We start from the raw sequence: 144,179 nt of genomic DNA on the forward strand, positions 1-144,179 counted from the left end.
GCTGTGGGCAGTTTAGAAACCGTCCTCCAGTGACATCATCATTAGGCAGATTTATTTTTAAACAATAATTTTTTACAAAAATGTTTAGATTTTCATTATCGTGAGAATGATGGCTTCTATTTTCACATTGCGACTTTTCAGGACAAGAAAGGCTGCAGTTTCTATTAGCTTGTATTCCCCATCGATGATGTCACTGGAGGACGGTTTCTGAACTGCCCACAGCCCTCCTATGAGACACAGACAGAGTAGAAAAAATCACGCAATTCTTTTTCATGATTATTAGTGAGGAACTATTATATGAAGATAGGTTGAAACGTGGTGAAGTGGTCCTTTAACTGAAGAACGGATATTGGCACTGAGGGGACCGAGTGGGTAAAATGATGACTTCGGTCTTGCTTTCGTTCAGAGTGAAAAGACAGACAGCCTATTACTGATGATGTACGGCCAAAGGGCATGGATCCGCCGACAATAATCTCACTTTTGCCCTCAAACTGAGTTAATGACTTTGAGACCCTCTCTACTCTCATCCCTCCCTGGCGTCATAAGTGAGGCTGATTTCATTAAGCTCTCTCTCTCCGCGCAGAAATGAAAAACTAGGGACGGTTCATTCTGCTCGGCAGCTTGACACTGAGATTACTGGCGAGTCGTGATGCACGGCAGATTCATTTAAATATTTTTCAAATCTAGCCCTCGAAAATTTGCTCATCATGCACCCCTGAGCTAATATAATATAAATGTTAATGAAGATTTGTGCAGTGAGCTGGGGAAATGAAGATTGGCAATATACGCTAGCAAATAATCATCCCCCCCCACACACACGTACAGCTCGTTCTGATAGTCACAGTGCATACTGCATTAGGTTTTTACATTATATTTTTCTAATTTTCAGTGTCTAAGGGAGATAAATAATGATGTGAAAATGCGAGGGGAAACTCTAATTATGCATGGAAGCCCGCTTGTGCTTGTGATTGGGTTTGTTTATGTCGGCGTGGCTCTGCCAGGATTTGTTATCACAATATAATTTTGTAAGATAATTTCAATATGCAAATTTGAAACTGAGACGATAAGCGAGGCTGCGCGGGCCTCCTCTAATTTGCTTTCAGAGATTATAGCTATTGTGGTATAATATTACAGAATTGCATCTGTCAGCTGCTGTGAGTGCAATTCTGGATTGAAGGTTGTCTGCCGGAATGAATAATAAAGTTGTTTAACCCTAGTTGTTTTCAACCCCAACACTGGTGTTGGCCTACAAAGTGACCAAGGGTATGGCACCCTCTAGCATGGTCCATAGTAGCCCTAATGCCCTTTGCTGCCGAGGGATTAGAGCTATGGACCAGAGCTAGGCACACCCTCATATCAGCTCGCTCAGATCAGCCAACACAGGGAGGCAGAACCTTCAGCCGGGACAACGCTTCACACGTCCCAGACTCTTCTCCCTTCTGAAGTCCTGCCTCCAAAACTATATGGAAGGAACTTCCCAATTCCCGTTGGAATCAGAAGTGCAGACTCACTCCCAGTCTTCCGCCGTAGTCTGAAAACTAACGCTTCAGCCTCCATCTTAGCTCATAGCACTTGCCATAGCCTTGATGACCACACTCCACAGGTGTATATGAAAAGGCTAGACTGTAATTTAGATAGCAGTTTATGTAGACATAGCACTCTATAGTGTATAGTTTCATTGTAATATTCTGTTAGACGTATATTAGGTTCTTAGCTAAGCTTGCTTATGATTCTTGATGACTATTTCCAAAGATGGTCTATTTATGAAGATGGGCGAACTTCATTGGAGCCACTATAGGCGAAATGGTACACAAAGGTCTCCTAATAAATATAGCAGGTGTGGTTTGGTTCTATAATATATCATATCACCTGACGGGGGAGTTTCCCCGGTAGGACGTATAGCGCATGGAAGGAACACGCTATTCCAACCAGTTCCTTTTGCATCCATCAGGCCAGGGGTACCCACTACAACGCATAGTTTAAAAAAAAAAACCTGTGTGTAAAACACATTTCCTCTAGTCTACAGTCCATTAGAAATAGCAGCTACATTCATGTCTTTGGAACGACGACGCTCGGAGTAATTTCCACTATGTCGAAGACTCTCAGAAAGGTACTGGAGCGGCAACAGATGGCAGATTTAAAGCCCACCATAACAGTAAAAGTATAAAGTAACTGCAGCAGGGTTAATGAGGGCTAACATCAATGCCACAGCCAATTAGTCTGCTGCTGTATCAAGTCCCACTCCCACACACTCCACTACTTGTCATGATGGCCCACAGCTGTTCCCATTTAACCTATGTATGAGGAAACCACTCAACCCTGACAAGGAGATGCAGTTGGTTGGCTCCGTCAGGCTTGAAAAGCTTTTCAACTAAAAAAAAAAAAAAAAAAAACTTAATTATTCAGAGCTAGCAGTTAAAAGCTAAGATTCAAAATCTCTCTGCGGTTTATTAATAAGTGAAAATCGCATCATTCCGGGCCTGTTGCTAGTTTTTTCACCGTCTGTCATTTCCATTCACACATTAGACTAGAGTGATGCCGGAGAATATAGAAGCTTGGCTTTCACTTTGAATTTATTTGTAAAAGAAAGTGTCCATCGTTAAAATATTTTACCGGTTAATTGTGTCACAAACAATAACATTTTTATTGACTGAGAAGAACACAAGTGACACGAGTACACAAGTACTTTTGCCATGTTTTATAGAAGCCTTAAAACAGTTTCAATCATACATACGGACATGAAATTAAAATACAAAGAGACACTAAACATGCCTTTGATTAAAAATCTTTACAAAAATGTACATTTCTATACAACAGTAGTCAATTGTAAGTCTCTACAAGTCCCCTGTTCGATATTCCACCCAACCATGATTCTAGATAAAACATATGGGGCGTTTACCAACAATTCAACATTCAATAATGTGGCCTCAGCCTATAATTTTATCCAACACAATAAAATGTTCAGTTAATCTACTATGTATTTTAAATAATAATGATAAAACCTATTTACAGGGCAAATAAACACTCTTAATGAGAGAGAGAGAGAGAGAGAGAGAGGGAGGGTGGGTTATTGGGTTAATACTTTCGTGGAATGCAACAATGTTTTAGCCTTGCAAAATATTTGACACGTCACTATGTTTATTAAATAATTGCAATAGCAATAGCACCAGCAATAAAATATAAACACATAGCACAGCCATTCTCTCAAATAAATGCGTTGCCATATAAATATGACCCAGTCTCATTGTTACCGACATGTAATAATTAAACTAGTTGAGCAGTAGGAAAAGTTGGCTTTTTGGTGCTGCCAGAACAGTTGTGATAAGCTAGTATTATGACCTTGCAAGAGATTTAAGCAAGGTGACTTTTCCATAGAACGAACACAAAAGTACTACAATACAATCATGGAGAAAAAAATATCACTATTAAACTACTAACTACTATTTCATTCCATATCAGTTATTTAAAGGAGTAGTTCACCACAAAAATATCGATTCCAGTTTTAGTTGTCGCATTCCTAAGCCAATATTTTGATGACCAGTGAATGCTAATGTCTCTAGTAGGAGAATCCAACAGTCATCACATTCAGGAATGCGACAAAAACAAAGAAATCTCCATGAATTCAAGGCTTCATGGGGTGTATTTAGAAAATAATTAATATTTTCTGGGTGAACTACTCCTTTAAACTACTACATAATGGAATCAGTTAAACAGAACAATTTCAGCAAAAGTTAAAAAATAAATAAATAAAAAAGTCACACCCGTGTGAATTGAGTGGTGCAACTCCGTGTGGGGGTCCCCAGGGGGTCCCCGGAACTTCCAGACCCACAGGAACGAGCCCAGGGTGCCGGCCCAGTTCCGGTGAGCTGCCCCGTGTCCAAAACGGCCGAGAATCGTGTGTGTGTGTTGGGCAGTGACACTTGGTGATGAAAACCAACCAAACGCAATTTTCGTGCTTGGACACAGGGACCCAGGCACTAGGCAGGGACCTAGGCAGGGACCCAGGGACCCAGGCAGGGACCCAGGGACACAGCCAGAGACACACAAAGCTCCGTATAGGAGTGGTTGCAACACTCAAAAAGAACAATGTGTAGTAGTTTTTGACAAACAGGATGTGAATGATCATTTATCAAAAAGAAGAACATTTCCATATGCAGTAACAGTTTAACCACTTCCCTATACATTTTTGCAGCAATACATTTTGACCCGGTTGTAGGAGCCGTAATGTGTTTGCATTCTAATGTGCTATTATGATTGACGTAAGGTATGTCACTTTAATGGGCACTGCACAGGTAGTGGGCGTGTCTCCGGGGCTGGGGCGCTGCCACTCTACTTTCATGGCGTATACCTGTCACTTGGGTGAGGGAAGTTGGACAGAGAGAGGTGAGAGTGGGAAAATGTAGTGGCGTAACTTCATGGTGATAGGCCCCGGTGCAAATATTCTATTTAGCCCAATCGGATACTTTTGCCATTTGATTTGTCCTAATGTTGGTGCTAAATAACACTTAAACTCACGGCCAGACCGGGGCGGGGAGGAGGGGCCGCTTCGGCGCTGAGCAGATCCACATGGGCACACATGCAACTCAAGGACGTGCACGGGTTTTCGGCAGAGAAATTCATGGATCACCTTGGCTTGGGGCCCCACGTCAATATCTCTGTCACTGTTTAAATGCCTTTAAGCTAAGAGAGTGTGGTGCACTTCTGCATTATAATATTTTCCATTATTTTGCAGAAGGTTTACCCCCCCCCCCCCCCACCGCCTGACCAAAAAGGTCAAATCAATGCAGACAGGCAAGGGGAGACTTGGGGGAGGGGGGGGCGTCAATTCCATTACACCAGCAGCAGCAACAGTCCCATGCTGCATCAAGACAAAAGGGGCACTGCTTCCTGGCATGGGACCAATGCCAGTTGGCTGCCACCAGGGAAGCATTTCTGCCTCTGAAACTTGGCAGGAGCTTGGAATAATAATGATGGAACAACCTCGGAGGGCAGCCATGCGATAAATGCATAAGCTGGGTTACAGTTATGCTCACAGCTCTACTGGCTTATTAATGGGTTCGGAATTCAAATCTTGCCAAAAACAGATGTTCCATATTATGTTCGTATAATTATGGAGGTAGTTGATCGTGAGAATGCGGTTCATTTTATTTTTGTTATTTCTTTCTCACAACAAAAACTTCAAAACATAGGGTGGAATAGTCTCATAAATGTTGTGTACATTGATTTCACATTTAAAAAACCAGTAACAATTGTCATCAACATCCTGTCCATCAAAATAATTTCTTTAATCAGGAAAAAGTATATATTTTTCTTATTTTTTAATACTCTCTAGCAGGGAAATGAGTAGTAGGGATGGGTCCGATTAATCGATTAATCGATTATCGTTGATAGGACCCGAAATCGATTATGAAAATTAATAATCGATAATCATTTTTTTATTTATTTTTAATGAAAATCTGTTGGAAAGGCAATATTGTCATCCAAACAGGACAGGGCTATAGGCCTACCAAAGTGTGCCTGGGATGTGTCTGTGTAGCTGCATGACTGAGAGGAGTGTGAGTGGAGATTGATTCCAATCAAGATACAGGTTTGGAGGATTTAGCAGGTGTTGGGAATTTACCTAATCAGGCCTAGGCTGGGGTTGCTATGGTGATCAATTGGATCAACAGTGGTCCAGGGACCACCAGTGGTCCTCATTTAAAAGATGGAGTTAGTAACCAATTGGACCCTATTTAACTCTCAATAGTTACAATTATTATTAATCAACTACATCAGGGGTTCCCAAACTTTTTTGACTTAGGTACCCCTTGGGGGGAAGATTTTTTTTTATTTGTAGGGTTCATTAGGGAAAATAAAGGGGAGCTCCGCACACTCAGATCTGCGCACAATCGGTTTATTTTTTTGCAAGCTTTCGGTCTACTGACCTTCTTCAGGCATCATTAAAAAAAAAAAAAAAAAAAAAATTATTAACCCCCCCCCATCCCTAATGAGTAGGGGAATTAAACACTCAATAAATAAACACTTTAATGGCGGCCATGTTGTGATTCCACATATTTTTCCTATAGAGATTTCCGAAAATATTTATGTTAATTATTTTAAACCAAGCCAGGCTCCTGGTGAATCATGATCATTTTGATTCTGTTTAAAAACAAACAGCAAAAAGGGTATTTATTGAATATACTGTATATCCATCCATCCGCATCTTCAAATGCTTCAAATCTGGAATCGGGTCGCAGGGTAACAGTTCCAACAGAGATTTCCAATTTCCAGTCTTCCCTTTCCAGTGCAACCGAAGTGTTCCCAGGCCCACTCATGTGGTCTTTGGTCTGCCACGGGGTCTCTTCCCCGTGGGACGTGCAGCGAGGACCTCCCTATAGGGAGAAGCTCGGGAGGCATCCGTACTAGATGCCCCAACCACCTAAGCTGGCTCCTTTCCAAATCAAGGAGCAACCACCTAAGCTGGCTCCTTTCCAAATCAAGGAGCAGCGATTCTCACACGAATGATTGTACTTCTCACCCATATCTAAAGGCGAGTAGAAACGAATATTACTCAGTATATTGAGAGATTTGCCTTCTGGCTCAGCTCTCTTTTCGCATATAGTATAATATAAATATTCAAATATTATTTGACACAGAATCAAATGTTTCACTGGGAGCCTGGATGGCTTAATTGGTTCCGCGCTTAACATATACATTCATATAAATATTTTCGAAAATATTGATGGGACTCATCAGGCCATTGGCCAATGCATTCAATTGATATATTTTCTTTTAAGAATGACCACCATCTAAATGTTATTTATCTCGAGGATACAACATGGGGTTTGGAGGGGTAGGCGAAGGGTTCTTGGTCACACCAGTGGTTCCCAAACCTTTCAGCTCGAGACCTAAAAAGAGTAATTTGATGTGTCCTCCCGGGACCCAAACTAGTGAAAATAGACAATCTACATATTTTGCTACTTCTTAAAAGTGTTTTTTTTCCTCTTCCCTAATTTATGGCATTTCTTTGCTTTTCTTATTCATCTATAAAATTATTTGAATTTATGAAGAATTTATGAAGAACTTTGTTTTTTGTTGGAAGAATAATAACCAAAAACTAAATGTAGGTAACAAACCAAAGAAGGGATCCGTGACCCAAACATGGGTCTCGTCCCAGTGTTTGGGGAAACGGTGGTTCACGCCACAGAAGAGGGTCTTTCAATCCCCTCTTGAAGGCGGCGATGACTTCTTCTCACACTGCAGACAGACTGGGTTGGCTGTTCCTTCACCCTGAAGTGAGAGAAAATGATTGAAAACACACTATCAGAGTTGTATTCCTTCCTTCTGAAACATAATATGGCTGCTGCTATATGTACAGTACCAGTAGATCTGATGAGGATTAAGACAGAGCTTTAAAAAAGCATGTCCGGTTTGAATGGCCACAGAAATATCTTGGGAGAACGTAAACCATTAAGACCTGACGCTGATTCCACTCTGTCGGGTGGGAACCTCGTACTCGTATGTCCAAAACTGTTAACTTTACAGGATTCAAATTCAAAAAGAGCAAAGGTAGCATACTTTTGATGCTTTTGTGTGACGATGTAGATCAGTAAGGTAAGGCGTTAAGTTACAAAACAAACAAACAAACAAAAAAGATACGAGATTCATGCCCGACAGCAACAAAATAACTTATATATAATAATAACAAAAAAATGTATATAGTATATAGAGCTATAACATCTAAAATGACACAGATGCGTTCCCATTTTTAATAGGTCAAGAAATGTTTGCTTTGGAGCTGGCTGTCTATAATCTCTCTGGATATAGAACTTTGTATAAGATAAGCTTAAGCTATTTTCCCTGCTCAGTAGCACCTGCAAGCAGAACATTCACATTCCGTCTGATATTCCCCCCCGGCCCCCACACTTTTATTTATGTATGTGCTCTGGAGAGGTTCTGCATCTTAGAAATATGGGCCACAGCTAGAAATTTTAAGTAGCAGATATATGGAAATGAACCAGACTGTTCTGTATGTGGCTGAGCAGAGGGAAAATAATCACACTCGTGTGAAGTGAGGGGCGGCCACTGTGGCTGACAGATGGCGTCACTGCTTAAAGCAAACATTAAAAGTCCATAGACTTGAATGCCATAATATGACGTCGCAGGTGGGGGGCCTGTTTTTAGCGGCTTTCATTTCTGAAAGCCAGAAGCGCCCCTCAAAAACCACATGCCTGGAAACCAAGGCAGTGAAGGACGTTGTGTGGTGTTAGAATAGAAGTGAACATTCGTGTCATCAGGTCTTAATGGGTGAACAAAATGAACAAAATATTTTACATTTAAAATTAAAAAGCCCTGCGGTTTAAACTTTTACCTAGATGTTAATATCTTATATCTCCTCATAAATAACTCATATTTACAAGTGCAAGGAAGAAGCAGATTAACACAAGTTCTCTATTGATGATGTGACTGCATCATTACCCATACCCTGAAGAGACAAGGGAACACTTTACCTTGGGCTGTGCCATTTGCAGCCACTTTATGCAAGATTCAATTAGATTAATGTTGTTTATAGGGCCGTTCCTGGTCATTGGAAATGTCATTATTGCTCCATTATTGCTCAAAGTCTGCATTAGCTGCCCTTCACTAGATCCAGCCTTCCAAGTGTCACAGAGCCTGATGACTAAAGCTCCATTCACACCAAAGAAGCTAGCTTCTGCTTTAGCTTCGTGGTCCCATGTTATCTCTATGCAGAGCAGCTTTTGCGTTTTGAAGCTTGGAATGAACAGCTTTTTTTTTCTCCCCAAAACTTAACTTTAGCTTTTAAAAGCTGCTTCTAGCCAATCAGAGCACAGCGAGGTTTGAGGAGGCGGAGTTGAGCTCATTTCACAAAACCAAAAGGCTCTGCGAAAGCTGTCCGGCCCGATTCTCAGCATTAAAAAAAAAACTTTTTAAATATGGGCTGTATATGAAATATGAATGGATATTTGGCAAGACCATAGCATATTTATCGATAGAAATGAAAGTTTATATGAGAAACAAGTTGACGAAACAGGTTGTGTTCCGTGTTCCGTCGCGAGCCAGTTCTATCCCAGTGGATTGGCACTTTCTGGGGAGAAGTGCTCCTGCATTCACCCCCCCCCGGTTCTCCTCACCGAAGCTATGGACTACTGACCAGTCCAGAACGCTATCCGTCGCTGACGCTGATTGTGGCAAACAGTGCACACACACACGGTTGATAAATTAGCAGATATAGATAGATAGACAAACAACTAAACAATATAGTTGTCGGACCCGCTGCCTTTTCCCCCAAAGTTTCCCAGAGAAGAGGGGAGGAGCAGCCCGCTCTCAGCGCTCTGTGGTCGTCGTGTGTGTGTGTCAGTAGCTGCATTGTATGTTGATTGTTGAAACTTTTGCACCGTCAATCATACCTTTAAAAAAAAAATGAATAGCCTTTATATCAGTTGTATGTACCCCCTCTATTTATGCAATATGTTGCCCGTGTTTTGTGATTGGTTTGCTGCGTTCTGAATCGATAAAGATTTTTTTTTCAAAAATGTTATTATAATAAAAATAGCAATTCTGTTATTTGTGTAATGTGTAGGCTATATAGCCTACAAGTATGTATTTATTATGAAGAGGGCTGTGCTATGGCGATTCACTTGTGACAGGAGGAAGACGGAGGAGTGGAGGCGGGGGGCTTGGAATGGAATGGAATGGAAACCCAGCTGGCTGCGATGAATAGGCCTAATAGGCCTAATCAACGTCATATAGTCACCAACCATCCATATAATTCTGTAGTGTATGATCTGACCACGCAATGTTACAGTCCACTGCAGGCTACAGGCTTTGATTTACAAAATGATTAGTATTATAACCGCCGTCCCTCGGTGCGTCGGCGCTCCTCGTTATATGTGCCCGATTTAAAATAACAGATCTCTAAGCTGTCTAGACACGCCATGAGCGGGTGCATGGATGTTTTGTAAACTTTGTAGGCTATGTTTGTTCTTTTGGACACCGAACGGGGACGATACTTGGGGTCTTGGACATAGCTTCACTTCAGAGGAAACGGGGAGCTACTTACTCACCACCACTGGAAATGGAATCCATTAGAATGATATGGAAATGGTACATTAACAGTGAGCTACATAAATCCTTTATTTCGGCGATAAGTCCATTGAACTCCGTTCTCACTCTCACACAGACACACACTGAAAGAAAAATAGAACGCCACTTTATTGCATGGCCAGCGCAGCAGCACGCGCCGTCAGTGGTTCACTGAAGGCGCGTGCTGCTGCGCTGGCCATGCATTAAAGTGGCGTTCTTTTTTTTCTTTGTCAGGCTTTATAGGGCTTCGGGCCTAACATTATGGTATTTTTTAGGGCCGGGCCGGGCTTCGGGCTGACCCAGTTAGGGCCGGGCCGGGCCGGGCTTCAAATTTCGGGCCCGATGAGAACTCTGTGTGTGTGTGTGTGTGTGATACTGATTATTTATGGAGTAATAAAAGTATGCCTACTAGGCTACTATAGTGGCCCAAGTTTCACATCATCTGCTAAATAAAAAGCAAACTTGCGCTAATGGGGAGGGAGGGGTGGTGGAGCAGTGAGCACCGTGGAGGAGTCGACGACACGGGGATCACTTGCGAGCCAGTTCTCTCTCAGTGCCCCTGCAGTAATTACCCCCTCCCGGTTCCCACCGAGGTGAACAACTGAACCCCGTAGCTGACTCTGTCCGTGGAATAAACACACACACGGTTTATAAATTAGCAGATATATATATAGTCTATAGACAAAGAACTAAAGTCCCGAGTCCCCAGCGCGTCGTGTGCACCGCGTGTGTGTGTGTGTGCGCGCGCGAGAGAGATCAATAATTAATAGCCTTTATATTAGTTGTATGATATGCATGTGGACATCCCTGATCCGACCTGTCCTGATTGTATTTCTACGGTATGCTCTTGCTAAATCAACATTAACATTACATACAGAGCCGCTATGTTGGAGCCAGTTTTATGTTTTCTTTATTTGTTCACCTCTAATTAGAATCCCTAGTATGTCACGTCAATTTAGTGAGCCCTTTTGCACTTCCTGTATAATTTCTCCCCTTCAAAGTAAAAGCTCCCCTGCAGTGATTTTGAAACAGTTATTTGTAACTTTTATTTTGAAAGGTTCACTGGGAGCCAGGAAGCATGGTTGCTTGTTTAAGGCCACTTGACATGCATTTTTGAGACAATGGAAAATGTTTGGTGAGCCAGGGGAAGGCATACAGTTTTTGACCACTTACTCGCACTTACTCAATATTGCATACTTATTATTTCATGTTTTGTTTGGAGATTTTTGGAGAGAATAAATATTCTTGAGTTGAGCCACAATACCTCTCTGCACCTTTTTTCTGTTGGAGTAATATATGGAGTACGAGTCAAAACACCCCAGGGCCCTCACCATGTGGAGTTAGAGGTTTGGATGTCGAATGCCTCTACACGCTATTTTTTTTTAAATGCCCGGAGGGTTTCGCTCGAGAGGGGGAGAGGAGAGCGGAGTGGGGGGGAGATGAGAGGATTGAGATCCGGTCCGTTCGGTTATTTACAAACAAGTTTACCAAGATTATATTATTTATTCATCGATAAATAGGTTATGATGTAACTAAATATATAATTATTTCTCCTCTACAGTCGCTATTTTACATTTTAGACTTTCAAATGCGCATCTGCTCAAACTGTCCGTTTTCTTTCTCGTCTCAAAGCCAGTCCAGGCAGCTTGAGTGACAGGTACCTTGTACATGCCCACTTTCTCAAAAAAAAAGCTGCGTTGCTTTTTTCCCCAGCTTCTTTAGGTCTGAACGGGGCTTTAGGAGAACATTAATGGATATTTTGGAAGCTTGAGATCCAATCCATTGGCTGCACCTTTAAAGGGATAGTTTTCTTCAGTTTTTTAATTCTTGATTCACCGTAAAGGAATGTTTTACAAACTAAAACACTGTTGAACACCACAGTGCAAGTCAGAAAGCTGCAGTGTTTATTAAGAGTTCACTGGTGCAGATCCTTGTGAAAACAAACAACATACCAGTTTTTCCTCAGTTGTCAATATCTGATACGTGGTTCTCTATCTGAAAATGAAAGGAGATAAATAGCACTGAGATTTAGGATACAACAGCCGTTTGAGTTACACAATTGTCAATTATCATGACAAAAAAACATGCACACGCACACACTCAAATCTTTAATCATCATCCTTCCTCTCAACTTGTTTATTTGACCTTGTGAAGTAAAATTGGGCTTTTGCCATCAGTCTAACAGTCAACATTGAGTGTTTAACTCCACAGTTACATCTTCATATTTTAATTTGTACTCATGCCAGTTTGCATGCGGCTCTATCAGCTCTCTTCTTCTTAATGCCAGCAGCACTCTGCTTTAATTACAGCTTGTGACATTCTGAGCGTGTCTCCTCTTTCCGCCTGTGTTTGTGCGAGTGTGTGTGTGTTTGTGTGTGTGTGCGTGCGTGCGTGCACTCCGTGCAGCAGGGAGATTTGTGCCGCCACTTCTTCTTGAGCCAGGGTCGACAGGGAGAGAGAAACTGTCAGCCGACGCGCCCTCACCAATCACTCATGTGAAAAACCTCTCGCTCTCTCAGATCCGAGAGCCATGAATAATTCCGGAGAGTTACAGACAGACAAGCTTGTCTGCCCATTTGAGATCCCTCGCCCGCACTTCCCCACTTTGTGTCTGTGTGTGTGTGTGTGTGCGTGTGTGTGTGTTTTATCCCAAGATTTTGCATTTTTCACCCAGTGTCAATTCTCTTTTTATTTAAATATTTTTTATCCCACGATTTTGTAACCCATTTTTCACCCCTGTGTCAATTATCTAATGTGATCCTGGGCTCTACACACCCTCCGCAACGGACTTGAACTCATGCTTCCTTCATGCCTGAGTGTCCAAGTTGCTCCTTTCCCTGGTTGGACGTAGCGCGTGGAAGAAACGCGTTAATCCAACCAGTTTATTTCCCCTCCATCAGGCGCTCCGGCTGGTACCTTTTGAAACATTCTAACAACACCAATCTGGTACGGGGGCTCCCTGGCACAAACAGGGTTCTTGCACCATTTTGAAAGTAAAATTGAAGACTTTTTAAGACCTTTTTAAGGACCTGCGGGAACCCTGACAAAACATTTTCAGTCTTTCAGATGGAGATTAGGGGACAAAACACATGCCTATTAATCTGGGGGTCCATGAGTCATGGACCCCCAGATTAATAGTGCCTATTAATTAATAGATTAATAGTGCCTATTAATCTGGGCCTATAGGACCATGACATGGAAACGTTTGAGAACCACTGGTTTAAATAATAATACAAATATGTGTAAGCAACCTGGAAATAAGCAACTACACTACAATTTAGAAACAAGCCCGCCACAAAACGCAACCTGCAAACAGCAATATTTACAAGCAACTTTACAAAAAAGCAGCCCCTCAGTCCGTTGCTCTCCCCAGGTTCGCAGAGGGAGTGTAGCGCCCAGGATTACACTAGACAATCGACACTGGGTGAAACAAATGGGGTTACAAAATTGTGGGATAACAAATAACAAAAAAAGAAAAGAAAAGGAAGCACAAAGTCACTTATAACAAGCGGACACGGCAACAATGCAGTGTCCCCTCCCCTCCCCGCCCCAATCTCCCCCTTGTCCACTGACAGGCCCCTATAGCTGTCAGACGGCTTCACCTCGTACCAGATGGTGGCTGCTCTCGTCGTAATCGTCCTCTCCGCCGTCGGTCATCTCCCCCGCCTCAACGTCGTGCGGCCCCTCCTCGCCCGCCTCCTCCCCGGAGTTGTCCGCCGTCTCCGACACGGACTCCTCGTGCAGGGAGTCGCAGTTGTCCTCGTACTTTCTCTGGGCGTCTGAAAACAAGGTTGACATCGAACGCTTTTCAGACAAGTGGTTCTCAACCAGTGGTTCCCCCAGCTAAATGATGAAGTTTGATAACCGAATGGACCCTTAGGCTAACTCTTGCGACCATCTGGCCCGGGCCGTTGGCGCGGTAGTCCGAGCACCCTAGGCGATCCTGACGACCTTTGCTGCGTGTCACTCCCCATTTCCTACCAGTCTACTGTCAATAAAGGCATAGAAGCCCAAAAATACATTTTATATTGTATCCTTTATTTACCCAGGGAAGTAGCTGAGCACAGGTGCTCATTTTCAGCAACGCCACAGACAGACAGACACACAGACACACACACACACACACACACACAAACACACACACATTAAAACCTGGGAGCTGACCAGTACAACCACAGTCTTATACTGTTGGCCACTAAGCAGCTCCAGGGGGAGCAGTTGGGGGTTCAGTGCCTTGCTCAAGGGCACTTCAGCGGTGTTGGGTGAGTGATGACAATCACTTCCCCACCCAGGTTTTTCCTGCCCGTCCGGGGAATGGAACCGGCAACCTTTCGGCAACAAGGGCGCTCCTCTAACCCTTAGGCCACCGCTGCCCCGTACATCAAAACACTCTTGAAGTGGGAAAACACGGCACTCCAAAGAAAAAGGTGCACGACAGCCTTTGTCAAAGCAGATTAAATCTTTAATATGCGCTGAGGAAGTCTGAGGCTTAAACTTCGGTGGTATTTGATTTAAGTTATTATTTATAGCTGAGCACCCCTGCCTAAAATAAAAAGGAAGGAAGCGCACAGGTCTGATTTTCTTTCTTGCCAGTTTGAGATAATTCATTTTTTTTAATTCAAACATGTGTTGCATGAATGAATAATATAGGGCATAAGTGGTTAAGAAAATGATCAGATTTCTTTGCTGCTGGATAGTGATGCTGTGCCTCCCAGTGGTGGAAAAAGTACTTTTTTAAAAGTAAGTAAAAGTATCAATACTGCAATATAGAAGTACTCTGTTACAAGTAAAAGTGAGGAAATTCAAGTACAGTGTACAAATACTTAAAAATTGTACTTAAGTACAGTACTTGAGTAAATGTACTTGTTACTTTCCACCACGTGTGCCTCCCCATGTCATCTATAAAGACCTCTCTCATAAAGTGAGTGAATGCTGTAATGGCACCTGTCTGCCGTTATGACAGAGAGAGAGAGAGCCTGCTCGCTCGTATCTGCCCGTGATGTCAGGAAGACAGATGGCCCGTGTGCGCTATTCATTTTCTTCCCCTATAGTGTTTCCGGGGACCTACGTTTGGCTCACACGGACCAGAACCGTAGAAGAAGAGAGAGTCGCGACTTGCGACACGATTTGACCTCGCCACAAAGCGGGGTGCTATTATGTAGCCTGCTTAATAAACCAGACCGAATCTGGTTTATTAACCAGGCTAGCTATTATGGGCTATTATATGGGCTAGTTCCAAACATTGGAATTGAGATAGAATGAGCACTTCCGCATTAGCTCTATACAGAGTGTCGCAGTCCCGCCCCCTACCAGGGCCCAGGAAATGATTCTCAGTTAATTTTCCTCATAGACATTTCAAAAAGTATTTATTTAAAGACGTTTACGCCGTGGACAAAGCCAACTCTTGTCGTGACAAATCATGACAACAAACACAATTTTTTGGGCCAAACAAATAATGAGAAAGAAGAAAAAAACGGCAGGTTACAACACTTTTTTTGTTGTTTTTCTTCTTTGTAATTATTTGTTTGGTCCAAAATATTGTGTTTGTTGTCATGAGTTGTCACAACTCGAGTTGGCTTTGGCTTTGTCCACGGTGTAACCGTAAATAAATACCTTTTGAAATGTCTATGGGAAAAATGCATTGGAAATCATTTCCTGGGCCTGGCGTCGTCATGAAAGGGGGTGGGACTGCGACGCTCTATTGTTATTTCAGGTTTTATAATTGAATAGCTTCCTGGCATTTTGTGGAAGGGCTCCCCTCACCAGACTCTGCTCTCTGTTGCTTCTCGATCTTGTCGAGGCGTCCAAGAAGGGAGTCGATCTTCATCTTGATCTGAGTCAGCTCCCGCTTGATGGTCTGCAGCTGGTCCGTCTTCACTGCTGAGGTGTGGGAAAAATAAACAAAACAGCATATATTAATGTGTACGTTTTAGTTTGGCTCACCTCACCTCATGGTATTCTATAGTAGCCTACCTCAAACTAAAACGCACTAAAATAAAACTACAGACCTTTCAAAACAAACTACTAGTCAGACTACTACTCAGACTACTACTAGACCTCACACCTAGGATTCACCTAACATCTGCTCATTATGCTAGGGTGGGATGGCCCAGGGTAGAGAACAGAGTACAGCAAATTCAAGATAGCCAAGGGACCAGTGCCCATTCATGTACCTGTTAACAGAGAGGGAGGGAGCACCGGAGGACGCTCCACTGATGTCATTCCCCCCAGATTGGGCACAGACATGGGGATTACAGTAATTCCTTCTACTATTATGCCACCAAAATGTGGAATGCCCTACCAACAGCCATCAAAAACTGTGACTCCCAACTAGAGTCCTGCACGGGTCCAATTTTCCAAAAACCCGCATCTGCCCTGCCCGTCAATCATCAGTTCCGTGACCCACCCGTTACCTGTGATTATATAAAAAAATCTAAACCAGATCCGCCCCGCCCGTCAAAAAATGGGCCCGTTGCACGCCCCGTTACCTGTTCGCATATCAAAGCTCGCTATCTTTGACTTTATTTCATCCAACACTGCATGTGATGTGGTGGTGGTGGTGGGCTGCAGTGCATCATGTTGCACACGGAAGTGGTAATGTAAGTTGACTGAGGCTACTGCTGCTTATTATCACAACATAGTTATATTATGATTTTGACCTACAGTAAATGGTGTTATATATCAACAACGATAGGATGATAAAAAAAAAGATTAGCCTGATGACCGTCTTGATCCAAGGCTGTGTGACTGTGTCTGTATCACAAATTACGTTAGAACTTTAGTTAAAGGTTTTATGACATTCATTTTCATTTATTTTTATTTTTATTTTTTATTTTAGGTTTTATGACCTCAATTACACCCAAAAAACCTGAACTTTGAACATTCAGTGGATTTTCTGTGGTCTGAAGTTTTCTTTGGGGTTTGGAAGCCTTTTGAGCTACAATGAAAACAGGCAACACAGTGAAAACAGTGACATCTGCTGGCAAATCCCATTGACATGGGATTTGCAGGATCTTACATCACAATCTGCCGGCAAATCAGAGCACCTGTTTGAGCCAGAAAACCCCAGATCACAGAAAATCTACTGAATGTTAAAAGTTCATGTTTTTTGGGTGCAATTGAGATTAGAAAACCTAAAAAAAATAAGAACAATTCCAAAACCTTTTTTTTAATGTCACAATCCCTTTAAACTTTCAGAGCGACACATTACTTTACTTTTGGGTTAGCCTACAGCACATCTTGTACTGTAGACATTATAATCCATTGGTGTTTCATTAGCATGAGGTGACGAAAATAGGCTACAGGCTACAGCTCGTAGTGATAAGCACAACACGTGAAATACTACGATAAAAACATGAGGATGCAAGGATCCGGCTGTGATGTCACTGCTATGCAACACGGAAGTAGCACAGCAGCAGAAACAGAATGGCATTATGAAGGAATCGTCAGTGCAAAAAAGAAATCACAGCTAAAAAATACGTCCTCATATGACAGCAGGAATTGCCTGCCATAATTTGACCCCCCAGTATTAGGATGTATTAGGATGTTGATAATTCATTCATCAGCCAACACTCCCCACTGACAGGTAGTAGTTAGTGGGGGCGGAGTGGGATCTCATTAAAAAGACGTGCAGAAATCTTATCAGAGATCAAAGGCCACAGCATGCTATCATCTGTTAATACTTATAAAGCGCTTTTTTATCACACCCATCAGCTTAAATGACACTTTCTTCAGGGACCAACCCCCCTCTGCTTTGGAGATTAGAAAATATAGGCTTACATCCACCATGCTGTGCAGTTCCATTTCTGTCTTACTAGTGCCAGTACTGTAGACATAGGAGGCCTTAACCCATTCAGGCCTAAGGCCGATTCTAAAAACGCCTTTAAATCCTGACCTAAGGTTTCTGAAAAACTTCAAATATTGATATAGCAGTAAGCAACATACTGTACAGAACCCAAATATGGGTGCCCGGCCTGAGGGGGTAAGATACAAATAGGGGTTCCCGCCCAGAATGGGTTTTAAGTATGTTTCACCAGTTTCAATTGAAACGGGCCTCCACCCTCAGGGGGCCTCAACAAAATAATGATGTCATAGGTATGTGGGGGCCTCATATTTGGTCTTGAAATGGGCCTCCAGATTCCTGAGACCGCCCCTGAGAACACACAAACACACCAAGCCTCAAAATACAACACAGCTCAGTGTTAGAGAACGCTGTAGCAATTTACAATTTAGGCATTTAGCAGACGCTCTTAATCCAGAGTGACTTACATTAAGCAAGAACAAAAAAGCATGGGAATACATCACATAAAAAGCATTTATCATGAAACATGCGTAAGCTAAGAACGTAACAGTGGAATATCTATATAATGAAACTATATTATAAACTATAGACCCCAAGGTAGCCGCAATGAAGTAATAAATATAGCAATATAGTTCAAAGGTTGCACTAATTGGTGTCGTTAAGGCGTGCATGGCAACAGTTTGTGTCTCGTGTGATTTCACACCAGAAGATATAAGATGATGCACCGTGTTGAAAATGACTGTATAGTAGACGTCGAGAGAGAGAACAGACAGACAGACAGACAGACAGACAGACAGACAGACAGACAGACAGACAGACAGACAGACAGACAGACAGACAGACAGACAGACAGACCGACCAATGTTGTCTTGGACCGTTTCCAAAGCAGGAGTACCAAAGCGAGTCTATCCTGCTGCTGTAGCAGTGCGGAACAAACTGTATTCCTTTGGAGGCTACGGTTATGGAAGGACCTTCAACAACATGCAGGGACAGATGGATGTCCATGTCTTCAACACAGTGTCTTTATGCTGGAAGAAGTTACCTCCAGTGGAACCTGGAAGAGGGGACAGTCACCTTGAGGTTCCATCCATGCGTTCCATCACAGCTGTGTTGGTTGAAGATACAGTCTACATCTGGGGAGGGGAGACTTACTGCAATGTGCTTTATGCATTTGATGTTGACTCCCACAGATGGTTCCAACCCAGGGTTTCTGGGACAGTTCCAGAGGGGAGGAGCTACCACTCTGCCACTCCAGCCTGTGTGTTGGAGAAGGTCATGTTTATCCATGGAGGATACACCAAGCTGACTGGATACACTAATGACATGTACATGTACAAGTTGGACACCAGCACAATGGTCTGGACTTTAATTAACACCAGAGGAACTCCACCTCCTGCTTCATCAGCTCACTCTGTCACCATCATTGGTACCAAGATCTTTGTAATTGGGGGCTATGGAGGTCAGTACTACAACACCATCAGAGTGTTTGACACAGAGACCAACGTCTGGCTGAACACACCTTCTGCACAACTTCTACCACAAAGACGCTGGTGTCATTCAGTATTTACCTACAATGGAGAGCTGTACATATTTGGAGGCCGGAACGGTAACCAGAACTTCAATGATGTGTGGAAATTCAGTCAAGAGACCTTCTCCTGGAAGAAGGTTGAGCCCAAGGGGAAAGGACCATGTCCAATGTATGGTATGTGCTGTTGCATTGTGGGAGATCGTATCTTCTTCTTTGGAGGAAGAAAAGGAGATCACACTATCTATGATGAGCTGTTCATCTTAGACTTGAGTCCTAGTCTTAAGACGTTATGTAAGCTAGAAGTTATTCAGTACGCTCTGGACCAATCAGAACTCCCACACGACATCAGGTGGGAACTGGCAGCCATGGCAACCAACGACAACAGACAACAACAACAACCGAGACCACATTCCAGACAAAGGAACAGCAGAAAGATCAAGAAATGATGGATCAACATCTCATCCCACCTGATGGTGAGCCACCTCTCAGCATCACTTACTGAGATTCAAACCTCAGGAGACTCCTTCTCTCCAGACAGGCTCTCTAACCATTCAGCTAGGCATCAAACAATGACAATTGTTCCGTCCAACACAATGTGGTGGAAACACAAACCTGTGTCTTTATGTTCCAAACTGAACACGGTGGAACTCTCTTTATTTCTATGATATTTTTTTAATTAAAGGACCAAGCAGTCCTGAAAGGACTTGGTCCTATATTGTTATTGTTAGTTTTTTTTTCCTTCTCCTTTTGCCAAAAAAATAATCACGAAACTCGGCCTACAGAAAAAACAAAAATCTTAAAGACTATCTGGTACACAGCAAGCTAAAAGGAATCAACACACCAGCACGCCAGAGACCAGAATACTTCAAACCCAAACAAATAGTTAAAAATAGAACTACAAAACGCATGTTGGAGATTAAACAACAGCCAGCACCAGCAACTGTGTTTATTTAATCACATGTGAAAAATGTGGCTTAAAATATGTCTGAGAAACGAGTAAAACAATAGCTACAAGGCTGAGACAACACAAATACAATATTAACAATGCAAAAAAGACAACTACAAGGATTGTTCAACATCACATGGCACATGGCATTGAAGCTCTAAAAGTATCTGGACTTCAACACAATCCCAACTGGACAGTAGGACAAAGACGTTTTAATGGAAAACAGTGGATTAAGAACCTCAACACGGATTTTCCTGGAGGTTTAAACATTCCAAAATATTAGACAAGTTGTTTTGATTTTGTACCAAAACTCCACAGCCATATACATGCTAAACACAGCCAACAATCAATGGAAATCAGACTTTAAATATAGGGGACAAATTAGCACATTCCACACCAAGCCAACCTGGGACACGAAGCAAGAGCGTACAGTGCACTGAAGTCCCCTCAGTCAACCCCCACCACTCTTGGCCCTCTCTCTCTCTCTCTCTCTCGCTCACTCACTGCCTTGCTCTCTCCCACAATGTTAATGTTAAGTTAGTAAAGTTACACCTATTTTATGTAAATAACATGGTAAAATGTACAGCATTTCTGTGGGGGGTAAAGGGGAGACACTTTAATTGTGAAGGGACGACAGGATGAGGAAAGGTGTTGTTGCTAATTGTCGAGAGTAATGGCTGCGTGTGATATTGAACAGTCAAACTATTTGTATCAATATACGGCTGTATCAACAAAATAATTATGTCATAGGTATATGGGGGCCTCATATTTGGTCTTGAAACGGGCCTCCAGATTCCTAAGGCCGCCCCTGACTGTAGATACCTTGTTACGGTAGTATTGGACTGTCAAATATTGAGCTATAATTTCATATTCATCTACCATTCCATGATTGAATTATATTGAGACTCCAATCCATTTACTAAGAAAACTCTAAGCTATGATGACTAAAACTATAAGACTAATATACTGGCAATTTGGTCAAATAAAAACTAGACAAAAATGTTAGGAAGGGACTAGTGGAGAAGTGATCCAGTAGAACTAAATAAAAAGAAAGCTCATTTTATGCTTGGTTTCACTCTAACAATCCAATCCGTCTTTTACTGTTTTCCATATAATAGAGGGTATGCACACGACATCATCATCATTATTACTATAATTTTTTTGGCATTTGAGCCACGGACCACCATTTGACCATATAGGCATACGTTGATCATTAATCATTCTACATTCTCTACTCATGTAGACTTCTTGTAAATTAAGTAATGCAGATGTTTAACATCAATTTAACTCTTGAGAGCGTAAAATGACACCCGGACCACTGGTTGAAAACCAATGCCCTACTTCAGTGGTTCCCAAAGTGGGGTCCGGGGACCCCCAGGGGCACCTGAGGTAGTTCCAGGGGGGCCCCAGCTAAATGATAGTTTGTAACCAAATGGACCATTATGGGTCTGTAACTCAGAGAGTGTATAAATGGAACCAAATGGACCCTAACGGGTCCAATTCTTCTCTCATGGGGGTCCCTGGCATATGTTTTCAAATGGGGGTCCGCGGGCTAATTAGTGTCCATTTGGGGGTCCTTGACATGAAAAAGTTTGGGAACCAATGCCCTACTTGATCATACACATACCTGTAACAGTGTCAAACAAAAGCATCAAAAGTAGCAGATCTACAAGCTTCGAAGCGCAAAGCTAAGTTGTTTGTTTTGAGCTTGTCAATCTGCTATACTTTTGCCTGTCAATTTGAATCGTGAAAATTAAACCGCTTTGGAAATATGTCAGGTTTCCACCTGACAGAGATTCATTCCTATTTTAGAGCAGAATAAAAGTCGGTTCGGCGCTGTTAAGCCTACAATGTGACGTCATTTGAGGTTCGGTGGGGCGGGTACCGTCCTAAAGTCGTCTCTTCGGTGCTACTGAAAATGTCTGATGAGCCGAAATAATTTCGGCACTACATCGCCGAAACAGCGGTAAAATAGGAGTATGAATCGGCCCTAATATGATAATGATGCCCTATAACCCAATTGGCAGTGCAAAGTGTGTCATGTTTTGAAAAGGGAACATCATCACAAGCTGAGAGGCAAACATAAAATTCTCTTTGACACCTATGAGATCCTGGCTGGCTGGAGCGGGAGCTAGGGGAGGGAGATTTCTAAGTTGACTAGGTAGACGCCCCGTCCCGTGATTGGCTGGCCCCGGGGCTCCCCCGCAGCGGATTGGCCTCGGCCCCTGTCCATCATTCCAACTTGTATTCTAAATCCAACTTGTATTCTAATGAGTCGTTCAATCATTGGCCGAGCCAGGCTATGGGATTTCTCTGGGAGGTATGGGGTCTAATCGCCTCTTGCCTGAGAGTAGCGGCCATTGTTTCCCTGCGCTCTCTATGGTAGTAGCATACTAGCACTGTCAATTAGCATCGAACGTTTGCGCTCGTTATAGCTAAATACGGTATTAAAAAATGATGAATTATGATCGAAAATCTCAGTTACAATGAAACTGAATGGAGGTGTTTTTTTAAAGGGTAACTGTTCCGTTTTGGCAGAGTCTGACGATCCGCCATGTCAAGACCAGTCACTCCGCCCAGTCAACCCCAGTCATGAAGCCTTCTACCTGGGCATCATTTCGTCTTTATGTCCCCTGTCTGTCTGGTACCATCAGACCATCCAATAGCTATAGCAATTATCACAATTTAAATAAATAAGCATATTTTAAACTATTTCACATTAACAATGTTGGTAAAACTAAGATATTTGAGGGGAAATATATAATTAATATCCACAAATAAAATATTATCATTGATTAACTCCATTCCTCTACCCTCCATCCCTTTAGTTTCCATGGTTATTGAGCCCAATATAATAGTATATATAACCATACATTTTAATATTAGTACATTTAAACAGAAGAGAGCTAATTAAATAACCAGTCACTTTTATTGTTTGCGCAGCGCAGCATAACAGATGTACAAGCTGTCGACACGGAATGGTATGTACCGTATGGTACACGATGTAAGCTTGTAGATCTGTTTATTTTAACCATGCTTCGCGAATCGCCGCCGCCGTCACGCAAATTATGACAAAGCATGCGATGATTAGACTTCATGCGAGAGTCCTGTCAGAATCTGTATTGTGTCAGTGTGTGTGTGTGTGTGTGTGTGTGTGTGTGTGTGTGTGTCGGCGCGCGCTGTTCTCTTCTCTCTCTTGCCCCAAAAATTGTAGACAGTAAAATGACGATTTCCAACTACACTACAGTGCAATCGTGGCATTTCTCGCAGATTTGCGTGCAGGGGGGGGGGGGGGGGGGGGGGGGGGGCGCTTGAGGATTGATCAAACTCTTCGGCTCTGTCCTAGGGTGACCAGATGTCCCTCTTTGCGTGGGACAGTCCCTTATTTCCAAGACTTTTCAGGCGTCCCACAAATTGAGACCCTGTCCCACATTGTGACTGGCAGGCAATTGCATTAATGTTCAAATGCTAGTTAGTCCCATAATAGTTGGCCTTCTGCTCTCTCATTGTCTCTCCCTGCAAGTGTTTTAAGCATATTAAAATAGCATAAAAATATAGCATGATTTTTATGATAGCCAATATTGGGCCTATGGTCGAATATGACATCAAGGCTATTAATAGCAACTCATGTAATAAGTTGCTAACCCGGTACTCCAGTATGGCTTGTGTGGGATAAGTGGGACGGGGTCCCCGTCCCACACATGTGATACTTCTGTCCCTCAAATGAACAGTTTGGATCTGGTCACCCTACGATGTCCCAATAAATAATTCGTTCTCAACATGTGGGTCCCCACATGATTTGGCGGTGTCACTTCACTGTCAGTGACAATTTAAGGACTTTTAAGACTTTTATAATACCTCAAAGGCTCTAAAAGAAAAAATACCATTACTGCATCAAAACATTCAAAATCAGCAAAGCATGCTATAAAAAACTGGTTGGCCAGATTATTAAATCAACAATTGTGAAAATAGCCGATCTACAAGTTCACAACGAGCTTGTAGATTGGCTATTTTCACAATATTGCCACAATTCAAATGAAATGGCAAATATGAAAAGTCAATTGAAATAAGAGAAATGCTTTTTAACCTTCAGATAATGAACGCATTTAAGTGAAAATATAATGCAATAGCATTTACATTTCATCTCCAGGTGTGGTCATTCTATGACAGAATGAAAAAGCAAAAGCAAATAACATAGCACAGGGGTACTCAACTGGCGGACCACGGTCCACGACCGGACCGCGGACCACCTCTCTGCGGACCCTAGGCAAAAAAAAAAAAAAGCTCAGGCCAGGCCAGCCACAGTCAATTTCAATTCAATTGAGGCAGTGTTGCTGCAGCACAACTATACATTGTGTGTCTTATGTTAATGGAGGGAAGAAGTTAATAATATATATAACATCAGATGGTACATTTCTCATGTGAAATTGCTGCAAAGGCCCCCAAAATGTCCCCCAAGGGCCCCCAAAGTGTGATTTGGATTTGGAGTTCCACTCCGGGCCTGCACTCTGCACCCCATTATTGGTTGGTTGGAAGGGGATCTGATTTGTATAAGCTTGGCTTGACCATACTAAACGGGCATAGAGCCCCGCTCTCCGACGCCGCGCATGGGACCGGACCTCGGTCTTATTCAAAAAAATATTTGTGGACCTTCATAATTTCTAGTTGAGGACCCCTGACATAGCATTTACATTTTCAAATTGGCGTGTGTAGGCCTACTATTTGAAAATGATAATGCAATGCTATTTGCTTTTTCATTTGGTCATAGAATGAGCACACCTAGAGTTGAAGCAAAAAATGCCTCAACCCCGCGAGCGGGGTTGAGGCATATTGGAGGGTAATCCCTCCTGGACGCTATTGGCGAAACACCTAAGTTAAGGGGTCCCCCCCATGTAGCCCACCCTGACCACTAATCATTGGTCAGGGGCATTACAGTCACATCTAGCTTGGTGACTCCCTCAATGACCCCATGAGGTCAAAGGGAATTACATATGTATTCCATGTGAATAACACAGTTATGCAGTGTGATGTGTTGTGAGCTTGCAGATCACTTGTTTGGTGTAGATTCATTTTCAAATTGGCATGTGTACGGAAAGGAAATACAAAGGAAAGGAAAATGCAATGTGATTTGCTTTTGCTTCAACTCTAGGTGTGCTCATTCTATGACCAAATGAAAAAGCAAATAGCATTGCATTATCATTTTCAAATAGTAGGCCTACACACGCCAATTTGAAAATGTAAATGCTATGTCAGGGGTCCTCAACTAGAAATTATGAAGGTCCACAAATATTTTTTTGAATAAGACCGAGGTCCGGTCCCATGCGCGGCGTCGGAGAGCGGGGCTCTATGCCCGTTTAGTATGGTCAAGCCAAGCTTATACAAATCAGATCCCCTTCCAACCAACCAATAATGGGGTGCAGAGTGCAGGCCCGGAGTGGAACTCCAAATCCAAATCACACTTTGGGGGCCCTTGGGGGACATTTTGGGGGCCTTTGCAGCAATTTCACATGAGAAATGTACCATCTGATGTTATATATATTATTAACTTCTTCCCTCCATTAACATAAGACACACAATGTATAGTTGTGCTGCAGCAACACTGCCTCAATTGAATTGAAATTGACTGTGGCTGGCCTGGCCTGAGCTTTTTTTTTTTTTTGCCTAGGGTCCGCAGAGAGGTGGTCCGCGGTCCGGTCGTGGACCGTGGTCCGCCAGTTGAGTACCCCTGTGCTATGTTATTTGCTTTTGCTTTTTCATTCTGTCATAGAATGACCACACCTGGAGATGAAATGTAAATGCTATTGCATTATATTTTCACTTAAATGCGTTCATTATCTGAAGGTTAAAAAGCATTTATCTTATTTCAATTGACTTTTCATATTTGCCATTTCATTTGAATTGTGGCAATATTGTGAAAATAGCCAATCTACAAGCTCGTTGTGAACTTGTAGATCGGCTATTTTCACAATTGTTGATTTAATAATCTGGCCAACCAGTTTTTTATAGCATGCTTTGCTGATTTTGAATGTTTTGATGCAGTAATGGTATTTTTTCTTTTAGAGCCTTTGAGGTATTATAAAAGTCTTAAAAGTCCTTAAATTGTCACTGACAGTGAAGTGACACCGCCAAATCATGTGGGGACCCACATGTTGAGAACGAATTATTTATTGGGACATCGTAGGGTGACCAGATCCAAACTGTTCATTTGAGGGACAGAAGTATCACATGTGTGGGACGGGGACCCCGTCCCACTTATCCCACACAAGCCATACTGGAGTACCGGGTTAGCAACTTATTACATGAGTTGCTATTAATAGCCTTGATGTCATATTCGACCATAGGCCCAATATTGGCTATCATAAAAATCATGCTATATTTTTATGCTATTTTAATATGCTTAAAACACTTGCAGGGAGAGACAATGAGAGAGCAGAAGGCCAACTATTATGGGACTAACTAGCATTTGAACATTAATGCAATTGCCTGCCAGTCACAATGTGGGACAGGGTCTCAATTTGTGGGACGCCTGAAAAGTCTTGGAAATAAGGGACTGTCCCACGCAAAGAGGGACATCTGGTCACCCTAGGACAGAGCCGAAGAGTTTGATCAATCCTCAAGCGCCCCCCCCCCCCCCCTGCACGCAAATCTGCGAGAAATGCCACGATTGCACTGTAGTGTAGTTGGAAATCGTCATTTTACTGTCTACAATTTTTGGGGCAAGAGAGAGAAGAGAACAGCGCGCGCCGACACACACACACACACACACACACACACACACACACACACTGACACAATACAGATTCTGACAGGACTCTCGCATGAAGTCTAATCATCGCATGCTTTGTCATAATTTGCGTGACGGCGGCGGCGATTCGCGAAGCATGGTTAAAATAAACAGATCTACAAGCTTACATCGTGTACCATACGGTACATACCATTCCGTGTCGACAGCTTGTACATCTGTTATGCTGCGCTGCGCAAACAATAAAAGTGACTGGTTATTTAATTAGCTCTCTTCTGTTTAAATGTACTAATATTAAAATGTATGGTTATATATACTATTATATTGGGCTCAATAACCATGGAAACTAAAGGGATGGAGGGTAGAGGAATGGAGTTAATCAATGATAATATTTTATTTGTGGATATTAATTATATATTTCCCCTCAAATATCTTAGTTTTACCAACATTGTTAATGTGAAATAGTTTAAAATATGCTTATTTATTTAAATTGTGATAATTGCTATAGCTATTGGATGGTCTGATGGTACCAGACAGACAGGGGACATAAAGACGAAATGATGCCCAGGTAGAAGGCTTCATGACTGGGGTTGACTGGGCGGAGTGACTGGTCTTGACATGGCGGATCGTCAGACTCTGCCAAAACGGAACAGTTACCCTTTAAAAAAACACCTCCATTCAGTTTCATTGTAACTGAGATTTTCGATCATAATTCATCATTTTTTAATACCGTATTTAGCTATAACGAGCGCAAACGTTCGATGCTAATTGACAATGCTAGTATGCTACTACCATAGAGAGCGCAGGGAAACAATGGCCGCTACTCTCAGGCAAGAGGCGATTAGACCCCATACCTCCCAGAGAAATCCCATAGCCTGGCTCGGCCAATGATTGAACGACTCATTAGAATACAAGTTGGATTTAGAATACAAGTTGGAATGATGGACAGGGGCCGAGGCCAATCCGCTGCGGGGGAGCCCCGGGGCCAGCCAATCACGGGACGGGGCGTCTACCTAGTCAACTTAGAAATCTCCCTCCCCTAGCTCCCGCTCCAGCCAGCGGGGTGGGTTCTGAGTGGAGAGTAAACAAACCCCACTCCTTCTGGCGTGCAATTAAAACGTGCAATTAAAACGAAACTATTAAACCGTGTCATAAAATGGACACAAGAAGACAATAAACTCATTATTTCAATTGTTAATCATCAACTGAAATGTCATATCGTGACAGAATGAGGCGGATAGCCTTTCCGAAAATCTACCCCACAATTTGGAACGTGCACATGCACAGTGCAGTTTGTCATTTCAACTCCTTCTGAGCTGGCTTTGGGCAGCTTTGCTTATTGTCCTTTGATGATAAGAAACTGTGGAGCCATTTCTAATTTTATCAGTGGCTGCAGGCTCTCTTCTTTTGTGCTATCAGCCGCATGAGCTGCAGAGGTCTAATCCACAGCATCAGTGGCATCAGCACCAGATAGCCAGATAGTTCTGGCTATAAATATCTTACTTTAGCTTTGGAGAATCTAATTTGGGGATATCAAGATGACCACAGGTAGGGTCAGTGGTCTGTAGAGACGGACATGGACAAAAGACGAGTCTGATACTGATGCAATTTCAGCACTTATATTGCTTGTAAACACACTTTTCCGCAGGAACATTAGAGAAACCTTAAGACCAAGAGACAAAGTATTTTGGAGTATTTCATGGTGTTTTCAATGGTCTGCATTATATTAAGGGCCTTGTAAACGTGAAGCGAGGAACGCAGGCGTTGTTGCCTGGATCAACACAGGTCTCCTCCAGGTCTGTTGAAGAGGGGCGCAACAACGCAAGCTAGCTAAACAGAATCCAGGTCTGGTGAGTCGCGGGGGGAGTGTGCACGTAACGAGCACGCGCGCAAAACAAATGCACGGGACCGCACTCACGTAAATACGCTTGCGTTGTCGCACCGCGACTTCTCCGAGCAAAAACGCAGGTCTCATTGAAAATAAACTATAGCCGCGTTTTATCGCTCCCCCTTTGCAAGGCCCTTAATGCATCAAGGGACGTTGTGGACTGCTACCCTGAACTTTTAGTGTTAGCATTATGTTATGCTTTAGATATTGAAAAATAGCAGATCTACAAGCTTGTAGGTCTGCTATTTTTGAAAAATCGAACAACTGACATAGAAACATAGCTTTTTCAGAAAACTGTCAGGATGTAGAAGACATTTTTTGAATCTGATCTCAGGTCAGAATGGGTTAAGTAAGTAAGTAAGTAAATCGTAGAGGCTTGTTGTCTGTATCAACCGATAACACGGGTGTCTGTCCCCGTTAAGTGAGGTGACCAACGCTCCGGTAGTGAGGTGACCACAGGAGCTGAAATAACGTTGAGTGGTGGTGAGTAAAAACAGAGAGGGGGGGCGACAAATCCAGACTATGAATGAACCTTTACATTGCTCTAGACCACTGGGAGATGGATTGCTGAGGTGGAACTACCATCAGCTTGCCTATACCGCACGACTTGCCGCACCCAAGCCGTGACACTCAGACGCTGAGTTGGCGGTGCCCGGGATCGAACACATGACATTGCGGTCCAAAGGCGAGAGCTCCACCGACTGAGCTCATGGGTACATAACAGTCATAAACTACCCATGTGCTCCGAATAGAACGGTGAAAGTTGGACCATGTAACCATATTTTGCTATCTCATCCATCTAAGCCAAAATCAATACATAAAGCAATCTTTCACAATTCTGGCTCGAGCAAAATGACTAAAAACAGCATTGCCTTCCCAGACATGGGAGAGAAGTCATTGATTCTGTCCAAACACAGGCTGTGTGTGTTTCCCCCCCCCCTCCAGTGAGTCTCCAGTGAGACCAGAGTAAGCGGTTCCCCCTGACTGGACCTCAACAATCTGCGGGGCGAGATAAAAGCTATTCTAAAAACATACAGCAAACAAACAAACAGTGGTGGATGAAATACTCAAAAAAAATTACTTGAGTAAAAAGTATCAATACCACATAATCTTACTTACTCGTACTAGTAAAAGTCTGGTATTAAAAATGTACCTGAGGAAAAGTATTGGTCATAAGAATATTTTAAAGACGGTGCGGGTGCAAAACCCAGATGGGTCCTACTCATGGGCGTGGCTGAGGAGTGACCGGATTATGCTTGATTATGATTATGTTACAATCTGGCTGGTGTTGTGTGGCTCTATATTTGATCAATATTAAACATATCATTTTAGAAAACTGCTGAATCATGTCATCCCATAGTTTGGCACAAGGTTGTACTAAAGCTTGAATGCTCAAATTTTAAATGACCTGCATACCGGAGAAGAGATGAGAGAATAGATTTAACATTTTTAGATGTGGAGAGGAGAAGAGTTTGAGGAGAGGAGAGGAGAGGAGAGGGGGTAATAAAACAGTGTTGATTTTGACAGAAACTTTTTATTTAGTTTAGCCATAGTCTTTTGAATCATTCATTCAGTTTTAAAATTGTAATCATCTGAATTTTTTTGGCAGGCCTTGATGGCGTAGTATTGGCTGATTTTATAGCCAATGTGCAAGCTCACAACATGTGAAGTGATTGGTCATCAATCACCCAACACCGCTGAAGTGCCCTTGAGCAAGGCACTGAATCCCCAACTGCTCCAGTGGAGCTGCTTAGTGGCCAACAGTATAAGACTGTGGTTGTACTGGTCAGCTCCCTGGTTTTAATGTGTGTGTCTGTCTGTGTGTTTCTATGTGCAGGGCGTTGCTGAAAATGAGCACTTGTGCTCAGCTACTACCCTGGGTAAATAAAGGGTATACGTTGTGTGATACGCTTTGAGCTTGTAGATCTGCCATGCATTTTCAGAGCGCAACACTCGAGCACAACCAAACATAAAATTAAATTTCTTTTAGTTCTGCCGGCAGTGCTGGATATCTTCTAGTCCCTACTAGCTAACATTTTAGTCTAGTTTTTATGTGTTGACGAAATTGTCTTAGTTTTCGTCATCATAGCTTAGTTCTCATTTAGTTTTCCTCTGTGGAAAAACGTCGACAAATGTTTTTTTGTCATAGTTTTCATTGACAAAATGAACACTATAATAAAAAGAAAAGAAAAGAAAGCAGACGTACGTTTGGGGCCAGAAGAGGAAGAGCAGTTTGGGGGTCTGGAGGATGACGAGGAGGAGGAAGAGGACGTCTTGAGCGGGAAGGACGTCTTCCCACGGCGTAAGGAGGGAGCTAGGACCCTGGAGCGCTTCAGAGGGACCACCGCCCTGGGAGGCGGAGCAACCCTGCCGTGGTAGTCAAACAACCTGCAGAACAATGTTGCGGTGAATAGCCTTAACCTATTCTGACCTGAGATCAGATTCATACGAGGTTTCCGCTGGACAACACACTGGTCTGACGAACCCATTCTGACCTGAGATCAGATTCTAAAAATGTCAGTCGTTCTTCGATTTTTCAAAAATGGCAGACCTACAAGCTCGTATCGCGCCACTCGGTGGCGCGATATGAGCTTGTAGATCTGCTATTTTTCAATAGCTAAAGCACGACATGATGCACCAAAATGGGTGCCCGGTCAGAATGGGTTAAAAAGGGATATTTCACTTTCAAACATGTTTTGGCTCATTTTATCGTCTACTCAGGCTTCTGTGAACAAACACCCCAGGCAGTTTTTAAGTTGCTTGATTCAGCAATTTATATATTTGATATTCAATTTAGCAGCACAAAAGAATCTCTAAAAGTGCCTTATAGGGATGTTCCGTGAGTGCTGTTTTTTTCTTTTAATTTATTGGCATGGGACGCTGCAGAGCAGGCAGCACAACGTAAGCGCTTTGGTGTCAAGCTTGTTTTGGGTCTGAGAGGCTAAATGTCATCAAATGGTGGTCCGTGGCTCACATGTTGAATAAAAAATGGACCTTGATATGAAAAGGGTTGAAAACCACCGAATTAATGCAAAAAAAAAAAAAAAAAGGTGTCAGGCCAAGTCTGTATACATGCAATTTGTGAACTTCGTGAATTTGTGAGCCCCCACACTGTGTTCCAATGCTGAATGTATTATTAAAGATGGAGTGCCGTGTTTTTTGTATTTTTTCCAATGTTTATGAGGTGACAGTACTTCATTCGACCCCTTGGTGTAAAAAAAAGAAAAGGTGTCAGGCCAAGTCTGTATATGCAATTTGTGAAACTGTGTGAAATGAGCCCCCACACTGTGTTCCATGAACAATTATAATAATAATATGTAGAAGTATGAAGTTTTGGTAGCCATACAGCCATCCAGTTGAAGACATTGCAGATTGACATAAAGTAGAGACGTCCCGATACTGTATCGGTATCGGAATAGTATCAGTATCGGCCCATATTTGTCATATGGGGTCATATAGGTATCGGTGAATATATCAGTCTAACCACCGATCCCACACAGGGGTAAGGGGTTGACACTATGGCAGGTAAATAAAATGTTGGGGCATGTGGAGTTGCTATAAACACAACATGAGGTATATAGCTAGATAGCTATAAACACAACACGAGATCACAACACTGGTATCGGAATTCGGTATCGGCTAACACAGAAATTGTGGTATCAGGATCGGATCGGAAACGGAAAAAGTGTATCGGGGCATCCCTAACCAAAAGACGGCCATAGCCTGACATACTGTACATAAATGAATACATCTAAAAAAAAGCCCAAAATACCAGACATCAGAGGGTTAACCTTTGGAACATGTTGGACATGGCATGTCATGATTCCATAGATCAGTGGTTTTCAACCATTTTCATATCAAGGTCCATTATTTATTCTGCATAATGAGCCACGGACCACCATTTGATGAGATGATAGCCTCCCAGAATATTTGAATATTTTGTTGTCCACAAGTCCATGCTGTATTGATGTGGTACCATGGGAGAGTTAGCAGGCAAACATTGATCAAAATAACAATTCTTGTACATTCTCTAATTGTGTAGACTTCTAGTAAATTAAGTAATAAATTATTGTTAAACATTTCAACTCTTGGGAGCGTAAAATGAAAGTAAATGGACCCATAATGGCCTCAGGTTGACATAGAAACAGTCCCTATATATTTCACAGCATAGAACCTGTTATCTGATTATAATATATCTCAAAACCACCAAAGTAGCCAATAGATCAGCTATCTTCAAAAACGTATTGGAAAAAAGGAATCTCCTTTGTTTCTCCATAGGGACAATCAACTGATTGGCTTCAGAATGCGACAAAAACTACAATAATAATAATAATCATGAATTCAAGTCTCCATGGGGTATTGGAGTATTTGATAGAAAAAAGTCAATTTAGAGGTGAACTACCCCTTACAATATTGTAACAAACATTTCTTTTTTGAGAACCACTGGCGCACAGGTGAGAGACTCTTGTGTATTGCTGCCAAAGGTCTTCCTCCTCAAACTGAAACTACTGAAGCAAAACACACAAGCCGCAGAGCCAGTGCCACTATCAGTATTGTATTGGTACTGTACTGCATTTCTCTCCACAAACACTATAACTGAAGCATCATTATACACAATACATCCAATACATTATGGGTTCCATGATTCCATCTGTATAGTTTCCACGAGTAAACGTCCTATTCATTTTCTCCACTGGGAATTGTATCAGGTCCTAACAATAATGTAGACTTATACCACAATGCTCCTTATAAAATATAAGGCTTATTATGTTCCTGTAGATCTTTGATCTCAGATGTCTGTATCCATATATTTTAACCCATTAAACTGCACACATGTAACTTTCTTCTTTAAACTGGCATTTTTGTATTATCGGCATTTTTACGTTTTTAATACCTAAAGAACAGGAAACAAAGAAAATAAAAAGACCATTGCGGCATCAAATGTAATAGCATTATGAAAATAGCCACTTGTAGATCTGCTATTTTCACAACATTTATCTGTGAGTAAAAGATAAATGTAATGCTGCTGGGCGGGTCCCCAGTTCAAATATGATTGTTTGTTTGTTGATTGTTTGTGTCACGAAAAGGTTGACAACCAGTATAAACATCCCTCCTGGGCATTGTTCACAAAAAGAGGCGTGGAGTGGCAACGGGAGACGTGTTAAATGTCAAAATACTTCAATCACGCTCCGAGAGTGTTTGACATTTCGAAAAATGTCTCGCCTGATAAATGCGTTGATCACTGACTGCCTAAATAAATGAGGGGAAACACGAGCGCCTTTCATCATTTGTCTGAGAGCATTGCCTCTGCCTGCCTCTTCAGTTCCATTTGCATCTATTTTAAGTCTGTTTCGAGGTGGCCAAATCAATTGGGGGATTCGAATGGTATCAAGCGAGCAGTAGAATGCATATCAAACATTAATTGTTTTGACAATACAAAGAATGATTCAACCACAGAGATCTGTCTGTCTCGTGGATTAAAAGCAAAAAAGTATATGAAAAGAGCCTCTCCCTCGCCACGCACGCACACACGCACACACACACACTAGCGCAGTTTCCCAAACAATGAACACAATATGTAAAATATTGACATTTTAGTAACATTGTTCCTGCTGTTCTACTACCAACCAGGTGACAAAATCACAGAGTGAGGCTTTAATCTTTTTGCATTCTCTCTCTCTCTCTCTCTCTCTACATTGAAAGTCGACATTAAACAGTAAAATATGATATGAATACATACCGGCTGTAGAAGTCGTCTCTGTAATACTCGTAATCAAATTCGTAGCCGCTATAAAGAAGAACAATGACAGAGAGAGATGAGTGAGAAAACAATGTTGCACATTAAGCTATTAACCTGGGGACCCCCCAGGGACCCCCTGGGGACCCCCCAGGGACCCCCTGGGGACCACCCGAAATACCCCAGTTTGGGAAGCACTGCAGTAGACAGTCAGCCTGGGCACACTTGAACTTCCATGCGCGGCCAAAGAAAGGTGTGTTTTGTGTTTTTAGACAGCTGGTGGATGGAAATGAAGCTCCACCCACACGGCAGAATGCCGCTGGCGCAAGCTTTTCCGGGAATCTGGCGGACGCGGCAATCAGCTGTCTAAAAACTCTTTATTATGCAAAACTCAGCTTCTTCTTCCATGCATGGAAGTGTGCAGACAGTGGAGTGCAATTACTGTGCATGCAAATGTGCTCCTACAGGGTAAGGGAAATATGCAAGGCCTTCTGCTACGTTAGACCATGGCAAAAATTAACAAACGATCGGTTCCAGCGAGTAAGGATTATGTAAATCTGTCCCGGCCTTCTGTCACATTAGACCAGGGAAAACAAACTTAACTTTGAAATGAGTATGAGGCTACAGGGTCACACTTAATGAAGCTTACACAACAATGTTTCCCCTGAGCATTAAAATGACCCCAGACATGTTTGCTGTCGTGTGCTGAAAAGAGGGGATATTTTATGCAGGGCTATTCTTTTATGTGCAGGTTAAACAATTAAGCCATCAAATTGTGCTATACATGAACTGAAGAGAAATGAACGTGTCAGTACTTAAATATGGAGTGCCACAATTGTTGTATTTTTCCAGTTTTTCATGCGTTTATGAGGTGACAGTATTTGTTTATGTGCAATGGTGTATTAACTTTGTATTTAGGGTTTCTTCCTGGAGGCTGAACCCGGCTTGACAGTCAAACGGGCCAATGAAATAAACAGTAATATAGTGACATCACACTATCAGCCCCTCCCCTAACCCCTCCCCTTTTATCATACAACCACAGCTGTGGGTGCGGCTTCAGTTCAGGTGGATCACCACCCACCAGGCAAAACTAGGCATACTTAATGAACTGGTGGGCGTGCCCACAAAAAAACAACATTTTAACAAATACTGTACACTTTTTTGAAAAAAATATACCTCCTTATATAACAATAAGACCTGATGAACATGTTTTAGGGTAGGAAAAAATCGCGGCACTCCATCTTTAAGTGATTATGACATTAATATAAAGCCAAACTTCTACATTTGGTAAAACAGGACGAGCTCCTACTGTACCTGTACACAGCTGAGAGGGGTCGTTTGTTCCCCGGCTTGGGCCTGTACGGCTTGGGCTCGCCCGCCATGTTTATGTCTGGAACGAACACACACACACACACACACACACACACACACACACACCTCTTTAGGATTCATAATAATTTCCTAATGGTCCGGTTCCTTTAACAAGTCAGACAGAGTAACACCACTCCTCAAGAAACCAACCCTTGACCCCTCAGATGTCAAGAACTACAGACCGGTATCACTCCTTTCATTTATTTCTAAAACCATTGAACGTGTTGTCTCCAACCAGCTCTCTCTCCATCTCTCACAAAACAACCTGCTGGATCCCAACCAGTCCGGATTCAAGAAGGCCCACTCCACAGAAACTGCCCTGCTGGCAGTCACAGAAGCACTACATGCTGCCCAAGCTGCTTCCCACTCTGCAGTACCTATCGGCAGCATTTGTCACAGTCAACCACCAGCTGCTCCTAGACACCCTAGCGGATCTAGGCATCGGTGGAACGGCACTAAAGTGGTTCTCCTCCTACCTCACCGACCGGACCTACCAGGTTTCCTGGAAAGGTCTGTTATCATCCCCCCGAACCCTCCAAACTGGGGTCCCACAGGGATCTGTACTTGGTCCCCTCCTTTTCTCACTGTACACTAAATCCCTTGGCACTATCATCTCTGCTCACAATATATCCTATCACTGCTACGCCGATGACACACAACTGTTTCTATCCTTCCCCCCCTCTGCCACTCAGGTGGAAGAGCGCATCACCGCATGCCTGGCTGACATCTCACAGTGGATGTCCTCCAACCACCTCAAGCTGAACCCAGACAAGACTGAGCTTCTCTTCTTCCCAGCTAAGTCCTGCCCTATGCGGGAGCTAACTATTTCCGTAGACAACGCCCTGGTAACGTCTGTCCCAACAGCCAGGAATCTTGGTGTTGTCCTGGACAGTCAGCTCTCGTTCAAAACTCACATCACAGCTGTCACTCTATAACATACGACGAATTAGACCGTTCCTCACCCAGGAATCAGCCCAGCTCCTAATCCAGACAACAGTCTTGTCAAAACTCGACTATTGTAACTCCCTCCTTACTGGCCTACCAGCATGTGCACTTAAGCATCTCCAGCTGATCCAAAATGCCGCAGCTCGCTTGGTCTTCAACCAGCCAAATTTCTCACATGTCTCCCCCCTGCTCGGCTCCCTCCACTGGCTCCCGGTCACTGCCCGCACAGAATACAAAACTCTGATGCTGGCATTCAAAGCATCCAAAGGTATGGCTCCCCCATATCTTGCAAGTATGATTGAACCCTACAAACCCCCCCGCGCACTCAGATCAGCCAACGCAGGGAAGCTGGAAGTACCCTCACTAAAAACGCAGGGACAACGCTCCACACGTCCCAAACTCTTCTCCCTTCTGGCTCCAAAACTGTGGAATGCACTTCCCGTTGCAGTCAGAACTGCAGCATCACTCCCAATCTTCCGCTGTAGTCTGAAAACCCACCTTTTCAGACTCCATCATGTCCCATAGCACTCACCCTACCCCCTTAGATAGCATTTCTGTAGACTTGGATAGCATTTGATACAGACTTATAGCATGTTATGTAGACAGCACTATAATTGCATTGTATGTAGTCATAGCACGCCATAGTACATAATGTATAGCATAGTAGTATATATGTATAGTTTATATGTATAGTTTCATTATATAGATATTCCACTGTTACTTTCTTAGCTTACGCATGTTTCATGATAAATGCTTTTATGTGATGTATTCCCATGCTTTTTGTTCTTGCTTAATGTAAGTCGCTCTGGATTAAGAGCGTCTGCTAAATGCCTAAATGGTAAATTGTAAATTGATTCCTGTAGGGCGTTCCAAATGGACTCTTACTAGGGATGGAGCCCAAAAATCGGGTCCATTATGAACCCGGTATCATTTTGAAGCATTTCAGAAACGATCCGAGTAACAAACCGTTCTCTCACTGTGAAAGAGAAGGAGGCAGACCGGAGCGCACGCGTGCGTGCGTATGTATGTGCGTGCGTATGTGCGTGCGTGTGTCAAGAGCTCAAGTCAAGTCAGAGATCAAGTCATAGGAACAGACAGCAGATGGTAACTTAATTGCAAGAACTCGTTTTTCTTCCATTCATGGAACAGAGCAGGCATTGTTGGAGAGGAGAAGGTGTCTGAAGGTGACAGCGCTTTCCACATCCTTGACATTAAACTAATCCATTAGTTCATCAAATAAAACTATATTTGTATAGCACATTTATAAGGTCGAACCAAAACTCTAGTGGGTGAAAATATACATGCAAGGCGTCAAGGGGGGGGTAACAAAATGGGAACAAACCTTGTTGGACGCAGTTTTGAATAAAACACATCTCTGTCTCTCTTTGGTAGTATTCTATTGTCATATCTCCTTTCAGGCCGTTGTGCAATTGCCAACTTAACACTTAAAAGTCCATGTACTTTGATCAAATAGCAAAACTGAAGAAGAAGTGTAATTAAAGTCGTAGTAGCGTTTAATGTACTGCCAGTGTCAAAGGTCATATTCAATAGAACGTGTCAAAGTCTCCAAGATAAACACAACCCTGTCCTCCGTAGCTGCAAGCCACTCTTGATAAGGTCATGAGCAAAACATCAAGTGTACTTTTTCTGGTGAATTTCCCTGACGGGGCTGTTTGCTCATGAGTCGGTGTCCCTCAGAAATTAATGTCACGTCTAAGCAGATGAGTTCGCTTCAATAATTGATGTGGTCACACTTGGTTCCTCACATGAAGCAACAGCCAAACCCAGGTGTGAAACCTGAAATTCTGGCAGATCCATCCCCGTAACCAAGCATAGCCTACGTATAAGCCCTAAGCTGTTCTACAGTATTATACTACCGACGTATGCTCTGGAATGCTACTTCAATGCATCACGGCCCGATAATGTCGACATGCATGCAAATGTGTGTGCACGCGTCGCCCGGATCTTAAAGATCACAACACGTTGTGCTGCTTGTCGACTGGCTAATTTCAGGATGCAAACGAAACAAGTGTAAAACTAGAAAAAGCCCTTCTGGGCACAGGTCTCCACCAGGATAGGAATGTAGGACATTGCAGCTTGCCTTCATCTGGTGGTTGGATAAAAGGCAACAAAAGTAAACTAGAGAGACTGTGTACCAATTTGCGCGATGTTTGGACAAAATCTGTAGGTGTACTGTGCAAAAACTTGTTTTGCACAAAGCGGCCTCCTGGTGGCGCTATAACAGGCCGTTCTGGAAATTTTGGGGCAGAGGTTCATCGTTGGCATCCAGGGAGTGTGTGTGCAAAATTTGGCATCGACCGGGTTAACGGTGCCGGAGATTAGCTGCTCATGGACACACGGACGTACGGACGGACACACGGACGGAGTGCAAAACATACTCTCCCCCCATGCCTTCGGCCTGGTGGAGACAATCAGGCATTTCGACTCCATTATTGTCGAAGTGTCCTTGAGAAAGACACTGAACCCCTAATTGCTCCTGATGTGCTGCTTGCATGGTTTCCGCTGCCATCAGTGTATGAATGTGTGTGAATGGGGGAATGTAATGCATAATCTCTGTAAAGCGCCTTGGATAAAAGGCGCTATATAATTGCACCATTTACCTTTTTATGCTGTAGGTATGATCAAGCAGGGCGTTAATTTATGGACAGAAAAAAAAAGACAGAAAAACGTTAAAATACAGAAATAATTGGTTTGGCCCGACAGCAACGATATAAATCAAAACCGTGAAATGAAGAAAACCAGATGGCACAAGATTGGATTTTTATTCAGACAATTTCAGATAATCAAAAGTCTCGCCTGAATAAAAACCCAGACTACCTGAATGAAAATCTTTTTGACAGACAGGTACGCTAAAACATAAATAAATGTTTTCTAAATCATGACAATTTTCTGAAAGATTTGAGGCACATTTTAACGATTAAAAAAAAAAAAAGTTCATAGCGCGCCACTCGCGCTTGTACATAGATCTGCTATTTTTCAATAGCTAAATTATAACAAAACACCAAAAGGGGTTCCCGCCCAAAATGGCTTAATGGGAGCTCAGTGGAGCGAAGATCTCTGCCAGGTGGTGCAGTAAAGTCAAACTCACCCTCCCACTCTCTTGCTCTAACTAGCTCTAGTTTTAACAAGCCTTAACAAGTCTTTCATTTGATTGTGTAGTCAGTTCAGTTATAGTAGAGTAATTGTTACCACTGTGGCCAGACAACTATTCCACAATCTCTGAATTCTATATAGAGACTGGAACTACAAAAAACAGAGCAAATAAGCTGGCATTTCAGTTCACGAAAATATATGTTTAGAAATCATCTAAGCAACAAGCTGCTTAGATGATTTGTATTTACTGGTAAATTAGGATAAATGTGCGCGACTGTAAAGACGAAACGGAAGTGAGGAGGAGACTTCACTTCCGCTATATATATTTTACTCATGATAGAACTTCCGTTGCTCCAGACAGGGGCGTAACTACCGGGACACAGACAACGCTACTGCGTGGGGGCCCAGAGGCCGCCCACCCGTGCCGTCTGTAAAATAAAACACATACAGAGATACAATGACAGTTGAGTTGAACAAAGTTTGGCAGAGCCTGGTGACGGCTGCTGCAAGCACACACACAGCCATCATACCATATGCATAGGCACACATGTGCCCAACCTCCAACAGGTTGCTGTCGTCGGGGGCACTCGCTGATCAGCCTGCGTCGGGGCCCACTGACATCTATTTAGGCGTCTGGCTCCAGACTGTATGATGGAAGCATTTGGAAATTGCGAGAGGCAACAGTCTGGCAACGCGAGACTAATCTAACATCAAAATGCATGAATGAAGTATTAGGCACTAATAAGTCACCGTAATGGTCATAATATAATACATATTAAATGTGAGGTGTTGTGAGCTTGTAGATCGACTATCGAACATTTTGTCTGTGGAAACAAGTGAAACTAAATGTAATGCCTACAATAAATTGTAAGTGCTTGATTATTTAGGGTAGGGTGTCCACAGTTCAAATAGTGAAATTATGATTATTTTGCAGGGTCGCAGGCAACTTCTCTTGATGAGTTGTTCTCACATTTTTATTCAATAGGATGATGATGATGATCAGAGACTTAATTCAATTCCTGGCCAGCCGCCCCGGCTGGCCAGGGGGAGGCAGTTTAGAGGCCAGGATGGAGGGGAAAGGAACTGGTTGGAATAACGTGTTCCTTCTACGCGCTACGTCCAACCAGGGAAAACTCCCCCCTGTCAGGTGTAAAGGAGCAACTTGGACACAACTTGGAGGGTGTGTACTGTGTAGAGCCCAGGATCACATTAGATAATTGACACAGTGGCGAAAAATGGGTTACAAAATCGTGGGATAAAATGTTTTCTTGCGCTACGTCCTACTGGGTAAACTCCCCCCTGAGTGTCCGGTGATAAGAAGCGTCCTGATCACTGTTCACTGACTCCTCATGCATTGAAGGAAGCATGAGCTCAGTTCGGGGCTCTCCCCATGGAAAATGGGTTATGAAATTGCGTGACAAAAGGTGTGGAAAGAAAAAGAAAAGAAAAAAAGATTGCAGTAAATGTGAAAGTCCCGGTGAATAAAGTAAAGTATACAGTAGGGATGCCACAAAGTGACCATTTGCCCAATCGAATAATCTACAGCTCTGGCGATTAATAATCGATTAATTATCCCCCATTATGCACATGCCATGGTCACATAACCATTATATGTTGAGTGCATGCTTTGATGGTTACAGTTTTATAATCAGTTTTGATGAGTAAACCTTTCTGGAGATCTTCTCAGTGCCATTCAGGATGGAAAATGAAATCCATTTGGATTTTGGGAGAAGTAGTTTCATAAGGGGCTGGTATGAAGTGCTTGATATAAAGAGACAGTTCACTAGTCTACACTCTACTCTACACCTGCCTTCATTTCATCTGATTGTCTGTCTGGCAGGCACTTAACAAGCGATCGTTAACTGTGTCTGAGAGGGGCAGAGAAGAGTGGCTTTGCTCAACTTGATTTATACTTATATTCTCCACTCTGATGAAGGTACATGTTCGATATCTTTTTTCTTTTTTAGATTATGAAATATTAAAATCGATTTCGGAGACTGCAACTATTAATCGGAAAATCGATTATTCGGTGGCATCCCTATTATACAGATCCTCTGGAAACAAATAAATCTTGACACCTCGACACCTTGAGCGCATCAGGGTATTCTGACGGCTGAAGGATTCTCATTTCAAAACCATGTCTTCTCAGAATACAAGAACAGAAAGGAAGGAGAAGTCTTCCTTTGATGTGATGGAGGACAACTCCAAACATATCAAAGCACGTCACAATCTTGACAATGTGGTTTTGTAGCTTTGCTTGACTGCAGCTTGACAACATCTACAGTATACGTGGTGAAAAACACATACCTGAAATAGCTTAGAGATAGGTATCGGGCCAAACCATCCAATCGCTTTATACCAATATAAATCTACAAGGTAACTAGTAACTTAACTTTTCAAATAATTGTAGCGGAGTAAAAGTAAAAGTACAATATTTGTACTGGTGTACAAATAAAAGTACACCAGTGGTGTGTATGTGTCGTTGTCAATTTCTCGGCTGTTTGTCATGCATGTCTGTGCCGTGCGCAGTGATCTGTCATGATGAGTGCAGAGTGGAGTGGGAGCTCTCCATGGTGCTTAAATCACTGCTGCAGGCTGTGGTGCTGCTTGTGCCAGTAATGATAAAGAAGAGAAGGCTATACTGGTAGTACAAAAGAAGATAATATATGGATGGTGCAACATGAATTTATGCATGACAAGTCAGTTAGCCTTGCTTGATATTTTGTCCTTGCTGTGATGCAGCCAGCCATGGCAGAAAAAAAGGCACCATGGGTGAAATGGTTTTGTCAGTATATTCTTTGAGCATAGAGGCAATCAAGCAGACCAAAGCCTACATATGTTCCGTGTTGGCATCATAAGAGAGTGATCTCGTGTTTATTTTAGCTTTAGTCCATTTGTGATGCTTGGTAGGGGGTGGCAAGTCTGAGCTGAAAGCTTTCCATTCAAAGGGGCTCTCTCCCTGGAACACTGACTGCATCCCAAATGAGTGCTAGTTTTAGTCCTATTTTAGTCACTTAGTAGTCAAAGTCGACTAAATATCCCACTCTTTGTCTTTTCGACTATTTTAGTCTTAGTCAACAAAAGTAACACTGTACAGTGGTATAACAACTACATTGGGGAGAAAAAGGGGGTGAAAAATAATTGGCTTCTCTAAAACTAACAAAGGCATACAAGACGACACACTCACTAGCTCTCTGATTGTTCGTCCTCACATCGCGAAAGAATACAAAGCTGGTCGTAATAATGAAAACTAAACCGTAGACAAATAACGAAGGGCGGCGTTCTTGACAGTAGAGGTTGGATAAATGATGGTGGCGGGGGTGGGGGGGTGCAGGGGAACAGGACGGTGGGGGGAAAGTTAAACGGAGAGATACTACATATCAAAGGCAAATACTGTACTTTCACTCATTTCAATCATTTGAAAACTTTAGTTAGTAGTTACTTTGTAGATTTTTTATATTATTATAAAACATACATTACCCAATGTGCATAATGCACAATGAGCACTCTCGGTCTTCGGTACCTTAAGTACATTTTGATGCCAATCATTTTGGTAAATTTTGTCAATTTTGAATTCCTGACTTTTTCTTCCTGAAGAAGATCCTAGTGATCAAAACTGAATACTCTTAAGAATCCAGTGGAGCCGAGTAACGTTAATACCAGTGTTGCGGACTCTAATCTTTCCTCCTGACTTTTACTTACTTTGAGTACATTTTGATGCCAATAATTTTGTACTTTTACTCAAGTCAATTTTGCATTCCTGACTTTTTCTTCCTGAAGATCAAAGATCAAAGATCAAAACTGAACACTCTTACGAAACCAGTGGCGCCGACTCAGCCGAGTATAACGTTAATACCAGAGTTGCGGACTCTATTCTTTCCTCCTGACTTTTACTTATACTTTAACAGATTATTTCTACTTTGCAGTATTGCCTATACTTTTACCGAAGTATAACAAATGTGAGTACCTTTTTTCCCCACCATGCACTGGGGAGCATGAGTCATCATTTACAGCCAGAGCAGACGGACCGGCCAAACAGTGAGATGAGATCCACGGCTCCCTGGGGAAGCCCCGACCGGCCCGGCGTTTTATTGGACTCATTTGTTCCCATAGAATCCTGTCTCGCTCAGGTGGCCTCGCTCGCGCTTTAACCCTGTGGCGCTCTGCCACGCTTCCACTATCTTCATTGCCCCTTGCTTGCATTCGCTCTGTCAATGTACTATTTCATGCACGCATACGACGCACGCACACGCATACACAACTTGTACACTGTATCAGACCTCTACGTATCTAATCTCTCTCTAATGCCATGCACGCTTCCCCCCCCCCCCCCCCATCTCTCTCTTCCCACAGAGAGGAAGCTCATTAGGAGGCGTTTCACTGACGAGCATCACCTGTGGGAGCATTCTACTTGACATGATGTAACAGCGGTGAAACGCCTACATCCTTTCATTAGTGGCTGATGAATAATAACGGATCAACAACTCAATAACTTCAAACATAGATCGAGGGCCAGCCTATAGCCTCGGTCCAGGCTCCTCTGCGAAGAGAAAATCCTTCGGCCTAAGGCAGAGAGTGTATCGGCAGAAGGGTCAGGCCGGGTCAGATGTATGTATTTGTTATACCTTATCGGACTTGTGAATGAATAATAAAAAGGTGAGGAGAGATGAAGTTAGCACACCGGTCTTGAGCTCAAAACTTATATTTTATGAAGACACCTTTGGGTCTTCGTCAGTCATTCCTGTCGAAGACCCGAAGGGGATGAAACGTTCTTTCTCTTCATAAAATAAAAGTTTGGAGCTCAAAACTTCATCTCCTCTCACCTGTACGTATTTTTGTAGATGCTTTCCTGCTGGATCCTATTTCTCATTATATAATGTAGGCCCTGGTTTAGAAGGGGAATCACTGTGTGGAGTTTGCATGTTCTCCCCGTGTCCCCTAGGGTAGGTAGGTACCCTCACAAAAAACATGCCGTAATCCTGGTCTCTAAACTGCCTCCCCCTGGCCAGCCGGGGCGCCTGATGGAAAATCGTGGGATAAAAATCCCTATGGGTCCTTGAGTGGAATGAAGAATTAGTCGTAATGCTGCAGTATCAGAATCAGTTTAACCAATTAAGTCTATAAACTATGTATATTTGAGTAAAGTAGCCGATCTCCAAGGCCACAACATGCCACGTTGTGAGCTTTTGATCAGCTGTCTTCAAAAACATCTTGGAAAAAAAATATGTCTCCATAGGGAACCACTGCTGGTCATCAACTGATTGGCTTAGGAATGCAACAAAAACTAAAATAACAATTAGGAAAAAAAAGTCAATTTGGGGGTTATACCCCTTAAAACATTGTAACAACAACAAATGGCCCTGGCACAAACTATTTTCACACGGTGGTCCACAGACAAATACATCATTTATGGAGAACCACTGGCGCACAGGTGAGAGACTCTTGTGTATTGCTGCCAAAGGTCTTCCTCCTCAAACTGAAACTACTGAAGCAAAACACACGCATTCTCTCTCTCTCTCTCTCTCTAGACAATCACAAGATCAGCCGCGCGTGTGTGTGTGTGCGTGCGTCAGTGATGAAAGAACAATGTCTACTTTGTCTAGACTCATAACACTGCCTCACATATACGTTAATAATTATGTTACTGTTAATTAGTAAGTTGTAATCAGTCTTCTTAGTAGACTAAACTGACCAGACACACAGACAGAACACACAGCTACTGATTGACACACTATTGTTGACCTTTCAGTAATATGGAGCCGTCTCGCTCAGAGCATTTAGCCTATACTGTCGGAAACAGAACTCAACTAGGGAAGAAGTGACAATTAAAATATGAGAGCGGCTGTTGCCCATCATCCCCGACATCGTAATTAATTGAACAAAGTTAACTAATTATGCAAATTGACTGTCAGTGGGAGTATCACCAGACGCGTGGGTGAAAAGGGAAGAGATCTGAAGGAGGATCAGTGAAACTCGCTGGAGATTCGTGGAATTCTGGATCAGTCAGCAATCGATGAGGCAAATAGGTGTCGAGACAATATATTCTAGGTGGTAATGGTTATGCTTACCAGCTCAGTGGCCTTGTGGTTAGAGTGTCCGCCCTGAGACTGGGAGGTCGGGGTTCGATCCCCGGCCAGGTCATACCAAAGACTCTAAAAATGGGACCCAGTGCCTCTCTGCTTGACACTCAGCATCAAGGGTTGGTTTGGGGGTAAGTCCCTGCGACATACTAGCGTCATGTCCAGGGGGTGTACTTGTACATCAAGCTGCCTCACGCTACAGAAACAGGAGATAGGCTCCTGCCCTATGGGCCTCATGGCTCGGCAAGGCTACTTAATGGTTATGCTTAGGTCAGGGGTTTTCAAACCTGAGTAGAAAAAAATCGTGCCATTTTATCATGATTATTAGTGAGGACCTATTATATGAAGATAGGTTGAAAAGTGGTGAAGTGGTCCTTTAAGTTCCCACTATTCATTATTCATTATATGCTCTTACAAGCTACCAAATATCACATATAAGTATCATATATAATACATTGTAAAATATAAAGTTTAGACATAAGCAACGATTATAACTTCCACGGTACGGTACGGTTCCATGTACTGTACATGCACTGATAGTACTATTCTTGCACTTATAACAGATACCAGCTGCTATGCTCATTACTATTTCTATTTTTCTCTTTCTGGAAACAATCAGGAAAACAAACAAAAAACTAAACTCACACAGTTTTACACCTGTAAATCTGTGATAAGGATTATCTTATAATTAAGATAAGGACATTGAAGTGAAGCAGTGAAATTTCAAAATAAAATAAATTATTATTCTAAACAAGAAGCAATGGCGAGGAATCTGGTCTGAACTGGAAGCAGCGGGGCCATGCAGTACTTTGATATCGGCTCCAGGCTGAGAGACGTGAAGCTGTGCGTTGGCCTAAAGGGAGGTGGGGCGGAGGTCTTAACAAATGCAATGGTGTTTAGTCACCAACCAACCAGCAAGAATCACGATCTGTCAACAAGAACACCAGCTGCTGAGAGAATTTTAAAAGCCACAGGTATGCCTTTTCATCTTCAACAATTTATTCACCATGTATCCACACACCCGATGCCAATTTAAGGCCATTTCATTTTCAACAGCTGCAGTAAAGCAGCCTTGGTTTTGCCGTTACTACTTCTCGTCAACAGAAAGGCAAGGCTGTAGCTTTTATTATTTTGTTTTTCGTCAGTGGAAAAAGGTCATAGCGCGCCACCGAGTGGCACGCTACAAGCTTGTAGGTCTGCTGGGGCAGCGGTGGCCGAACGGTTTGCGGAGCGGTCTTGATACCGGAAGGTCGCCAGTTCGCATCCCCGGACCGGCACGTGAAAATTACCACCGCTGAAGTGCCCTTGGACAAGGCATTGAACCCCTACCATGAAATGTTCTATGAGCAGGGTGTGGCTGTAAACAATTCCTTGGCTTAGTCCACTTCCCTGCAGGGTAAACAAAGAACTTTGCTTTGCTTTGCTATTGTTCACGAAAAATCGTGAACATGTGGCGCAAATCTTTGAATATATATTCTTTCACAGCGAACGTTTTAATTCAAACCTTTGCTTCTGCTGGTCCCTGGAACAACATATTTTCAGATGGGGGTCGGTGGCCAATTACATATCATTTTTGGGGTCCTTGACATGAAATATTGAGCACCACTGATACAGAAAAATGTGGTATTTCAGAAAACTGTCAGGATTTAGAAGACATTTTTTAAATTTCGACGTCAGGCCTAAATGGGTTAAAACACCATTATAAATTATAATGGTGTTTTAACACAATAAACACTATTGGAGCAAAGCCTGTGTGCGGACCACTTCTTCACTGTATGCATCTACCTTTGTCCAGCACCAGCCAGGAAGTGGATGTGCGCAAGCCACATGCTTTTTAAACTCGACAAACATTCTTTGTCATAGTCTTAGTCGACAAAATCAACACCGAACTTCTCATAATTCAAGTGTCTCACAGGCACGAGGCCATTCATTTACAGACAATAATACATTTTCAAAACCGTTCTCTTCAGACATTTGTGTGCCAGTCACATTACATCACATACTGTACTACTGAGCCCCTCACCACATGTATAAAATGCACTTTTTGGCCAGAAAGGGATTTTTTTTACACTGGAAAGAAAAATCTTGTCTATGAGGTTTTCTCTAGGCAATATCGGTAGAGGATGCAGTGGAGTAACTAAAAGTATATTTCTGTACAAAAAGTGCATTTTATACGTGTGGTGGGGGGCTCAGAGTGCGTCCACTAAGGAAAGTAGGCTTTCTAATAACACAAGCCACATTTGTATTGGCGAGTAGCGAAAACGTTCTTTATGTTTTCGCTACAGACGAGAGGCTGGTCTGCATTTCATGCGAGCGCAGGAAGAGAAGAGTAACATAGCTCTAATGAAGGCAGACTAGAGCTATGGACCAGAGCTACTACATGACTCACTAGAACAGCTCGCTCCACACACCCTGCTGATTTCCTGTGGGAGTTTGGACAATTTGACATGTGGTGTCAAACCCGGTTACAGACCTCATTAGAGGTCTGTAACGTGACAGGCTGTACCACTGGCTGTTGCATTCAGACAGTGTTGCCAGATTTTGCGAGAGAAGTATAAGCAACCAAGTCTACAAAGACAAGCAGAGAAGAAGCAACTATAATAGGCCACATGAGCACTTTAAACCTATATATAAGTCGGAAAATAGCAGATCTACAAGCTCGCAACTACCAATATTTACAAGCAACTGCACAGAAAAAAAACAAGCCCAAGTCGCTTATGCAGACGTGGCAACAATGGTTGCATTCCAGAGACGAGATGGGGATGCTGAGAGAGAGGGTACAACTACACTGTCGTGTCCAGAAACTCCTAGAGCAGGCGTCTCTTCCTGGTTTTTATTTAAACAGCTGGTTGATGGACATGACGCTCGCGTGCAGCTGCAACTTGCAGCATCGGCAAAAGAAACGGAAACGCTTTGCCGACGCTACAAGTTGAAGCTGTGCGTGACTGTAATTTCTATCCACCAGCTGTTTAAATAAAATCACACACGTGTGAACTGAGTGGTGCAATTCCCCCCCCCCCCCCCCCTCTCTCTCTCTCTCTCTATCTCTCTCTCTCATTAGAGTCACTACCTCTCTCACTCTCTCTCATTAGAGTCACTACCCCTCTCACTGTTTCTGGCGCCCCCTACTGCTATTTTTAAGTCACATACTCATGCTCACACGGACACACAAACAAGTACGAGACAGACACACACACAGACACACACACAAACACGTACGAGGACATTGCAAGCTGGTTGTAGGAGTTGTAGGAGTGGTTGCACCACTCAAAAACTAGGAAGAGACGCCTGCTCTAGGCGCTTTTTCGCACGTACACTGTATGTGCCCGCGCTCAAAGAGAGAGAGAGAGTTATGAGAAAGAGAGAGAGACGAGTTGTTCACACACTGTGTCGTCGCAGTAACATCACATTTCCCAGACAGAGAATTGGGAAAACTGTGTCCGTTTGTTCTCCGGATTAGAACAAAATAAATGAATAAAAGTCTGAGTTTAAAGTCTTGAGGGATGCCTGTCTGTAAGAAAAGAATAGTAGGCCTGGGCCGTGGCTCAGTGGTCCAGGCACCTTGGCCGGTAGTCCGAGTCTGGCCGACGGCCTTTACGGCCTTTACTGCATGTCACTCCCCTATTTCCTGTCAGCCTACTGTCTGTCCCTCTATATAAAATAAAGGTGAAAGCATTTAAAAACATAAAAATAATAAAAATAAAAGAATAGTGATATCGGTCACTTGGCGTGGTGCAGGTGTAAAGTTGCTGTCCACCACCATGGAAACTATAGGGAGTAGGCCTATAGGGAAGGGACGGCATGTCACGATTATTGTGCCATAAAGTATTGCGATATGCAAAATGATGATATTTTAGTAATAATATTACTGTCTTTGTATAAATACTGCCAACCAGGTGAAGAAATCACAGACTGATGCTTTATATGAAGCACACGCACGCACGCACACCAAACAACTCTCTCTTGGATGTCTCCTTCTCTCCTAGCCCCCCCCCCCCCCCCCCCCCCCGACAGGCATCATCAGCACACCCCTGCACAGTGACATTATGATAGCATCTGCAGTGCTGAGAGAGAGAGAGAGAGAGAGAGAGAGAGAGAGAGAGAGAGAGAGCTGCCATTCAGTCGTCATGCACTACAGACTCCTATATCATGACAGGAATCGGGGCCACTTTGTAGGAGCACCAGACAGCTAGAGCAGTGGTTCTCAACATGTGGGTCGCCACATGATTTTGGAGGGGTACACAGACGACAATTTAAGGACTTTTAAGACCTTTTTAATAACTCCAAAAACTAGAAGGAAAAAAGAAAAGAAAAAAAAAAGAGCATTACTGCGTCAAAAGTAATCAACAAACTATAGACTACTACAAAACTAGGTGAAGCATTGGCCAAATTGTCAAAGAGGCCATTTTACAGATCTGCTATATTCAAATTATTTGTGTGGGACCGTGTAAAATGAACTGCCTACAATTTCAAGTACTTGTCAGGGTGGGGGCTCCCCGGTTCAAAATTCAATATTTTGGGGGGTCCCAATTTCAATTATGATTATTTTGGCAGGGGTCACACCCGGGAAAAGGTTGAGATACTTGAGAACCACTGAGCCGTGGCAGCACACAGCACAGGAGTAGAAGTCATGGTCGGATACGTTGCCTGATGAAATTGAGTCTTTTCTGGCATGAGGCAAAAAAAAGATTTACAAGCAACTTTATACAGAACAAACCCAATGTCGCTTATAACAAGCAGACATGGCAGCCCTGCACAGATGCTGGCGCACATCATGTAGGGCAGACTCAGAGAGACAGACAACTTCAACCGCAGCCTCCATCCATATTCTCTGCATCATCCATGTATTGGGGCCACAATGTAATTTTAATGCCGTCCCCTCACTACTTGGTATAGAGGCAGGGGAAAAAGGCAGTCCAAATATTGGTAAGCGACTGTGGCTCAAGAGGTAGAGCAGGTCGTCCAATGATCCATGGGTCGGCGGTTCGAATCCCGGCTCCTCCTGTCTACATGTCGAAGTGTCCTTGGGCAAGACACTGAACCCCAAATTGCTCCCGATGTGCTGGTTGGTACCTTGCATGGCTTCCGCTGAAATCGGTGTATGAATGTGTGTGTGAATGGGTGAATGTAATGCACAATCTATGTAAAGCGCCTTGGATAAAGGCGCTATATAAATGCACCATTTACCATTTAAGTAAGTCAGGTCTGCATTGTAAGAAATTGAATTAATTAAAGAAACCGAAGGATACGTGAACTTCCCTATATCAGAACTTCCCTGGCTATACATTCACATTTTGATTCAACATGTTTATGCTCTAAACTGACAGCACCTGTAAGGAGTAAGGACATATTCTGACGTATTTGCACTGTGCCCTTCTTGATGATGTGTGAGGGGTGAAAGGGAGGATGGGAGCATTGGGAGAGGGTGAGCAAGGTATAGCTGTGTATGCATCTGTACTGTATCATGTGTAGTGTGTACTGTAGGTTTCCATGTATCTTGTTCATCTTTTTACGGGACCCCCTCAAAAATGAGATGGTGCATCTCATCCCTTAAAAAGATGAAAGAAATCCGAAATTTTGAAGCAAACTAGTGCTCTTTAAGCCTCATTTTATACTCTTGTTTGTTGCACGATGTGGAACATAAATTAGGCATTAGACAGTACAGAGTACACACCCCCTGGGCACAAGGCTGGAATCAGATTTCGGAGCTGAAAAACCATCAATATTTACGGTGTATCATTACCAATTCAAATTCACACAAGCTGCGCAGCAGGGGGAAAGGAGACTTTCCTTAAAGGACCACTTCAACCTATCTTCATATAATTGGTCCTCACTAATGTCCATGATAAAAATAAATTCATACTCTGTGTCCACCTGCAGTGAGGGGGGGGGGGCATTAGGGACTTGAATGCACCAAACTCTATTATCGTCTCTGTCGGGTGGAAACCTCATAATATGTCCAAAACTGTTACTTGTTCAGGATTCAAATTTAAGAGTATAGCTCCACACACGCCCCAAACTCTTCTCCCTTCTGGCTCCAAAACTATGGAATTCACTTCCCATTGTAACCAGAACTGCAGAGTGCAGACTCACTCATAATCTCCCTCCGTAGCCTGAAAGCCCACCTCTTCAAACTCCATCTTAGCCCGTAGCACTTGCCCTAGCCTTGACGACTTTACAGGTGTATGCAGAGGCTCAACTTAGCATTTTATGTAGCACTCTATATATAGTGTATACTATATGCATAGTTTCATTATATAGATATTCCACTGTTAGACAGATGTTCTGAGCTCACGCATGAATCTTGATGACTAATTCCTATTCCCTCTGGGCCCTATCCTTGGCCCACTCCTTTTTTCCACGTTACAATGCATTGACAGTTTGTAGATCTGCTATTACCGTCACATGTTTGCTCGAGAATTTGGAGGGAAACTAGGACTCATGTGGTTAATAATACAACAAGGTATCTTGTAGGAACCTAGGAAGCATATCTTTGATGTCGGGCAGAAAGGTTTTATCTCCATATTTAAACTTGTTGTGGTTTCTTCATAAATTAACGCCCTATACGTGAGCATACTACAGAGTTACATAAAAGCATCAAAAGTACTACTTATAATGTAGCCTATACAGTTGGAGGCCACCGATATTGTCCTTTTTGTGAGGTTTGCGTGATCTGCGCATTTCAGTAGTAGAGAGCTATATGAAAATCTGCTCCAGGCCTTTTGACTAGTCAAAGCCAGCGACAGAGAGAGAGAGTGCGAGAGAGAGAGAGAGACTCCAATGATCTCGCAGCATGGAGTCTACCGTCCCCCATTGCTGCTCTCTCTACCCTATACGGAACAATCAATAAAACACCTGATGAAAGCTACTGAAGCCCCCCCCACAAAATGTTGTCCACAATTTCACCTACGTAGGTCCTTGGCTCTGAGCAATAGCGCATAGCAGTGGCTCCTATAGTGAACCAGGACAAACAAATGAGAAAAAATATGAAAAATATGAAACAAAAAACGAAGGGAATTTATATAGTATATGAATGAATGGGTTTTTTCTCAGTGGCACCACAAAATGGGGGCCACGGCTATGCCTTATAAAGCTGTGGTGTTCTTGTTACCAGAAATGAGCACACCAAACTACAGCAATTACAATTTAGGCATTTAGCAGACGCTCTTAATCCAGAACGATTTACAGTACGCAAGAACAACACATGGTAATATATCAAATGCATAGAAATAGTCATCAAGGAAAATAAGTAAGTTAAGATCCTAACAACCATCTAACAGTATAGGAGACTAGGGGCTGTATTTTGCGTGTCTTAAGTACCAGGTCTTATTCCCTAACTTGAGTAAACTAAAGACCTGGAGGCGTGATCAATGCCATTTGGCTATTCTGAGTGGCCAAAGAGCATTGATCACGCCTCCAGGTCTTTAGTTTACTCAAGTTAGGGAATAAGACAAAAATACAGCCCTATGGGCTGTATTTTGCGTGTCTTAAAGGGACACTTCACCCTTTTTGCAAAAATATATATGTTAATGATGTTTAGAAGCTTTAGAACACTTTCCTGGGGGTCTTTATGTGTGTAATATGTGGTTTTAGCTATTTTAGATTGTAGCAGTGAGCACAGTGTTTCTGATGTCATGGACACTGGTCTCAGTACCTTCCTGGACTACAATTCCCATAATTCTTTGGTGCTCTGCTCCTCCTTGTGGATAGGGGAGATCTGTCTTACTGAGACAACATGTAGTCCAGGAAGGAAGTGAGCCCAGTGTCCATGACATCAGAGACACCGTGCTCACTGCTACAATCTAAAATATCTAAAACCACATATTACACACATAAAGACCCCCATGAAAGTGTTCTAAAGCTTCTTAACGTCATTAACATATATGTTTTTGCAAAAAGGGTGAAGTGTCCCTTTAAGACACGCAAAATACAAGTACCAGGTCTTATTACTTAACTTAAGACCTGGAGGCGTGGTCAATGCTCTTTGGCCACTCAGAATAGAGCACCGAAGTCCTGACATCACTGTCGGTAGAGGGCGTCAGTCCCCAGGTTCATGTATTTTTTATTTGCATTATAATCCCCATAGGGGGATTTTAGATCTCTTCATATAAGAACTGCGTTTGAAAAATAAACCGATCAAAGAGTAACAAAATAAGCGTTAGAAACAAGTCAAATAACCCAGAGACTACATTTCCGGGTAGGCAAGTGGCTGCATCTGCCTGTCGCACAACGTAATGTTAATTACGTTTATTTTTATTTTATTGATATTTAATGTTTCGTGGTTAGTACGAGTTGAGTCACCACCAGCTGAGCTTATGTCAACGAGGAATCTCAGGAACGCAATGTGTTGACAGCTGGGCGTGACGTATATTAGCAGCGACATTGCCATCATATGTACTTTCAAGGCTTTTGCGGCCACATTAATTCCATTTTCTCCAGAAACTGGCTGTATCAAATATTAATGAACATCATTAATGACACACAGCCACTCCCCTGACAGAAAGGCAGGGGTGGTCGGTTTATTTTTCAAACATAGTTCTTATATGAAGCGATCTAAAATCCCCCTATGGGGATTATAATGCAACTAAAAAAATACATGAACCTGTGTACTGGCGCCCTCTACTGAAAGTGACGTTAGACTTTGGTGCTCTATAGCCAAATGGCAAGTTAAGTAATAAGACCTGGTACTTAAGACACGCAAAATACAGCCCTAGGAGTAGAGTATATGTACAATGAAACTATAAGTACAGGTATAGTAGTATACACTATGTCAGGGTTATTAAACTGGCGGCCCAGTGGGCCAAATGAGTCCCGCACACATAAGCTATCCATAATCAATATGTCTCATTTTTGCTTTTAGCTAAACTCCATCACACCAAATCCATTCACCCCACCGGTAGAAAGCCACATGGACAATGCATCACGCCAAGTATGATCATTACTAGGCAGAGCTTTATTTGACGTTCTAATCTTACATGATAAAAGGACATGGAGGATGCAATTTATCATGGTTGTGTGTGTGTGTGTGTGTGTGTGTGTGTGTGTGTGTGTGTGTGTGTGTGTGTGTGTGTGAGTGTGTGTGTGTGTGTGTGTGTGTGTGTGTGTGTGTGCACATTGACCTTGCAAATACGTTTCTTTCTTCTTCTAGCATTATGTTTCGAAGCATCTTCTATAAAACACTAACGGTCTCGGATGTTTCATATAAAAGCAAAGGTTAAAGCATCAGTCTGTGATTCCGTCACCTGGTTGGACAGCAAGAACAATATTACAAAAATGTAATAATTTGTACTAGCAATTGTTTTTGCACATTATTTATGATACTGATAATCATTGCAATTAGGTGTCTTAATATCTATATTCACTAGCAGTGTGATGTGCAGCTATACCATTGGCACTACTTAGGGGCCTAATAGTGTTAACTAATTACTTTCTATTGGATTCATTAAGACATTGTGGAGACAGTGTTTGTCTTGAGATCACCAAGGTACAGATTCAGCATACAGAAATACACTATAATAATATACAGTAGGTGAATACTACTACTACTGGTGTAGCCTACTACTACTACCACTACCACTACTATTACTACTACTACTAATAATAATAATAATAATAATAATAATAGGCTAATAACACAGGTACATTGATTCCAGTTAAACTGATCATTTAAATAGTCGCACAGTCTGAGACTCCCATCCTATAATCAACTACTCTGAAATTAGCTTAAAGGTATATTCAGTGATTTCACTTAATTAAAATATCACTTATTTTTTTGTTTTGTTGTGATAATCCTCCCTACTATAGAGTGTGCTGACCATATAAGGAGTTCCTCCCTGTCCCCAGTTAACCCCTGGGGGTCAAAAAACCTTAGGTTTCGTTTTTGACTCTCTATCCTGATTGGACGAAAGGCTGGGTCCCACAGCCAAAAACGAAACCTAAGGTTTTTTGAGTGAAATCACTGAATATACCTTTAACTCTTAATAAGAACAGGTTAAGGGTCGAGATGTACCACCAGCCTAAAGCGAAATTCTAGTCTACTTCTGTGGTCTAGACTATGCTCTTCTATCCTACTGATTAGCCTCGGATCAAGACTATAGATAAGTCTTGAGTATACATGCAAACGTCAGAATCGATCAAATGATAGTCTTGAAAGTCTTCCAAGGCTATACTATACTAGTCTACTTGCCAGCCCATAGAGCCCCATTATGAACCCGGACATGCTGAGTACACCAAGGTTTTATGTTAGAAATGTTGAGTATGGGTCCCCAGAATGTAGAAACTGCCGGATGCTAACTTGCATATGTTAAGCAATTTGTATAATAGACGGTATGCGTGTGACATCATCATCAAACCCGGAAGTTATGCAGGAACGCCTACTGAGTGTCAAAAAACTACTTTCTGGCCTTGACAGCCCATACATCCAAACAGAAAAGTCATTCTCTGAGTGCATTAAACAACATTAGACAATGTTAAACTCACTTTGCCTGTTGCTTTGCCACTCGATTTGCCACTCGATGTGCCATTCACTTTAAGCATGCGCATACCCTCTATCTATTGGCATGACCATTAACAACCTAGAAGGCAAAACATTTAAAATGTCATCATGCTTTATGTAGCATGTGACATGTCAAACTAGGGGGTTTTCATCATGCTGAATCCATTTGCATGCATTAGTTAAAAATAAAAAATAAACACTCATTGGGCTAAAAACGGCCATAGCGACAAATCTGCTGACATCATCACATTTGTGATGACGGCTACAGTGTGGCCGTTTTTAGCTCAAGGAGTGTTTTTTGTGTGCAAAACTAATGCTTGGAATGGATTCCGCATCATGAAAACCCCCGTTTGACACGTTATATTCTACTTAAAGCATGATGACATTTATATATATTTTTTTCCTTATAGGTTGTTAATGGTATGGTCACATATTATGCCAAATATGAAAATAGCTCAACCTATATTCAAGTTAGCATCAGTTTCTACTATTCTGGGGATCTACCTTCTACATAGCCTACTGACCATTAACCTTGGATCATGAAGAAGATCAAATGTATCGGCTACAGTGACTATAGATAAAAGGTTAGTGTCAGTGACTTGATAAAATTAGTTTGACTTTTATTTTCGTAGATGCAATGCAAATGTCAGAATCGATCAAATACATCTTGATAGTCTTGATCCAAGACTATAATCATATCAACCAACCAATAGTGATAACTTTAGCGGTAGCCATGATTCATGACTCTCGTATTCATACGAGAGTCATGACGAAACTTCACCCTGGTTTTTGCGAACGCAACATTTACAAAGAATTAAAATATATAATATATATATTCGCATTTCAAATATAAAGTACTCACAAAGTGTCCCACTGGTGTTAGTTAGTAGCAGCTCCAGCGATTACAATTTCTGCATCCCGCGTTGTTTAATAAAAAGCATTTTTATCCGAGGTGTTATTTTGCCATTGGCTTTCAACTACGCGCCCCTATCGGTCGGGAGGAGGGTGGCACTCGGTGTGTTCGATATAGGTACGCTGACCGCCCTGCCAATACAGACTAATAGGCGAGTGCGCTCCCGGTGTGCAACTGTGAATTTCCCAAACGAACCCCGTTTGAAAAAAGTAGCCGGGGAGCTCGGACAAAAATGCTTTTTATTAAACAACGCGGGACGCAGCAATTCTAATCGCGGGCGCTGCTACTAACTAACACCCGTGGGACACTTTGTGAGTACTTTATATTTGAAATCTGAATGTTTATATATACGGAAATCTTGTAAATGCAGCGAGCGCAAAAAACAGGGCAAAGTTTCTGCATGACTGTCATGATAATCATCATGGCAGTCATGTTCCAGGGCTACTTTAGCGGTAACATGGCATAATAATTATATCCGGAACGTCATGGGAGCAAAGCATATTCAATTCGCTCTGCATGGCTGGCCGATACAAGGTAATTGGATCCATACGGGCGAACACGCGCACAACTTCCCTTACGTGTTGCTGCGCGAAATCTCGGTATAGTGTCTCATCATCTGAAACGGTCCACAGAAGCCTCGTAAATAATGCTGTGAACTTACATCGATGGTTGCGACGCTTCCCTCCCTTGTACATGCTCATCCTGTACGGGTCCATCAGCTTTGCGACTCTTTTCTTTCAGATAAATAATGACTTTAGTTGGAAGAACGCACAGCAGTATGTGTGAGCTGGGATTGTGTTTGTTGTGTGCTTGCGCCTTGCTGCTATCTAGCCTACTTTACGACTGGAAATAAATGACTAGTTCACTTTACACAGACAGGGACAACTGGAAGCGCACCATGCAGGATCATACCATGCACAGCAGCAAGGCAGGGGTGTCCAACTGTCCAACCAAACAGTTAGAGCAGCATGCACGCGCAGTCCATTTCCATGCAGTGGCGTAAAGTATAAGAAAATTATATTGATATTGTGATATCACTATATCACTGTTTTTTTCATTGGCAAGGTGACTGTCAAAAACCTAAATACAAAAATTGCACATAACGACGTCTAATGAAGTAGACTAGCTACTGTCACCTCATAAACACATGAACAACTGAAAAAATCAGACCAGTCTGAAGTAAGTGGTGCAACAGCGCCCCCTGTTGGTACTACATAGGGACGGACATATAGGACATTGCTGTTCTTTGGAGTGGTTGCCCTGTTTCAGAAAAGAAAATCCTGTAAAAAATCCTTTGTATATACTATATACAAGTAGGCCTATATACTTTTGGTACTTTATGTAGTAGGCCTACCGGTATATGCCAATATTTTTACTCAAGTAGCCTATACATTTTGAATAGCTTACTGGAATTTTACAGCCTATACTTCTTCCATTAGTGACCATCTCTAAAACAATGATCATTGCAATAATGTTTTAATTGGTCATCCCATTATGCATTGATTAACTTATTTTGTCTGTAATACTAATAAGCCAGCGGTTTTCATGTCAAGGTCCAGTATTTATTGGGCATTTGAACCATTAACCATGCACCTGGTGAGATTTAGCCTCTCAGACCCAAGACTATTATTGTTGTTGTCATTGGATAAGATATTGTGGCCAGATGGTATAGACCTACGACTATGCCATGAAAATGTACAAAGTATAATTAAATTATCACAGGCATTCTAGGTAGGTCTACGACTATGCTTGCATTTTCCACAAGCACAAATGTGTTTGAACATTGAATCAGTGTGATGACAAGTTGCAAATTACTACATCTTATTTCAATTTAAGTTAGGCCTAGATTAGGTCGAATTGTTCATAGCCCGTAACCCTGTGCAACGACTAGGCTATGTTCTATGTAGCCTACTTGTGCATGCTGCCAAATACTCTAGCAGCTAGCTCAAAGCCGAAGGGGTTTGAATTTCACATGGAGACATAGTTTTGATATTTCAATATATTTCCAAACCACATAAGTCTCCTTCTGATACTTTACTTCCAGAATTCTTAAATTAAAATTAAATAGGCCACTATTTGTGCATCCAAACTTACACAGGAGAAAGAAAATACAATGTAGCCTACTTTTGAATTTGGTGAAGTTTTCAGACTAATTTCAGGCAAGTTTTCAGACTAACTTCAGGCAATTGAAGGTGACATACACGGCATACATGTACTGTACAACATGGCCTAACCTAACCATTCTTCACTGTGAGGTGACATATTAGCCTGGTCTGCATGTACTGTATATCCTCTTTCTTACAGAGGACATGGGGTTGCTAAGGAGACAGGATTGTTCATAAAAAGCCATGAATCTATTCAAAGGGATAAAATCACGTTCAATCAGGGCCCGGCTACTGACTTCATTGAATAGCTATGAATAGATTGATGGCATTCGAAGTGGGTGGATCTGATCCCTATTCATTCTGCAACATGTGCATACAGTGCATCTGTTAACAACATATACTTATATGAATCACAGCAGGGTGGACCTATATGACTCATAGCAAGAATCAATTGTCTATATAGCCGACCTACAAGCTCTGTGCTCACTGCTCAGATCTACAAGCTGTTTTTTGTTGCTTGTAGATCTACTATTTCCAGTGTGCAAGATGTGATAGGCTAAAGCTAGCCATTTAGCACTATGAAACTTAAAGTACAAAGGTGTATATGAGGTGTATCTTAAAGCCATACTTGTTTAGAATGACCATTTTTCATTTTTACCATAAAATGCATGATGTTTAGAATGAAATAATATTCAGTTTGGAGAGCATTGAGTATTATGTATACATTGGTGACATCTACTGTTCAGAAGGAGGTATTGCATCCCACAAGGCTGTATATTAAAGGTATATTCAGTGATTTCACTTAATTCAAATATCACTTATTTTTTTGTTTTGTTGTGATAATCCTCCCTACTATAGAGTGTGCTGGCCATATAAGGAGTTCCTCCCTGTCCCCAGTTAACCCCTGGGGGTCAAAAAACCTTAGGTTTCGTTTTTGATTGGACGAAAGGCTGGGTCCCACAGCCAAAAACGAAACCTACGGTTTTTTGAGTGAAATCACTGACTATACCTTTAATAATGAATGGATAGCCTATTGAATAAATATATAGGCTATTTCGGAGGAGGAGGAGAGATTGCTTTTGCTTATCATTTAATATTTTTCCGTATGCATGATATGTACAACGGTTCTGTTCAAATCAAATGTGCATTGATTACCATGCATCAATATTGTTATAGTCTACGTATGCATCTGCAAAACATGATCACATTTTAGTAATTTTGTTGTTCTACATCATTTGTCTAAGTCATCATTGCGCAGATTTTATTGTATTACAGTTGATCTGTGGTTGGTCCAGCAGAGAAGGGGGTCAGTGAGTAAGAGAGTGAGTGCATGAGTGAGTGAGTGCATTTGATCTCTCTCTCAGTAGAGAGAGCCTGACCTTTTTTGGTCTGTGACTAGGGGATGAAAAAAAATCAATAATGTTCAATAAAGACCTTTGTACAAAGATAGACAAAATCACAGGAGATAAAGTTATCAGTTTATTTGTATGTGTTGCTTTTATTGTATTGCTTCTGTGTGTATACGGCAGTAATGATGTTATTGTTGTTGTTCATATTCCACCAGCTGGTGTACTGCATTTTTATACTCCAATGTAAAGCACTTTGTAACTCTGTTTTGAAAAGCGCTTTATAAATAAAGTGTATTATTATCTATTATTATTATTATTTCAATTTGTATGAAAGAAAGTTGCAACGCCCTGAGGTTGCACAGATTGTCATGCCAGAGCAGAGCGTGACCTGGCTGGGGATCGTGTGTCAGTGTCAGGGCGGACACTAACCACAAGGCCACTGAGCTGGTGATAATTATTTTAAGTGTAAATGTACAGAATTAAAATGAGAATTGCAGAAGAAGATTGTTCAAGCACAGTTGTTTGGCGGAGGGTGGAGGCAGGGGCGGTCTTATTAGCCCTGCTCCCTGGCCTGTGCGTGTGCGTGTGTGCGTGCGTGCGTGCGTGCGTGCGTGTGTGCGTGCGTGCGTGCTTCAAAATTCAGCATCAAAGCAAGACTGCAAGTATTACCAACCAAGTACAATCTGTCTATCTGGTATCCCTACTACTACTTCGCCACGACCGTATTGCTGACCTAGTGTCTGATGCAGTTTGAAAATATGTGCCATCTAGTGCAGCAATGTATAAACATTCAAGAGTGTTACCAAATTGGTTTAGCTGTGCATGCGATGTGTTTGCTAACATTCCAAATACACCTGATGTTGTCTTTGTACAAGGAGGTCCTGATTCTGTAGGTGGGCTGTGTCTTTAATTTGTACATGGACCAGGCATTCCAAGATAAACATTCTAAGTACCAACCATTACTTGGAAGTATAACAAACCTGGGGTATCGCTGTAGATTTGCCATACTGATATCCGGAAGCCTGGGCCATGTGCATACGTTGACCATGTGTGGCCTAAGAATAGCTGGCATGACAAAGAGCAAAGCCAAACAACTTGTCAAATACTGTTCTGTTTCGGCTGTTATAGGCAGTTTGTCTGTGTGGAGGAGGAGGTGCCATGTGTATCCTAAAGTGAACCCTGTTATATTTGTTTCGTTGTAAAATTAATTGTAATTTGTAGAATCAAATAAAGAACTAAAGTGTGTGTGTGTGTGTGTGTGTGTGTGTGTGTGCGTGCGTAAACACACATACTGAAAACAGTAATTGAGTGGGCAAACATCTACAAAAAGCATCCGAAACGGTCGAGTGTGGGGGTCCCCGGAGGATGTTCCCTCCGGGGAACTGTAGACTCGGTGCCACTTTACTCTGTGCTTTACTTGCTGTACTCTACTGGCCACTTTAGGTGTTGCAGCTATCCGTGCTCAGACACAGAGACACGTACGTATACTTATCGGGACACACATTGCGGCGTAATGGCGCGGAGCAAGCACCGCTCAAAAACACTGCTCACAGGAGATAATAAAAAGGTAGCAATACTGTAGTTAAATGTATCAATGGTGTCAATACTACAAACAGAGTATTTCCATATTGTGGTATTGGCACTTAGTAAACAAATGTGAGTATGAAGTATACTCACATTTTATATACTTTTAGTATACTCCCATCACCACTGCCATGATCCCCTCAGGCGTGTGGGTGTCGTGCCTAAAGTAGATGTGTTTGCCACGTCTAATGAGCTGAGAGACGCTAGCTGTGTCAGAGGCCAATGGGATTTGACGGCTTTAACAGATTTACATCCATCATGTAGAGAATCTAGCCCACGGGCATCTACCGTGTCTCTCCATCTCAGCCTCTAATGAGGGTCATTTGTCAGCAGCCATGCGGGCAGCACTGTGTATTCCAAGTATGCCAGCAGAGAAAAGCACATCCCAGAAGTGCTTTAGGTGGAACTGACTGCGTGGATATATTCAGGATATTGCCTTCAGTCGGTACATGTCTAAACAGTGCAGTGAACCTTGCGTAGGCCTCTAGTTGGAGGTCGTTAGGGGTTAATGTTCATTGGCAGGGAAATTGATGGTTATGGAGGATTCTTGATAATCGGCTGTGGAACCGGTACAGGCTGGCGTTATAGCCATAGTAAAAAGGTGGGCTGGACTGATTAAAATGGATGACCCGCCATTAGAAGAATGGCTCATTGGTTTATTGTCATCTCCTTTGGAAGAGTCATCTCCTTGGCTTTTTAGAAAATGTTGCAGAATAGTATGGTCACTTACATTTATACTGAGATCTTTTGTGTCTTATTTATTGCTGTACTGCCTGTTGTTTGTTGTAATGCCATGTTTTATTAGTGTGGCAACCAGACTATTGACGGTTTTGACGGTACGCGCTTGAGCCATATATCAAATTGACCGGCTTCATCGGGAATGGTGTCCTTGTATTTTGCTAAGAGAAATGTTGTAGAGTTGAATTGATGATTTGATGAAATCCAGCCAACATATTGTCGTGACCAAGGTGCCAGGACATAAAAAGAGCCTCAGACATTTCACAGAAGTAGGAGGAAAAACAGCCTTGGGCTCCGAAGTGTCTTCTCTGTTTACACACATTAGGTTGATATAAATGCATTAATTTCATGGTGTCTAATTTGGACAACACTGCCAAAAACAATCCTCTCTTGCTCGGGGTAGAGACAGTGCCATTATCATTGCCACTGTGTTTATGGAGGTTTCTGCTTCATTTCACGTCTTTATATCACCTTCCTTCACCCAATTATTTGCATGAATTCGGAAGAAATCGTGCTGAAAAGGGGCACAGGAAACAAATGACTACTATGACTCACAATGAAAAGCAGCAAGTGAACTTACTTTGTTTGTTTTAAATTTGTATTGGTTTCTATTTGTAACTGTGTGTTTCACATGTAGGCCTATGCCTTTTATTTTTCCCAATCCTCAGATCTTTTTCATGTACTATATTGTGTTATACTCGGCGCTGTCGGCGGCACTGCAAATTAGTTTAACTACTCAGGGCTCAATTTTCGTCACCGCTAAACCCCTTATCCCTAAACTTCTTTGCCTTTTTTTATTACTATTTTGCAAAACATTTTTGAATAGTTAAGGTTAGGAATAAGGTTAGGTTTAACCGTTTAGCATAATTTACTTTAGGTTACTTTAGGAATACCAGGCTGAGCACTTGGAATGTAGGAGTTGAGGCATTCAAGTTGTGTGACTCGGTTCCACAGATAAATATTTTGAAAATAGTAGAGCTTGTACTGTAGTTCGGCAAATTTTTACGTCAATCTTATATTTGTTTAAAACAAATACCGGTATTACGAATGTATTAAAAGTCTTTAAATTGTCACATCACGGCCACCTGGCTCCTCCACCTCCCCCCACCACCCAAAATCAGGGGTCCCGACCCACAGGTTGAGATCCACTGGCACGAGCATTGCGACACATGTGCACATCTGGCGTGCACACAAGCAGACAGATGCATACATGTCTCCCTCCACCTGTCAGGGTCAGTAGAGTACAAAGAATCCACAAATGCTGGCAATTGCTATGCAGAGAGGCATCAAAAGACATTATCAGTCTCTCACAGTCATTCTGTGTCATTTGGCCAGAGGAAACCAAACCACACAACACAGAAATGTTGTTTTTGACAGCAAATTTAGATTTTAGTCACATTGTAATGTGTTAGTGTTAGTCTAGTTTTAGTTGACTACCGGTAAATCTACAGTTGATTTAGTCAACTAAAATGTATTTTGGCGGGCCTTGCCGTCAAAATGACAGATTTCACACTTGCTGAAAATAGCAGATCTACAAGCTGTGCACAATGCGACGCGTTGTGAGCTTGTAGCTTCCTCATAGAGGACACTGCAGTCAGTGTAGTGGAAGTAGTGAGCAGCACTAAGTTCCTGGGGGTACAGTTCACAGACAGTCCTCAAACACGTCCTCTCTTATGAAGAAATGTCTGTTCTTTCTGTGCCGGATGAGAAGAGCCCAACTCCCCGCTCCCATCCTCACCTCTTTCTACAGGGGAACTATAGAGAGCATCCTGACAAACTGCATGTCTGTCTGGTCTGGAAGCTGCAATGAAGCAGACTGGAAGTGCAGAGTAGTGAGGACACTGCGCACAACCGCTGTCTGTCTAGGCGGGCCAACAACATCAGGAATGACCCCACCCACCCACACCAGGGACTGTTCACTCTGTGGCCTTCTGGCAGAAGGTATCGAAGCATTGGATTAAAACAGCAAGATCCCCCCCCCCCAAGCCATTAGACTTTTGAACAAGTGCAATAACCCCTAACCTTTCCCCCCCATGCTGCTATAAGGACTCCTTTGGGCAATATCTGTCTCTATATGAACTAATGGTGCATTTTAATTTATTTATTTTTAAAAGTGGATTTTAGATTTTAATAGTAGCCTATTTTAGTTATCTTTTAACTAGCATACTAGCATTCTCTCATGCATTTTATGTATCTGCTGATTGACAATAAAGTTGTCTATCTATCTATCTATCTATCTATCTATCTATCTATCTATCTATCTATCTATCTATCCATCCATCTATCTATTATGATTCAAACTAAATGGAATGTATTCAAAAGACTATGACTAATGAATCTAAATTTGCTGTCAAAATCAGCACTAATTGAAATGTTAGTAAAAACCCATGCAATTGTATAACCACCTGTTCCGGACATGCCCCCAATATTATACCAGCTGGATTCAAAACCTGGCCATCCGCATGGGAAACCGCCAAATCAAACATCTGCCTCTTAGAAACATGTTACATTTCAACGGAACTAAAATATAAGACATTATTAATATTCATTTCACATACATCATTAGAGTCGCGTCATATTTCTGGTATTAAAGCTTGACGACGCATTGTGAGCCTTTCCATCGGCTACTTTCTGCAAGATTTAAGTAGTTCATTATGAAAGTAAAATGGACCTGTAAAAGTGTTGTCGTTTTCATAATTTTGTATAATTCTTTGCCTTTATTGATAGATTAACAGTAGTTTGACATGAAAGGGGGGAGAGAGATGGGAGGGAAAGACACACGGCAAGGGTCGTCAGGATCGGGACTCAAACCCTCGACACGCTGTCAGGCTGGATTACCAGCCTATAGGTGCCTGGACCGCTCGGCCGGCCCAGGCCTAAGCTAATTTTTGTCAGAGAAAACAAAACATGAGTATACCATTCACTTCACTAGTATTAGTATTAGTATTATATGCAGGTGTTGGTTTAGCTGGTTTAGCTGCTAAACCAACACCATCTAATACTAATACTGCTAAACTTTAGCACCAAGGGCTCTCGAGGGCTTATGCATGGACAGGTGAGGGAGGAAGGGCATGCAACACTCTGCACTTTATGAGAACTCAGGTTTATCCTCTCTGACTGAGAGGCGAGATAAGCATTGGCACCTATTTTTATATGAAGCCATTGCTGGGATGCTCCCTGACTATATTTGTTCCATGATGGAACTGAACAATAGAAACCGCTCTAGTGATTTCTTAAGGCTCAAGGTTCCTCAGGCCCAGACAGAGTTGGACAAGACAGCTTTTTCTGTCAATGGCCCAACTTCATGGAATGAACTCCAAAACTCCTTAAAACTGAGCTCCCTGCCATCCTTCGGTCAGTTCAAAGGAATGCTCCAGAATATTTTTCACCGTGATTGCTCCTGCTTCAATTGATTTATTTTACTGATGATGTATAAAGTTCCTTTGTAATTTACCCTGATTTATAATGTTGTTTGATGTATTGTCTTGTGACTGTATTTTATGTATTGTAACCTCGGCTACGTTGAAAATGAGGGCTTGCCCTCAACTGTATTCCGAGTATAAATAAAGGTGAGAATGCAACATAGTGCGAGCCAAGAACGTGGTTTTGTTTGTGTGCTCACTTGCGGATCAGTTAATAGCCAAAGAAACTCATTGAAATTAAATTAAATTCAACGCGCGCGCACACACACACACACACACACACACACACACACACACACACACACACACACACACACACACACACACACACACACACAGAAGACAGAAAGAAGCCAGCTCATGTCAGACACATCTCTTTGAGAAATCTACATAAGTTAGAGCAGCTGCTTGTGAACCAGTTGGATCCCGGGCTCCCCCTGAGTTAGTGTCGAGGTGTCCTTCAGCAAGCAGGTTGTTGCCTTTCATGGTTTCCTCCACGGTCTGTGACAGTGTGTGAATGTGGGTGAATGCAAGATCACCTCAGAAAGGATTTCATGTGATGTAAAAAGAGACTATAGTCTCTCTAGTCTGTGGCAAAAAGATACTAGGCTAGTCAGTGGCAAGGTAATGGCTATAGTGGCAAGGTCCACCATGCACTGTGCAGTTTAGTCACACAATCTTTGTAATATCCACTGTGCGCCACAGAGGGGAGCTCTAAAACTACAGAGGAAAACAAGAGAATCCTTCTTCTCACACATTTCTCATTTCATGATCTCCATTTGCTCTACTTAATGTGAAGTGACCTGACTGACTGACACTGTCGTAACCCATCATTTCAAGACAAATTAACGTTTGATGTACTTGTCATAACAAGTGCCGATCTTGAGAGGATTCAAATTGCATTTGATGGAGCGATCTCCGACTCACAGTAATAAAGATGGCTCATTTAAATTACTTCCTGTCAGAAGAGGTGCATAATAGGCATGTAGTGCATTCATAATTTTGTAGCTATAGGCCCATGCATGCAGCAGAGACATATAGTGACACACTTTACAACTCACATGCAAATAAGTCCACGGACCACACAACGCATCGTCTGCAATAGAGCACCGAAGTCTGACGTCAATATCGTCTTGTTTATTTTTGGCCCACAATAATGCTTACACGAAACGATTTTAAGATGACCCCAACAATTCTAATGAGGTTATTCTCCATAGAGAAATTACTTCCGCGAAGCAGGCAAGGAAGCTCTTAGAAGGAAGTGAAGTGGTCACGTGACTGGGCTGCGCCATGACACTTTCATGGACACTTTCACGGGAGCCAAACTACACCCGGAAGTTCGGCAGAATGCATTGGAGCCAATGAGAGCTCAGTGACCAGCTCATGAACAAACATTATTTATGAATGACTGAGACCTTTTGTAAAGTGATCGCTTCTGGAAAATAAAATAATATATATAACACGTTATTTTAGGCTGTCTTATTTTTTGATGTGCATACTACTTAATGTGATTTATTTTTTCAAAGAGCAGAGAGCAGCCCAGGCAGAAAACTTACTATGTGCTCTTCTATAAATACCTCAATAAAATTAAATAGTTATTAAGTCGAAAAACAACCACTCGGAAAAAACGTGTGATATCACTATGTCTTCTTTCATATTCCTGAACCAATTATATGACAAAGCTCGCAATCGTTCATGTATAATGTTTGTTATGAGCTGGTCCAGCCGGCTCCATTCACTGCCATGTATTCATTGCACTACCGGTGTGAGTTTGGCACCCATGAAAGTGTCCATGAAAGTGTCATGGCGCAGCCCAGTCACGTGACCACTTCACTTCCTTCTAAGAGCTTCCTTGGAAGCAGGCAGAACCAGGGGGTGAGCGAGTGACGTCAGGACTTCGGCGCTCTATGGCCTATTTTGTTAGTTCATTCATGCAAGGCACGCCTCAGCTGTAATCAGCTGTCAGCCTGCTGATTGCTTTCAATCAGCCATGCTTTTCCATTCCAAACACACCAATCACACTTCACTCCCTCAACAAGGCGGTCCGTTTAAATACGGCTCCCTCCTACACTGGATCTCTACACAGTTGAAGTACACTGGCTAAACATGAATCATCCCTGTGACAAACTCTCGCTCTGGAACTGTGTCTGCCAAAATGTCTAGTAAACTGCAACTGCAATGATAGCTATAGTATAGAGCATCAACGTCCGACATCTCTGCCACTAGATGACGCTATCCCCCTGGGTCACGGCATTATTTTGTTCTATTGGATTTCCCATAGTGGAATCTTAGATTGCGTAAGAAGTTGAACTATATTCCAAAAATAAACTAATCAGTCTGGAAATTTGACTCAATATGGATATCTCTGCTGTCGGGAAGAAACCATGTTCATGTTCCAGGAAATGAAAAATATAAATGTTTCAGGAAATTAAGAAAACCATATATTTTGAAAACAAAGTAATACAGCCTCAACAAAGTTGGTGTTGTGACTTTATTGTCAATTAGCCTACTTGCATGAGAGGGGGAGCGGTGGAGTTAGTTGCTTTAGCAGACAGTTTGAGGGTCCAATGGAGTGAAATGGATTGTGACATAATGCTCTGATTTTCCTACTTGCTGTGATGCCACAGCCTGCAAATCCCATATATGTCAATGGGATTTGCCAGCAGATGTCACTGTTTTCACTGTTTTGCCTGTTTTCATTTCAAAGGCTTCCAAACCCCAGAGAAAACTCCAGACCACAGAAAATCCACTGAATGTTCAAAGTTCAGGTTTTTTGGGTGTAATTGGTGTTCAATAGCATTGATTTATGCCAAAAAAATCCTCCCGACAGCAACGATATGAAGCATCAATCAACTGATGGTGAATGTATCCAAAGGGTAAGAACACAGAGTAACATACCTGACAAAATTGCTGGTTTGTTTATTTTTGGAACACAATTCTTATTATGATATGATAAGATTTAGCTACAGTGATTCCAATAAAAGAGACAACGTCGTGACTCAGGTGTAGTGGGACTGTGGGAGTGACGACAGTAGTGGGATTTTTGACCGTGTCAAAAATAACTAAAATCGCTAAAACGAAAGAAAGCAGCAAATGAAATATAAATAACACTCGTATTTTACTTACTCTATAATAACAACCTAAAACATGGACCATGGTTGAAAAAATAAAAGTTGACCTTTAAACTCGAATGAATTGAAACGTCCCACATTTGCGTTGAACAATTATGCCAAGTTGTGTGTGTGGCCTTGTCAGGCACCATCGCTCTAAATAGCCTCCTGACAACCTTCCCATCCTTCTGACTGTGTGTACATAATGAGAGGTTACAACGACCTCATTGAAATCTGTAGTGTACAATTCCATAGGTGCTGTTGTTGTCACATTCATATTAAACGACCTTCACTGGACACAAAAGGGCCAGAGGCCTCGATTCACACCCACCTCTCTTACAAGCATTGCAGATAATTGTGTGTTTTGCAGAATGGGCTATAGCCTACTCCTACTGTATGAGTAAAGGTTTAATTTTGCTTCGAGAAGAACGGGTGGGTGCGTACAGATACAGAACACTGCACACAAGTGAGAGGGTGAAAGAGTCAGCTAAGAGAAAGGGCGGAGGGAGCAACCAAGTCAAAGCAAGAGGTAGGACGAAAAAAACAGGAGATTGCTCTAGGCAAGCGTACTGTATGTTTTTACTGTTGTAACATGTAACATATGGCCAAAGCATTTCCGGGGGTCCCCAGCCAAAATCGTTGAGAACCCCTGTCCTATAGTATACCACATCAATACAGCTTGGAATTGTGGACAGTATCTCATCCAACGATAAAAAATATTGGGTCTGAGCTAGGCTAAATCTCATGAAATGGTGGTCCGTGGCTCAAATGGCAAATAATAATGGACCTTGATGTGAAAAAGATCATCACTGAACAAAGCCGGTGGGCAGTGGCACTACCGTGGATTTGAACCCTTGATCTCCGGTGGTGGGCAGGCACTTTAGCACTGCGCCACCCAACTGCCTGCACTCTTTCAATATTTGAAAACAATATGTTTTCAAGATCAGTGTGAGACTATCAGCTGTTGACATGGCTGTCACGCAGAGACACACTGACAGCCCAGTCAGATTTAAATTTCCCTCCTGAACCAATTATTTGACACCATATTGCCAAGATTGTGTTTATCCACAGTCCACACACTTGTCCAGTTGTTTGCCTGCCGGTGCCGATAGAACGGGTTCTGTTTGACCTTGTCTTGTTCAATATACTGCTTGGTTTCCTCTGTCCTTGCATCGTTACCTTCATGCATCGCTCAGTAAGAGAGGCTGAGGTGCAAGAAAAAGATGCAAGTGAGGGAAACAGGGATACAACAGGGTACAGGACAACGCTCCACACACCACAGACTCTTCTCTCTTCTGGCTCCAAAGCTATGGAATGAACTACCCGTTGCAATTTGAACTGCAGACGCACTCCCAATAAGTGGTCTGAAGACTCATCTCTTCAGACTCCATCTTAGCACTTGCCATATGACTTGCACTAGCCTTGACGACCTTGCAGGCGTAGGCAAAGGCTAAAATATGTAATTTAGATAGCATATTATGATAGAAATAGCATTGTATAGTGTATACTTATTATAGTTTCATTGTACAGATATTCTACTGTAGACATATTCGAGGTTCTTAATCTATGATCCTAGATTACTATTTCTATGCATTTGATGTATTATTACCTTGTGTTGTCTTTGCTTGCTGTAAATCACTCTGGATTAAGAGTGTCTGCTAAATGCCTAAATTGTAAATTGAATACCAAAGTCCTGACGTCATTCCCACTACCAGTGTTGAACCAGTTACCATTTGTAACCTTGTGAAAGGTGACATAAAATCAATACTTTCTAATTGTGGTACTTCAAGTATATTGTGATACCAATACTTTAGCACTTTTACTTTAGTACTTTAAAGTACATTTAAAATTCCGGACTTTTAACAGAGTATTTTCTACATTGCAGTATTGATAATTTTCCTCAAGTAAAGAGTACTTTTTCCACCACTGCACGCACGCACGCACGCACGCACGCACGCACGCACGCACGCACGCACGCTCTCACTCACTCACTCACTCACTCTCTGTTTTTCTCATTTACACACGTTTACTGAAGCATAGAAACCCGGCCTGCACAATCCCACACATTACATGCAGATGGAAGTTCCCTCTTTGAGTACAAACGATAACAGACCTCACAGCATGATCCCTAATAGCATCAACCCAACAGTAAATGCTTATTCTATCTCTACAGTACATGACATACTGTACACGACATGCCGTACACTGGTGCATGTGTTTGGTCTGACGTGGCAACGGTCTCTGACAGGCTGACAGTCTGACACACTACCCAAAACACAACCCTCAACCTAACCTCACAGGAAGCCATGTTATTATTATTATTTTTTTTTTTATATTTCTTTTGCAGTTTTTTGCCTTTATTGATAGGGTACATTAATTAGACAGGAAAGGGGGAGAGAGATGGGGAGTGACACGCAGCAAAGGCCGTCGGGCTCGGGAGTCGAACCCGCTGCCATATGGGTTAGTTTGAACCTGGCACGGGTTAATTTTAACCTGCCACACATGCCGGGAGCCACGGATTCGTTTTTAACCTGCCACGGGTTCGTTTTTAACCTGCCACGGGTTCGTTTTTAACCTGCCGCGGGTTAGTTTTAAGCTGCCACGTCATGTCGGGAGCGACAGTGTTGTCGGACCGATGCCTGTCGGACTGTTAGTACTGTATGTCTAACCACTCCCAGAAAGAAATACACTATTTGTTTTGAGTCTCTCTCTACTCTTAGTGTTTTGACAGCAAATGATGACATAGTTTTAGTCAGTCTTTTGAAAACATTTCCATTTGTTTTAGTCATATTTTTAGTAGGCCTATGAAATATTTTAGTTTTAGCAATACCATATTTAAATACCAGTTGATTTCAGTCAACTAAATCTACAGTTGATGTAGTTGATGCATTTTGGCCGACAAAAACAATTAGTACTTTTTTCCACCACTACGCCACTGGCAGCTGATGTACAGTACAGTACAGTACATGCTGCAACAAGGCAGTGCAATCAAGTTTCTGTTACTGTATATTGCATTATCTTTCTTCTCTTGTTCTGCCGACTGCGCCCCGGGCCAGTGTAATAACTGGATGAACCTATATTTCTCATCTCAAAACGTTTTCAAAAACATATCATTGCTGTCAGGCAAGAAACCTATTATCTCCAAAACCTTTCTTCGTAAATTAACTCCCTACCACTAACAGCGTCACACAAAAGTTTCAAAAGTATCAGATCCAAAATGTGGATCTGACACTTTTGCCATTTTTTTAATTTGAATCCTGTTCTGGCCATACTGTGAGGTTTCGACTCGACAGAGACAATATTCTACTGTTTAACTTTAAAGATGGAGTGCCGTGATTTGTTTCCACCCTAAAACATGATCATCAGGTATTATTATAAGATTTTTTTTCTAAAAAGTGTGCAACATTTGTTAAAATGTAGTTCATTAAGTGCCTGTTTTGCCTGGTGGGTGGTGATGCACCTGAACTTAAGACGCACACACAGCTGCGGTTGTAGAATAAGGGGGAGGGGTTTAGGAGAGTGGATGATATTGTGATGTCACTATATCACTGTATATTTCATTGGCACATTTGACGTTTCAGCCTCCAAAAAGGAAGACATCATTGCACATAACCACACAAAAGGGTCTAATGAAGTAGCCTATACTGTCACCTCATAAACACATCACGGCACTCCATCTTTAAAAACGAATTCAGAAACAGTAGCGGTTTGTTTACCTTCAACATGCAGCACCGCATCCTAATGTCTAGCAGCATAATTAATGTATATGATAACACTTAGCAAGTACACTTAGCTATCTGAAAAAAACCATTAAAATGGTGAAACAAATCTTGACGATGTCATCAAGATGCGTTTCACCATGATAATGATTTTTAATACTTACAGTTCTAGGAAACACAGAATGGGGGGACTATTAAAAAAAAATGCATCATGGCAACAAGTCTTCTGCTCTGTTCCCCCCTCATGATTGATCATTACAATCAATGCATTGCTGGATATTAAACTGGTATCAACAGTGTTATTAGATGCTCTGTTGTTATCTGGTTGCATCTGATTGAAGAGGAATTGTACATAAATCACATGGACGATGATGAAAGATAGTGGTACTACTGACCGAGAGCCACAAATGTGCTGTACGCATACACGCACGCACGCACACACTCGTGTACACTTGTATACTTGGGCCGATTTATGTTGACCATGTTGAACTAGTAGTAGGCCTATTGTGTTTTGTCTGTCATTGTTTGGTTGTAATACGGGTGCTGCGTTGCTACTCGCCCATTGGGCCATGGCTCTTTAGCTGACTGGTAACGTACGTGCCTCAGGAATATAGGTCCCCGGTCCCGAGGATACACTTGTACTGAGATACCGGCGACAAAAAACAAACATTTGGTCCATATACAGTACACATGCACGTACACGCATGCACGCACGCACGCCACGCACACTCAGAGCTTGGCAGAGCTGCCACAGACTGGCAGAGCAGTAAGTAGGCTAGGCATGGACTCAGTGTTCCTGAAGCTGCAGGTTCCTAATCACAGAAATTAGCTGCAGCCTTTCACGCTGCCCGCTGCCAACATCCACATTGTAATCCATCTCACTTGGTCCACACTGTGGCTCCTAGCTGCCCCGCTGGCGGCATTGGGGAGATTTTGTGAGAAAGAAAAACAAGCATGGTCCATATAGCCCCAAAAGAAATTACTAGGCCACATGAACATGCATGAAAATAGGCGATCTACAAGCTCACAACAATGTTATTTTCACCTTTACATTTTAAAGATGGAATCCCCCCTCCCCCCCCCCCCCTAAAACATGCATGATGGGTCATGGGTGGTGATCCACCTGAACTGAAGCTGCACCCACAGCTGTTGTATGATGAATGGGGAGGGGTTAGAGGAGGGGATGATATTGTGGTGTCACTATATCACTGTCATTTGGATTGGGTCTTTAGTGTAGACAATAGACATACTATTGGTCCTACTGTCATTAGACCGACAACCTACCTCAAACCCTAACCTAACCCTAACCGCAAGCACGGGAGCAGCGCATGTCCGACCGTTGTTTCCACATTTCGGTCCGTTGGTGTGTCGAATCTGCGTGTGCATCCCAGGCTTTCAGCTTTCAGGAAGAAACTAAAAATACACAGGGAAGACATATTTCAATATTCTAACCACACCTCTATTGTGTCTATTAGAGTAATCAGTAATGTTAACTCCATAGACACATAAAAAAAAGGAAATGTGCAAAAATCACGGCACTCCATCTTTAACAATGCAACTCTGGTACAGGGGTCACAAAGTATTTTCAGATGAGGGTCCATGGACAATTCATTTTCGAGTCGTTAACATGAAAATGTTTGAGAACCACTGGTTTAAACATTAGGAAACAAGCTCAAATAAGCTACACAACAAGCCCCCCCTAAACAATCAAACAAACAGTTGCTTTGCTTATAATAAGCAGACATATAGGCAACACTGGCTTTGGGGAGTGTCGTGAGCATGTGTGCCAGAGAGAGAAGCAGAGACAAATAACACCTTGTACAAATGGTATAAACACTCCCAATGCAGTCAGACAACAGGAAACATTGTTATTATACAAGACAGTTGACATACTTGTCAGACACAGCGGTCATAAATGATGGATATAAGGGAAAACAAGGCCTCCTCCAAAATGAGCGGCATCCTATAATAGCTGATAGTGAGCATGCAGTACCTCGATCGTTAACGACTTGACCCTCCGTTTGGAGAGGGCGGCCATTTGAAGACCTTTTATCCAACACAGACTTAATTAATCCAGGATCAAATTCAGTACCATTTAATTATGGAAAGGAGAGACACCCGCACACTGCCACTTGCTGGGTTCAGAGTATTTATTGAAGCAACGTTTTGGTCTTGCGACCTTCCTAAGGAAGGTCACTTCAATAAAGTGGCAGTGTGCGGACTGCGGGTGTCTCTCCTTTCCACATTGTATATGCCTAGTCATCATCGCACCTGCTCCAAATTACCTACCGGGTGTGCGGAAGTCATCTCTCTATAAGTAGGCTACCATTTAAAAATCCATAAAGGCCATTAAAGGGAATTTGGTCTATGTTAACTCATGCTAGGGTTTCTATAGAAGAGTCTGTAGCCACTGCCCAGTGTTTTGAGCGTTTTAATCTTTTAAGACCCACATAATATTGTAAAGAGAGTCTCTACTTTCATCGGGATAAAAAAAAAGTAGTTATTGGCACTGGCAGTTGAATATAGCTTGCTTTCACCAAAAACGCTGTATGGGAACAGAAAGCAGAGACATTTTTATTCAATCAATCCCGTCACTCTCCCTTTCGACTCAACCCCTCCCACACTCGGTCTTGACGTGGACTCGACTACGACACTACCGTTTTGTCTTTTGGACATGTGAGGTTTCCACCCGACAAATACATCAACATTCATTGGTGTTAATAATTATTTTGTCCATGGCCATCGAATGACGTCTATATGTATAGGCTACTTGATACGAGATGCAGCTTGTTGTTGTCCTAATTACAGCATGTTCATTACTGATACAAGAGGCATCTGTTAGATGCCGACAGTAAGGTCATCCTTATCGTCATCCTGTCGTCTCATATCCAGTGGTGGAGAGGAACTAAGTACATTTACTCAAGTACAATTTTGAGGTATTTGTACTTTACTTGAGTATTTCCAATTGCTAATACTTTAAATTCTACTCCACTACATCTCAGAGGTAAATATTATTGTACTTTTACTCCCCTACAGGTATTTGAAAAATGTAGTTACTAGTTACTTCGTAGATTTGGATTATTATTACAAAGCCACAAATTAACCAACAATTAACCACAAAGCATACATTAACCAAACAGCCCGATTCAGCCGATACAAGCTCACAATGAGTCGTGATGCGAAGCATTGTGGGCTTGTAGATAAAAGATTATTATACATGTCATTTACACTTTAAATGGGACTTTCTGCACAATTAGTATATTTTACTTACCGGTACTTTAGGTACATTTTGAAGCCAATACTTTTGTACTTTTACTCAAGTAAATGTATACAATGATACATCTAATGAAGTAAAAACTTTGAGTACTTTTTCCACCACTGCTCATATCTTAGCAGTATGCATTCCCTGTCTGTACAACAAGCGGCATCTCATATCAAGTACATAGACATCATAAGAGGGCCATGCGGACAAATCATAATAATTGGCATGAAATAGTTTTAGATCCACCGCTGTAACTATAGGCTTAATGTCATGTGGATATTGTGCGTGCCATTTCGTAGTCACAGTTATGCGTGTGGACTCGCACTGCTGCGTTGAGGCCAACTGTGTATTCCCAGCATCCATGCTCTGACACTGAGTGAGATTAATGAGAGAGAGGATGACCAGCATGCATTCTAATCACCCACAAGGACAAAGAGTGATAGAGAGAGCTAGGGATGGAGAGAGGGGGGGATGGGAGGAGGAAATCTGAGAAAGTAAGTCATAATGTGTAACCTTTTCAATCAAAGGAGTAGTTCACCGGTCAAGACATGACATTAATGGAGATATATTTTTGTTTTCCTGAGCCAATATTTAGATGACCGCAGCTGGCTGGTCAGTAGGAGACTCAATTAAGTCTCCTATAGCAGAGACTGCGCTTGCTCATCAAATTATTGGCTCAGGAATACAACAAAAACTAGTAATTGATAGAAAATAACAATTTTTTACTAAAAACTAAAACATATCATTTACTGGCACTCAGGCACTGACTGTATATATATTTTTGAGTGGTGCAACCACTCCTACAACCAGCAATGTCCGTGAGTATGTATGTGTGAGCACCAAGTACTTTGAGTACCAGTAGGGGGTGCCAGAAACAGAGAGCGGGATAAGGCTGCTCTGTTGCCTGCTAATGAGAGAGAGAGAGGGGGGGGGGGGGGGGGGGGGGGGGGGAGTTGCACCACTCAGTTCACACTGGTGTGATTTTTCCACTATAGAGGGCATGCACAAAGTGAGTGGCAAATCGAGTGGCAAAGTGAGTTTAACGTCGTTTAATTAATGCAATCAGAGATAGGACTTTTCTGTTTGGATGTATACTGTATGGCATACAGTATACACAGTGTATGGTCCAGTGTATGGTCTGTCAAGGCCAGAAAGTAGATTTTACACTTGGTTGCACTCTGACATGTGAGCTTGTCTGCTATTTTCAGAGCACCCGAGGACAACCAAACATAAAATGACATGTCTTCTACTGGATCTCTTCTCCACTAGTCCCTCCCTAAAACAAAATGCCGGCGGTCTTTGAGGCTATAGTCACGAATCTTAATTAATTTAATCATCACGAATCATCAGGTCAAAATCTGTGTCAGATCCTGTGTCTATAGGTGACACATAACCTTTGACATGATCTAAATGTCTCAATAGCAGAGCAGGGAGACAAAATACAACCACCCCAATTGTATATGTTACGCAAGGGATAATTGACGGCCAGCCGGTCATTGTTGAGAAATAAAACCTGACTAGGTGATTAGGCCCCGGAGCGTAGCGGAGGTACCATATCACCCTGAACGGTCAATTAAGCGATATTACACGAGAGGGTATGCAGGTTTAACGTGATTATTGCCACGACAGTGTTGCGGTCAGGAACGAGACATAGTAGAGTTCCGCAAGCATCACTGAAGTGGCAATAATCACGTTAAATCACACCCTCTCACAGTTACCCTTAAAACTAAGAAAGTCTCTGATTTTTTTTTTTTTTTTAATGACAGATGTAGTCACTACGACCACAAATGTCCCAAGAAACTAGCTAGCCTAGCCACAAGTTTGCTGCACTCTGGGAAGACAGAGCAGCTGAATTCTTTGTTTTGATTAGGAAGTGGTGCTCGTTTGAACCACGGCTAGAAGGCTGTTTCAACCAATCAGATTGCTTCCTCGAAACGACCTGTCATAATTATCAATGATCCTGCTTATTATTACACAAATGTATTCAAAAACATGCTTGAGTGCAATGGTGTAAATTACATTGTGTGTTTGTTGTCATGTTGGATACAGCATAAAATTAAAGCAGCTAATTTATCCTGCTGAGATATAATATAACGACTCACAACATAATCTTATCACGTTTGAAATGTACTAGGTATTTGTATGCTATGTCCTGTATGTCAGTCCTGTTTGTATTGTTTGATGTCTGGGGACTGCAGATGGAAATTAGCAAGCTTTGCTAAATCTGGTATATCTACACTGCATTTTTTATGTAATGTTCATCAATATACACTGTCCCGACTAAATAAACAAATAAAGTAAAGTAAGTAAAGTGTCATGTGTATAGGCTACTGCATTATATTCATTATTCATTCCTAACGTATAGTATGAAAATTAGGGTTGTCAAAATATTAACAGAGTTAATGAATTAGTTAATTAAATTCATTTGATTAAAATGTTTAACGCAATTAATGCATGCTTAGATGACCCGCCCCATACATCCCATAATCCCATCCACTCTGTACTTGTCATCGCTCTGGTATCTGATGGCTGACATCTATAAAACCAGATGGAAAGAGAAGCCATATATAGCCACGAGAGTTGGCTACACTGATTTGAAGTGCACGGCAGCACTGATTTTGACAGGATCTTTTTTTTATTTAGTTTCAGTATAGTCTTTTGAATTTAATTTAGTTTTAGTCAAAATAGTAATCTGAAAAGTTGTAGTTTTATTATATGATTTTAGTCGACTAAATGTACAGTTGATTGTCGTAAAATGATTGTTGCATGCTGAAAATAGCAGATCTACAATCTCACAAGGTGTCGCGCTCGGCGCTGCGTTGTGAGCTTGTCGTCCCTCCTTTTTTATTTAGGTTTTATTTAGTTTTCGTCAGTGAAAAAGGTATAGCCTAGCGGACGAAATTAACACCGATTTGAAGTGCACACGCTGCAGGGATGTGGACGAGCAAAGCAGATGATGGGAGAGCTGGTTAATATTCTAAGAGTGGAAGCTAGGAGGCTTTGACTGCATGGGGAGATTATGTTTATATGACCATGGCTATACGCTTAAGTACTCTCTCTCTCTCTCTCTGCTTCCGTCTCTCTCTCTCTCTCTCTCTCTCTCTCTCTCTCCCCTTCCGTCTCTCTGTCTCCCTCTCTGTCCCTTTGCTTTCTCCATGTGGTATATCGTGTTGTTTTCGCCGTCCTGTGTCGCTTGCCATGCATCACGTGTTGGCCACCAAATAAAATGACGATTGATTACAGGCAGCGCACACAGTATGCCTTTCGTAATCCGCTTAGGATGGATTTTTGCATCTAAATCACGTTGTTATTTATGGGCCCCAAAACACCCTCTGCCAATGCCATTTGGAGGCAGCGTGATTGGTGATCCATCACACGTGTATCCCTCCACGGTGGTCATTAATATTGTAATGCGGTGGACCTACTCCGTGAAACTTCCAGGTGGGGGGGTGTGTGTTCAAAGACTCATGACTCTCGCTGGGGATGTTGTTACTTAGTGTTCTCTCCCTGTAGCCAGCTACTAGCTAGCCTCCACCTCAGATTCTTTGCCGGACTGTTTCCACTTTCCAGGGTTTCACACTATTTCTCTGTTTAACCCATTCGATCCAGGAGAGCATCTCATTTTAGATTTGTATTGCGACCGAAGATCGCAGTTAACTATGGAATTGTGCCTTTCCCATGAGTGTGTTGGGCACGTACCAGTGTGTGTCGGGCACCATATATGGTGCCCAGGTCTCATCATGTGACATCATCAGGAATGGAGATGTGGATACCCTGATGTCATAGTAAATGCGATCTGCTGTCGCAGTTAATCCCATATACGGAGATCCCTGATGTCATCAATATTAATGCTTAATTCATAATGCATTTTCCCATTCTAGAAATATAGTGGAGTCAAAAGTACGATATAGTAGCCTACCTACCTAGCCTAAGTATTTATACTTAAGTACTTAAATAAATACTTGAGAAGTTGAGTACTGTCCGTTACGTCCTGTAGGTGTTTAATACATCTTCTAATTATCTGCTGAATGCTGACTGTTACAAACTGTGGGAGGTCGGGTGGGAAACAGTACTCAGAATGCAGTATCAGGGGTTAGACACACGGTGGCGCCCCTTGTTTTATTTCTCAAAGAGGTTCAAACAAAAGTCAGTTTCACATCAGAACTCAAACAGACAATATTCTTTCCATGAAGTCCAGGCTCCTAGGGGGGAGACGTCACTGCAGAGGATGAGGGGTGGTTAGCATACGGTCAGAGTACAAGGTAAGTACAGGGTTGGGGCCTGAGACTCCGGTCTAGGCAATCTACCAACTAGGCCTTTCTATAACTTTCCTTCTTCTTTTCCAGGTTCCAGAGGCGCCAGGAGGCTCCCCCGGAGGTAGGTATAAAGGTAGGTAACTTTCTCTATCCGCAGGGTACATTAGAGTACTTTTGAGTAGAAGTACTCGAATACATAAAGGTGAGTAATCAGAGTAAAAGTACTTGGTAAGGGACCGGGTGAGTATGGTAGCTAGGGCCCCTTAGGCTCGGCCAACAGGTAGGTACACAAGCATTTATACTCTGCTTTCTCTCTATCTACTGGGGACCGTCTCGATACGACAACGGCAGTCAGGGGGTTAATAGGATCACATACATGTCAACAGACGTCATCAAGGTCACATAGAAACTATCAATATGTATTATCAAGAATAGTCTGTCTGTCTGTCTGTACATTCATTAGATAATGGCATGCAATTCAAAATAATAATGAAAAACCTGCCATAAAATAACAGCCCTGAATCAATACCAGATCAAAATCAATACATTATGTAGGTTTCTTTTTAATTGGTCGCCAGACGTTCTCCCTGCACGTCTCACACTGGTCAGATCATCAGACAGCATGAGACATGGAGAAGCAGTGTTGGGGTCCAGGATGACAGGAGTGTATAGGAGACAATGTGCTTCATCTTGTCCCAGACTCTGAAGGTCAGGTTCATCAGGTGTTTGGCCTCGTCTATCAGTGCTCTCGAGACCAGCGGTGGGTCCTGCAGGGTGAGCTGGACTCTCGTCATCGTGGTCTTGTAGTTCTGCAGGAATGAGACGTGGTCGTCGGATCTCAGCTGGTCCTCAGCAGCTTGGATTGCATTGGAGAGAGTTTCCATTTCTCTGGTCAGACCCTCAATCCTCTCCTTCATCTCCTGACTCTTCTGATCTACCTCCTCCCGCAGAGTAGCGATCCTGGCCTCCTCTTCCTCCTGTAGCACCCGACGAAGATTCTCAAACTGTTCCTTAATCTGCGTCTCTGTGTTCCTGGCCTGAACCTTGATGTGATTTTCAGTTTTGTCATAATCTGTTTTAACTTTGTCAAAGACCTTTAGTTTCTCTTTTAAAGGCTTCAGTGATTCCTGGACCTTCTGTTTGTAAAGTCCATACGCTTCGTCCACGGGGAGGAACTTGTGTCCGGCGTGTTTTTCTGAATCGCGACACACGACACACACCGGCTTTTCTTCGTCCAGATAGAAGAGCTTGAGCTTCTCACCGTGTGCGGCGCAGAGGACCTCAAAACTCACCTGAACAGTCAAACGGGAAGCCATTTTGTCTGCCGGTCACACATCAGATCTGGAATGTTCCCTGAGGCTGTTACACCAGGGGCCTGTTTCACGATTAACTAATCCAGGATTTAGGCCAAAACCAGGCTTTTTCAATCCTGGTCCTTACAGCCTGGTTTATTCCGTTCCACTAAAGCCAAGCGAGGCTCAGAATTGGCGGATTTGGCGAGCCGGGATCAGCAAGGCTGGCTTAATAGACAGTCTGGCTTTTTGTCTGTAGACCCATTATGTGGATCACAGATTTACTGATCCTTCTTCTTCATGGGGTATTAAGGCAGTTTGCATCCTTAATAGTTGCATTACAGCCCCCTTCTGTATATCTCATTATCTTTACTAATCTATTCAAGACTTACTGATATAAGGACTTAAGCTTCTAAAATAAATACTGCTGCTGTAATTAAAGAGAGAACATATAGGGAGCTACCTTTGGGGAAGGGGGTTGTTGTCCAGACAGGGGCCAGACTGGTGAGGGTCATGGGTTCATGTAGCATGCCAAAGTTTGTGCTATTGCCATTGAGAATGCATTGGGCGTTTAAGTTAAATAACTCAGAAACTACAAAACATTTCAAAGTAAAAAGTTCCAGCAAGTGTCTCCACAGTAAGCTGAATTTTACAAAGTGTGAATGGAGTTTCTAGGTGAAAGTGATTTTTTGAAGTGCCACTATCTGCCTATAAATGTCTCAAATTTGAAAGCACTATATTTCTAAAACTATGAAACATTTCAAAGATTCCTTTTCAGGCACACATGTCCACCAGGATGAACCTAAATAGGTTTGAATGGGGTTTCTAGGTGTAAGTATGTAGGACTAGTAGTGGGTGAAACGTTACAATGGTAATATGTTGTAAAACAATGAGTAATGGTAATATTTAGTGGTTTTCACAAAAAAACAAAAAATATAATATAATATAATATAATATAATAATTCTTCTTAACCGTGCACTTGCACGACAGCAAACCTATTCATGGGGAACATTCACCAAAAGCAGCTGATCTACAAGCTCACAAGCTGTCATGATGTTGTGCAGCCTATATATTTTGGTTATTTGATTTTATATAGTGCTTAAATTAGTCCTTTAATGCAGACCGATACAAATAAGGCAACATAAACCCATAATAATTTAATAAATCTGGAAAACATTAAACATCATTGGTTTGTGATCAGTTTGACTGCTTAATGAACAGTAAAGATATCAGGATTAGGTTAAACCTGGCTGTTAGCCTGGTCCGGAGCAGGCTAAGTCCAAAGCATTAGTTTCCATGGTAACTGTAGTGAGGACAGCGGAGAAAATTATCGGGACATCACTGCCTTCCATCAAGGACATTGCGCACAACCGCTGTCTGTCTAGGGCCAACAACATCAGAAATGACCCCACCCACCCACACCAGGGACTGTTCACTCTGTTGCCTTCTGGCAGAAGGTATCGAAGCATTGGGAGTAAAACAGCAAGATTCTCCAAGAGCTTTTTCCCCCAAGCCATCAGACTTTTGAACGCGTGCAATATCCCCTAACCTTTCCCCCTATATGCTGCTATAAGGACTCCTGTTGTGCAATATCTTGTCTCCAAATTAACTAATGGTGCTTTTAATTTATTTGTTTTTAAGTGGATTTTAGATTTTAATAGTATTTTAGCTCTTTTAACTAGCATACTAAAAGCCAGTGAAACGACATTTTGTTCTCTTATGCATTTTATGTATCTGCTGAATGACAATAAAGCTATCTATCTCTATCTAAAAAACTAATGTAGCATCACTTTCATGAAACCGAATCAAGCCTCAACATATCCAGGTTAACTGGTTAAAATAATCTGGCAAGATTAACCAGCTTTCATGAAACCGGTTAATCGCTGATCCAGGATATACGTAACGACTACAAGGAAATGGACTTTGATTTTCTTCTGATATGAGGACTGTATCTCTCACGCGCACACACACCCACACAGAGACAGTATGTTGTCATAAGACAATGAATCAAAGTGAATTTTCTTGTAGAGATGACTGGTACATCACACACACACTTACTTGCTTATGGCAGTCCATCGTAGTCGATGATGACTTCATATCTCCCGGGGGTAAGGGGGGTTTTCAGCGCCTGGTGCGCTCATGCGCCCACATGTGGCGGTTAATACCAATAGCTGATCCGCACACTTTTCCACACGTGGGGCAGGGGTGTGTTGAGCCTGGGTGGATAGTCCCTGCAGCGCGCTCATGCCGCTGCCTGCGCTTCTCTGCGCGTCTCAGGGATGTCTTCTCCTCCAAGCAGGAGACACCTGAGTTGCAGGAGGAGCGCCAAGCGTCCCGGTCTACTGCTATCCTTTCCAGGTTTGAGGGTGGAATGTTGCAGCTCTTTAGTAGCACCTTTATGTGGTCCTTGTAGCGCTTCTGTTGGCCTCCTGCAGACCTCTGGCCGGATTGAAGCTGATTGTAAAGGACCTGTCGAGGAAGACAAGCTGCAGGCATGCGTATCACATGGCCTAACCAGCGGAGCTGTCTGCGTGTCAGAAACACCTCCATGCTGGATGAGTTGGTGCGTTCGTATATTTCTGCATAGGTCATGTGGTGCTCCCATGTGATACCCAGGATCCTTCGCAGACAGCGGATGTGGAAAGCCTCCAGGGATCTTATATGCCGTCTGTATGGTGTCCAAGCTTCAGAGCCATACAGTAGTGTGGACACACATACTGCCTGGTACACTTCTGCCTTGGTTGAGGCCTTCAGGTTCTTGTTGGTGAAGACCCGTGATCTTAGGCGACCAAACGCGGCGGAGGCTAAATTGATGCGCGATTGAATGTCTGCGTCAACGTTGCAACTGTCTGAGAGGATACTGCCAAGGTACTTGAAGTGTGGTACCGTTTCCAGAGGGGTGTTGTCTATGTGAAAGACCGGTGTGGGAGTGTGTGTGGGGCTTGGTTGGTGGACTATTTGTGTCTTCATGTTGTTGATCTGAAGGTGGCAGCTACCACATTGAGGGTATGCTGAAGGGACTCGGGGGAGTGCACAATCAGCGTGCAGTCATCTGCATACTGGAGTTCGCAGATTTGGAGGGCAGTCTTGGTGGATGCCTGGAGGCGCCGGATGTTGAATAGGTTGCCATCCAGGCGGAAACTAATGCCGACTCCATCCGTGTTCCTCAGGTGTTTGTGGGAAATGAGTGTAACTGCTGTGAGGAAAATATTGAAGATCACCGGGGCTAGGACGCATCCTTGCTTCACTCCTATGTTGACATCGAAGGGGTCAGACTGTTGTCCACCTATTCGAACCCTGGCTTGCATGCCATCATGAAACTGCTGGAGGATGGAGAGGAATTTGGATGGGACCCCAAACCGGCTAAGTATGGCCCAGAGTAGCTTTCTGTCTACTGTATCGAAAGCCTTCGATAGGTCGATGAAAGCCATGTACAGGTCTTGTTTGTGCTCTCTGCATTTCTCCTGTAATTGCCTGGCAACAAAAACCATGTCTGTGGTGCTACGATCCCTCCGGAATCCACATTGAGTCTCTGGTAGGATGTTCTCAGAGATGTGTGTAGCCAGGCGGGAATACATGACCCTTGTAAGGATTTTGCCTGCAACTGACAGGAGTGAGACACCTCTGCTGTTGTCACACGAGGATTTATCACCCTTCTTTTTGTAAATGGTGATAATGGTGGCATCTTTCCAGTCTTGTGGGACGGTTTGAGTTGTCCAGATGGCAGAGATGAGTTGGTGTAGCCGGCGTTTGAGGAGGTAGCCTCCACTCTTGTATACTTCAGCAGGGATGGAGTCTGAACCTGCGCTTTTATTGTTTTTAAGACACTTGATTGCCTTCCGGACTTCATGAAATTGAGGGATTTCATCAAGTAGGGGAACAGGGGGGAAGGGAAGCTGGGGAGTTCGTCCAGGATGGTCGGGTTTGTGGGGTTACTCTGGTTGAGTAGGGTGCTGAAGTGTTCAGCCCATCGTTCTATTATTTGTTGTTGGTCCTTTATGAGTGTGATACCATCTGCAGATCTCACAGGTGTGACGTTTCTTCTCTGAGGGCCATAGATGGTTTTGATGGCGTCGTAGAAGCCATGGGTGTTGTTGGTATCTGCGAGCGATTGAATTTCTTCCGCTTTCTTGACCCACCATTCGTTTTCCATCTGCCGTAGAGCTCTTTGTGTTTCTGCTTTGATGGTGGTTAGTTGTTTTCTAAGGGCTGCTGATTGAGGGTCACACACACACACACACACACACACACACACACACACACACACACACACACACACACACACACACACACACACACACACACACACACACACACACACACACACACACACACACACACACACATACACGTCATAGGACAATGAATCAAAGTTCATTTTCTTGTATAGATGACTGATTGTAGTTGTACTGTGGCTCCCAGGCAGAAATAAATGTTGTTTTGTTGTCATTCATGGAGCTTTAGTTCTCAATGGCTACTCCGGAATAATAACCGTTTCTAAATTCTAATACACCAATAGATGTAGTTTGTTTGAAACGCCACAGAGTGACGCGCACAAACACAAACAGCACCCCGTCCTAATGTCTAGCAGCAAAATTAATGTATGTGATAAGTCACTGCATATGACATTGTGTTTAAATAATAAATGCATTCATGAAGTAATGCACTCACGCCCTAGAATTATTTCACTAAAATAAGCATCTTGGCAACACGTTTTTGTTTTCCCCTGCTCTGTTCCGCCCTCATGATTGATCATTGCAATCAATGCATTGCTGGATATTAAACTGGTATCAACAGTGTTATTAGATGCTCTGTTGTTATCTGGTTGGAGCTGATTGAAGAGGAATTGTACATAAATCACATGGATGATGATGAAGGATAATGGTATTGCACACACACACACACACACACACACACACACACACACACACACACACACACACACACACACACACACACACACACACACACACACACACACACACACACACACACACACACACACACACACACACACACACACACACACACACACACACACACACTTTTTTATTTGCATTGAAATCCCCATAGGGCGATTTTAGGTCGCTTCATATAAGAACTGTGTTTTGACATAAGCTAGATCAGCTGGCGGTGACTCGACTCGTACTAACCACGAAACATTAAATATATTTAAAAGAAAATAAGGAATTAACATGTCAGTTTATGTTGTGCGATGGGCAGATGCAGCCACCCTGCCTACCCGGAAATGTAGTCTCTGGGTTGTTTGACTGGTTTCTAGCGCTTATTGTGTTACTTTTTGGGTATATTTGTACATTTCCACCTTCAGTCGATGCTTCATATCCATATGAGTGAAAAGGCCGGGATGATCGGTTTATTTTTCAAACACAGTTCTTATATGAAAAGATCTAAAATGGGGATTTCAATGCAAAAAAAAAGTACATGAACCTGTGAGTGTGGACTGGCGCCCTCTACTGACAGTGATGTAATGTCACGACTTCGGTGCTCTATAAATATGCAGTAAATAAATATTAGTAAACTATACACAATAAAAAGATATGCAGTTTGAAATTAATGCATATAATCTAGTATTCAATCAATCAATCAATCAATCAATCAATCAATCAATCAATCAATCAATCAATCAATCCTAGCTAGCTGCTACAAGGACATGTTATAACAAGACAGGCTGTATACTAAAACAATAGCTGCAGGCCTCCCTGACTTTATATTAAATCCCTTATGAAGGTAGCGACCTACTTAACTAGAATTAGAAGCTCACAAAGAAAAATCTGAAATTCATAGGACAATTTAGGGCTTGTGCATGTTGTGCGCGCGTGCGTGCGTTAGTTAGATTTAGGGCCGATTCATACTCCTATTTTAGAGCCGAATAAAAGTCGGTTCGGCTCTGTAGAGCCTACAATTTGACGTAATTTGAGGTTCGGGGGGGCGGGTACCGTCCTAAAGTCGGCTCTTCGGTGCTACTGAAAAATTCTGACGAGCCGAAATCATTTCGGCACTACAGCGCCGAAACAGCGGTAAAATAGGAGTATGAATCGGCCCTAAGTATAACAAAGTCATCAGGTTCTCTGTACAGGAACCAGGGGCACTCGAACAAAACTGAGTTTATATGACATGATTTAATAATAATGCTAGAAACTCCTTGTGGATTCAGAATGGTGTTCACAATATGGCAGTGGTTCTCAAGGTGAGGTACGGGGACCCCCACGGGTCCCCAGCAAAAGTATAGTTAGTATACAGCATCACAATAATTTTAACAACTTTATCCATTTACATTTACATTTCTGATGGGGTCCGCAGCCAAATACATACCGTATCTATTTGGGGGTTCTTTCATAAAAAGGTTTGAGAACCACTGGTATACAGTACATGTTCTCCTACTATAGTCTTTGTACATAAAGTGTACAAAACGGTGTTTGCATTTGTTGATTAAATATATCAGGGTTATTCTTTATGCTGTGTTGATGAATTGAATACACAGACTGTAGGACTACAATGGAAACAAGTCCCTGGGATTTTGTTTGTGTGTGTTATCCTTTTAGCTTTAATGTCTGACTGTACCTCATGCTGTTCACATTTCGGACTAATAAAGTATTCGATCAATCAATAAAATAAATCGGTGACCAAGACCAGCTGTGCGTTTACTCATCAGCAGATTTTCCACACACACACACACACACACACACACACACACACACACACACACACACACACACACACACACACACACACACACACACACACACACACACACACACACACACACACACGGTATAACGCGGTTATAGGAACGAGGTGAAGCCAATTTCCTCAAGCATCACTAAGTGTTTCCACCCAACAGAGACGATCGCAGGGTCACGATGGGCAACAAAACGTATGTGCTTGTGTAACAGAGTTTAGTGGGTTCCACTTGCTCCATCAGTAATGACAATTCTTATTGGGCACCTCATTGAATAACACGGGTGTCCACGTTTAGAGTGGTGTCAGTCTAACATGAGACATGCCCATGGTAAGATGTGTTCCTCAGCACACTATATTTTCAACAAGAGTCTGTATGTTTACTGTGATACTGTGATGAATACTAGTTGTTCTAAACATGCTCTTGGTCACACTGTTAATTCTATTATAGACGTGCTGAGGATTGGGTGTGTTACACAGACAGAAACTGACCAGATACGTCTGTGTATTTACCAGGTACATTGTGTTGTTATTTCCTTGAAATCTGTGTTGTATGTTTATTGTTTGGGTCAGTCTAACATGAGACATGCCCATGACGTGCTGAGGATTGGGTGTGTTACACAGACAGAAACTGACCAGATTCGTCTGTGTATTTACCAGCTTAAACTGTCAACAAAGAGAGAAGTCGTCCGGAACGTCATTATTCCACAACACAACGCAGATCAGACGTTACACTTGCATGAACTTATCAGTGACACACAAACCTACGTGTGTGTCATATTCATCTATTTGCTTGAGGCATAAACAACAACTCGCGGATAATGACGGTTTAACGATTGGGTGGGCAGTTATTTTGTTAAAGGGCCAAATTTGACTCAGACGCAAACTATTGCACGCATCACGTAACATTCCTGATCAAAATCATGTTCCCCACCAATACAGAGATTGTTGCCTCTTTGCAAAAGGCTGGTTCAAAATGAACTCCATGGTGATGATGATACTGTTCTGTTTCCCAATCTCGCACGCACGCACGGACGCACACACACCCATACGCACACACATACGCACACACACACACACACACACACACACACACACACACACACACACACACACACATGCGCAATTACACAACAGGGTGGGCTATAGATGAATCAGTGTTTTTTGGATGGTAGAAGCGAGCTGGTGGTGATGATAGTGTCGCTGCTTGCATGGTTTGTTTGTTTTATCAGAAAAACAGAGAGAGAGATAGTGTTGCACTGCTAATGAGAGAGAGAGAGAGAGAGAGAGAGAGAGAGAGATCTGCTAAATGCTAATTCCCCCACACAGTAACTGTCATTTCTTGACCGTTTCGGACACTTCATCCCCTTTGCAACCATATCTTATTTTAATGACTACAATTACCATAATGCTTGGTGCACTCTCTTGTGCAGAGGGAGAGGGCTGTCTTACTGAGACAACTTGTAGTCCAGGAAGGAAGACCAGAGACTAGTGTGCATGAAATCATGGACACTTTGAAATACTAAAATATCTAAAAACACATAATACCCACATAAAAACCCCAGGAAAGTGTTTCTTGTCTCCCAAACATAATTAAAAATAATCGACAATCACCTGCCTTCAGCAAGAAGGCAAAAGCATGTTTATGCATCAATATGAGGGACTAGTGGAGAAGAGATCCATTAGAACTAAGACAAGTAATTTTATGTTTGGTTGCACTCAGGTGTTGTTTGTTTTTACGCTAAGAGTTCCACAGGGGTGGGAAAATTTGATGATGGATAGAGCCACTATTTTTCCAAACTCACTCCAGAGAGCCACTATATTTCCAAACTCACTCCAGAGAGCCACTATATTTCCAAACTCACTCCAGAGAGCCACCTTTCATAATACAGTCCTGCAGCAGAAACCTCTCATCTCCGTATTTTATATATTTTCTGTAAACTTCTTCTTGCAAGCAACTGTTGCATGACGTAACGACGTTGCAATGTAAATCGGCTATTTTCAGCATGCGGCAAAGTGTAAAAGCAGGCATTATGATGACGCCATCAAGGTCCACCAAAATACGTTTTTGACGACAAAATCAAATTTGTAGACTAAAACTAGACTGAAAAGAAACTTCTGATTAAAGACTATGGCTAAAACTAAACCTAAGTTTGCTGTCAAAAACAACACATGCATCCACGGACACACATGCAGATTAGTTGATGAAAGCAGATAGTGTTATTACCATCACATATATATATAATTGTCTCCACCAGGCCGAAGGCATGTGGGGAGAGTATGTTTTGCACTCCGTCCGTCCGTTTGTGTGTCCGTCCGTCCGTCCGTCCGTCCGTGTGTCCGTGAACAGCTAATCTCGGCCACCGTTAACCCGGTCGATGGCAAATTTTGCACACACACTCCCTGGATGCCAACGATGAATCTCTGCCCCAAACTTTCCAGAACGGCCTGTTATAGCGCCACCAGGAGGCCGCTTTGTGCAAAACAAGTTTTTGCACAGTACACCTACAGATTTTGTCCAAACATCACGCAAATTGGTACACACACTCCCTGGATGCCAACGATGAACCTCTGCCCCAAACTTTCCAGAACGGCCTGTTATAGCGCCACCAGGAGGCCGCTTTGTGCAAAACAAGTTTTTGCACAGTACACCTACAGATTTTGTCCAAACATCACGCAAATTGGTACACAGTCTCTCTAGAGCCATTCAACCAAACCGGTCTTTCAGATTTCTCAGACTCCATCCTGATTGGTTAAGATTGGCTTCCAAAGTTCACAGGAGTGCTCAGTTTCAAACAAAATGCTGCAAATCATGAACACATCGCGTGATTTCCGTGCAATTGTGCACCCACATTCCCACTAGGCCCAGGACAAAATGCCACATGAACAATTTCAACTCAGCCTCAAGGTGGCGCTATAACTGGCCCAAAAGTGTTTTACCTCTAACTGCACGGATCTGTGGATAACCTGGTGGAGACCTGTGCCCAGAAGGGCACTTTTTCTAGTTACATCTATTTTTTTACCTTTCATTTTTATCTTGCACCAATACTGAACAAAATGATACCCTGGCCTAAAACAAAACAGAAGCCTAGTATAGTTGCCAGACTATCTGATAAAATGTGGCGCGGTGTGGAGCGGCCAGCACATCTGCAGCCTGCGGCAGTAAAGATTAGTCACTCTCCCGTTCCCTGATCAGTGCTGCAGGTTGTCTCCGCTACGTTCTGTACACTGGATGTATCATCATTAACATCAAACCAGTGTTTCTGGTGGCATGCTGAAGACTCAGTGTGTGTGTGTGTGTGTGTGTGTGTGTGTGTGTGTGTCTGGCTGTGCGCGTGTGTGTGTGTGTGTGTGTGTGTGTGTGTGTGCGCGTGCGTTCGTGCGTGCAGGTAGGTACAGTTAAGGACAGGCAATTTCCTGGGATCAGGGGTTTGGGATCAGGGGTTTAGGATCAGGGGTTTAGGATCAGGGGTTTAGGATCAGGGGTTTGGGATCAGGGGTTTGGGATCAGGGGTTTGGGATCAGGGGTTTAGGATCAGGGGTTTGGGATCAGGGGTTTAGGATCAGGGGTTTGGGATCAGGGGTTTGGGATCAGGGGTTTAGGATCAGAGGTTTGGGATCAGGGGTTTGGGATCAGGGGTTTAGGATCAGGGGTTTAGGAGTGCAGCTGATTTGATTTCTATTGCTTTTATGTTTTCCTTTTTTCTTTAATCAATCTGCCAATTTCCCATTTAACAATGCACAGTCCCTGCACTGCGAACAGGGAGGGCGCATGCAGACGACAACTATACGTGTCACATCCAAGTGATTGATGTCCCGTTACTGTGGATAGACGTGGTCGAATAAGGAGACTGAAGCCCTGATCGAAATGAGGACGTGTAGGCTACATTAATCAATTGCTTAAGAAAACACATAAAAACACTGCAGTGTATTATAGCCTACATAATATTCTGTCTGTCTGTCTGTGCGTGCCGTAAACATGGAGTGCTGTCACTGTGTGGGACTGGGGAGTTATATCAGTGCGCTCATGCAGCGCTGTGCCTCCATGCCCAAAAGAACAGTGTGTGGCGGCTGCGTGCGTAGAGAGAGAGAGAGGGGGTCCCAGACGGCACGACACATGCACGTTATGAGTGTAATTTTATCACCATAGATTTCACTGTGTAGGCTATAGTTTATGAACGGAACACATTGATAAAGGTCCCCCTTGCTGCGTTTCCAATTGCTGCGAATGACAGTGTGAAGGCAAACCGCAGCCAATTAAATAAGCAAGAATCCCGTTTCCCCGCCCATACGGATCTGAGTCTACCGAAGTATTAGGTGAGAATCTGACCTAAGACCTTTCCTTAGTACAGAGCAAGACTGCTGCTCACTTTGGGGCCCATCTCACAACGACACGGCGCATGGACAGCCTCAATGAATGAAGCTCTTGACCATCTTAAGTACCGATCCCAGTGACATTTTGCCCCGTCTTCTACACGGAGTAGCCAAATTAAATTGCGGCATCATCAGGACCCCCCCCATGCCAAACTACAAACAGGTCCGCGGCGCCCGTCCGCCAATATTTCTTGAAGCAAATACGGCTTGTATTAGTCGCCTATTTCTGTGTCACTGTCCAAGGTTCTGAGGCTCATTGACTTCCACTCGCGCATTTGAAAGTAGTGTGTTTCAGAACCATGGACAGCGCTACTGCGTTCTGCCGACAGAGGGCAAGAAGATTGTGCTGCAGCCTGCCTTGTACAGTACATATCTTGCACACACACACACACACACACACACACACACACACACACACACACACACACACACACACACACACACACACACACACACACACACACACACACACACACACACACACACACACACACACACACACACACACACACAATTGTGTTGGAGTGCCACTGCCCTGCCAGAGGCACCCAGAAGGAATGGTACCCCAGTCTCTCCACAGTGGTGTAACAACAGCTGCACAAGTTACATTTTATTATCGTCTCTGCCGGGGTTGACACCTGATATGTCCGAAACGGTTACTTTTCAGGATTCAAATTCAAAAGCAAATCAAACGTAATAACATCCCTTCTCGCCACATTTCCAGCTTGCCGATCTGCTACTCTTGATGCTTCTGTTTGATGCTGTGGTTACTATCATATTATAATAATATGATACAGGGTCTTAATTTACCAAAAAAAAAAGCACAAAAGGTTAGAATATGAAGAGGTTTCTGTGCCCGACAGCGACGATGTGCCCGTTTTCTTTCCTGACGGTGCTGTCCAGACTGGACAGCACTGGACAGTCCAGTGAAGCAGGGATGCCTTAACCCATTTTGGCCTGAGATCAGATTCTAAAAAATGTCTTCTATATCCTGACAGTTTTCTGAAAAAGCTATGTTTCCATGTCAGTCGTTCTTCGATTTTTCTAAAATAGCAGACCTACAAGCTCGTAGCGCGCCACTCGGTGGCGCACTATGAGCTTGTAGATCTGCTATTTTTCAATAGCTAAAGCATAACATAATGCTAACACCAAAAGGGGTCCCCACCCAAAATGGGTTTGCACGATTAATCGATAGCATAATCGCAATCGGCCATAAAAATGCCATATCGGTATCAGATCGGTCTCAAAATAATACAGATTATTTAATCGGTTTTCACCAGCAAATTGTTTTTAAATGGCCAACATTTCAGGGTTTCAACATTTTTTCAGGGCAAGGACCCCATAGCTGAGAGAGAGAGATGAATCAGGGACCCCATAGCGAGAGAGAGATGAGGCAGGGACCCATAGCTGAGAGAGAGATGAAGCAGGGACCCCATAGCTGAGAGAGATGAAGCAGGGACCCCATAGCTGAGAGAGAGATGAAGCAGGGACCCCATAGCTGAGAGAGAGATGAAGCAGGGACACCTTTGCTGAGAGAGAGATGAAGCAGGGACTCCATAGCTGAGAGAGAGATAGATGAAGCAGGGACCCCATAGCTGAGAGAGAGATGAAGCAGGGACCCCATAGCTGAGAGAGAGACATGAAGCAGGGACCCCATAGCTGAGAGAGAGATGAAGCAGGGACCCCATAGCTGAGCGAGAGATGAAGCAGGGACCCCATAGCTGAGAGAGAGAGATGAAGCAGGGACCCCATAGCTGAGAGAGAGATGAAGCAGGGACCCCATAGCTGAGAGAGAGATGAAGCAGGGACCCCATAGCTGAGAGAGAGATGAAGCAGGGACCCCATAGCTGAGAGAGAGATAGATGAAGCAGGGACCCCATAGCTGAGAGAGAGATGAAGCAGGGACCCCATAGCTGAGAGAGAGATGAAGCAGGGACCCCATAGCTGAGAGAGAGATGAAGCAGGGACCCCATAGCTGAGAGAGAGATGAAGCAGGGACCCCATAGCTGAGAGAGAGATGAAGCAGGGACCCCATAGCTGAGAGAGAGATAGATGAAGCAGGGACCCCATAGCTGAGAGAGAGATGAAGCAGGGACACCATAGCTGAGAGAGAGATGAAGCAGGGACCCCATAGCTGAGAGAGAGATGAAGCAGGGACCCCATAGCTGAGAGAGAGATGAAGCAGGGACCCACTACATATGTTTTTATACATTTCAGATCTGACTATCTTCAATGTGTAAATTATTCATGGTTTTGTTTGTTTCAGCCATTTAACCAGATTGCAGATCTCACATTTTTGTGTGTCTATCATATAGGCCTAATATTTGACCATTTGGCCAATGTTTGACCAGTTTTTATAGTTTGTGGATTTAATTTTGACACAGGTCTTATTTGTAGTCATTTATTTTTGGTACAGAGATAGTATAGCACTCAGGAATAATGGTCAACTAGTAGTAGTGCATAAGTGAGTAATTCATTTGAGGTTTGCAGTACTATTTCTGTCTCGCACAAGACAGCTGGTAGCAACAATGTAGTAGGCCATCTTCTTGTACTCTTAAGCTTTCCTCCAGAGATGTGTCGTATAGCGTATAATTATCCCCTGTAGAGCTCGCCGGTCATGTATGGAGCCTCCTGCAGGCAGCACACATGCAGCTAGGATATCATCTTGATCATTTACTGTATATACAGTATGAAGTATACTGGATCCAGGCCAAAATGGTCCGGCGGCTAAGCACAATATCTTTATGGAATTGTGGACTTTACGATACAAGCATGGGATTTTGGCACACTGTTAAGATTATGAGGCATCCATAAACATAAAACTCTGTCTCGGTTTGCAGAAGTCATAAGGTTCTTAGGAGAGTGGGCTATATAACGTCGCTGCCGGGTGTAAATCTCATAGGATAATGTCCAAAACTGTCCATTTTCAGGATTCAAAAGCATAGCAGATTGACAAGCTTGAGATAATATCAGCATACAGCCATCATCATTATATCACATAATAAAACTATGCGATAGCTTTTGGGAGCCCCACGGTTACTATTGATAACCTATTAGAGGTGGAACATTAGCAGGCATAATGTACAAATTTGTGTTCCGTACAAGAAAGGAAATTCGACAGTCGATAATGGGCAACATAATAATGCCTTTTTCTTCTACATGTCACAATGTATTAAACAGTGTCACTCTCACGAACACCAGAACGCTCGCCTCAAAACACAGTCACCCCGGGTGTTTAGACAGAATACCAATTTTCACCTGGTATTCAGTGGTGAAAATAGGCTTTATATCAGCCATGGATTTTCTGATGAAAGGGCCCCTCACATGCACGCACGCTCATACACGCACGTGAGCGAGGCGAGACTCAAGAGCGAAACTCGGTTATTTGTGTCGGGACCATTTGGCACGGTTCTGGCACGGTTCTACACGTTATTTTGACCAAATATTAATTGCGAACGCAATGAGCACTAACTATGAGACCCTGCAGATCATGTCTGTGTGTGTCTGTCTGTCCCGCTGTGACACCACCCGCCCGCCACCAGAGGGCGCAGCTGTAGCACACACACACACACACACACACACACACACACACACACACACAGTAGAAAACTTAAAAAAATTACTAACTAAAAAGAAAAAAAAAGTACGTAATTTATTCTGATTGTTGTTATTGCAATTTACGAGCTGCGTTCGCTTCCCGCGTTTGCGCGTCTTACTTGTCTACAAACTCCTTCATTAGCAGCATCACGTTGCATTGCAGTGCAGAATGTGAATGAAAACGTTCATATCAGCAATTACTCACGAGTACAGCCTACTGAAATGGAGAAAGTTTTGTTGGTTACAAAGCAGGGTAAACATGACGTTTTGCCCCAACGTGTATATTCCTTATATCCAGGCTGGTGGCATTTTGTTGTTATGTTTTATGCACGTTGACGGGTGCTTCCTGCTCTTGTCAGTCCTCCAGTCACTGACAGGAGGGACCCTGTAGTGGGGGGCCTGTGGCCTTGACATTACCCACCAACCCTATGCAAATTAAGCATGTGCTGGTATTCCTAAACTTAACCTCAGTAAACTATGCCTAAATGGTTAAACATATTAGTAACATTATCCTCAGTAAAACAAATACAAGAACACAAGAAACACCCCACCGAGCAGTCGGCACGCAGTCGGCGAAAAAAATGAGGTTGAGCATGTTTTAAGGCAAGCCTTATAGAGCGTCGCAGTCCCGCCCCCTACCATAGCCCAGGAAATGATTCTCCGTTCATTTTCCCAAGGGGCCAGCTAGGCACTCCAATGTTGAAGCGCTGGGCCCTAGTGGTAAGAGGAAGGACTGCAGGCGGACCCGTGGATTCTTGACGAGGAAACCCTGTGCAGCCGAGCGCTCAATGTTAAAGCCCAGCTGCACTTCCCCTTTTGGACACCAAATTTTGGTGCCCAAATGCTGAATCAGCGAAAAAATGCAGAAATAGACGGTCCTTCCGGCAGCCTTCCGGGTGCTTCAAAACGCCACTGAGCAACTTCCACTGACATGAATAGGGGAGGAGCTTTGCGCCAGTTCAGTCTCTATCCTTTTAATACTCCTTTTTGAAAGACATTTCAAAAAGTATATTTATTTAAATACTTTTTAAGCCTCGTACAAAGCCAGCTCATGTCGTGACAAATCATGACAACAAACACAATTCTTTGGGCCGAACAAATAATTAGAAAGAGGAAAAAAACGGCAGGTTACAACACTTTTGTTATTATTTGTTTGGTCCAAAATAGTGTTTGTTGTCATGAGTTGTTGTTGTTGCATACATGTCGTGGTAGACAGCGAGACAGTCTCATTGAAAAACATGTATTGTATTCTAATGAGATTTCATCGTTCGCTTTCTCACATCGCTGCCAGTGCGGATGCGGTATTATGGTTACACTCTCACACCTGACATCTCTTGGCTTTATTGCTTGTCAACACCAGTGTCTGATACTGTACAGTATTTGTGTCACCTGTTGAGATGTATTAATGTTCATTGCTGAGAAAACCAGCACAGAGATAAGCTGATGCAGTTCATTTAACTGTTGCCTTCTGCGTCCTCCTGCATAGTTGTCATATTGTGTCTCTTTGTCTTATAGTGCTTCTGTGAGTGTGAGCATAGACACAGTCTTGCAGTTGAACCCACAGATTTGTCCAATTATAGTTGAATGTCCAACCTTCAGCGTCTTTTTTTATTTTCTACATGGTGATACTGACAGCGTAGTTTATGCAAAGTGAGAGCTTTAACTGCCTTCTTGTTATATTGTGTTCTCATGCATCATCCACCCCCCCATCGCCTCCCTCGGCTCCCTCGGTACAAAACACAGATGTTGGCCTACAAAGCAAACCAAAGGCATCGATTGAACAATGCATGCTTCAAAGCCCGATCCAAACCTACAAGCCCTACCGCTCTCTCAGATCAGATAACACACGGAAGCTGTCAGAAGCTTCCCTAAAACATCCAGGACAGCGCTCCACGCGTCCCAGACTAAACCCCGTTCAGACCTAAAGAAGCTGGAAAAAAAGCAAAGCAAAACTCATTCTCGAACCTGGGAAGCGTCTCAGGTCCCCAGTTTCTCTCTAAAATGCACTTTGTGCCATTTTAATAACGCAATGTACCCTGAATTTAACTGCATAACGCTATCCTACACTCGCGAACCGCCAGTAATGTGATCCTGGCGGTTCGCGAGTGTAGGATAGCGTTACCGTCCTTAAATTCAGGGTACATTGCGTTATTAGAATGGCACAAAGTGCATTTTAGAGAGAAACTGGGGACCTGAGACGCTTCCCAGGTTCGAGAATAGACTTTTACCAAGGTCTAGCAGGCTTTGTTTCGGTGAGTAGTTTCGTCGTTTTGTTTATTTGCTGGTATTAGAAAAACAGCGCACGGGAGTGGAAATATGACCAGAGGGCTGTGGAAGGTACTTCCACAAGGCGTCAGAGAGAGGCTCGCTGTAAGCCTTGGACCAGGGCTAATGTCTCCCCCACTCCGCTCTCCTCTCCCCCAGGCCACGAGCGAAACCCTCCGGGCATTATGTAATGTTAATGTTGATTTAGCAAGAGCATACCGTAGAAATACAATTGTATATCCAGCACGAAGTAAAAGCAATTAAAACAGCTTATGTTTACGGATTCCGGACATTCAGTCCCAAGTCTCCCGGAGAAGGGCTCGGCGCTGTCTGTCTGTCACTGACCCTCCTCCTATGTGGCAGTATGTGAGGGTCCGGGGGGGGTGGTGGAGGAGCGGTCTGCTGCTCCACCACCCCCCCGGACCCTCAGTGTTTACACTACAGCATCAGCACATTTAAAGTTTGCTTTTAATTAGCAGATGATGTGAAACATTGTGCCAACTAGTAGGCTAGGCATACTTTAATTACTTAAAGGACAACTTTAGTTTTTTTCAACTAAGGTTCATGTTTTAGGTTGTTATTAGAGAAACTAAAAGGTGAGTGTTAATTTTCTTTCATTTGCTGCTTTCTTTCGTTTTAGGGATTTTAGCAGTTTTTGACAGGGGGGCGGGGGCATTCGAGCATGGGGCTAAATATGTATTTTTTAACACAATTTGATGGTGATTTATTATTTTATTATTTACTATAGTCCTAATAAACGCCAGGAAATTACATCTGGCCACAAAAGATCACGGGATCTATTGAATGTGACAAACTGACATATTGAGCCTATACACACAGTATAAGCCTTCCCCCAGTAGGCTACCTTCACATTCAGTAGATCCTGTGATCTTTTGTGGCCAGATGTAATTTCTTGGCGTTTATTAGGACTATAGTAAACCATAAAAAAATAAATCACCATCAAATTGTGTTAAAAAATGCATATTTAGCCCCATGCTCGAATGCCCCGCCCCCCTGTCAAAAACAGCTAAAATCCCTAAAACGAAAGAAAGCAGCAAATGAAAAAAGATTAACACTCATCTTTTACTGTATCTAATAACAACCTAAAACATGAACCTTGGTTGAAAAAAACTAAAGTTGTCCTTTAATAAATAATCAATATCACCGGAACGGAGTCCAGTGTGTGTGTGTGTGTGTGTGTGTGTGTGTGGGGGGGGGCGGGGGGTGTGTGTGTGTGTGTGCAGTGTGCATGAGTGAGAGAGATATCGTTTACTTAACATTAATAGTTAATAGGGCCAGTATATACGGTATATGGCATATATGGTATTATTGGCATTCTGATTGTTCTGGGATGTAGGCACACTACCCGTAGACCATCTGTGTAAGTATGATGTAAAAACAACTAACAGGTAGAAAATGACAGAGTATTTACTTGGAACTCCCACTTTTAAGATAGGCGGTTTTTTGTGCCTGTGGTGAGTAACTTCATGGACCAATTTCATGACCTTTGCAGTAAAAGTAAATCTCGGGACAATCCATTTCATGAAGGGGACATCCTAAAGATATGAAAAAACTATGTCCCGTTGGGCCGTTTTGTTCTACCTCGGGGAGGGGTACCTCGAAAACTAAGACTCTTTTTTAGGGTTTTTTCCTGCACTACTGAGAGAGAACTGGCTCGCAAGTGATCCCCGTGTTTATCGATTCAGAACGCAGCAAACAAATCACAAAACACAGGCAACATATTGCATAAATACAGGGGGTACATACAACTGATATAAAGGCTATTCATTATGTAACCCGGTGGATATTTATATAGTGGGTATTAACCTGGTGGAACTGTGTTTTATTTTGTAACATTGACTGGTGCTTTTATTTTCTATGGGTCTGTGTATTTTGGTCAAAGCTGAATTAATGATGATGTCATTATTGTGTCAATTATAACTTGCCTAGTGTGATTGGTAGATGTGGGGAATTGGGTAGTTTCAGAGAGCCGGAGTCAGTGAGTGTACAGGTGCCTGTGATTTCTAATCAAGGAGAGGGAGAAGGAGAGCGGAGCACAGAGGCTGCGTCCGTTTTGCTGTGTGATCTAAAGTTTGAACTTTATGATGTAAAATAGTTTTTAGCTGTAGTTTCTGTGTGTGTCTGCTCGACAACTACAGTGAAGCTGCAGTAATCACGCGTGGACTCGGACTGAACGTCTACACAACGTTTTATACCGTGATATGCTGCGTGTGAAGTGATATTCAGTGCTTGCTAAATCAGCGAGGGCAAGTGACTTTTTTTAGCCGCACGTCTCACTAGCTCAGAGAGACGGTGTTTGGGCTAGAGACCGTCAGCCTTCAAGTCTCTGCTAACGTCGGGACAGGAGGAGAGATGTTTCTGCGGTGAGCTGCCTGCCTGCATGCTCTGAGGACATTCTGCTGTTGTTTTCGTTGGGACGTCGGGACCGGTCTGCTGCTGGAGAGGAGCTCTGAACTATTGCATCACCCACAGACACTCGTCACACGAACGAAAGGTACCTTTTTATTTTCCTGGCTCAGGAGAGTGAAGGGGCCATTCCGTTTTAGGCCACCACGTACCCGAGCATCTACAGGCCTGCAACGGGGGTTAATAGTGTTTAATTCTTTATCGTCAGGGTGTAAGGTGTGAAAGGTTGTGGGCCCACATTTCAGTTTGACCAGTCTTTTGATCCATTGTTTTTGTGGTTGAAATCTAAAGTTCGTTGAACAGTGTTTTTCTTTTATTTAAGGTAATCCACCGGGTTAATATTATATTAGTCTAAACAAGGTTCTTTGTCGTTTCATATTTAAATCTTAAGGGTGTAGTGAGGTTACATTAAAATAGGGTTTAAATTAGTATTAAAATAGGATTTAAATTACATTTAAAAAGTCTAATTAGGATTTAAATTAGGGTTAAAATAGGATTCTAAAAACAGGGTTTTGGGTATAGGGCTTGTAAAAGTACATTGTTTTACACTAGTTAGTATTATACCACAGGTATTTTTCTGGTTGGTGTGATTATTTTTATGTCTGACCTTAAAGGCTTACAACTAGGGTTGTGATTTTTGAGTTTCATTTGTGTTTGCATTTTGAAAGAACTATTTGTATGTTATTGTCCGTTTATTTGTTTGTCTAAGTAAATATTATTATTTTATTATACTTAGCTGACTGGACATCTATTTCTTGGTAACAATATTAGTGGAAGTATACTTATCTGTTGATCTGGGAATTAAGATACTTGGCGTTCTAATTACTTCCTTCCTGGAGGAAGATAACAGTGTTGGTTATTTACAGTAGACAGGGACTGTGAATTAACTTAATTGCTAATACTTACCGGTGTACACCTGAAACACAAGAGGTAAATTAATCTAAACGTATTACGTATTTTAAAACCATAACTATAGGAACTCAGGGCTCTGCCCTTATTCACTAGTAGGGGGAAGGAGCGCTACATAAAATGGAGGCACTGCTGAGAATCTCTTGTGTTTCCAACTAAACGTTAAAGGTAGAGAAAAAAAAAAGTTAAAAAAAAAAAGTTAAAGGAGAAAAAGAAAAAGTTGAAATACAGATTTATTTTCCCCTTAAAACACACCTCTGTGTACAGTTCTAAATTTAGTATTCAGATTTTGATTGAGAACTCTAAATTCAAACAAGATGGCCACCACGCCGGTTACCCAAGCTGATGTGCTGAAGCGTTGGTGCAAAGATAACCAAGTGGAAACAGACCACGCACTGATGGTCCTAATCCCAACAAAAGAAGAGATTGACCGTGCCGACATTGAAGAGACTCTTGACGAGCTACAGATACTGGGACGTGTAAAAGTAAGAGACACACTGTTCAGTGAAGAACTTGGTGAGATGAAGGTGTTTTGTGAGACCAGAGAGGCGGTAGATGCGGACAAAGTCCCTTCAGAAGTGTCACCTAGCAAAGGACTGGAGTCATGGACCTTAGTCATTTTGAGGGAAACTGCTGCTGCAGCTAAAGATTTCAATAGTAAATTGAGTGCATTGCTGCAGGCAGAGGGAAAGACACAGGAGGACCTACAGGCATTACTGACTGGCCAAGCCACACCACAGTCATCCACCGAAGCCATCCTGCGTGCTGTTGGAGATCTGCTTGACAAGACAGCCAAATCACCCTCTGAGAGTGGTGGCTATCGTCGCCTGCGTATCTTTTCAGGGACAATACCAACTCCAGTCAGTGAAGAGCAATTTGATAATTGGGTTGAACAGGCAAACTTGATGGTAGAAGAGAGCGACTGCCATGCAAAAGAAAAAAGGAGAAGGATTGTGGAAAGCCTAAAGGGACCCGCTTTGGAAATTGTCAAGGCAGTGCGGTTGTCTGACCCCAATGTTAGTCCAGAGGGCTGTATAGAAGCTCTCGAAAGTGCATTCGGGACAGCAGAATCAGGAGAAGACCTGTATTTCTCTTTTCGCTTGATGCAGCAGCAACAGGGAGAAAAGCTGTCCGATTTCCTGAGGAGACTAGATCAGTCATTGACTAAAGTGGTCCAGAGAGGTGGCTTGTCAGCTAAAAGCATGGCTCGAGCACGAGTAGAGCAGCTACTGCGTGGTGCTGTGAAAGCTGATCTGATGTTAATCCAGCTCAGACTAAGGGAAAGAAGAACCAAACCCCCGACCTTCCTAGAACTGCTCAGTGAGATTCGCATGGAGGAAGAATATGAAGCTTCCAGAACCAGATTGAACCCATCTGTGCATGCAGTCCAAGCTAAGCAGGGTGGAGAAAACAAACAGGCTGAGATCCAAAGTTTGCGATCCGAAATCAAGGAGCTCAAGTCAATGTTTGCCAGTATGACAACCAAGTCCCCTCCAAAAGCAGAAGAGAGGGAAGAGAAAGTGCCTGTCAGCGGTACAGGGCCAACACAAGAAAGTACTGACCCTGAAGTGGCAGCCTTGAAAAAACAAGTCAAAAGAATGGAGCAAAAACTTAACTCCAAGAAGATGAACCAAACCGAGACTCCAGCTGCTACTGCTATGGCAGTGGAGACTACACGTCCTGTGTCTGACACTCCAAGGGGGTCTCGCAATGATTCTGATGAGAACTTCTGTTACCGTTGTGGCGAAGGCGGGCACTACGCTGTAAAATGCAAGAACCCTGAGAACCAAAGCAAGGTGATCCAGAAGTTAATCAAGTCACGGAAGAAGGCAAAAGACAACAGCCACAATGTGACTGCTAAAAATGTCGTCTGTACAAGCAAGAAAAGTGCCCTAGACCTGCACAGAGAAAGAGGCATCCCCGAAGGCTTGATAGGGCCACCATCCATTGAACCAGTGAAGGTGAACGGACACCTGTGTAATGCTCTGCTAGACAGTGGTTCTCAGGTAACCATAATCTTCGAGGGATGGTACAAAGAACATATGTCAGATGTCCCCATCTATCCAGTAGGGGGCCTAGACATATGTGACCAGTGCCAGTGGTTTAATACACAAGGGGGCCATGGTCATTTTTCAGTTCTTTACATATTATGAAACTGCACACTGTAACCTTTCATATGATGTATTGCTCATTGAAATTGGGGGGGAAATGAAGAAGATATGACCATTTTAAACTTGTTTAACTGTAAACACCAAAGTACAGAATTAGCCGTTCTAAGATTTCAAATTATTTAGCATCTCTGAGCCAAGGAATGGGTGTGACAATGGTCACTTGTCTCCACCCCTAGATACTTGCATAAACACTCCCCCCATCCTCTAACCACTCCACACTGTCAACTGCACAGAATGACTTGAGTGGACACTTAGTAAAAGAAGCCAGAAGGTCATCTAGAACTCTTAGAATAAGAATAAATAGAGATGATAATGTATCAATATTGCAATATAGAAATATAGGACGGACGTTGTTTAGTGTATGTTTTGTAATAATACAATCTAAAAAATAACTAGTAGGCTAATTGAGTTTTCAAATAATTACATGTAGAGTAAAACTACTTGCCGCTAACACTGCAAGTAGGCTATAATTTATTCCATGGAGTTACTTGTAGTTTTAGACCCATGCTTTTAATTGCTAAATTTAAAAATGCTGTATGTTTACATTACATTATTAATATGTACAAAGGTACCTTTTTACCCCTAAATGCATGGCTTGAATCAGCCGTGCACTGATGTGAAAGAGTCAAAACCTTACCAACAGAAAGTCAGGGGAAAAAATACCTTAGACGTGTGTTATGATGCTTCCACTTTGAAGTACTACACTATGTCTTCTCATTCAATATTTGAACAACAATGTCACAGATTGATCAAATTATATTAAAGACGGATTTCACCGCGACGCGCGATCACGCATGGATGTCATGGATGGATCAAATTATATAAAAGACGGATTTTACCGCGACGCGCGATCACGCACGATGTTATTAATTCATGTAGGCTATTGATCATCAGGCAGCTGCATCCAACGGTAATAAAGTTACAGAGATTAAAACACAGTGCTAAACATGCACATGTGTGCACTGAAATAAAGGGCAGAAGAATGGATTTACAACTAAGACAATCGTCAGAATGCGTGTGGTCCGTGTGGAGACCACAAACAAACAGCAACGTTTTCTTCAGTGGACGACGGGTAAATCAGTTAATTTATACTTTTATTACAACATCCAACAGCATCATATCAAGTTAACAAAAATGCTGTAGGCTTGTAGGCTATTTATTGACTATTGTCACAAACACACGGCTACTGTAACTGGAGAACAAAGATAGCTATGGCCAATCGAAACGACTCTATGTAAATACGTGCAGGAATGTTCACACCCCCAAAATACGGCAAATAAACTGTACTTATAGAGACATTTTTGCAATGTAAATACAACGACTTAATGACACTAAAACGACTTTCTGATGGAATAAAAACATTCTTTAACATTCCAACTGTTTTAATGTGGCTAAAAACGAAAAACACAAAAAAAAAAGAAATAATCTATTTGGTCCTATAGTGACATAACAGAGTTGGCGACTTGTGGTTCAAATTACTGGCACTGGTCACATATGGGGCCTTGGAGATTCAAGTTACCCCTATAGAGGCTATGTTGTGGTAGACATGGAATTCCCACAAAAAGTGACCAGCACGCCAGCAACCATCTCTGTCCTAGCATTGATTTGCCCTACACCAAGAGGCCCAGATCAAACGCCAATAATTGTTGGGACTAATGCCAAGGCAAGTCTGCCCAAGCGTTTAGCCAGGCTCTTCCAAGAAACTGCTGGTGCAGGCAGTGCTCACACACTGACCTGCATTGCTGAAGAGACAGAGACAAGCACCAGTGAACTACCCGATGAAGATGAGGAAGTTGGGTGTGTGAAGTGGTCAGGTCCCGGCTCACTCACTGTGTCCCCTGGAGCCTGGTGTAATGTCAGTTGCTGTGTGGAGTTCGATAAGCCTGTGGATAAAGAAATCCTGATGCTGGATGTATCTCCCACTAACCCGCTCCCAGCAGGTGTGCTGCTAGATCCCATGGTAGTACCATGCTACGCAATTGACACCAGCCCACTCGCAGTCAGGCTGCAGAACGGGTCCCTGAGAGAAGCAGTGATACCAGCTGGAACCATCCTTGGTTACTTGTATGCTACCGATGTAGTCACATCCATGTCCAAAGCCGAGTTAACCTCAGAGGGGTTTGATGCAAGCAAAATTGATTTCGGTGACTCACCCATACCAGAGGAGTGGAAGGAGAGGATCCGTGAGAAGCTTCTGCAAAGAACTGATGCTTTCTCCCTGCACGAATGGGACGTTGGTCTAGCCAAAGGCGTGGAGCATAGCATCAGGCTGTTTGACGATCGACCATTCAGAGAACGCTCTCGACGTCTAGCGCCAGCTGACATTGATGATGTAAGGAGACACCTCCAAGAGCTTGTAGCTACTGGCATAGTGAAGGAGTCTCGAAGCCCCTACGCATCACCCATAGTGATCGCTAGGAAGAAAAATGGAAAAGTTCGAATGTGTATCGACTACCGTACTCTGAACAGTAGGACCATTCCCGATCAATACACAACCCCGCGCATTGACGATGCCTTGGATTGCTTGTCAGGAAGCCAGTGGTTCAGTGTCCTGGATTTGAGGAGCGGATACTATCAAATTGCAATGAAAGAAGCAGATAAAGAAAAGACCGCTTTCATCTGTCCGCTGGGGTTTTACGAGTTTGACCGGATGCCACAGGGCATAACGGGAGCCCCAGCGACTTTCCAGCGTTTGATGGAGAAAGCAGTCGGTGACATGAACCTCCTACAAGTACTGGTCTACTTGGATGATTTGATTGTCTTTGGGAGAACCTTGGAAGAACATGAGGAGAGGCTCCTGAAGGTATTGGACAGACTCCGAGAGGTTGGATTAAAAATCTCCATTGACAAGTGTCAATTTTGCCAGACTGAGGTAAAATATGTGGGACACATTGTATCGGCAAATGGCATAGCTACCGATCCGGCGAAGATCGAGGCCGTCACTACTTGGCCCCAGCCCACCGACCTGAAGACCTTGAGATCCTTCCTCGGTTTCTGTGGTTATTACCGAAGGTTTATTGCCAACTACTCGTCAATTGTCAGACCACTGACCGAGCTGACCAAAGGCTATGCCCCAGTACAACATGGCAAGAAATGGGAGAAAGACCCGAAGAAAACATACCTGAAAGAGTCAGAACCGTTTGGTGACCGATGGGACCAGAAGTGTACGGCTGCCTTCCAACAGATCATCAGTTGCCTTACCCAAGCTCCAGTACTGGCGTTTGCTGACCCCAACAAGCCATATGTACTACATGTGGACGCCAGTCTCTCTGGGTTAGGTGCCGTCCTTTATCAGGAGTACCCTGAAGGATTGAGGCCTGTGGCATTTGCCAGCCGGAAGCTGAGTTCGTCGGAGAGGAACTATCCCATTCATCAATTGGAGTTCCTAGCACTCAAATGGGCGGTCGTGGACAAATTCCACGATTACCTATATGGAGCAAGATTTACAGTACGGACTGATAATAATCCCCTCACCTACGTACTGACGACAGCCAAGCTCAACGCTCATGGGCATCGCTGGCTAGCTGCCCTTTCAACCTATGAGTTCGATATCTTGTACCGACCCGGCCGGAACAATATCGACGCAGACTTGCTGTCAAGACAGGCGCCTGGGGAAGAGAACATACAGGAATGGGAGACCATATCGCAAACAGGAGTTCAGTCCATCTGTAAGCGAGTAAAGACCCAGAACTCTCCAGTTGTGGAACAACTAGGAGCGCCTCCTGAATGTGTTCCAGATATTTATGCCTTTCCCACTCGCTTAGATGTCAGCGCTATAGGCCAAATGTCCCGGTCAGAGCTGATAGCTGCCCAGACCAATGACAAAGTGATAGGGCCAACCGTCAATGCTGTGAAACATGGAAGATGGACAGAGGTGGTGGACTCCAGTCCAGAGATGGTTCTGATGAAACACCAGATCGGAAAGCTTGCGATGAAGGATGGTCTACTCCATCGGCTAAGCAAACGGCCATCAGGAGAAGAAGTCTCTCAGCTGGTTCTTCCAGTAGAATTCAGAGGAACAGTACTCAAGTCCATGCATGATGAGCTTGGTCATCTGGGAATCGAGAGAACCATCGATCTGTTGAGGACCAGGTTTTACTGGCCAAAAATGGCCTTGGACACAGAGCAGTATGTCAAGAACTGTGGCTACTGTGTCACTCGCAAAAGTCCTTGTCAGAGAGCTGCTACGCTGCATCAGATCAGGAGCCATGGGCCAATGGACTTGGTCTGCATTGATTTTCTCAGCATGGAATCAGACTCCAAAGGGATAAGCAACGTGTTAGTGGTCACAGATCATTTTACACGCTATGCCCAAGCTTTTCCAGCCAAAAACCAGAAGGCACTCACCGTTGCCAAAATACTGGTAGAGAAGTACTTCGTCCATTACGGTCTACCGTCAAGGATCCACTCAGATCAGGGACGAGATTTTGAAAGTCATCTGATCCGAGAGATGCTGAAGATGATGGGAATACGTAAATCTCGAACAACCCCATACCATCCTCAAGGAGACCCTCAGCCCGAGAGGTTTAACAGAACCCTACTGTCAATGTTAGGCACTCTGAGTCAAGAGAAGAGACGACAATGGAGCCAACATGTGCCATATTTAGTGCATGCCTACAACAGCACCAAATGTGATGCAACAGGATATTCGCCGTACTTCTTGATGTTCGGCAGAGAAGCAAGACTTCCAGTAGATGTATGTTTTGGGACGTCTCCAGATGGAAACAAAGGGGGTCATCACTCGAAGTATGTGTCAAAGCTGAAAGAAGACCTGCAAAGAGCTTTCAAGTTAGCTTCTGCCACTGCAGACCAAACTCACCAGCGGAATAAGAAGAACTATGACAAAAGAGTCATCTTCCAGACTTTGGAACCAGGGGACAGAGTGTTGCTGAAGAACCTGGGACTCAGAGGGAAGCATAAACTTCAGAGCCGTTGGAGTCCAGTTCCTTATGTGGTGATAGGAAAGATGCCTAACTTACCTGTATACCGTATGAAACCTGAGGAAGGAAATGGAGGCATTAAAACACTACACAGAGACCATCTCTTACCCATTGGCCAACTCGTGAGAATGCCAAGGGTAGAGAGTGAACCCAACTTACCTGTGAGACCTAGAACTAGAGCAGAATCTAGGAAGAACCCGACCACTGCAACACCTCATCCTGACTGTGGACAGGAAGAAGACCAAGTGTCGACAGACTCAGAGTTTGAGATTGAGAGGCCACATAGACCTTACAGAACCTATTTGGAGGGGATCCTGCAAAAGAGGTCGTCTATGACTGGACCTGCTGTCGTCTTGGAGGAAGAGGAACTTGATGATGAGGAACCTCAAGCTGCAAGAGAGGATACAGTGGAAGAGGATGACCACAGTGCAGAAGAGGATGAGTACAATGCCGAAGAAGATGACCAGGACACAGCTCCTGATGATGATTCAGATTCTGAAGCCGAGTCTGCAATAGAAGAGGATTCCGTCAGCAGTGCTGCGGAAAGCGACATTCCTGAACCGCCGCCTGTGACCAAAAGAAGAGTGAAGCCAGTTATAAGACTGACCTACGATGAACCGGGCAAGGCCAGAGATGAACCTATTACTATAGTGCATAGAGGTGTCACTATCAAAATAGGCAAAACTAAATAGAGTCAAAACAGTAGTTTAGACCCTTGGGTAAAACTCGAAACCTTTTAAGTTGAATGAGGGCATTCAGACATTTAGAAGGGGGAGGGTGTAACCCGGTGGATATTTATATAGTGGGTATTAACCTGGTGGAACTGTGTTTTATTTTGTAACATTGACTGGTGCTTTTATTTTCTATGGGTCTGTGTATTTTGGTCAAAGCTGAATTAATGATGATGTCATTATTGTGTCAATTATAACTTGCCTAGTGTGATTGGTAGATGTGGGGAATTGGGTAGTTTCAGAGAGCCGGAGTCAGTGAGTGTACAGGTGCCTGTGATTTCTAATCAAGGAGAGGGAGAAGGAGAGCGGAGCACAGAGGCTGCGTCCGTTTTGCTGTGTGATCTAAAGTTTGAACTTTATGATGTAAAATAGTTTTTAGCTGTAGTTTCTGTGTGTGTCTGCTCGACAACTACAGTGAAGCTGCAGTAATCACGCGTGGACTCGGACTGAACGTCTACACAACGTTTTATACCGTGATATGCTGCGTGTGAAGTGATATTCAGTGCTTGCTAAATCAGCGAGGGCAAGTGACTTTTTTTAGCCGCACGTCTCACTAGCTCAGAGAGACGGTGTTTGGGCTAGAGACCGTCAGCCTTCAAGTCTCTGCTAACGTCGGGACAGGAGGAGAGATGTTTCTGCGGTGAGCTGCCTGCCTGCATGCTCTGAGGACATTCTGCTGTTGTTTTCGTTGGGACGTCGGGACCGGTCTGCTGCTGGAGAGGAGCTCTGAACTATTGCATCACCCACAGACACTCGTCACACGAACGAAAGGTACCTTTTTATTTTCCTGGCTCAGGAGAGTGAAGGGGCCATTCCGTTTTAGGCCACCACGTACCCGAGCATCTACAGGCCTGCAACGGGGGTTAATAGTGTTTAATTCTTTATCGTCAGGGTGTAAGGTGTGAAAGGTTGTGGGCCCACATTTCAGTTTGACCAGTCTTTTGATCCATTGTTTTTGTGGTTGAAATCTAAAGTTCGTTGAACAGTGTTTTTCTTTTATTTAAGGTAATCCACCGGGTTAATATTATATTAGTCTAAACAAGGTTCTTTGTCGTTTCATATTTAAATCTTAAGGGTGTAGTGAGGTTACATTAAAATAGGGTTTAAATTAGTATTAAAATAGGATTTAAATTACATTTAAAAAGTCTAATTAGGATTTAAATTAGGGTTAAAATAGGATTCTAAAAACAGGGTTTTGGGTATAGGGCTTGTAAAAGTACATTGTTTTACACTAGTTAGTATTATACCACAGGTATTTTTCTGGTTGGTGTGATTATTTTTATGTCTGACCTTAAAGGCTTACAACTAGGGTTGTGATTTTTGAGTTTCATTTGTGTTTGCATTTTGAAAGAACTATTTGTATGTTATTGTCCGTTTATTTGTTTGTCTAAGTAAATATTATTATTTTATTATACTTAGCTGACTGGACATCTATTTCTTGGTAACAATATTAGTGGAAGTATACTTATCTGTTGATCTGGGAATTAAGATACTTGGCGTTCTAATTACTTCCTTCCTGGAGGAAGATAACAGTGTTGGTTATTTACAGTAGACAGGGACTGTGAATTAACTTAATTGCTAATACTTACCGGTGTACACCTGAAACACAAGAGGTAAATTAATCTAAACGTATTACGTATTTTAAAACCATAACTATAGGAACTCAGGGCTCTGCCCTTATTCACTAGTAGGGGGAAGGAGCGCTACAATTATTTATTTTAAAGGTATGATTGACGGTGCAAAAGTTTCAACAATCAACATAGCTACCGACAGACACACACACACACACACACACACACACATGACGACCGGCACAGAGAGCTGAGAGCGGGCTGCTCCTCCCCTCTTCTCTGGGAAAGTTTGGGGGAAAACTCAGACACAACAACCGGTTGGAACTATATTGTTTAGTTGTTTGTCTATCTATCTATATCTGCTAATTTATCAACCGTGTGTGTGTGCACTGTTTAGTCCACAATCAGCGTCAGCGACGGATAGCGCTCTGGACTTGTCAGTAGTCCATCCATAGCTTCGTTGAGAACCGGGGGGGGGGGGTGAATGCAGGATCACTTCTCCCTAGAAACCGTGCCAATCCACTGGGTTTAGAACTGGCTCGCGACGGAACACGGAACACAACCTGTTTTCACCGCTTCGACAACTTGTTTCTCATATAAACTTTCATTTCTATCGATAAATATGCTATGGTCTTGCCAAATATCCATTCATATTTCATATACAGCCCATATTTAAAAAGTATTTTTTTAAATGCGGAGAATCGTGCTGGACAGCTCTCGGAGAGGCAAATGGTTTTGTGAAATGAGCTCAACTCCGCCTCCTCAAACCACGCTGTGCTCTGATTGGCTGGACGCAGCCAAAGTAAAGTTTTGGGGAGAAAAAAAAAAAAAACGCAAAAAAAAGCTGTTCATTCCAAGCTTCAAAACGCAAAAGCTGCTCTGCATAGAGATAACATGGGACCACGAAGCTAAAGCAGAAGCTAGCTTCTGCAGTGTGAATGGGGCTTAAGACAGAAAGAAAGAAATAGAAAGAACGAAAGAGCGAATGAAAGTACGAAATAAAGAAAGAACTCTCCAACATACGAAACAAACAAAACAAATCAACAACTCACCGAGAGGCTGTCCCGCGATGACACGTGTGTTCTCCGACGCCACGGCGGCCCGCGCGTTCCTCTCGCTCATGTACTGCACGAAGGCGAAGCCCTTGTGCACGGAGCAGCCCACGATCTTGCCGTACTTGGCGAAGATCACCTCGATGTCGCTCTTCTTGACGAGGCCCGTGTTGAGGTTGCCGATGAAGACTCTGGCGTTGAGGGAGCGCGGGTCATTCTTGTTGGTCACGTTGCTGGTGAGCTTACCGGTCATTCTTCAGTCGCCAGTCAACCCTCCTGGAAAAAGAACAGAAAGGGGGGGGGGGGGGGGGGGAGTAAATGGGGGTTGGGGGGCCTTTTAGTGTTGGCTAATTTACGTCGGCTAAGCACTGGTCCTTTTTGGTTTGAACCAGGGGTTCTCAACCAATGGTACACGCGTACACACTCACACACAGACTCACGCACCTGCGCACAAGTGTATTTGTTGCAGAGATCTAAATGTCTAGAAGAGATGGGAGACAAAATACAACCACCCTAATTGTATAAATTATATTGAATTAACATACTCTACCAAACAGATTATTATTAAGTTATATTGTATTAGCACAATGACAATACCATAAAGATTGGACAAAAAGGTATAGTGAGGCTTTAATGACATTTAAAACCCATTTTGGGCAGGAACCCCTTTTGGTGTTAGCATTGTGTTATGCTTTAGCTATTGAAAAATAGCAGAACCACTGACATAGAAACAGCTTTATTTACATAGAAAACTGTCAGGATGTAGAAGACATTTTTAGAATCTGATCTCAGGTCAAAATGGGTTAAAGGTGTAGTGAAACGGAAATGGTGAACAACATGAAAATGGTGTTTCAACATGAAACACTGGTCTGAAGTTTCTGAACCAATCAGAGCGTTGCATCCCTTCAGGCGATGGGACGGTAGCTAGGGACGGTGGCTAATGCTATGCGCAACAGCGTGGTGTTGTTTGTTTATAAATCATATGGTCGGCCAGCACAACCAGTTTACTGTTATGTGGCTTATTTCTTCCATATAATGTTTTCAGATACATATTCTAGCGTGATGATTAAGTTGAAAGCGAGTAATACACTGTCTGGATGTTATCTGGAATGGAAATAAAAACGATTACAGAGTATTCTGTAATCAGTAGCAGCTGTGATGGACGGATGCGCAAATATGGGAAATTAAACGGGTGAGCTTCATTGTTATTGGCTTTTATCGATGTGTATCTCTACACGTCATCACGCAGCACGTTTTCGTTTTAATAAATAAATAATGCAATCGGGGTTTTTTTATGGACCTTTGATATAAAAACACACAGAAATGAGAATTTTCAAAAAAAATTGGCATCCATTGTTAGGTATGCCCATATAATGACCACGGATATGGTCTAAAAGTGTGAAAAACGTATTTTTCATTTCACTGCACCTTTAAATGGACCATGGTTCTTCAGTGACACAGCACATTCAAGTCTGGCCACAACTGAATCCATAATGATGGCTGAATGCCATTATTATTCTTTATGCCTGTTCCAGACACAATCTGGCACAGGTGGAATGCTCAGAGAATGGAACAGCAAAGAGGTAATTGCTGGAGCATTCTGTGAGTGTCGCGATCCACCAGACACCGTGACTGCCTGCCATTGTAACACACTGCATATGAGAGGAGAATTCTGACTGCTTACAGAAATGATGCAAATCTTGTTCCGAGTCTACTCTGCCTGTATATGCAGCTATTATATACCCTCATAACAACAACAATCCCAACAACAAACCATGTAAATGTGACCTTTCCATTGAATTTAATCTTATCGGTTGTCTCAATCCTGCGATAATATTCATTACAGGTCCTAGCGATTGATCTTTGTGGCTATACACAGATATGTAATACCTTTAACAGGAGGGGGGGGGGGGGCAGACCAAGTACAGAGACCAACTTACAATTTTAAAAAGTATTGAGTGTTTTAAGTGGTTAAATGTATGAAAATACACATTAAGATGAATCCAACATATTAATAGAAAAGAAGAAACCAACAAACAAGATCTTAACACAACACTGGTGACAGTGCTGCATGCCAAACAAGTCTACTGAGCTATCTATGAAATCTATCTGACACGCCATTTTCTAAGTGGTGCGGGGGTCCCTGCTTCATCTCTCTCTCTCATCTAAGGGGTCCTTGGCCTGAAAAACGTTGAAGACCCCTAGCCTCGCAGTGGCCAGACATTGAAGACCCCTAGCCTCGCAGTGGCCAGACCCCTAGCCTCGCAGTGGCCAGACGCGAATCTGCCAGTGACAAAAAAGATTAGTGAGATTAGTATGGCCAAGCCAGGCTAGAAGACCCCTGGCTTAATATGCATTCCCTGAATTTGTTTAAATGGTTGGCATTTATAGTGACTTTGCATGCCATCTGTTCAGTTTGAAAGTAAATTTGTAGAAATGGTAAGTCTGTGTGCACTGTATTGTTTTAGATAAGTCGCATATTCAATAAATTCCTATTTCGTAATCCCAAATATTCTGCTCTACCATTATGCTTTCAGCCTGAGACATCTGCTCACTGGTCTCTCCCTCCTGAACGAGCCCCACTGTGGTCTCAGATAGAGAACCACTTCTCTGATAGCCTACCTTTGGTATATTTTACCACTGCTCAACTACCTGAGGTTGTTAGTGACCATCCCATTTTTCTCCACTTACGTTGGGTGTGGAAGAGAATGTCGCTTTTTTCAAATTTAACTTATACCTTAACCCATCTTCCAGTATTTGGCTGAATCCCAAACTCCTTATTGATAGAAGACCATTCATTTGGAATCTATGGGTAGAAAGAGGTATTCTGGCTCTGAAGGATTTGTATGAGGGAGATACATTTAAAAGTTTCACAGAACTTGCTGATCAATATGGTCTTCCACGTAATCACTTCTGGAAATATCTTCAAATTCGGCATTTACTATTGACAAATGTAAGAGCTCACCCAATATGCCGAGTCCGACAGAGTTTGACCTTTTGAAAACAGTGTTAGCAATATTTGGAACTGGGCATGAGGCGTCAACATATTATTAAATTATGATAGCACACCAAGGTCAGCCCTCAAGCGTAAAGAGTGTTTGGGATGTTGATTTAAATCAATCCTTTACTGACGGTGAATGGAAGATGATTCTACGGAACTCAAAGAAGATGTCCCGTGAACTTAGAACCAGATTAGTTCAATTTAAAATAATGAATAGAGTCGACTGGACTCCGAGAAGATTGTTCAAGGCTAAGCTCAGAGATAGTCCGGTTTGCTGGAGGTGTGATGAGGACCTCGGTACACTTATTCATGTATTATGGGAGTGCCCTAGGGTACAGACGCTATGGTGTGCTATTCATGAGAATATAATGCAAATCACAAACCAGGGTATTCCTTATACACCGGCTCTCTTTATTCTGGGTGATCCATCGCCACTAAAACACCTCCCTGCACCTCTAGCTGACTGGATTCAAGGAATGGAAGTCTGAGGTTTTACCTCCAGCACATGTATGGTTCACTCAGCTCGGTACTGTGGCTGCTTTGGAGAGGTTATCCTTTAAGATGAATAATCAGTTGGATAAATATGATCTGAAGTGGGACGTGTTCCTCAGTCATGTTGCAGGTCCCTTGGTGTGATCCATGGTCAGGCAATGCCCTCTTGATTGTTTATTGTATTACTACACATTATGATACGGTTGATGATGCTGCGTTTGGTCGTGTAAATAATGTAAACTATTTTCACATTTTAATTAGATTTTCCCCTTTTTTTTCATTTATTTTTATTTTTATTTGTTTATCTTATCTATCTTAATTGTCTGTCCATGAATACGTGCTCTGCTGTTGTTGCTTGTGTTTGTATTGTAGGTTTTATGTTTTATGTGTTTGTAAAATAAATAAATAATCTAAAATAAAGTACTGATCATAGACAATCAAAAAGAAAAAGTAAAAAAAATCCTATTTCGTCAAACTCTACCATGTAAACGGAAAGAAAATGTGCCTGAAAACAGACATGAAATGAAGATAGTAATTTAAGATGAAGTTTTAGGAAATTAAACAGTAGTAATTTAAGAGGAAGGTTAAATTAGATTAGTAAGGTTTAAATGCCTTTTCCATGAGAAATAGAACAAGATTTAGAAGTACACAATTTCATTTCTGTATAGGTGCAGGTTTCCACGGCTTTTCAAAGTAGTTTTGTATTGCTCTAAAACGGATTACACTTCTGCTGTGAAGAATGGTTGAATATAGTTGTCTCCTGTGTCTGTGTCTCTGTCTCTGAGACAGGGCGATAGCAACGATTCAGCTCTGAGGCGAAACATTTGAATAATGGATCCGGTCTTAGCGGTAAATAGGATTAGTATCCAAGGTAACAATGTATTTGTTAGAGCGATGCAAACATAAACAAAGTACTGTATTTTATAAGCACGCACGCACGCATGCCAGTGTTGCTTTCGTCGACTAAAACTATGGAGAAACATGTTCATCGACTACCTATTTTTCACTGACAAACAAAATAACTAAGCTATGATGACTAAAGCTAAAATAGCAATCTAAAAATGTAACCAAAATGTGTTGAACAATGTAGTGCACACACGCACCTGTGCATGTCTTGTATGTAAACAATGTTATGGCTGTTTTCCTGTTGTCTGACTGTGTTTATGTCCTTGTACAAGGCGTTCTTGTACTTCGGCTTATACTGGACATAAATGCCTTTGAGTTTTGAAATGTGTGATATAGGAGATAGATGTATTGTCTAGTTTATGTCTTCTTCATCTTCTTTGCTATTATTAGACATAATGTATTCATCCGATTAAACTTTCAACATGCTTTATTAAAGTAGTAGTTCACCCAAAGATATTATTTATTTTCTATCACAACCCATGAATCCTTGAATTCATGGTGATGTTTTTGTATCCGGTAGAAGACTTGCAGAGTAGAAAATGTGATTATCTTTTTGGGAGGGGTGATTTTTTTTATCAAACCTTTTATCCCACGATTTTGCAACGCATTCTTTTTCACCCAATGTCAATTAGGCTATCTAATGTAATGTAATCCAGGGCGCTACACTCCCTCTGCCACCTGGGGAGAGCAACGGACTGACCTTGTGCTTCCTTCTGTGCATGAGGTGTCCAAGCTGCTTCTTTTGACCTGACAGGGGGGAGTTTCCCCGGTAGAAGTAATGCGTGGGAAGGAATACGTTAATCCAACCGGTTCCGTTCCCCTCCATTAGGCGCCCAGGGCGGGGGAGGCAGTATAGAGACCAGAATTACTGCATGTTTTTTGTGAGGGTAGGCTACCTGTGCCGCCCATCCATCGCACAAGACTCAGAATTATTTTTACTGCTGTTTATTCAACACCATGTTCTTAAAACACCATGCTGTAAAACACGGTAGAACTGACATACAAAACGAGACAACAAACAAAACATTAACTTGGGACATTCATAGTTACATCTACAATAATACATGACTTTCACAATAAGATCTAGTATAAAAGGTAGGTGGCTAGCGCACATCCAGTTCTTGTCTGGTGCTGGACTAAAGTAAACACAATAAGATCCACAAACAAAATACAATACTGACCACTTTGCCTGCTTGCACATGAATGGGTGTGGGGGGGGGGGGGGGGGGGGGGGGCGACTTGGAACCTTCAGACTTTCTTGAAAAACCTTTTTGTTTTCTCTTCTTTTCTCCATTTTGCTTTACTTCATTTATTGTACTTAACTTAACTTTCTTCTGCTTTACATTTTATAGTTCACTTTACTTTGTTCACTTTACTTCTCCTATAGTTTACTTTACTTCTTCTTGTCTACTTTGCTTTCTTCCTTCTGCACAGAGCTCTCTCTGCGATCTGCAGTGCACTCTCCTTCAATGTAATGAGACTTCTGCCCTCTCTCACTCACAAACAGGTGTAACCAACAAGCTTAATTATCAGAACACAGATGCAACCAAGACACATAATTGGAAACCCACAACACATAGAACAGAGCGCCCCCAAAAGGACAAATACAGACAAATAAAACCATGACATGGCAGCAGTAACACTACCTATGATGACCTTTAACATCTTGGCACAAAACTCAAAGACAAAACAGTGCATAATCGACTTTAGGAATAGGAAATCAGGAACATTATGCTCCGCCACATGCTGGAGGCTGTGTGGCTGGTGGAGTCACAGTTATCCTGGGGAACTACTGTACCGTAGGCATGTTCTAACAAAGCAACGAACCCAATCCATGCAGGTGGCAATTTCACCATGGTGGCGCAAGTCCATTTGCAGTAAATGTCACTCGTTCTGTACCTGGCAGCTGACACTGAGAGAAGTGTCCAGTCATCCAGGAAATAAGAGTCAGCCATGTGACGTACGGTGGAGAAAAGTACTCACAAATTAATTATTACTTAAGTAAAAGCATCAATACTGCAATATACAGTAGATATACTCTATGCAGAATGTCCAATTTCAAGTTTCCCACACACGCCCGCTCGCACGCACACACACACAAGCCGTAATGACCATCTTAGAGTAATTTAGGTACTACAGTACAGCCTGACACCCATATCGACGTAAGTGGACGGGAGGGCATGGACAATATCCACAAATCATGCGGAGGCTTTAGATGGCCTCTCTGGTCATGCCTGGACCTACTCTCATCTGCAGTTATATTTCATGTTGGCAGTGGTGGAAAAAGTATACTCACTACTTTAGTAAAAGTATAGCAATACTGTAGAAATACTCTGTTACAAGTCCGGAAATCAACATTTACTTGAGTAAACAAATGTATTGTATCAAAATGTACTTAAAGTACCACAAATAAAAGTACCCATTGTGCATAATGTCCCGTTTCACTGGTTTTCAAATGTATACAAATATTTTTTGAAAAAAGCAGATCTACAAGCCACATTTGTAGATCAAGTCAAACCAAGACTAGTCTGATCTGGCCCAGAATAAGCTATATTATTTCAACTGGTGAAGACGTCCAATTATAACAGCCCATAGTCCTGAACGTAAAGATCATCCCCATATGGGCTGTGATCTGGCCTAGTCCTGAACGTAAAGATCATCCCCATTATGTGCTGGGATCTGGCCTAGTCCTGAATGTAAAGATCATCCCCATTATGTGCTGGGATCTGGCCTAGTCCTGAATGTAAAGATCATCCCCATTATGTGCTGTGATCTGGCCTAGTCCTGAATGTAAAGATCATCCCCATATGGGCTGTGATCTGGCCTAGTCCTGAACATAAAGATCATCCCCATATGGGCTGTGATCTGGCCTAGTCCTGAACGTAAAGATCATCCCCATTATGTGCTGGGATCTGGCCTAGTCCTGAACGTAAAGATCATCCCCATATGGGCTGTGATCTGGCCTAGTCCTGAATGTAAAGATCATCCCCATATGGGCTGTGATCTGGCCTAGTCCTGAATGTAAAGATCATCCCCATTATGTGCTGTGATCTGGCCTAGTCCTGAATGTAAAGATCATCCCCATATGGGCTGTGATCTGGCCTAGTCCTGAACATAAAGATCACCCCCATATGGGCTGTGATCTGGCCTAGTCCTGAATGTAAAGATCATCCCCATTATGTGCTGTGATCTGGCCTAGTCCTGAATGTAAAGATCATCCCCATATGGGCTGTGATCTGGCCTAGTCCTGAACGTAAAGATCACCCCCATATATGGGCTGGGATCTGGCCTAGTCCTGAATGTAAAGATCACCCCCATTATGTGCTGGGATCTGGCCTAGTCCTGAACATAAAGATCATCCCCATTATGTGCTGGGATCTGGCCTAGTCCTGAACGTAAAGATCATCCCCATATGGGCTGGGATCTGGCCTAGTCCTGAACGTAAAGATCATCCCCTTATGGGCTGGGATCTGGCCTAGTCCTGAATGTAAAGATCATCCCCATTATGTGCTGGGATCTGGCCTAGTCCTGAACGTAAAGATCATCCCCTTATGGGCTGGGATCTGGCCTAGTCCTGAATGTAAAGATCATCCCCTTATGGGCTGTGATCTGGCCTAGTCCTGAACGTCACCGGAGTCACTGAAGGACGTCATCATGATGTCATTTGGCTTGCTGGGAAGTTTGTAGTGGAGGAAAAGTTCAACATTTGTCTCCGAGATGTATAGTGGAATGGGAGTAAAAGTACTGAAAAATAGAAATACTCCAAATTGTATAGTACTTGAGTAAATGTACTTAGTTACTATTCACCACCGCATGCAGTCTTCACTGTTTTGTGGAGCCTCTTGCACCTCTTAATTTATTCCAGTCACCAGTGTTCCCGCTGACCTAGCCGCTTCACTTTATTTACGACCTCCATTAAGCGTGGCCTGTCCTGCGAAGCGAGAGAGTCATGAAGAGAGACGTGGGGGCAAAACAACTCGGAAGTGAGACAAACTAGGGGCGTAATTTTTTATGTTCTGCACATTTGGCACGAAGGAAAGAGCTAATGTAATGGCTATGTCCCCATGTTGTAGGGATTTAGTGAATTAGAGACGGCTCCGGCGCTCCAATGTACCAAGACAATAGAGGGTATGCGCATGCATAAAGTGAATGGCAAATCGAGTGGCAAAGTGACTTGGCAAAGTGAGTTTAATGTTGTTTAACGTCGTTAAATGCAATCAGATGTGACTTTTCTGTTTGGATGTCTGGGCTATCAAGGCCAGCAAAGTATTGTTTTTGCCACTCAGTAGGCATGTGTTCCTGCATAACTTCCGGTTATGATGATGATGATGTCACGCGCATACCCTCTATTATTTTTTTCGTTATATTTGTTCTATTCTTTTCTCCCCAATTTCGTTGTTACTCCAAATGATTCCTCCCCACACAGTCACATGTCTGTGTTGTCACTGCTGTTGTATCCTACTGACTCACTTGCCAAAGTTGCCAGTGAGGAGTCCCCACCAGGAGGACGTAGAGCATTTGTCCTATACTCCTCAGGCCTGGCGTCGGATTTTTTTTTAATACTTTTGCTCTGACAGAATGTATATTCAAAGATTTGTGCCACATTTTTACGATTTTTCTAGCTAAAGTATAACATAATGCTTAGTTCAGACGCACCCAGCCAGCCACCCACACACATAGCTCCGTAAGGGAGTGGTTGCACCACTCAAAAATGACACATGCTTTCCTGGACAGAATGGGTTAATGCCTTGTGCGTCAGTAGACTGGCTCGAAAATGCTCCTGCCCGGACCCTTGGAGAATTTGTTTATTTTTTTCCCAGAACTGAACATTGATTACTCGTGTAATTTACTCACCTATATAGACTCTCCACACGATCGTACACTCCCCTCTGGGAGAGACGGCTCTGATCACTGTTACTTACTTTGAACCAGGCACTATATGCAGGCGTTTACTTTGTCCCAGGGTCGCACACTGCACCAAGACACAAAGATTTATTGCATTTTTGAACAGGGACAAACTTTTCGGCTATCCAGCCTTCATACCGTTATTTTGTATATGTTTTGAACGGGTAGCGCACCTACAGGCAGAGCACGGTGCTCACATGAAGAGTAACAGTTTCTCCCAGGCACACTGCAAGAAGAATAGTGAAGTATGCGATATTGTCCAATTAACATTGCATATCACACAACGCACACAGTAAGAACTCCTGTATTTTATTTTAAAATCAGACCTGTCTGAAGTGAGTGGTGCTGTACTGTATATGTGTATGTGTGTGTGTGTGTGTGTGTGTGTGTGTGTGTGTGTGTGTGTGTGTGTGTGTGTGTGTGGTTTCACTATTGCTGGACCTGTGCATCTCACTACCGTGTGTGTGTGTGTGTTTTTTCCAACATTTTCCAATATAACTTTTTTATGCATATCGGCCGATAATATTGGGAGGACGATAATATCGGACATCCCTATTGAGAAGCTATGGTGACGGTGGTGTGTGATGGTGTAGCATGGCCGTGGGAAGATATTTACAGTAGGAGGGGGTGTGCGCACGCCGCAAAATGTGCGTGAACGCGCCTCGTGAATGCGCATTTTCTCGCATTTCCACACGGAAAAGTGGCTTTTACTTTCCATTTCCACATGCAAACTGACACAGGCAATTAACCAGGATAAGGCACCGATACATAGCATATTAATTAGGCGGGGGGCTGTGCCTGGGGGGAAGGGGGTGCTCCAGCCCCTAGCACCCCTACTTCCCTCAGCCATGGTCAGGGGTGAGCAACTTTGATGATGGAGAGAGAGGGACACTATATATTAATAGTGGAAAAGCCCGCTACTCTGTCGCACCGCCATTCCGACTCGCCGCATTACTAACCCTGTCCCTAAATCCTGACCGCAAGCGGAATGTAGTCGGAATGGCAGTGTTGGAATGTCACTCTGTCCCCAACATCTCTTGTAATGGGCAGAGAATGTCTCCTGTCATGTAAAGCAACTCTGCAGTAGGTCTGAAAACCTAATCCATTTCCCCAACACGGCTCTTAGCCTATTCTCAACACACCGCTTTGTTTTCCTCCTCAGATGGAGCTCATTTCACTGGACAATTGGTTGTGCTTTAAGCCCTTCCCCTGTTTCTTTTCTCTACTACCTCTTTACTTCCACATCTTACCCTTTGACTCACAAAATGCACTGGGTGCATACTTAGTTTAGACTAGTCATTGGTTAGACATGGGTTAAGGTTAGGTTTAGGTGTGCTGCCCCGTGGGAGGTTAGCTTTAGGGTGAGGGTTTGAGATAGGTTGTAGTTGTAGGTCTAACCAATGACTAGTCTAAACCAAAAACTGTCTACCCAAATGCACTGGTTAAATTGGGGTGCCTGGCAGTGTTCGTCGACTAAAACTATGACGAAAAATGTTCGTTGACTGTATACCTTTTTTCACTGACAAAAACTAAATGAAAATTAAGCTATGATGACTAAAACTAAGGCTATACATGTATTGACAATTTCGTCAAACAAATGAAAACTAAACAATGTTTGAGGGACTAGTGGAGAAGAGATCCAGTAGTTCTAAAAGACAAGTAATTGAATGCTTGGTTGCGCACTGAAAATGTGACAATGACCGTCAACAGTATTTTGATATCCCACACTGTATTATAGTGGGAGGAGCCGATTACACAAAACACAATCATGAACCCATGCAACATCCAATCAACCCCAACGTGAAATCATGTGGGCTTCTATATGGAGTGACGTATATTTTCTACCATAGAGTGCCAGCTGTGAATGGTGACTATATGTGTCTGTCCTGTTGTCTCTCTCCCCATGCATGAAGCAAGAGAGAGAGAGAGAGACCAGGGTACACTTTTAGTTTAGAGGTGAAACAATTTAGTCTGTCTAGTTTAACATTACTAGGCTATATTTAATGTGAATTGTGGTTCCAATATACATCAGGAGTTTCCTCTATTAGACAAATCCATCGAGCAGTACGCTGTAGGGCAGATATACAGTAGGCACCTCAGCTATACCTCCGTGGATTCGTCCATATACTGTAGGTCTGCGGTTCTCAACCTCCAAAAATACTTTAGCCATGTCTCGTGAATTACAAACCAATACAACTGAACGGCTTGAAATTAAGAGTTCCTTGGGATGGTTACACAAACCTTTTAGTAATACTACAATTTATTTGTTTTAATGAGATGGTTGGGCCTGGTTTTGGAACACAACAGGTGGAATCAATCTTGGTTCGAGCAACACCATATATATGCCCTGTTTTTTTTTCTTTTCTACTTTTAGTAAAAAATAACACTGATATGCACTCCATGCAGCACCCCTGTCTGGTTATTTCCTGATTCTCTCTGTGTGTCTCCGAGACCTGGCATCACTAATCTGTGCGTCTCCCATGCAAGCTTAAACACACAGTGAATGCTGAATCCACCAAATCCCTGAACTGCCATCTGCTTTTGTTTGTCTCCTAATGCATTCATTTTTTGAACAATAGTCAAACAAATTCACTTTCCCTCAGTTGGAGCTATGCATGCTTTAGTGTTCTATTAATGAATACATTTCAGCATCACTGAATTTAGCTTCTTTGTTTATTCTTGGTTGGTTCCAACATTCCTCCGAGCTCCGAATCTAAATGAGGCAGAATGCTAAATCCAACATTAATTCCATGCACCTTGCAGCAAGCGCAAATCACACCTTTTGATGTGACGTAAAATAATCTGTGCGTTTATAGGCCCATCATATAATTAATTATTATATTTTTCTTTCACATAATCAAATGTTTTGTCATTGTCATGACTCATGATTGACCAGGATCCTGGATGGATTGATTCTAGGCTTAAATTAATTGACACAAACATTGTTGCTACTCCTTCATCGATATTATGAACAGCTGCTTAACCTTAACCTAATCTGAGTTTATTTACAAATAATGATAATATCTGGATGCCAATTGCACAAAGATGACTCAGAAAACGTGTGAAACACTGCTGCTTATCCATGCAATCAGTCCATAAACAACTCCTAATGAATGTATTCTGAAGCCATTGAAGTTGTTGTCAGCCTTGGAAAAGCAAACTAACTATCATCAGTTGAGAAATATGTGACAGAGTAGGTTTATTTTTTATTTTTACTGTAAACCATCCTTCGGCAACAGCTGAGACTGAGATGAAATGAAGCCTCCTCTCTCCGATCTGTTCAGATTAGGTTAATATTACTTGCATGCATGGGCAACTGGCGGCCCGCGGGCCACATGCGACCCCCACCTTCACTTAATGTGGCCCTCAGATTAATTTCGGAATACTAATATGTTATTGATTTCAAACATGACCCACTCTAATTACTTACAGTCTAAATTATTAGCTTGCAAATAATGTTATTGTCTTTTTTGTATGTCCAATATATTTGTATTTAGTTAAAATGACTTTTCAGGATCCCAATTAAAAGTAGAAAAAATAAATCAGGATTTCAATTCAAATATAGCAAAAATAGCCGATCTACAAGTTTTGCGACGCGTTTTAAACTTGTAGATCGGCTATGTTTGCTACGACATGCATGCAATAGAAATGCCATTAAATGAGGGTCTGAAGATGTCTGGGGGTCCTTGAAATTAAACGAGTTCAGAATCACTGCTAGAGCTGTACAAAACTTCTCTTATGGGGGTCCCTGGCATATATTCTCAAATGGGGGTCCGTGGGCTAATTAGTGTCAATTTGGGGGTCCCTGACATGAAAAGGTTTGGGAACCACTGTTCTATTAGGCTGTGTGACGGCCTAATATGGGAACGGCACTAACCGAGAAAAGACCAGCCTACAGCGAGTATAGTGCGATCGGCAGAGCGCATAATAGGAGGCACGCTCCCCGAGCTCCAGGAAATGTACAACAAGTGGTGCGTATAGTCAACGCCCAGCAGTGCACTGTCAAGGACAAGCACCACCCAAGTCACAAACTGTATAACCCCCTGCAACGACCTCGCCCGGGCAAGGGCCACTATACCGCACTGTACCACAGTCTCAAAAGTAGAGTATAGTACCACCAGGCTGAGGGACAGCTTTCATCCGGCTGCTGTCAGACTAACATGGCATAGTCTTTCTGACTATCCTGAGTACATGTACAATGCACTGACCTTTGTCTTCTTTGTTGTATGTGTATCTTTTTATTCTAGCACCTTAACTAATGTCCTTAACCCATTTAGGACTGAGGCAGATTTTTGCTATATATTGTAGATGACCCCCGACCCCCCGAACACGGATCAACTGTTCATGTAGACCAGGCTCGACAAAGCCGGATGCACCACGGTGGATTTGAACCCACGACCTCAATGGTGGTGGGCAGCTATTTTACCGCATCAGCGCCACCCCAGTGCTATCATTGTTCTTAGACTTGCGGCTGTAAGGAACAGCCAAGTTCCAGAGAGTAAACATAATGCCAAACTGCCCCCCACCCCCCCAAAGAAAAAGAAAGTCATTAGATTTTTGTTTATTTTCTTCCAGGAGTTCCAGGAGTAGCTTAGTATTCTGTGGCACTAGATAAAGTTTGTGTGCGTGCGTGACTGCGCGTGCGTGCTGTGACGGCCCGAAATGGTCCCAGAGCCGTCTGTTCGTGACACCTGACACTCACCCCTGGGAACACCGCCTATTCAAAAATGCCCCGTTGTTTGCGCCGGTGCGAGTGTGGAGGCAGACAGGCAGTGTGAGAGCGAAAAACCGTCAGCGGTGGACCTGTCATGTGAACGAGGAAGTTAGCCCCTCGATTCGAGTGTGTTCGTGCCGTTTTGCTCCGTAAAGTGGCGTAGCCTCGGGCGTGATCATCAAACCTGCAGAGCTACAAACATTCCAACGACGGACGACAATAAACAGCCAACTACCACGATCCCCGCATCTTGACCTGTCGCTATCCCTGTCACCTATCACACACGGAGCAGTGGTATTTCCCCCTTTTTTATTTTCAAGCTTCTTTGTCTCCACCAGGCCGAAGGCATGGGGAGAGAGTATGTTTTGCACTCCGTCCGTCCGTGTGTCCGTCCGTCCGTGTGTGTGTCCGTGTGTGTGTCCGTGAGCAGCTAATCTCGGCCACCGTTAACCCGGTCGATGCCAAATTTTGCACACACACTCCCTGGATGCCAACGATGAACCTCTGCCCCAAACTTTCCAGAACGGCCTGGCCGCCACCAGGAGGCCGCTTTGTGCAAAACAAGTTTTTGCACAGTACACCTACAGATTTTGTCCAAACATCACGCAAATTGGTACACAGTCTCTCTAGAGCCATTCAACGAAACCGGTCTTTCACATTTCTCAGACTCCATCCTGATTGGTTAAGATTGGCTTCCAAAGTTCACAGGAGTGCTCAGTTTCAAACAAAATGCTGCAAATCATGAACACATCGCGTGATTTCCGTGAAATTGTGCACCCACATTCCCACTAGGCCGAGGACGAAATGCCACATGAACAATTTCAACTCAGCCTCAAGGTGGCGCTATAACTGGCCGAAAAGTGTTTTTACCTCTAACTGCACGGATCTGTGGATAACTTTGTATGCCAACTCCCTAGAGGCCAAGGAAAAACCTTTGCCTGGAATTTTTCACATCTGCTCTTTATAGCGCCACCAGGAGGCCGACATATGTAAAACACATTTTCTATTATTACTCCTTCAGATTTTATCCAAATTTCATGCAAATCGGTACACATGATCTCCATAGTCATGTGATCAAGACAGGTTTGTTTGATTTCTCATATTCCATCCTGATTGGCCACGATTGGCTCCTACAGTTTTCAGGAGTAGCCCTTTGTACAAATCGCCACAACTCCTCAACGCAGCGTCCGATTGCGATGAAACTGTGCACGCATATTCCCACTAGGCTGAGGAAGAAATCCTGGTGGAGACCTGTGCCCAGAAGGGCACTTTTTCTAGTTTTGTTTGTTATTTTGTTGTTTGGAAACGATTAAAGAGCCGCGCTGCTCGGACAGACGGACTACTTTAGTTTACTAACATTCACGTTGCTTCTGCGTTGCGTGGATCTGGAACAGTATACCGTCTATTTATTTATGAACTGCGAGTTTGATACGCAATTAATTGACGGGTGGTTTCGAGCGTAGGTTACGTGTGTAACCACGGTACTTTGAGTTGCTGATTACCTATTTTTGTTTATTTTGTTTATTTACCAACATTACAAACTATTGGGTCTTATTTCCTGAACTGATGAACTGTTTGTGTTTGGGTTGGTTGAATTGCAATATATACTAACTTGAAACTGAGTTGACAAGGTGTTTTGTGTGATTTATTTCTTGGTAAAAGGGTTTACATTTGAATATGTAAGTCCTGTGTCGGTTTCACCAGTGGTTAACCCAGATGAGGAAGAACTCATAAAAAAAAGGAGAAACATCTCTCTGGTAGACTAGTTCTACCTGGCAACCCTAAAACAAATAACCATCGAACTGTGGAAACCGTTACAGTGCAACCACCGCATCAGGCCCATGGCCATCGCAGAACACGTTCTCGCTGTACAATGCAATAATAGCCTGTCGGAGCACTTTGTCCTTCTCATCTGCCAAGTAAGTTGTTCCTACACCTCTTTACATGGAGTCATGGAGGGAAAGGAGTTCAATAGATTCACCTTGCAAGAGGAGCAGGACAGGTACATCCTCCTGGTGGCTCCTCACTGGATACGTTTTTAATAGGGCTTACGTGGCTAAAATAAATGTAATTACGTTTTTTTGTAAATGTAAAGGCAGCAAATGAGAAGAGGCCATGCAGCACTAGAGTGAATGTATTTGCTTGGTGCATTGCGAACTAACAGCTGCAGTCAGAAAACAAACAGGGCTTACAGTAAATCCAGGCATGACAACACAAAAGCATGTTTTACCCTTCTCCTGAGGATATTACAAAACAATGTCCTTGAGGATGCCCGAATTCCAGAAATGTTGAACATGGGACAAAGCAGAGTCTTATAACCAGTAAGACGCCCAAGGGGTGAGAAGTGGCGCTGAAACAACAGAGCTTTTTAATACGGTACAGTTGAGAAGCAGGAGTTAAACTATTAATCTGGTGTCAGTGCATACTGTAGAGTTGCTGGCCGGCTCCACATGCAGATCTAGCATGTCAAACCATGGATATCCAGGGTTTGATGAGGTCAGTGTCGTGATCTTCATATATGGAGATCCAGGTGATGATAGTCAGCTCCACATTGTGGAGATCCATGTGTTGTACCAACTTGGTTCTTTTGCAAGTGTTACTCAGGCGGTTTTCTGGATATATGGTCCACTTTTTTTGTTTCCGATCCGATACAGAATACCGATACCAGAGAATAATATTCATAATAACTTAAAAATAAAAAATATCTTATTTTGAAGTCCACCGCCTGGGAATACAATATTATTTTGAAGTCCAGGCACCGACCGAAAGTCAAGGGTTGACATTCCTCTAACTTGACACATATGCTTTGACCGTTCAGCTGCATTCTTTACACACACACACACACACACACACACACACACACACACACACACAGTAGTGTGTTAGTAGTTAAGTTAGTTTTTGAGCCACTGACTGCACGTTGAGTGTGTGTGGTGCACGTGTGTGTATGTGTGCTGTGTTATACTGTGTGAATGTAATATGACTGCATAAATTGTACCATGAATAATTTAAATAAAGTATATTTAAAAAGGGAAGGAGGGAGAAGTGTGGAGGTGTTTGTTTAGAGACATATCTCGTGTTGTCTTTATAGCTATATGTATATATATCGTGTTTGTGTTTATAGCAGACAAATGTGCATTTGCAGTTTGGGCAACTCGAAAACATTTTACTTACCTGCAGTCAACCCCTTAAGGCTCATTCATAGTCTGGATTTTCGGTGGTGAGGTGACCGCCGCTCTGGTGGTGGGGTGACGACCGCTCCAGTGGTAAGGTGACCACCGCTCCGGTGGTGAGGTGACCACTGGAGCTGAAATAACGAGCGGTGGTGAGTAAAAACAGAGAGAAGGGCTGGAGAGGTGGCGGTGGTTTGCTCTTCACCGCAGCTCGTGACATCATGTTGTAGTTCGGTGGTCACCTACCACCGAAATTCCAGACTATGAATAAAGCTTTACCCCTGTGTCGGATTGGTGGTTAGAGTGACATTCGCCGATACCGAGTATCGGGACATCGCTTGTGACCGGAGACGTGATGTCACCATGTGTGACCATATATGGAGACGTGGGTGACTAGACGTGACGTCAAGATGCCTGACCATATATGTGACCGCTTCTGACCGAGGCTATAGAGTGAAAACAGCAAATTGAGAAAACAGGCTTGAAAGGTTCACTTCTGTGGACTCTAGCATTATACACCATAGCTACATGTTTAAGCATTTATTTCATATTTACATGTCCATTTCAGCTCTGACAAATTGTGTATATGTGAAGAGCCTAGTAGAGGAGGCTAAACAAACAGTCAAAAAGGACACGCACATCTATACCTATCCACACTTTTCCTGGGCTGTGTGTGCTCCAGTTCCTGTCGATTTGATCCAATAAAAGCCAATGAAACTGGTCAGATGACCAATGATATCCAATGAAATCAACAGGAACTGGAGCACACACAGCCCAGGAAAAGTGTGGATAGGCTGGGTGATGGATCAAGATAAAGTCATAGAGAAGAAATGAAAAATTAATGCAATTAATGCTCCCAAAATATCTTTTACTGAATGGTACCATTCAGTAAAAGATATTTTAGGAGCATTAATTGATGTGCAGATTTTTTCATTTATTCTGTATGAGAAGAGTCTGCCTGTGCTATTAAGTCATTTTGGATTTAAAAAATAAAAATAAATCACTTTTTCTCCTCTTATCTCCTGTCTTGCTGCCATGACTGTCACTGTATCAAAAGGAGTTACATGGAGGCGTGGGGTGACGGACTGACTGACGGGAAATGCAAGTTTTCATAGTAAATGAATATGATGCACACCTGTTCAACTCAAGGACGGATGTGTGTGTAGGCAGGGATCAGGAGCAGGGACGTGCACAGATAGACACTAGGTGGTGATAGAGCATCTGCCCTTTTGCCCTCTGGACAGCAATGTTCCCTTTTGAAAGTTTGTTCATTTGCTATCAGAATTAGCATCAGAGGTAATCAGGCTGAGGGAATCGTTAGCAAGCTTTGTGTTAACAGTTTGACTGTTTTTTACGATTAACCCGCATTTTAATCAACCCCCCTTCACTGCCGAGATTGTTGTATTACCTTTAGAGCACACGCTGAATTATTTGGGCTTTTAATCCGCGAAAATCGAGCGAAAATAGCTCCCCCCGTTTGTTATGAACGATCGAACCACCCGCCATCTTGCTACACCGAGAAGAGGCAGCACAGGACCCGCCTCCATGAGGCGTTGAACCCAATGCGTTTGCATTGGCCTCAATTTCCCAGAAGCCCTAGCAGCTCACAGCATGTGACGATTTCCGGTTCATTGTCAACACGAAATGCACCTCCTCTCTTCCTAAGCGGCGAAAAAGAATTTTCTTTTTTTTGTTTACATTACGGCGGATTAAACACATAAAACAAAAGTCGCGTAAGTCTTTTATGGCAGCGACATTAACCTGGAGTAATCCATTCCCGGCACGGAAACTGTTAAAGGGTGCCAAACTTGCCATTTAAAGGGTGTCAAACTTACCATTTAAAAGGGGTTGACATACAGTATCTCATTGTGTGGATGAAAGTGGAAGCTGTGAACATGAACACACACACTTGTGTGCAATGCCAATGTGTGGAGATGGAGCTTTCAAAAACAATCACGTAAAGTGGTCTTTCAAATGATGATGAATCACACCTCCCGGCTCCAACCTTTACCAATCCAGTTGAATTAAGAGCAGGCAGAGATCGATCTGTGCTTCATGATGTTTGAACAGATTAGTCTCAACACCATATGCAGCTGTGTGTTGCCGTGGAATGCAATTAAACCCCCCCCAGGTCGCACGACTGCTCCACCTGTCCATCTATCTCCCCGACAACAATGACACAACGCACAGCTGTTGGACAATTAGAATTCTCCATTGATTGTCGGCTCCGGCACACATGGAGCCGAGTAGCCGACGGTGGAGAGAGAGAGAGAGAGAGAGAGAGAGAGAGAGAGAGAGAGAGAGCGAGAGAGAGAGAGAGAGAGATAGAGAGAGAGAGACCATCCCTGATTGTGTCTTGGCAAATTTGATCAAGCCCCAATAACCAGTGCATTTTGCAGTGTTACTCAAATGTTTCAATACTGCAATATAGAAATACTCTGTTAAGTAAAAGTCCAGAATAAAAAATGCACTCGAGTAAAAGTGCAAAAGTACTTTTACGTAAGTAAAGAGGTATAGTACAGAAATAAACGGAAAGGCTAAAGCACAACCAATTTTCCAGTTAAATGAGCTCCATGTGAGGTGAAAGAACAAGAACAAAGTGGTGTGTTGAGAATATTAGGCTCTTAAGAGAGCCGTGTTGGGAAATGGATTAGGTTTTCAGACTCACTGCAGAGTTGGTTTCATAGACATTCTCGGCCCATTACGAGAGCTGCACGGTGCTATGTGGCGAATCGTAAAGCCTTCATTGTGCAACATATATATCCACATTTACAATTCACAGTAATATTGTTACTGTACCTCAGTGTAGATTTTGATGGCACATAATTTTGATTTAGTTTGAGATTGTCTTTTGAATAAAATTCCATTTAGTCATATGTTAGCCATCTGAAAAGTTATTGTCAGCTAAATATCATACGATTTTTGTCGTCTTCCTCTCTTCCTTGAGCTACCGGCAGTCAATCAGTCCAGCGGTTTACGAGAGATGCACGCACGGACACACGCACACACACAGCTAGAAAATGTATTCTACAGATAAAGCAATCATGCAAGAAATCGAAGATGATCTTGAACCTGCTGTTCTACAATGTGTTCCGCGGCCAGCAACAGTTCAGCTCCTGGCATGGCAGCTGCAGTCTGTATACTAGCCCATTCTGACCCGAGATCAGATTCTATAAATGTCTTCTACATCCAGGGGCGCAATAACCTAGGGGACGGAGGGGACGAATCCCCTGCCAGCGTCACATTGGTCCCCCCCAAATGAGTTAGGGGGTCCCCCCTGGCTGGGGGGTCCCCCCCTGTATCCCCCCTGGCTCCAAAGTTATCTTAGGAGTAATACTTATGAAATCCTGCATTCATAAACGTGATATATTTTGAAGCATATATTTGATCCACCCCTGTTTAAATCCCAAAATGGTTTGGCCCGCTACTGTTTTCGGTTACACCGCCATCAGTGACCCAATGTGCTTTGCACTCTGTAATGATTCTAATAAAATATCAGTAGATGAATGGATTTACTTTATCCTTTTCATGTCAAGGACCCCCAAATGGACACGTATTAGCCCGCGGACCCCCCATTTGAAGAGAAGAGAAGGACCCCCATAAGAGAAGATTTATACAGCTCGGACGGACCCTATTTTAATGCCATTTCTAGCTGTGGGACTCCAATTGATAATCAATGTTAATTTAAAAAACTGAGAGCGTCCACATGACATGCCACAAACTATCATGTAGTTGTACCCCCTGGAACTCGCTCAATGACCTCTGGGGGTCCCCGGACCCCACTTTGGGAATTATATTATTACACCATTTTGGGATTTATGGGGAAAGGAGGAGATCGAAGCCGCTAATGAAAGCACAACTGTCAACACCAGGTAAGGTGCTGCAGGTTTTCTTTCCTCTCGAGTTGCATGGGTTTAACACTAACTACATGTTAAAACATCCTCTCCTGAAAACTTCCCAGGTGTTGTACATTTTATATAGGATAGGCTAACTTACAGATCAGATGGTCAGTGAGTTTTGACCTGTTCGAGGCGCTGCTGATAATGTGGTTAAACTTTTACGTTTTGAGACAAATGGGAGGAGGAGGAATCACAGCCAGGTAATTCATAATAATAATAATAACTGTGCCAAAACGGAGTTTTGTATGTACATTGAGTCACTGGAACAACCTCTCTGTAGTCCGACCCCAAACCCTAACCATAACCCCACATTTTTGTTGTTATACCCCCATTTTTCTGCGGCGCCGCTTCGTATACGACATGATGCTAACACCAAAATGGGTTCCCGCCCAAAATGGGCTAGTGTACATTATCTGGCATCTGGATAAATATACACAGCTCACATTGTTGCGCCTTTCACAGCTGAATGCCCACAAATAAGATGCCCACATATCTCCACACTATTACATTCAAGGACTAAACATTGAATTCAATTAAATGTGCTGCCCTTCTTTTTAGAGGCAGAAGAATTGCTAATTGTTTGTTAATTCCCAGCTGAAAAACCCCCCAGCAGAAACCAGCTCATGATGGTTTTAGCTGGTCTTATGCTGGTTTATGCTGGATTTTTCAGCAGGGAATTATGCATTGATGATAAGCACAAGTAGCCTATCATATCTCCGCCTGCGGAAGCGCAAAGAGGCCTGAAGAACATCAACGCCAGGCCAAGGAACAGTTTCTACCCGACAGCCGTCAGATTGCTGAAGCATGGCATGGAGTCTGCCACTCTGCCAGCAGGTCGCTGAGTCTTGCTCAGAGGCCTGATGACGGGTGATGCCTTGCTTGGCGGCCTGATAACAGGCAATACCACCTCCTTTTTGCTCTTCCTGAAACTACTGTGGATTATACCAGGGACTAGTTGGGACTTAGAATTTAGCTCTTCTTGAACCCGCACATTGAACAATGTTGCACCTTGCTTGCTGCTATGACACTCAGCATCAAGGGTTGGATTGGATGTGACATTCTAGTGTTGTGTCCAGGGGGTGTACTTGTACATTATGTCCAGGGGGTGTACTTGTACATTATGTCCAGGGGGTGTACTTGTACATTATGTCCAGGGGGTGTAGGCCTACTTGTACATCAAGCTGCCTCACGCTACAGAAACAGGAGGCCATGGGCCTCATGGCTCGGCAAGGCTTGTTTACACACTCACAGCAGGTCACACAGGTATGGACAGAATATATAAACAAGGTGCCTCAAAATTAACCTGACGCTGCCAGATGGGGGCGGTATTGGGTAACCATGTTCCCCAACACAGCTTCCATCTGGGATCTCTCAGGGAGTTAACACCGATCCGTTCCGTACCGAACCAATCAGCGTGAGCTAAGGGCGGGATATGTGCGAAACCGGATGTGAAGCTATATAGCACGTCAATATGATTGGTTGTGTTTGCACGCCCACACGGTGATAGACAGACGGTCCCATCCAATCATCTACCAAGTATCTTGAAAAAAGGAACAGCCCCGTCATCGAATTTTCTTCCGAGATCCCAGATCCCAATAAGCTGTGAAACAAATTTGTGTAGCAAGCTTCTTGGATCTGGCAGCGTCAGGTTACCTCAAAATAGCCCAGAAAACGATTGGGTAAAAACAGGTTGAATAAATACACAAGATAAAATGAATAAGAGTAAAAACAACAAACAAAAACATATACACCACAAATACAATTTTGTCGACAAAAACTACGACAGAATGTCAATAAAAAAAATACTATAAGCTATGATGACTAAAATTATATAGACATTTTTGCCAACAAATAAAAACTGCAATACATTTTTTATTGCATTTAATGTTAGGAGATGAGAAGAGATCCAGTAGGCTAGAACTAACTACAAGCTTGCAGCTATTTTCAGCATACGACCAAGTGTAAAATCAGCCATTACGAGGCCCACCAGAATACCTTTTTGTCGGTAAAATAAACATAAACATAGCACTAATCCAGTGGGAATGGGAGTGTGGATGTTTTTATTTCAATAGATCAGAATAAGGCTTCTTGCCAGAAGGAGACTCACAATAGCAACAAATTCTGACTGATATTTAGGCCTCGGGTCTCAGGAGGCAAAGTGCCAAAGACGGGAAGTAAAATAAATATGTCCATATACAAAATAAAAAATATGTGGCGATGATAGCAGAAGTTCTTTTCACCGCAGTTTTTAACATGCAGTTTAAATACAACCTAACTGAGCATGTGAATATTAAGTTGTTATGGGTATCATGGATGTCTCTTGTGGAGCTCCTATGGTGGAAGAATGCAATATTCCTCAGAAGTTTGCGTCCCCTACACTTACTACATCCATCATTTAAATACCGTTGTGATGAAGGCGCAGTGGTGCCAACCCCTTAGCGCCATGTGCCGCCCATTAAGCTCCCAGTTAAGCACCATCTAATTAGCAAAATCCCCCAACGTAACTTGTGCTGGAGGCGTTTGTGCCCTTCGCCATAGATCATCTAATTAGGGCCGACAGTGTTTACTGTTACAAGGTGGCAGCACTGAAAAAGTAAAGTGCATGCACAAACATTTTGTGGCGTTGTGCAATGTAGAGCTGTTCCGAATAAATAACAATTAAATTAATATTTCTTGTCCAGCCAAAAAGTTAGTAAAATATAATGTACTGTAAATAGGAACATTATAAAACAGTAGTGCAACACCAACATTGTATTGTTTACTGTAAATTAAACATGTGCAGTGCAAACTTATGCCGTTTCGGTAATCGATTTTCTGATCATGGTATCGGTCGGTATTGGAACAATAACTCTTGTGTAAATGAAAGTGAATCGAGGGTAAAGCTATACAGTAGGGAGTCACTACTGCTGGTATTACTAAATGTTTTTTGTTTTTGTGGCTTTCGCCTTTATTTAATATTTTTTTATGGAAGGACAGACAGGAAATGGGGAGAGAGATGGGGGGATGACATGCAGAAAAAGGCCGTCGGGATCGGGAGTCGAACCCGTGGCACACTGCCAGACTGGATTACCAGCCAAGATGCCTGGACCGCTGAGCCATGACCCAGGCCACTGCTGGTATTACTATTCAAACTATTTTCAGTGCATATTGAACGAGCATCTTGCACTGAAGGGCACGGTGTCCTGTACAGTATACGTATTGTAGTAATTGATTAATGTGCTGGAAAAATATTAGCAGAAGGCGCTTTATTATGATAATTTCAAGGACTTTGTCTAATGCATATTAGAAGCATTTCTATATGCATAAAACATATAAAATAAAGGCGAAAACCACAAAAAAAACATTAAAAAAATAATAGATGGATGTGTCTGTTTGTCCGTATGTCACTATACTTTGTTCCCAAACAAGATCATCTCAGAATCCACTCGATCGGTTGCCGTGACATTTGCGCCTGCAAAGGATGAGCGGTCTCTTGACTTTAGTGACCTCGTTGCTGCACACATTCCAGGCCAGAAATAACCAACATTGCTCACAAGATATGTCTATAATCTAACTGTAAATGGGATCCGATTGCAGCATGACCCCTAGACTTAGGTGAATGCAATGTCCAGTTGGGTGTGTTACTGTAAGTAGCAGCTTACAAAATTAAACAAACCGTGAAAACACCAAGAGGCGATCGAGAGGGCAATGTGTTTGAGTTTCTGCAGGTAAACTCCACCATGCACCACTCTACTCCAGTGTCTGAAAACTGCTGGTAGCTATGTAGCCCTGGTCCAGTGCTTACAGCGAGTCTCTCACTGACGCCCTGTGGAAGGCACTATTTTAGTCATTAAATAAAATGAATCCAACCAGATCGGCGCAGACAAACCCCGGAAATGCCGTAGTAGAAAAAAAGATTCTTGGCCTTGGCGGTCCGGTAGCCTACATTGTTAAAATGCCTCAAAGTGCATTTTAGAGAGAAGCTGGGGACCTGAGACGCTTCCCAGCTTCGAGAATAGACTTTTACCAATAAGGTCTAGCAGGCTTTGTGTCGGTGAGTAGTTACGTCGTTCTGTTTATTTGCTGGGAATTGTAAAGCCTCGCACGGGAGTGAGAAAATCGCTAGAGGGCTGTGGAAGTTCCACAGGGCGTCAGTGAGAGACTCGCTGTAAGCACTGGACCAGGGCTAGTAGCTATGTAGGGAAATCATGGGTAAAAACAAAACAAATATTTCTCTGCTGTCAGGCGGACAACACTGCCCCATATACATTGTCAGACACTTGAACGTGTCCTTGTACAATTATCACCACTTTACCCAAATACAGCTTAAGTGGAGTTATAGGAGAGGCAAATTATAGCTACAGTACATAGCTAAAAATGCATAATATTTTTATGTTCATGGTTGAAACACCACACTTGACCTTGTCATGACCTTTTCTCTACCTGAGCTCAGTGGATGAGGCTCATGAAGCCCCCTCCTCCACCCCACCCACCACTGTCTGAGTTGAGTGAGTTCAGAACCAGAGGCAGTGTCCGCCCCCGTGACAAACATATCCAGAACAAGTCCAAAACAAATCTATTGAATGTTGGTCTTGAGGCGCTGAATAATTTAAATGTACATCTTAGAGCAGCACATGGTATATATTCTCAGCTGCATTATTTAATTGCTGGGGTGCACACATGGTAGTTTAGTTTCAATTAAAAAATGCCTCCCACCCCCTCCTCCTTCTGCATGCGCATACATTTCTCATCATAAAACGTCCCCTAATTTCCTTTGGAGTTAATTTCACAGCGCTGGCAATAATGATGTAAATTAGAAAGAGAGAGCCTGGGAATAATGTGATGTGTATATCCAACCTCACATTGTGCCTCCCGTGGGAGTCCCTTTGATATCCGACTAATTCAGACCTGGAGAGATTATTGCACGGGCAGAATGATGCGTGTTAGAACAGACAGGATCACACAGGGTTAATGAGAAGGGGCTAAACCTTTGACTGCTCACTCTCCCAGCAGGGCGTGCACAGATGGACAGACACCAAGTGGTGCTAAAGCACCTGCCCTTATGCCTTCTGGACAGCAATGTGCCCTTTTGCAAGTTCGTTTTCTTTTGTTTGTATGTACAGTATAGGCCTACAGTTGTTTGTGTACAGTATGTGGCCCATGGTGACATTGATCAATTCTGGATTAAAAATCTATAAATGTCACAATATTAAGGCAGCTGGTGGTTCCACGCGCTGCACAAGGTGCCCTTTTTTCACTTGAGCACCTCCCCGTCAAAATGTCACGCCACTGCACTCCTTTTCTTGTGTCTCGTAGTGGTGTAAAGTAACTAAGTGGATTTACTCAAGTATTGTACAAATTTTAGGTACAGTACTTCTACTCCACGACATCTCGGAAGCAAATATTATACTTTTAATCCACTACAATTATTCACAGATTTCAAGGCAAAACACTGCCAACACGTACAGCAAAGCCAGTCATCCTTACCTGATTCGGATGTGGGCTCTAGAAAAACTCTTGACTTTGGCTTGAGGGCACAACTAAGAAGCTACAGGGTCTGCCTGCAGCCCGCTTACTCCATAGCCTACATGCTCAGACATACTCTTCTTACAATATTGATGATTGACAACGTATAGGCTATTCAACTAACTTCATGACATGGACAACTGTTCACTCTTTGTTTTCAATAGTTTGAAAAAAGGTTCTCAAAGATCCAGTCTCCCGTACGTACATCCGACTGTCACGTTCCCTTCTGTATTCACATGAAGACCTGAGTGAGTGTGCGTGATTGTCATGAAGTACCAGTAAATAGCTTATATAATAGGCAGCACAGGTGTTTCCCTCTCCAAAGTGGAAGGGACGTCTCCCCCTCCTCATGAAACTGAGTGCGTAGGCGAATAGACCCCTTTGCCAGTCATTTGGGATCAATATACTGTACTGTATGTTGGTTTGTTTACTGTTGAGTGAGAAAACAATGTTGCACATTAATCTAATCATCCTGGGACCTGCCCTGACCCCAACCCCTGTACACAGATACATGCCGACAGCATTATAAGATATATATATTTTATATGGCATTATAGTTCAAGTCCAAGGGGACCCTTAATGAAACAGGATTTCCAACTTACAGGATTTGTTCACCACTATAAGCCGACACCATGGATGAGTGAATTCAATTGCAGTGTGAGAATTACACACACACACACACACACACACACACACACACACACACACACACACACACACACACACACACACACACACACACTTTTGAACTTGCACGTGCACAGTGGGACTATCGCTGAAGAATACCGCTTGACAGTTTGACAGAGTGTGCTCTGCTGTCTCTTGTGAAGCTATAGGAAAGTTTATGACGTCTGTCAACTGCATGTCTTCCACACTTTTCTCACTTCTAAGAGTAATCTCACACTGTGAGAGGTCTTGTTCCTATAGTTGATAAAAACAACTGCATAAATAGAACTTCTGAAATAGCTTTTCAAATGAAAGCTACTGCAGATAAAGAGATCAACATCTCTGCCGATGTATGTCTTAACAATACAAAGACTACGCCCGCACACTGCCAAACTGCATGGCACAGAAACAACGATTTATTCAAATAAGCAATATGTTTTGGTCACTGACAACTTATTTCAGGCATAAATAAATGTGCAATAATTGTTTGCCTACGCACCAGCCTCAGTTAGCCTCAGTTATACTTTGTTGCGTGCCCGGTGACGTGTGCAGTAAATAGCAGATCTGCAAGCTCACAGCGTGTCACGAATGCTACAGTACGCGTTGTGAGCTTATACCTCTTATTCACCAGTGCGCAATTAAGTATGTTGTGCTCGATTTCCCCCTGCCATTCTGACTTAAAGTAGCATGGATTTACCACTGTGAAGTTATGGAATTAGATTCATGTCAGAGTCCAAAAGATGAAATTACAGGAATAATGGAAGTCACTGGAGTTCTAAATCGAAAGTGGATTACACCACGTAACAGGTACGATCTAATTAGGCTTTGTTTACAGGGAAGGACATTTGTTGACAGACATTGCTAATAAACGTGCTTACGTTCGGTCCCCTTGCATTAAAATAGACGGCGGAACACTTGTTGTTGTTACCCATACAGGAATGCCAATGCAAACACTTTGGGGCATCGTTTCATTTGGTCCCAACTTCGCAAGCCCATCTCCATTTATCCTTGACTGTGCCGTCAATGGCAGTCACGTCGGAGCCTTCTTTCACTACCAACGCCTCTATGAATATCGCTCGATTGGACCGGCCGCTATCACACGGGAGTTAAACAAACCTCTGCAGCCGAGCAAATCTATGACAAGGTTTAATCCACTGACAACACCATTTCATACAATAATGTAGTGTGTGTGGGGGGGTCCCTGCTTCATCTTTCTCACAGCTGCTGTACAGTATGGGTCCTTGGCCTGAAAAAAGACATTGAAGCCCCCTCCCTGCTTTACCCGCCATTCCACTCACTTTTCTGTTGCCAGCGACGACATGTCATTCACACCCCAGCCGCACGACATGTCACCTTTCATTAATAATGATGACAGAACTCAGCCTGTGGACTCATATGAGAGGAATCGCTTTGGAAAGAGAGGGAGGGTAGAGAGGGAGGGAGGGAGAGGTAGAGAGGTCAACTAATGAACAAAAGCTTCGCCAGAAAAGGATGACAGGCAGCCGCGTTTAGCCTCAGCATAGCCTCAGGGAGGTTAACGCAGATAAACACAACTGTGAGTGAATCCCGTTCATTTATCTTGCCGGTGGTAATAAATGCATTTTCATCATGCTAAACTGGCTCAATATGATTTAGTCCCCCCTCCCCCGATTCCCAGTCAAAATTCCATACAATTGTTTTATTACAAAATATATTGGATTCACTTACGACCCAAATTCTTTCACTTGTATATTTTGCAGAGCTCAAGAGGATTTATGTGCCAGGAGTATCTCTTATTTATACTGTAGTATAGCAAGCTCCAACGTTATGTATGCATCACACACAGTGCCTCTAGGGCTGGGGCGGTATGGGATTTTTATTACCGTGGTTATTGCCGGCCCCCATACCCGCTGGTATGGCGGTAATTACCCCCCCCCCCCCAAAAAAGGGGAATAATAAGAGGGCTAATAAAAGTTACATGTATGGTGTGGTATCCATTTTAGTCCATATTTGCAATATTCTATGTCAAGACTACATTTCTGTGCTAAGTCAGTTCATCTCCAAGGCCTGCTCCAAGGACAGCTGTCTTTGTTATTCAAAGTTGGGGTGTCGATGGGTGTTTACGGTTTTCTGTCTGTTCCTGCTGCAATTTGTGTAAAATAGAATTGGTGTTGATAGCTGCATGGGAGCATATGGTTGATCAAGGGGTCTTCAGAGGAACAGTGAACACGCCTACATTCTCACCTCAGTTTGTGAAACTGTACTTAATTCCATGACACCCAATGTAACTGGGTCATTGCTGTTTGCTGTGCTGTGTACTCTGAAATAAACATCAAGGAACATCATCTCGTCGTCTGTCTGCCGTGCACATTTACTCCCCTGTATGGTATTTTAATATACTACAATGGTGTGTGCGATATTAATTGTGAGATTACCATAATGATGGTAATCATTAAAGGACCACTTTTCAACCTATTTTCATATAATAGGTCCTCACTAATAATCATGATAAAATGGCATGTTTTTTTCTACTCGGTCTGTGTCACATAGGAGGGCTGTGGGCAGTTTAGAAACCCACCCAACAGTGACATCAATGGATAATCCAAGCTAATAGAAACTGCAGGCTTTCTAGTCCTGAAAAGTTGCAATGCGAAAATGGAAGCCATCATTCTCACGATAATAAACCCTGTTAGGGTCCATTTGGTTCCATTTGTACACTCTCAGAGTTACAGACCCATAAGGGTCCATTTGGTTCCAAACCATCATTTCCCTGGGGACCCCCTGGAACTGCCTCAAGGACCCTGGGGGTCCCCGGACCCCGAACCCCACTTTGGGAATCACTATATGTAATCTGATCTTTATAGTCTGATAAACTATTCTCACGTAAATAATCTCACGTGTGTGTGTGTGTGTCCGTCCAGCTGATGGTCGTTAATGTCAAAGCAATGCTGTTTATGCACTGTCAAATAGGTCTATAGGCCTACATCTCTAAGGTAGCATATTATATACCTGTTTAGACATATTATCCTGCTCATTACTGTGCGGAAATATACATAAATCTTTGTGTTTGAGCACAAAAAGCATTTTGAGAACCCACCCCGGCCTAATCTAATTGAATACCCCTGCCATAAAGCATTACACTTGTTTATAAGAGGGTCCACCATTTTCAATTCATCATATCATTTTGTACACTATGCACTTCTATAAAGCCAAAAACTGGAAATCATCATAAAGGAGGTAAAAAGGGGGAAAAACGTATACAGTGAGGGGGGAAAGGGGTGGGTGGAGTCAAGGGATTTACATGTCTTAATGACAGTTGGTAGGGCGTTCCACATTTTTGTGGCATAGGAGTGAAATTAATTTAGGTGGACCCTCTTGTAAACAAGTGTCCACTCGCAGTTAACAGTCTTTGTATTGAGTTGTGCTTGAAATGTAGTGTAATTCTGCAAACTGTTAATAAATATTTAAATCAATCAATCAATCCTTGTTTGTGCCGAATCTGGGTTGCACATGGTTTTTTGAACTCCCTCTGGTGTTGTGTTGCTGGCATGATTAGACTGACTGAGCGTCACTGTTTATTATGATACACCTTTTTTTATTTTTATTGCGGTTATTGCACCCAGCCCTACTGTAAGTGCCTCTAGGCAGTCTAATGTTTACCATGCTCTGAGGAGCCCAGCAGGTGCAGCACGCAGTGGTGGATAAAAAGTAGGCCTACTTGG

The 144,179-nt window shown here is 42.8% G+C and overlaps 1 protein-coding gene across 1 annotated transcript; it reads right to left on the reverse strand.

Annotated features, from left to right (window-relative positions):
• Nucleotides 1-12,045: 12,045 nt before the first annotated feature.
• LOC310867804 (RNA-binding Raly-like protein) lies at nucleotides 12,046-113,470 on the reverse strand (the record flags this gene model as incomplete). The annotated part of the gene is made up of 7 exons (XM_083777940.1): nucleotides 12,046-12,078; nucleotides 13,693-13,862; nucleotides 15,847-15,963; nucleotides 31,195-31,376; nucleotides 34,729-34,776; nucleotides 36,040-36,115; nucleotides 113,218-113,470. The coding sequence occupies 7 exons, from the start codon at nucleotides 113,468-113,470 to the stop codon at nucleotides 12,046-12,048; spliced, it is 879 nt and encodes a 292-aa protein (XP_083634066.1).
• Nucleotides 113,471-144,179: the final 30,709 nt, after the last annotated feature.

Source organism: Protomyctophum parallelum (assembly GCF_964188405.1).
Source record: "Protomyctophum parallelum genome assembly, chromosome: 12".
Taxonomy (NCBI): Eukaryota; Metazoa; Chordata; class Actinopteri; order Myctophiformes; family Myctophidae; genus Protomyctophum; species Protomyctophum parallelum.